The sequence below is a fragment of the Cuculus canorus genome, chromosome 8 (genome assembly GCF_017976375.1).
Source record: "Cuculus canorus isolate bCucCan1 chromosome 8, bCucCan1.pri, whole genome shotgun sequence".
Lineage (NCBI taxonomy): Eukaryota > Metazoa > Chordata > Aves > Cuculiformes > Cuculidae > Cuculus > Cuculus canorus.
In genome coordinates this window covers 5748722-5888328 of record NC_071408.1, presented here as the reverse complement: position 1 = coordinate 5888328, position 139607 = coordinate 5748722, and the positions used below count along the sequence as shown (strand labels likewise).

Here is a 139607-nt window from a genome sequence, read left to right as displayed (position 1 = left end):
ACCTGCTTCCTGTTGAAGAAATAATGCAAAGGGACAAAATCCTCTGTTACTTGCCACGACTCCTCCAAGGAGAATGAGCATTCTCAGAGGTTAAATAAGGTTTTTGCATGACAAGCAAAACACAGCAAAACTGTGTTTGTCTGCAAGATACAGGGAAGCCCTTATAACTGCCTCACACAGGCAAGCCGCACCTACTGATGGAGAAGAGCTCAGACTGGCAGATGCCTTGATCCCTTCCACTTGGTTCTAGAAAATCCTGTTGTCCAGTGCTCCTCCTGCTTCCCTGATGCTCAAAAAGTGCCACACTGGGAGGTAAGACAGGTTTCCAGGGTACGTGAGGCATGTCATCCATCCCTAGAAAGACACATTCCCTAGGTGGATAGTTGAGATACAGATGTGAGCCATAATTCCCACATCACTGTAATTCACTCAGCCTTAACAACATCCCCTTACCCATTTATTTCACATGAAGTGTCACTGCCCAGCCCCATTGAAAACAAATTTTTAGAGGGAGATGTTAAGAAACCTTCTTTATCTCACATTAATTAATCCGTTCTGCTTGTCCAGGAGCTGCTTTGCCCAGCTGTGAGGAGCAAAGCATGGCATGCTGGAGTTCAGCAATACCCTCCAGCATAGCCATACCAGGCAAAGCTAAGGGATCACTAAATTAACACTTACCACATTGCAAACACTGTGATTCTGGAAAACAGGAAAGCAACGTTTTTAAGGAATACTAGCATAGAATCAAAACATACAGAGCTGGTATTAGTCTTATAATAAAGACTGTTTTCCCTGTTATCCATCTTGTCTCCCATCCAAGAAGCCAGAAAGGATCAGGCTAAAGGTACACTCTTTTTCTGATGTATCGTGCAAATACAGTGTCACTACTGAGTCACACAATCCCAACATGTACACAAGTGGAGTTAAGTGACTTTTACCTAGACACAGAAGGAAAAATTTAGCTTCCCTAAGTTAGCTGTAGGGAACCATACTAGAGACCATAAATGTATTTTATACATGTCAGGCTCCTGCCCGATAAAATGTGGGAGAAACTTTGTGCAACAGGGAAGAGTTATATTAGATGAATAGCTAATAGGGTGTAAGGGCTCTGAGGAGGTCACCTGCACCGTCTCCTTGCCCGAAACAGGAGCCATAAACCATCTTCACGCTTCCCCATGCACACACTTCTATATTTGTAGAGCACCCAGCACAAAAGAGCCCCGTGCTGATGGACGTTTTGATGATTTAAGTGTTAAATAACAGATAGGTGCTATTTATGTGGAAATTATTCCTGTTGGGACAGAGACAAGAAGGCAACATTTTCTCTGGTGCCTCTGCCTGCCTCACCTGCACTCTCAGTGCTCATCCATCTCCCAGGATTGCCTGGAATATTGCACATGTAGGAGCATTTTCAAACAGCTCACATTTTCTTCAAAAAGTCAACCTGTTCAGTAATGGCTCACCCTGCTCCTCCCACCCCCTGCTAGACACTCCCTTGGGGCCAAGAGGGGAGAAGATTCAGCCTGCACTGGAAAACAGCTTTATGTACATTAAAATATCACCACTCGTGAGTCTGATGCCACTGCAGCCTACAAAGCCAGAAATAGCAGCTTTGTCCCAGTAAAACAAAAAAAGGACAAATTTTCAGCCTCCCAGAAGGGCTCAAGGTATGCAGGTGCACTTTAGTCCTGCAGTAACAGAATCTGTAACAGCAAAAATATTACAGGGAGGAGAGAATCATATTGTTTCAGGTCATTATATTTTATATAATGTCCTTGTAGACTGGTACGATGAACATCCAGCTCAAGGACTAAAACAAAAGCATTTTACAGAGATTAAAGAAATAATGCTTCATCTATCATTTTCCTAAACACTAAAACAACTTTACAAAGAATTCAGTGATTTTTAAGGATCTCTACAGGGTACTAAGGTAGGAAACAAAGAAATACTTCGCCATAACCAGCCACCACCTCAAAATCATAGAATCATAGAATCAGTAGGTTGGAAAAGACCTTTGAGATTGTCAGGCCCAACCATACCTGTCCACTACTAAATCATATCCCTAAGCACTCCATCCACACATCTTTTAAAACACCTCCAGGAACAGCAACTCGACCATCACAAAACTCAATGACAAATAAAGACCCAAAACATTTCTTTTCACATAATCTTATTTTCCATGTTAAACAAAACAAATATTTCCATTTTCAAACAAAAACATGTTTCTGTCCATCAGCCTGCAGGATTCTTGGCTTTGCCACCATCATCACCTACAACTCAGACAACCATTCCAACCTCGATGCGGAGAGGTTTAGACATTTCCAAAGTTCTGCAAAGAACAGGAGGAACCAGGCAATTATATGACTTTAAAAACATTTTGGTGTCATGTAGAACTAGAAGATGAAGACAGGAGTTCAACCCATCCCTCCCGCAGCAGTGTTTGGAGAGGACACAGTTATCGCAGAGAGTAAGACTATCAATAGGGCTGTTGGTAGTGGGCAACAGACACAAGGATAAGGCTTGCATCAGCTTTTCCTCCACACACTGAAGGAATTGCATGCCGGTAGAGGATCTGTACTGTGCTGGGTGTAGAGTCCTCCTGCGCTTACAGAATCACAGCCCAAAAAGCTCGTGTGCAGGAAAGGGTGGGAGCAGAGCTGTTGCTGGTCAGCAAGGTGAGCCATAGCATCCAGGACACCAAGAGCAGTTCTTACTCTTCCCTCGGTGGCCACAGCGGGGTAAAAACCATGAAACTACTTGTCTGTTCCCATTAAGGAGGACGCTTCAGGAGCTTGCTGGTTATCTCCAGCTACCCTGACACACAAATATTTTGGAGGACAAAAATCAAAACAAGTCCTCAATTTACCCTCTTCCCTTTTGTTTTTCAACCTACACGGTCCCCCAGGAAAGCATTTGCCAACCAGTGGCTACCTCCAGGTCTGTGACAGGGACTGTCACCCATCACAGTTCTTCATATACCAAACCATCACGACCTACATGGTTATAGGAGCACCAGTCAGACCCACAGAGTGATTTGTTGTATGACTTTATCACCTTCTAGGAAACCTTTACTGTTATTGGCCCTAGGAAACCTGGAGGGGACAGGGCTCCTTCAACAGCACAGCAACTGAGCTAAAGCAAACAGCCAGATTTTAGGCAGAAAGCAGCCAAAAGAGCCCCAGGAGTTAAAACCAAGAGTTACTAACTCCAGATATCATCTGCCTTTTTGGTGCCATCACAGCAGTAAATGATTTTGCATTTTGCTGGCAAGATGAGAGTCTTAGAGAAGCCAAGCAGAAAGAAAAGTATTTCACCAAGTAGAAACTGCTCTTGGATGGCTTTCAATGACCTTCCCAATTCTCCCAGAGATACACAGGTGTGTACACACAGATGTACGCACCACCACACTGCCACAGCTGGGCTTGCTATTTTGGCAGCCGCTGGATCCGAGCTGATCGAAAATGCACTGGATGCAAGAAGACCGTGCACAGTGGCACTCCTGCAAAACACGAGCTCAATGCAGTGGCGACAGCAGCAAGAGCCGAATTCCCATTTAAATAAAATGCCAAAAAGGCAGTCAGCGAAAGTGACATTTATGGTGTTACTACAAATGCATTCAGTGGGAAGCTGAGTAGCAGAAGCAGGTTGGGGGGAAAAAAACAAGCTGTAGTGAAAACTGCCATCTGTATATTGTGCCCCATTTTTAATATTCTGTATTCTCATAAAAAGTGTTGTTTCTGTCACTATTCAATCTCCCAAACTCACATGGAACACTGTTAAAAGTCAGCAGTGTGTGAAATGGTATTTTAAAATAAATGAAACCCGCTCGCAAAGCTGCGGAGGAATATTGCAATGCCAGGGTGCTGACAGACAGGCATTGAAAAGTAACAACCGTTATCATCTTAAAGCAAAGCGGATTAAATAAAAACCCACAGCTAGTGGTGCATTACCAAGTCTGATATTGACACAGCTGCCGTGGTGGTTATTTTTCATTGTCTCATCAAGACAAAGCATCATGGGATATCAATCTTCCCTCTGTCAGGCCATGCCTGGTGTAAAGTTTTTCGTTTACATTTTCATTATATCCCTTTTATCTCAGCTGCCAGCAAAATATATATGTATATATGTATTTTATATATATACACATATATATATACACACATATATACATATATATGCGTATACCTAGAAGCATGTGTGTGTGTATATACTCTGGGGGATGCTGAGACGGGTTGACCTTCAGTGTACTGCCAAACCACAGCATGAGGGTCCCAGTTCTCCCAGGACAAAGCCAGCCCTTTCCTGTCCATGTTAAAGGTGGCAGGTGAGTGCGCTGCGCGAACTGCTTTAGGTGCGCCCCAACTGGAGACTGGCACAGTGGTGAGCTCGTAAAGGTATGATCCCCTGAGAGCTTTATAGCCAAGAAATCCAATTAACGCAGCTGCCAATGCTTTCTAAGCAAGCCCCTTCTTGTAACCAGATTTCACTGGATGGACTGGCCAAGTCTCTGCGCTGTCTGCCTCCAGTTTGATGCACAGACAGGAAGAAAAGAGTAGAAATCACAATGCTCCACAGAAGGTATGAGCTGTCTTACCAATACAGGTAGCTGTTACTTTTCTTCATTTGTAGCTCTGCTGACTGACCTCTGCATCCCACTGTTGCACGCATTTCTGTCCTTGATACACCTTTAACTTTTCCAGCCTTGCAGCAATAGCAAAGCACTGCTTCTGGGGATTTTTTTTGAGGCTTATAGGGAAGCATTTGTAGGGCAGAAACCTCTTCCTGAGCATGTCGAGAGCCTCACGGCGCTCACTTACAAACACAGCCTCCCTAGTTCAGCCTGTGCTTCCACTCCCACTAACTCTGCTCTTCCAAGGCATGAGGCAGAACCAGCTGTTTGCAGTTGGCCACAGCATTCCCCAGAGCAACAAGGAGTGCAGGAGAAAAGCAGGGTTCCTTCCCTTGTTCGTAGGAGGGCCTCATCTCCTAAACCTCCTAAGCCTATTATTTAATTCAGTGCTGCCTCACTTTCAACATCTCCTGTTCTTATGTCACACCAGCTCAGCACTGCCTCTTACAGTGCTTTAGTTCTTTAGGCACAGGAACTCTGGGAAACGTAGTTTCCACTGGAAAACCGGAGCTAAAGCAGCCACGCAGGGCAGGTGGTGCCCAGGGAGGGCTACAAAAAGGACAGTAAAACTAGTAAAGCAAGATCCTTTGAGAAGGAGCCACAAAGGAGCCAAGTATCTAAGCAATCGGCCACCAAAACTCCCTGCTTCATGGCTCCTGGCCCCTCTGATGAGCTGTCTGTAGGCTGGCAGCACAAAATCAGTTATCTCCCCTCTTCTCCTCAACTACCAGGTCAGGTAACTGCCCAAATCCTCTGCGAGGTTGGACACACACAGCTTTATACCAGTCTATACATGCTCTGCTTATAGCCCACCATGCTGAGTAGGAGGAGTAGAATATATACTCCTCTCCTAAGCCAGAAAAGGGCTCCCTGCAGTGGCCCAGAGTCTTCCCCCCATCTAAGTGGGCATTCCCTCAGTATGCTTATTGGCTTCACTGGTGCTTAGCTTGAGATCCAGGCTTTGCTGCTGCTCTGCAGCCCAGCTGCCCCAGGAGTAGCACTGATCAGTTCCAACACACAGCATTTCAGCTACTCCATCACTTCCCTGTGCTCCACTCAGATCCTGGGGATCTTCACATAGATGGGAGGGCAAATATTCCCTATGGCAGAGCAGGTGCTCCTTAAACAGAAGAAAACCCTGCATGAAAAGCACAATGCAATGTAAAGCAATCCACACACCCACCTTCTTTACCCTGCCTCAGTTTCCCCAGCACGGGACGCAGTGTCCTTGGGCACTCCACAGTCCCTCTTCTCTCCTGCTGCATCTCCCAGGCTGTCCACACTGTTCTCCCCATTCTCTCACTGCAAAAAAAACAGGATCCCTCTGCCAGACTTCCATCCCACTGAGGGCTTTCTACAATCCCGGGATGTGTGCCCTTTGTCCTGCTGCTAGGAACATCCCCTCTGCACCCCAGAAAATGTTTCCTTCCTCCCAAATGTTTCCTTTCCTGTCTTCCCAAGATTTTCATTTAAAGAGAAGATCATAAGTCCCTGCAAAATGCAAACTTCAGGGAAACCATAGCAGTTCAGTAAGGCTCCAGACCTCACTTCATCCCTCCAGGGTGAGCAGCATTCATACTCGCTTGCATCCAGACTGTGTTTGACCCCCAGGTCCTGCCCCACCAGCCTGCACCCCCAGACCGACAGCAGTTACACCTTCTCTGCAGTGCTCAGCATAGCAAAGGGTTACACCAACTCTTCCAGCAGCGTTTCCTCTCTCTCTCCCTCTCTGCAAGCAGTAGCAATTGCCATTCTGCATCCTTAATAGCAGCGTAATCAAAAGTTATGATGCATTTTTCAGTAATCACAAGAAATGATCCCCACTTAGCGTTAAGTAAAGCAAATTTGCCACTGGAAGGATGAAAAAAAAAAAAAAGAAGAAAAAGAAGAAGTCAAAAGCATTTCAATTTTCATTTGAAACGAATGAGTCAGAGTCAATTTGGTAAAGCAGTTAACAGCAGCTGTGCTCCCCTTCCCAGCCCCTTAACAGGTACAATTTGCTTTTAACAAACAACCTCACGGAGGTCTCTGGCACTGTGTTAACATAGTGGCATTCAACCCCTCTTGCTGTTGTGTATTTAAATTGGGTAATAGAGTCAGGCAGAGGAGATCCACCATGAATCTTAAGAAGTGCAATTTGACAGCATCTTTAAAAAAAAAAAAAGGTGGGAGGGAGCTTTATAAAAAGTAATAAATGAGTTTGAGAGCAGGATTTGCTGGGTTATTTCAAAGTAGCATATTAAAAACAACAAAAGTCCTAGAAAGCCAGTGTGGAAGAAGGTGGCAAGACACCAGCAAGCTTGGAGCCATGAGCAAACAGGGCCCCTTCACAAAGAGCTCTGCAAAACAAGCCAAGACATTTGACAGCCAAAGCACCCTCGGCCTGGGTGCATTCAGGATACTTTTCCCACACTAAAAGTGACAGTGGAAGGCTCTATGTGAGAGGGGGGAAAAAACAAACCAACAAAGCTCACGCTAAGGTTTCGCCAACCCCCCATACCATCCCACACCATCCCATAGTCCCAGCAGTTGCTTAAAGAGAGGGCTACCTCTGGGCTGAGAAGAAAGGTGAAGATGCGTCATAACGTCCAGCCATGCCTTCTAATCCATCCTGACCCCACGGCATCTCTGTCCTTCCCTCACCCCAAAGACAGGCCCTTGATGATGCCCTCATCTCACCGGGCTTTCAATTCAGGCAGTCATCTTTTCTTGCTCATTTGTTCTTCGAAGAAATCTCATTTCATTACTTTCCAGGCTCCTCAGCTTTGTGGGGAATTACAGGAGGTCAATGAAAAATTCATGTTCTTGGTCAGTAATTGGCATTTTTGTTTCCTTTCTTTAGAGGAAGGAAAGCAAAGAGAAGGATGTGAATGGGACAGACAGCAGGGAAAGTGGGTATCTTCTGCCAGTTATTAAGATAAAGTCTCTCATATTGCTCCTGTCCAGTGCAGTCTGGTGCTTGCTCCAAGCAAGCCCTTTAATCTTGCATATTGAAATTTGAAAGCATTCCTGGTACTTTTATTACAGGGACAAGTAATGAAAGCAGACTGGACATACGCAATTATTACAGCATAATCCTCTGGAAATTAAGTCAATCCAATCACCCAGTGTTATGCTTCCTTTTCATTTTTTAGACTTCAAGTAAGTGCTTCACAAATTCCAGCTGAAGTTACTGTTACAATCAATAGCGCAAGGGTTCTCAGCTTACGGCTCAATTAATACGACGCTAGCAAGTGCTCTTCTATTGATCTCAGGCTGCTCTGAAACACCAGCCAGCAGTGGCACCAACCACCAGCGCTAGCAAGGAAGAAGAATGCAAAATAAGGGGCTGTCAGCAAGCTAGGAGGAAAAGCAGTCCTCTTCTTCAAGGATATTCAGAGAGAAACCCAGCCTGAAAGCATGGGCAGTTCTCCAGAAACCAAACTCCCCCTGGCTGTGATCCGCTCCTGTCAGTGGATTTGCTATCAATGAGCACCAGATCAGGATTTCACCCACTCAAACACACAAAAAGAAACTCCATTCAGCTACCTTCAAGGTCCTGCCCTGAGGAGGCACAAACGGGCAATGCTTCTTCCTCCGTCGCTCCCTCCTGCTAGCAGCGAGCCTGCTGTCAGCCAGGAAACAGATTGCTACATACGGCACGACCAAGGCTTGCAATGATTAGATCTATTAATACAGTGCATCTGATTCACCTCCAAGGCCCCAACGCTCGGTGACAAATAGGGACGGACTTCCTTGCCTTGCTGAGCAGGGCCCTGTGATAACGACCTCCTTGCTAGTGCCTGTTCGGAACTTGGACGGACAGGATCAGCAGAGATTGGGGATAGCAGCATCTCCCAGGTACCCGTAGGTGACCTGGGAAGAGCCTCAGCAAGGACAGAAAATTGACTGTGCAGGGAGTTGTGAGGCACAGGTGGTTGCCCTGGAGCTTGTGTCCTGGCAGCTTCTTCTCACTTTGATGATGAAAAGAGGTCCTAGTTTCCTGGCATTCCTACGTTCTCCTCTGGTTGAGGCTGGTCCCACTCCCACTGGGGAGATTTCACTGGTGGCCCAGTCCCTTCTGCCTGATGGTCTTTCCGGGTCCATACATCTCCAAATGCCCCTCAAGACTTGTATTTGCACGAGGTTAGAGGAGGACCTTTTCCTCTGGACTTGTCACTACCTCCACATCCACCTCTTCCCACCCACTGAGGCTCAGCTGGGAAGGTGGGATAAGCAGTTCCCTGCGATGAAGACTTTTCCCTCGAGGTTCTCTGATCCTCATCCTGGCCCATGTCCTTCTGATACCACAGCGTGCCTCAGAGTTGCCTTCTCAGAGCAGGGAGAGAATCACCCTATGCTTCTCTACTCAATACCTTATCCCTCCTAAGCATCCTCTTCTCTATCTGTCCTTTGTCCATCAGCTCACGCACTTAAAACTGGAAAGATCACAATTTTCGTCCCTCAATCAAAGATGTGAAGTTTTTCATGACAAAGTGTTCCCTATCACAACCTGCTGCACGACCTGTAAAAATCAGACAAACTCTACTGCTTCAGGAGCTGATTAACATAGAATGAGGCTTTCATGTCCTAACCTGCTTCCCCCACCTCACACCTTGCCCTGCAGAGCTTGAGCTTTCCCTTCCCATGCCTGTGGCCAGGAGAGAAAAAACAGTCAGCTATCATTCCAGCAGCCCTGGCATCATCTGCTTATCAGGCAGGGTGATGTTTCCTCCTCAGCAGCTGCAGCCCAGGGTCTGCCTCCATGGGGAGGCACGCAGGCAAGTTAAAGGTGGGCACTTCACACATTTATTAGCTGCTTATTAGATATCAGCCTCCCGTTATGATGAATTGGCCGGATGATGGCTCCCGCCAGCTCCCAATGCTAAGCAAGGTTTTCTAATGCCATTTTGCAAAAGCCTGGCTATGGCAAAATTGTTTCTGAGAGGAATGAAGGAGCGGTTGTTTTTCTCCTGCCTCCCAAACAATCTGACCCTTTGCCCAGTCTCAGCAAGACCTTCTCTTGAAGCACTCAGTCTTTCCTCCTGACCGTGTGAGTGCAAAGGGGAGAGCTGAGAACCAGCACCTCGTCTTCCGCTGCTGCACAGGGTGAGCATCTCTGGTGCTCCCACAAAGGTTCTGTGGAGGGATGCTCTGCAACAGAGGACCACACTGCTCCTTACACCCTCTGCACACCCCATCATTGCTGTACAGCTGTGGTGACAGGGCTCCTTGCACAGCTGGTTGATCTCCAGACAGAGAATACCCCAGCATAGGACGAGTTTGGAAACAAAAAACTTTGCCACCTTCTGAAAGTTCCACAGAGCCCACACAGCAGCTTTCCGCTGTTCAAAAGGGCTCGTGCCAACCTCTGCAGCACAATGCCACACCCATGAGCATCCCAGCGGAAAAACAGCAGATGGGTACAGGTATCATTAGGTTAAAGTCACTAGATGGTGCAAAGACTTTTCTGGGAATGGAACACAAGCTTGAAGAACATTTTAGAAAACTGGAACCCACAAGGAGATGTTTTTGCAAGGCAAAATGACCAGGGGATAAGGAATTGCAGCTTTTTCTTCACTGTGTCACTGTTCAGCTCTTCTTAAGGCAGGAGTGAAAACCACAGCCAGAAGGCTGATGGGTTCAGGTACCTTTCCCAAAGGCACGGAGTGCTGTTATTCTTTTTGATACAATTTCTTCTATATTCTCAGTTCTGTAGAAAACTGTTCTGCTATCCTTTATCCCCCCTACAGTTCAGATTCGAAACTGCATGAAGGGCTGAAGAGTTCAAAGGATGGTAAAGCTGCATTCTCTACTCACTCCCAGACTTTGGCAATTCTCACGTTCTTGGGCTTTTTCTGCCCATTTTGGTCAGTGAAAGCAATCCTTGGAGACTGAGCCCAGCAGAAATGACCTTGCTTTGCTAACTTCACATCTTTCATCTCCCATTCATCTCTGTTGGCAGGAAAGACATTCCCATGCTATCTTTTCACAAGAAGCACCAACTAAGCGTGGGCAGCAATGCAATTGCTCTGAACAGTATAGAACAACTCCTTGGTTGAGGGAGGGAGGTTGTCAAGGCAGTTTAGGGCAAGCACCAATTCTTGGTGGCTAAGCTGCCTTCAAACCAAGCACCCAGAGACAGACGTTTCTCCTACAAATGGTCCTGCAATGCCAGCTCATGGGCTTTCACCTCCTCCAGCTTTATCTGCCAAAATCCTGCTGAATTTTTGCCTGCTCCTCATCTCAGCCTCCAAAGGAATAGCCTGGCATAGACACAGCCGGGATGAGGAACATCATTCATACAGACCTGAGCAGCAAAGGGGCTTGCTGTGGACTTAGCTCACTCTGGATGCTGATCCCGCTGCTTGGCAGGAGGAGAACACCTACCCTCCTTAGGGATGGACTCAGCGCTCAAGGTTTCCCTCCTCTTCCATTGCTGGAGGGCCCTGAGCCCCAGCCTGGGGGAGGGCTGCACATCATACATATCCCCGCTGAATTGTTACACGTTTCTGCTGTGTTCCTTAGACAGAGGACTTTGCTACCAGCATGCGGGAGAGAAACTGCCATCTGGGACCGCATGTGCTTTCCAGACAGATGGCTGACTATTCTAGTCGTGTTTTATTTCTAGCAATGGTTCATACAGCAACAGCGCTAGTGTGAAAATGGGATGTGACAAGATGTGTATTGCTTACACCTTCTGTAAAGTTCAGATAAAACCAAGACGTACAGAATGTAAAAATCAATATAATTAGGTAATTAAGAGAAGTGAAAACCCTTGATTTAATGCTGCATTGTGTTCGTATATCTTACAGATTGTGTATATATATGTGATATAGAACATACATATGTATGTTTCCACTTCTATGCATGTACACAATGCAAAACAAATGAAAAAAAATAAGGAATATATACATTTATCTATTAAAATAGACTTAGCTACCTGTTTTAGTAAGTGTTTCAAATAGAATTTGACAACTACCCACTGTTTCTCTCTTTAAATCAAAGCTCCACAGGGCAAGAAATTCCCTGTTTTACCCAAGCGGAACATAGTTCCATGTCCTGGTCCTGCCTGTGTTTCTTGGGCATTGTATCCTGCATTCCACAATGCTGAACAACTACATCTAGAAGGGGTACTAGTACGAAGAGGAGCATTGCACATGCACAAGCCCTTACTTTGGAAGCACAGGCTAAGTTAGGATCATTGCACTGCTTTTGGCAAAGCCAAGAATTCAGTCCTGTTGCTCTGAGCACCATAAGGAAGCACATCCACAGAGAGCTTGACATGTGCTAACGTACACAGAAGTGGTGAAACGTGGCTGTAAAACCCATTTCCAAGTCCTTCTGCAGCTCAGGATGGAATTACACTGGCCACACGTCTGGACATGGCTGGAAGCAGGCTTCCCTTGCACAAGAAGGCACTCCATAGCTCAGCTCAAGAACTCGCATCTCTGAGCGCAGGTCTTCATACAGATTCAAAAAGAAGGAAAAAGATGGAAAAAAAAGTATCAAAGACAAAACTACCTGTCTTCTATGCATGCAAAGAGCCAGTACAGATGCTACAAACTTCTGGAAAAGGCTGCTGCTGGAGTCGGGCATATCCAAGGATACTACTTCCATCATGTCCTGCTTCAGTCTCAAGAACAGCAAGAGTCCAGCTTGTTTTCCATCATATGAGACAACGTCAGACTAGGGAAAAGAGGAGCAAACTGGAGAAAGGCATTAGTTGATCCACACCTCAACACATAGATTCTATCCAACAAAGTCCTGGGCTCATGGGCTCAAAATCCATCTCCTAAAGGGCTCAAGACAAGCGGAGAAGTCCTCTGAAATAGAAATCAGGATCTGCTCCTATAATTAAATGTTTGTTATAGTGGGCTAGTGCAGAGCAGTAGCGGTGAAAGAGCTGAATGCAGTGTAGCTTGCTGGGGTTACCTTCATACAAAGTCTCTGTCCCTGCAAGGTTATCATCAGGTGGGCAAAAGACAAAGTACGCACCTGTCCTACCATTAAAGTGCGGGACTGGGGCTCAGTAAGTGCTGTCTGCCAGCTAACACAGGGCACACACACACACAAAAGGCCCAGGATCCTCTGCAGAAACACAAAACCATACTTCCAGATAAGCCTGGAGAGGCAGAACAGGGAAAATTCACCTGAAACAAGAGACAAGCCCTGCAGTCATGCGATTCACTTCACGCAGGGATCCAAGCCTGGTCTGAGAGAGACAGGTGAGAAACTGCCACCTCTAGACGCCCCTCCAAGACTCTGACTCAGCAAATCATTCTTGTTTTTTGCACTTTCAGCCCCCAAAGTAGAGTGAAAAGGACATTACATAGAAACTAGAGCATGTTTGAGGAGTTTTGGCAATGGGTAACTGTCTCTTTGTCACTTTGCTGCTCCCTGTGTGTCACTCAAACTGGAAATCTTTCATCCAGTTCCCATTGGGTGTAGATGTGTTTTCACACTTCTGCCTAGCCAGGTACTTTCTGTACTGCTGACGGTTAATTACTTGACAATGAATCACAGAGCTCACAGGGAGGTGGGACACACAATGTTATCCGAGCAAGTCATGGACCAGGGGTGGCAGGGAAGAAAGCAGCTCTGCATCAGGCGGGTGGGCACACGCATACAGGATTCGCGAGGAATAAATTCAGAGAGGAATATCAATAAATCTCCCAGCCTGGCCACTGGGGTGGGAGTTTCTTTTCCCCCTCCCTGCCACAGGGAAATTCTGCTCTTTCCATAGGGGGTGGGAAGTAGCGCAGGGCTGCATTGAAATGTAAATTCACTCAAATTATTAAGCACAAGAGAGCAGCTCCTGCCAGCCCTTTGTTCCGCAGTCAGAATGTGTAATCTAGAAGAATAAATATAGTCAGATATCAGCTAAACAAAGAGACCCGAGGCCATGCATATTCAGCGACCCTCTCCCCCAGGACATCCCTCCCCCCTTTATCAGAGAGGCTCTTTCTGCAGTCAACAATTGTAGATCAAAACGCCCTCATTAACCAGGGCCGAGATGGAAACCTTTTGCTGTTGCATACTGAGGGTGGGGTCCTTTATTTCTCCCCCACCCACCCCCTGGTTTTCTCTTCTGCCCCTTTTCCACCCCTGGAGGATGAGGCAGAGGTACCTCTGAAGGCCACTGGTGCTGCAGTCCCATCAGGCAGGTGGAGTGCCTACAGGACAGTCTCGGGGTCCAGCAGCGAGTGTGGCTCCAAGAACTGCCCTACGCTCTGCCGTGACTGTGGAGGAAGTGACAAGTCCAGAGGAATACACCCCAGAGAGGGCAGGCAGACCACAGGTCTAGGCAGACTGCCCTGAAGAGGGAAGAAGCCACCATGAATAATCACTCTGTTACTTAGAATCATAGAGTAGTTTGAGTTAGAAGGGACCTTAGAGATCATTCAGGTCCATTCCCCCTGCCACAGGCAGGGACACCTCCCACTGGCTCAGGCTGCCCAAGGCCCATCCAACCTGGCCTTGAACACCTCCAGGGATGGGGCAGCCACAACTTCCATGGGCAACCTGGGCCATGGCCTCACCACTGTCATGGTGAAGAAATTCTTCCTAATGTCCAGTCTAAATCCGCCTCTCTCCAGTTCATACCCATTCCCCCTCATCCTATCACCACAAGCCTTTACGAATAGCCCCTCTCCAGCTTTTCTGTAGCCTCTTCAGGTAATGGAAGGTCGCTATAAGTTCTCTTTGGAGCCTTCTCTTCTCCAGGCTGAAAAACCCAACTCTCTCAGCCTGTCCTCGGATGGGAGATGCTCCAGCCCTCTGATCATCCTTGTAGCCTCCTCTGGACCCATTCCAACAGCTTCATCTCCTTCTTACGTTGAGGATTCGAGAACTGAACACAAACCTCTAGGTGGGGTCTCCCAAGAGAGGAACAGAGGGGCAGAATCCCCTCCCTCGCCCCTGCTTGCCATGCTTCTTTTGATGCAGCCCAGGACACGGTTGGCCTTCCGGGCTGTGAGCGCACATTGCTTGCTCACGTCAAGCTTCTCATCGACCAGCACCCCCCAAGTCCTTCTCCGCAGGGCTGCTCTCAATCACATCATCCCCCATCCTGTACTGAAATCGGGGATTGCCCCGACCCAGGTGCAGGACCTTGCACTTGGCCGTGTTGAACCTCACAAGGTTCTTACAGCCCCACTCCTCCATACTTAGAAAGTATTACCTGGACTGAGCCTGACAATCAGTGGAGACTCCCAGAGATGCTCAGATAAAAAGACCATCCATAGCATTCATTTGATATGAGTTTTTTTCCCCACATGCTACTCAACACCCACAGCGAAGGGAGCCGAATTCCCCTCAGGGGCTCCGGATCCAAGAGCCTCTGCAGAGCTGCAGGTTCTCGCTGTGCTGTAATGACTGCGGATGTCTACTGCTCCACTCTCCCATCATACAAGAGCAGGTGATCATACTGGCACGAAACCATGCCGGGAACTGGATGGAAAAGACAGGTCCAGCTTCTCAAAGCCATTCCAGCACCAAGAGAGATCAGAATATTAAGCAAGCAGCAGAGGATTGCATCTGCCCCAAGCCACAAGGAGAGGTGTTGGAGGCAAAGCAAGTGTCAGGCAATGGGGAATGGGTGCTCCCCTACCCAGAGCTGAGGTCATTACCTACACACAGCTTCTCCGTCTCCAGTGCTGTCAGTCTCTCACCTGTCACTACCGCTAAACCCACTGCAAGATTTAAAGATAAGGTGGAGAAGGAGAGAAAAAAAAAAAATCAATTTAGCTGGTTTCGAGTTATATGAATATAATAAACCCTGAGTGTCCTGCTTTTGGATGCAGTTTGCGCTTCCAATAACTCAGCAACATATTCATTAAACAAAGAGAGGTAAAAGCAGCAAGCCATTAAAAATAAAGCACCAGCAGAGAGAAGGCCACACAGGCTGTAAATATCTTTGACTCTTTTTCAACCTTCATTTTCTTATCCCTGCTCATTCACTAATTGACCTCTGGATTCTGCTTTGCAGAACTGTTTCCATCACTGCATTTTGTCCTTCAACCACATCTTGCAACAAAGGATCTCAGGCACTCTCTAATGCAGAATAAACTCATGTTGCAGCCCTTCAAAGCAGGAGAAAGGGTTCATCTGACTCATTAACCCAGTGTGTGATGCAACACCCCCTGTACAAGGCCACAAAAACCACAGGACAAAAGATCAGGTGCTCCAGATGAAAAAAAAATATTTTCAGTTTTAATCTGTTTATGCGCTGTGCTCAGATCCTCTGCAGATACTTAAGAAGCACCCACCTTCTGGTATTTCAGCTTCATTGCATGAAGTCTACTCACAGCTAGAGAGACAGACGCTTCTCTCTTGCCCAGATGGAGGCATTCTGGCCACAGGGCACTGCTTCCTATCCCAATCCAGCTAGGACTTACCTCCAGGTGGCAGGCACCAGAGCCTCATGAGCTGATCCAGACCGAGGACCAGCACACACTAGCGCTGAGCCATCTGGAAAGGGTGCCCCACTCCATAAAAGCCTATGGATTTCAACACTGCTCTACAAATCCTGAAAAGGTTGAGTCTAGTGTAGACACTCCAATGTCTAACTCCAGGATCACCAACTGCGGCTGCCAAGAGGTTCTCTCTGACCCAGTATCTGAAATCTATTATACCTCCTCCAGTCTGGAAGGCCATCCCTAGTATCAGTTGTCTTAACCCCCACATTAAATATTACCGCCCATCCCATGTCACAGGGAGATTCAGAGGGCTCACTACCCTGCAGAGGTCTCCCTGAGACCTGGGAGAGATCTCATGCTGATAGGGAGGGAAGCAGTTACTCAGCGGGAGGCTGAGCTCTGTCTCTGCAGCACCTGGCTCTTCTTCGGAGTTCATCATCCTCCGCATGGTCCCATTTCTTCATAAGTTTAGAGGCATCTCAGAGCATCACCCAATACAGCAACAAAACAGCAAGCGAGACTTCCCTCGCATTTCCTATGATTAGGAAAAATGCTTGCTGAAGGAAGCAGTCTTAAGTTTGGTAAGGGTATAAGATTTTTTCCTGCCCCGAAACAGAATTGATGAGATACCTCTATTCCTTGCCTGCAGGCACTCAAAATGTCACATTTCCTTCTTTCTGCGGGATTTAAAAGAGCAGCCTTCTCATGTTCTTAATCCCTCCCAAAGCTCACAGCATATGGCAGTCTTGAAGGAAATTGGGTTAAGACCATAAAGGCTATTAGAGGAGTTTTGCCGAGTACTGGCTCTGCAAGAGAGAAGCTACAGAAAAGGGAGAACCTGGGGATGTTACAGACCTTACTGAGCCCTGGAGAGCAGAAAGCAGGGCCAGGAGCTCCGTATCACACGCCCCTTTGACAACTTCTCTGCACCCAGTCTCTGCTAATAGTGAGCAGGGGAGCAAAGGATCAGACAAGTTTATCTCCTTGTTTTCTCTGAGTTCAGCGTGAGGAGGGAGGAAGTATGGTGCATCCTGGCAGGCCCTTTTCTCCCACATGGCCAAGAGTTGATGATGAACTGTTCATGCAACCTCTGGTCTCAGGCACAGGAGAGGACTTCAGTCAATCCAGCTCAATCCAGCCTTGGGAAGGAGAAAGACCTTAAAAGCAGAGATGTTCAAAGCCATTCTTGCAGGTGTCAAGAAACTGTTCTCAGCCAGAAAACACCCGCTGGGCACGAGATTGACACCGTGGTTCTTTAGGTTAAACACAGAGTCTAAGTAGCCAGTTCTGACTACCGGAATGCTAGGCAGGCATCCCCTCCTTGCAGCCAGCTGCTGCGGGGAGGTGACTTGCCACAACCAGCAGCTTTCACTCAGCAAGCCTATTTTTAACAAATCAGTTAATTTAAGGAAAAGTGCCACCTTCTTGCCTTAATAACTACGGGTTTTCCTCTTACTGTTATTTTACAACGGTGCAGCTCGACTGGGTGTAAATCAGAAAAGGCGAGCAGAATCTGGCCTCAGCTGCTTACATTTTGCCCCCTACACAAAGTCACATTTGATCAGGAACCTCCTTTTCCATCTAGTCACGCGCAGCTGCTAGGAGATATTTTCAGAACAGCACCACACTTCTGCAGTTTCACACAAAATTTCTTGCACTCTATTTTCCAGGATAGCCCAAGAGTTAATCAAACGCTACTTGTCCTACGATCCATACACAGGTATATGAACTCACCCACAGATGTGACACAAAACCATTAGAGGGAAAAAAAAAAATTCATGGCTTCTCAGTTTGGCTCATCAGTGAATATTAATTTCTGTTGTCATGCAGTTGACTTGCAAATCAACTGGATCATTAACTCAGACCTTTTGTGCAGTAACGTTACAGGATGTTGCAAGTTATTTAGACACCAGTGCTTCCCACACTCCCACTGCTTTGGAGGCAGCGTTCTGCTGCTAAGGAAAGAGGGGCACAACTCGAGTCCACCCAAATATAGGTAAGGCTCGATGTGACAGCTGTGCTGTTGCGACTGTCTTGGCTATCTGCATGGCTTTTGCTAAAATAACCACACCGTGCTAATCTTGCCACCCAAATAGTGCCTTCTGCTGGATAGCTTACTCCTTACATGTACTGGAGTAGCAGGACCGATGCTTCTGTTTCTGCCAGGACAAAGGTATTCAGAATAAGTTTACAGGTCTAGACAAAAGACTGAAGGATTTGTGGCTCTGCTGAGACTAGACTGCAGTTTTGGGGAGTGAGCAGACTTGTATCGATTTACAACATCAAAAGGCTCAGATTGTCTGTTTCATATCTATTAATAATAAGTATTGACTATAATACACCAATTGAGAACATACTGCTGGATCGCAGTCTGCTGTAAATACGGAATTAGAGGAGTGATGTGAAGCACAGTTTGCTCGCTTCCTGAGCTGTTGCTGCCGTGGATGGACCCACCTTAACAAGCCTGAGCATTCCTGACTCCTGAAGAAAGGCACAAGTGTCCATCATCCGTGCTGGAAGCTCTCATTCAATTTTTCTCTAGAGAAAAGCAACAAAATTAAAAGCCAAAATGTTTTTATGCAGTAAGGATTTGTGGCATAAGACGCTAATTCACATGTGCAACTTGCAGCATATTGTGACCTATGTTATTTTTGTGGACATTCATAGGAGGAGCTGAGCATTTTCCGCCAGCTTTCCTTGTCTAGGAATGGGCTTGGTGCAGAGATGCTTACAGCCAGGTCAGGATGGGCTGCGCTCAGTGGTTCAGCCTTGGAGCAACAGTGGTGCAGCTCTATGCCTCCTGCTAAAGGCCTGCTCGGGAGAGGACGATACCCTTCTACAGGGGTGCACTTGTGTGTAACAGGGGTATTTTAACCTCCGGTACACTCAAAAGGGCCTCAATGAGGTTCAAAACAGGTTTCCCTGCAGTGCTGCTGCTCAGGTCCCACACAAGTGCCACTTGTCCATGTAATAAGGCATGCTTGACGTACAGCCACTCCAGCAGAGCGTAGCTGAGGAGGACTCACCTGCAGTGCCCACGTGCAAGGAAGTTTGAGCCATACCAAATCTCCTGCTAATGCAGTCAATTCAGTTCATTTGTGTGGTGAGGAAGGGCGATGGCATACAGCTCCTGTGCCCTACCCAAAACACTGTACGGACCACCTAAGCACAAAAACCGGGCAGTGCTCCCGTATGTGCTCCCCTCCTATAGCATCTCTTTTAGAAGAGCTGTGGTACCTGAAGACATGTCTGGTTGCGTCCAATCTCATTGCCCCAGATTCATAGACAGAAAGGAGATGGCATCACAGGTCGGTGCCCCTCTCATCCCTGGAACATCACTCACTGCCTCGGCTGCTACTGTGCTCCTCAAAACTACACATATTTCTCCTTTCGTAGGCAGCCACCAGAGCTAAGAGAGATGTCTGCTATGAACAAGGCTCTGCCAGAGAGCAGGAATGAATGAAATGGAGGAGGTGCAGGATAAGAGTGAGGGGTATTTGCAGGACATGTTGGTAGGTGCATGGGGCAAGAGTTAACTGCAGAGGAAAAGAGCTCAAGCACGCTGCTCAACCCTGTCCTCTAGCTGCATCGTTCAGCCCCTCCTTTGCAGAAGCTTAATATTGTGCTTTTGAGAGAATTGTCTGTTTGTAACGCAAAAGAAGGCTGAGCTATTACAGAGCAGGTTAAAAGCTGGACACAATAGAGAGCAGGTGGCTCTGGAGAAGCGAGGGTCTCCATTCCCAGTTCAACAGCGACCTCTGCTCTTAGCAGACCGAAACGCACATGTCTCTCATCAGCTCCGCTTAGGGACACCTTCAGATGGATCATTTTGGTCCGTTTTATCTACAGGGAATAAGGACGCATCTTTCACATGTGGGCAACCACCGTGACCTTCAAATCTCATCAGACGGAGCCGAGGGCTTCACAGCCCAAGCAGTTGTTAAAGCATCCTAGTATTTACCTTCTCCTATTTGGATGATATTTAACCAGATGTCAAGAGAGACAAGGACACCTGGTTTCTAAATGGATTGTTTTCAGCATACCCCAAGAGGGAATATAGATGTATGTGCACTCTCACGCGCTCACAAGACTGGCAAGGCAACTCTTAAATGGAGCTATGAAAGAAAGACAAACAAAAAGAAGTGCAGCTATTAAACACACCAACCACCCCCAAAGGCTGAGAAACTAACGGGTGAGGTAGGAGAGCTGCAAAACCGTGATGCAGCACTCTAACCCACCGCAAGTTAGTCTAAACCTGCGGAACCATTCCACTATACCAAGACCAAAAGATCCATCTCGCCTCCTTAAAACAGGGCATTGCTAGTCTCTCTGAACCCTCCTCCTCTGCTGGTTTCAGCTAACATTTCCACAAGTTACAGGATGTCTAAAGACTTCTGATAACCCATAAAACATCAAGCCAGATCACAACTCTCAGCTACTAGAGGTCCCCACTCTCACAGAAACTGAGAGGGGAGAACCTCACAGGAAACCCCACCTGTGCCAGGCCAAGGCGCCAGCACAAGATCCACCTCTGGGCTGCAGGAAGAAGTGGCACAGTTCTCGCTCCAGCACTCAAACACATGGTCCTTAGGAACATGGCATGATGCAAAATATTTTTCCTGTGTGTCCTGCATGGGGATGAGCCACATGAAACTGGGAATCAGGCATAATAGGATTTCTTTGCTTCGAGCATAATCATCAGCAGGCCAAGAGTTTTTTCCCTTGCTGGAAACAAGAGATGTGCCCATAGAAGCCCTTCCTTGGTGTCAGCTGTGCGCCTCCACCCCAGTGCACCCCATGCTCCCACACAGCAGTAGATCTACTCCAGCCACTCAAATACTATAGTGCCTCATGCCCAGGAAGGAAAAGAACTGCTCCAAAAAGTTCCAAGGATTCAAGATCCATTTTGGGCTAAACTAAGACAGCAAAATGAGACTCTCACCCCTCACAAACTCCAGAGACATTTTAAAGCTTCCCCAAAATATTAATAATGAGTTTAATATCCTAACACTATTAGATCAAACAGCTTTTAGGACTGCATATGACCTCTGCATGGGAACGGCTCCACTCTGTCCCTTTCTACACACATACTCACATAAACAGTACTGCTAAGTCATTGTGCAGCAAAGAAAATGAAAGTCAGTTTAAAAATACCCTCTTCAGCTACAGATAAGAATCAAACTAAAATTAACCTTTTTGAGCAAGACAGAAGATCTGTTAAGCAACTTCAAAACTGCTGCAGTCAGTGTCGAAAGTTTAGACAGAAGTTGGCAGAAGACTAAGAACAGGTCTCAGCAGCTCCTGAGGGTTCTATGTGCTCCCCTCATACCACCTTATAAAAGAAAAGAATTGACAAACTCTGCTTTACCTATGCAAAACAAGTTTATACATCTTTAACAACTACATTCAGGAAAGTTTGTCTCATACTTTTACGCCTTTTTATGGCTCAATAACTGCTCTGTTGATACTTACAATATTATTTCAGTTGTGTTCACAGGACTGTACCTGAATCAACACCTCATCCAGACAGAGCTCCAGGCAAACACAGAGTCCAGAGACAAAACAGATTAAGTTGCAGTTCTGCCAAAAGTACTAATTCACAGACTTCCACACGTTTACATATGTTTCTATCTAAAGATCTCACATAAACCAAGTCCTAACAGGTGGACAAATTAGCAAAAATGAGAATATAGATTAATATATCCTTTCCTGTTTTGTCAAAGCTTGCTGTTGTATTCCTAGATTCTTTCCAACAGCAGACTATACGAACAGCACAGCTTTATAAAGTACCTCTGCACTCAGCAAAAACATTTTGACTACAGTCTCTGCTGTCACTTCTTGAGTAAATCCTGTCCACCATCAGCCCATCAGTCCTTCTGCTCACCTTGGTCCCCAAACGCTAGTGGCACAACTCTGCTGGGCACCTGCCCTCTGAGAACAGCCTCCAGGCAGGACCAGCCCAGTCCTGGACACCCATCAAGGACTTGGGAAGCAAAAGGCTCAGCATCACTTTGGTCTTTCAGAGCTCCACAGCCAAGGTAACATGTTCTGCTCCACTAAAACCAAGAGCTTCCTGCGGTAATCGTGCCCTTGTCTCAACAGCCCTCACAATCTCTAATGGGAACAAGTTTAGGCGCATTAGCATCCATTCAATTTTCAGCACTTAGACTTCATAAGTCTTCCCATTTTGTCACTCTTAATATTTATAAGACATCTAGCAAATGATTGATTTTCCTTCAGACCCCTTGTCATTCACACTTGCTTATCTCCTGCATGTAGGGGGCAATCAACAGATTTATAGCAGTCCATAAAAGTTGTTACCAAAAGTACAGTTTCTTTTTGTGTGCGATAATTTCTAATAACTCTTATGCATGATAGCAATTACTGACAAAAGTCAGCCTCTGTTAATAGAGTTTATCTCAGTTCATCATATATCCTTTGTCAGTGGAAGCATTTTGACAAGCCTGAGGTTAATTAAAATGAAGAAGACAATAAAATACACCTAATCAAACATTACAGGTACAGAAATCAATTAGCAGATTTATGGCACTTTGGAGCCCTCTATAATGTGCAAAATTCTAAGAAACTGTCAGTTCCATCCCCCCAAGACAGTGTAATTGAATTTCTAATTGAAACTATTTTTCAATAGGTAACAAAATCCACAAGGTTTGATTTGCATTAAAGTGGCATCTGCAGAGGACAGAAAAATCTAAAAAAATAAAGAAATCCTATGCTATTCCCATTATTATCAGTAATAATTATTATTATTATTTGCACATTTAAAATTTTGCAAAAGCCCTTCAGAATCAAAGGAGTGGCCACACGTTTGCCAAGACAGCTCTAGATACTAAGACTCCTGTGGAAAGACTTCATTTCAATGAAAAGGGGAGAGGGGGGAAGGAAAATTTAGTGTGGGCAGAAATAAGACGGGCAGAAACCTGTCTGGACCTGGTGTCCAGAAGAACCAAGTCCAACTGATGGCCAGTAGCATCCCTAAGGGATGGACGCTGGGACCAATATTGTTTAATTGCTTTATTAACAACCCAGATCATGGGCCAGAGAGTCCAGCAGGTTGGCAGGAATCTCATGACATCCAGAGGCAAATCCCTTCACCAAGCTGTTCTGGTTTCTAGCTGCCTTTCAGCTCAAAGCTTCCCACCAGCAACGCAGCCTCTGCCAATCTGGACACAACAGCCAAACAGACCGTTGCAGGAACATAAAGTAACCCAGGTTGGAAGGGACATTGAGGAGATCACTCAGCTCCAAACTAGATCTTATTCCAAGAAGACAACAATAACAAAGTTCTAAAACCCATGAGCCTGTTGTCAGGCAGTGTTTCTCTCTGAAACACTTTTCTTTTCTGCTTCAGAAACTGTCAGCCTCTGGCCTGGACAGGCGCACACTCTCCTGGGTTGAAAACTGGTTGGATGGCCCAGAGAGTGGTGGTCAATGGAGTTAACTCCAGCTGGAGGCCAGTCACAAGTGGAGTTCCTCAGGGCTCGGTACTGGGTCCAGCTCTGTTCAATGTCTTTATCAATGACCTGGATGAAGGCATCGAGTGCACCCTCAGCAAGTTTGTGGATGACACTAAGCTGGGAGGAAGTGTGGATCTGCTGGAGGGTAGGGAGGCTCTGCAGAGGGATCTGAACAGGCTGGACTGCTGGGCTGAGACCAATGGCATGAGGTTCAACAAGGCCAAATGCCGGGTCCTGCACTTGGGGCACAACAACCCTATGCAGTGCTACAGACTGGGGGAAGAATGGCTGGAGAGCTGCACGGAAGAGAAGGACCTGGGGGTGCTGGTTGACAGCTGACTGAACATGAGCCAGCAGTGTGCCCAGGTGGCCAAGAAGGCCAACGGCATCTTGGCTTGTATCAGAAATGGGGTCACCAGCAGGTCCAGGGAGGTTATTCTCCCTCTGTACTCGGCACTGGTGAGACCGCACCTCAAATACTGTGTTCAGTTCTGGGCCCCTCACCACAAGAAGGATGTTGAGGCTCTGGAGCGCGTCCAGAGAAGAGCAACAAAGCTGGTGAAGGAACTGGAGAACAAGTCTTACGAGGAGCAGCTGAGAGAGCTGGGGTTGTTTAGCCTGGAGAAGAGGAGGCTGAGGGGAGACCTTATTGCTCTCTACAACTACCTGAGAGGAGGTTGTGGAGAGGAGGGAGCTGGGCTCTTCTCCCAAGTGACAGGGGACAGGACAAGAGGGAATGGCCTGAAGCTCCGCCAGGGGAGGTTCAGGTTGGACATCAGGAAAAAATTCTTCACAGAAAGAGTCACTGGGCACTGGAACAGCTGCCCAGGGAAGTGGTCGAGTCGCCTTCCCTGGAGGTGTTTAAGGAACGGGTGGATGAAGTGCTGAGGAACATGGTTTAGGGAGGGTTAGGAATGGTTGGACTCGATGATCCAGTGGGTCCTTTCCAAACTGGTGATTCTGTGATTCTGTGAAATGCAAGAGAGAGCACATACATGCACAACTCTACAGTCTAATTACATAAAACATTCAGTATATATTATCTATATTTTACATTGCTCCATTTCTTCTGCTACTCATAAGATATAGCTAGGAGCTACCTCTCAGTAATTTAGCAGGAGATGGGAAAGGCTAGGAATGAAAAGTCACAAGAAATGAAGATATAAAGCCAACATAAAGCTTTCCAATACTCACGCCTCTTTCTGTGTAGCGAGCCAGATTATTTTCACTTCTAGATTTCCAAGTGCTAACAGCAGAATCTGATATAAACAAAATTATTGCTATTATTTAAAATTAAACCTCATTCATTTAAGAGTTATTAAAATAAGAATTAAATTTTTAATGTTACACAATGAAATCAAATTGAAAAAAACTATGAAAATTGGTTCTATTCAAATAGCACTCTCATGCAAGAGTGCTATGCAAGCCTAAACTCCACCTAGCTGGGTCCTGCTTCACAAGAATTGCAAAAAGAATCTGAGCAGAAACGAAAGTAGAAGACATTAAGCTTTTTTAAAAAAAAATTCTATTCAAAACATCACAGCAAAACGTAACGGCAAAGGCTAAAGAACGAGGCAACAGCAAAATGGGTCTTCCCAGTGATTTTGCTCTTGTTTTAAGAAAACAGTGGAAAATGGACAAGATCCTCAAATTCCACCCAGTTTTCCAAAGAGCATGAAGTCCCAACCATGAATCTCCTACGTTCATGCGCCTTTCTCATGCCAACCCCAAGTTGTTTTACTAATATGTGAACAGCAGCTGATTTGGAAGAAAAGTGCATGCAGAAAGCACATCTACAGTAGCTTCACAAAGTACTAAATCTTATCTGAGAGAGGAAAAGCATTGCCAGGCTGCCATCTCTGTAGGATCAACCAACAAGGGAGGCACAGGGACAGGGATCTTCTCACTGTCACAACAGCCACCTGTAACAGAGATCTACTTTACAGAAGGAGAGATTGCCTGCATCACCAAAGGCAGCTTTTCGTCTGGATATCTCTCAGTGTGAAATTAAATCCTGGAGCATTTGGGAAATGGTCTATAGAGAGGTGATTAATTCTATTAGAGGATCTGGAGGGAACTTGCTCTTATTTCCTTTGTTAAGGAGCAGAAAAGTCCAGAATTCAGACTGTAGCAGAGTTCCTTCTGGAGCTGAGCCTTGAAATTGTCACTGTCATTGACAGGGTTACTCTGACGTGGCTGTGATTGGAAGAGATGTACATGAACTCTATTTCCTACCATTTTGATGCTCTGGCTCTCCCTCTCTTCTCATAGTGGCTCCATGGAGATGTACCTGCAACTGGACATGTCCTGATACTGAAGCATTCTCCTCCCTGATTTCAACAGGATCAAACAAAGGACTGTCCTGGTTTTGCAGCTTATGCTGCCTCTCATTAAAAGCTTTCTAGTAGTCCGAAGATGCCCTGTCTAAGAGAACTGATCCGAGATGCCAATGAAGCCACCTTGCTATCAACTGTAGGAAAGGAGCTGTTTTCTGGTTTGGTTGGGTTTGTTTGTGGGTGGTTGGGTTTTGGTTTTCAATTTCCCTTCTGCTTCTTTCATTCTCTTCCTCTACCAACTAGAGTGTTCAGTATCTCTCTATAAAGAAATGCTTCCTAACATCCAGTCTAAGTGTCCCTTGGCACCATTTTGAAACATTCCCCTGAGTCCTATCGCTGTGAGCACATCTTTCTGCTTACTCTCTTCCTTGTATGTTTACATGCACTGCTTATTCCAAAAGGAATGGAGGATTTCTGGCATTCAGAACTGAAACCTTTCCCTTAGCCATCACTAGAAACAGCTTTCAGTACCAGCCCCAACTGGAATTTGCTGGCAAAGCAGAGGGAAGAGGTAGCAGGGAACAGGAGCAAAGTGAAGATGAGGAAGAGGTATGAATCTATCCATCCAAACAGGCTGTAGGAACACAGGGTAACTGCAGGGCAAGAGGAAGCCCAGTTTTGCAGAGTTAGGAATAGAAGCAGCTGGAGTCGGGGGACCACAGGACATATCCAGTGGGTCTGATATGGGAGAGTTGAGCGTTATAGCTTGTGGTTAAGGTTTTCACTGTATCAGCTTCATTCTCTCCTGCTGCAAATGAAGTTTGTTCTTCTCCCTCTATAAGACTTGTCACTACTTATCCCACAGGTCACCATTTCCTGGTTATTTCTCAGTTCTGGCTTTTGAAATGCAGCGCGGAAAGCAAGATACATTCTACCAGCCTAAACTCCACCAAGTAACACACCAGCCATGCTTCCCTGACCCCTACAACTTCTTCATGATGCTCCTATTAATGCTTCCAGTAACAAGGACCATCACTCTGACTCACTTGGCTGTGATTCCCTCTGAACCCAAATCCTTTCCCGTAGTACTTCTTGCCTAGGTGGTTGTTTCTCTTTGTTTAAATCAGATGTTTCCTCCCTAAAGGTAGTGTTTGTCATGAATTGATTCTTAACTATTCCTTCAATTTGTCTAGACCATTTTGGACTCAAAGCCTGCTCTACAGACTGCTTATAAACTTGTCGTCAACATCATCCTCCTCAGGCATTATAAGATATCCTTTCCTTTATGAGCCAAGGTGAAGGAGAACTGTACCATCCAGTGCAGAAAGCCTGCAGGAATAGGGAGAAAGAGAGACAAAGAAAAGCACCCTTTGATAGTAAGCCAAGGACAACTCTTCTTTGAGAAAGCTTCTTCCCATCAGTGTGATCCCACTTTCTAAGCAAATTCAGTCCGTGCTGCTTTTACAGTGTGTCCTTAAGGACACCACCACCAACTGCAGTCAACAGGCGTTGCACCGACTACCCCATCACTCGCCCACCCAGCAGCTATCCAGCCCAAAAGGAAGACTCCCTTTGGATGATTCACACTCGAGAGAAATTGGCTCAGAGTGCTTTCTTGTCCCATCCAAGTCATTGTAGCTTGATCCTTCCTATCCAGCAGGGATCTGGACAGGTTGGACCGCTGGGCTGAGACCAATGGCATGAGGTTTAACAAGGCCAAATGACAGTCATGCACTTGGGACACAACAACCCTGTGCAGCTACAGACTGGGGGAGAGTGGCTAGAAAGCTGCCTGGAGGAGAAGGACCTGGGGGTGTTGGTTGGTAGCAGTGTGCCCAGGTGGCCAAGAAGGCCCATGGCATCTTGGCCTGTACCAGAAACGGCGTGACCAGAAACGGCGTGACCAGCAGGTCCAGGGAGGTTATTCTCCCCTCGTACTCGGCACTGGTGAGACCACAACTTGAATCCTGTATTCCGTTCTGGGCACTACAAGAAGGATGATGAAGCTCTGGAGTGTGTCCAGAGAAGAGCAACGAAGCTGGTGAGGAGACTGGAGAACAAGTCTTACGAGGAGAGGCTGAGAGAGCTGGGGTTGTTTAGCCTGGAGAAGAGGAGGCTGAGGGGAGACCTTATTGCTCTCTACAACTACCTGAAAGGAGGTTGTGGAGAGGAGGGAGCTGGGCTCTACTCCCAAGTGACAGGGGACAGGACAAGGGGGAATGGCCTCAAGCTCCACCAGGGGAGGTTCAGGCTGGACATCAGAAAAAAATTTTTCACAGAAAGAGTCATCGGGCACTGACAGAGGCTGCCCAGGGAGGGGTGGAGTCACCTTCCCTGGAGATATTTAAAAGACGAGTGGATGAGATACTCGGGGACATGGTTTAGTGGTTGATAGGAACAGTTGGATTCGATGATCCAGGAGGTCTTTTCCAACCTAGTGATTCTGTGATTCCAAAGCCCTCAGAAATCACAGTGAATCCCAATGGCGTAGACCTTTCCACACTCAAAGCTCCACATGCCAACCCAGACCAAACTCTGGGGTTTTTTTTCATTTCAAAACCATCTGACAGCAGCACCAGAGTGCCAACAGAGCAAACACTGACCAGCTGACACATCTCTACTGATACCGGGCAGGACAGCTCAGACAGAGCGAACACGTGCTCCGCAATATGTTCACTGCTGTTTGAAAACAGGAGATTACACCAATGCCCCATTCAGAAGATGTCAGGCTGTGTTGGCACATGGTCACAATGTGTTGTTACACAGTAATTTTCCCCTCAGCCCAAATATCACTCGCTAACGTTCTGGCCAGCCACTGCAAGGTAATTCCAGGCAGAAAGAAAATCCAAAATTCTTTCACTATAAAGTCTGTGTACAACATAAGACAGATGTTTGGGTGGTTTTTTTTTTCTCCTTGCATTTCAGGTTTTTTGCCTGGCTGCGAGGAGAACAGGATTTAGGAAGAACAGGTAAAAAAAAAATGCTTTCTTAACACTAGCTGCAAATTCACCTGTCTCTTCAATGCTGATATATTTTCCTTCAAAAGTTTGCATCCTTTGACATCTTTGCAATCCTTCCATGTTCCTGCTGCTGTTTCTCAGCAATAGATAAGAAAACTTCAAAACCTTGCTCTGCACTAGCAATAATGAGATTCAAAAGAAAAGATTTTTTTTTCCAATCTTTCTACATAAAAAAGGCCTGAATCAGAGCCTAGCAGTGCACAAATATTACTCATGTCGTTGACACTAAGAAAAGGGGAGCTGTGAATAAAAAATGTTAAAAATGAACACAAGGAGCATTGTTTGCATATCAGAAAAATTAATCTACATAGCGAAGTGTAAGAGCCTGCAATTCAGAAAGCAAAGAATTAGGACAGCCCAGCTGAGAATAATTTTCTAGCCAGTTAATTTAATTGCATAAATCATTCCTTTGTTAGCAATAAAGAGATATAATTAAAATGAGATTGCTTCTCATTTCTATTCTCTGGAAAGTAAAGGAATTGATTTTGGGGAAAGCATTCTTCCAAATACCAGATCGGCAAATTACATTTACCTTTTTAGAAAGGCTAAATTATTTTGCACTAATATCATGGAGGGTTTAATTAATTATAGATCTGCCATATGATCTTAAAGAAATAATTTACTTAATGCCCACAGAACAGAAGTTTGTAAGTGTGCGTATCCCTCTGATAGATGGTGTGCAGATTTTTACAAACAGGTCAGAAGTTGAACAGGTGGCTGTCAGGAGAAATATGAAGGAATATAATAAATGTTCAAAGATGGATGATGAGTTGTTAAGAGATATTAGAGTACTGCTTCCTATTCATCGGCACGTACCTGGATTGCTTTTCTTTCAACTCCTCTGAACCGATTTTCTTCTAAATATTGTAATGATGGTGGTTTGCTGTCCACAAGTCCTCAGGGCTCAATAAGCATCAACAGGTTAATAACTGAACAACAATCAGAGCAAAAAAACCATGAAGCCCACCTATTAAAACAGAATATTGCTTTTACTGAATATTACAGGGGTTGGCCACAGTCAGGCTCTTAACAGTGCTGTAACGCAGCGCATGTACATGCCAAAATCCTGTGGCCGTGCCTCTGACATACTGCACATCACGTTTTGTAGGTTCTACTTTCCACTCACAAAGCCACGAAAGATCACAGACCTAGGGAGATCATCCCCTCGTCCGCACTTATAGCCAGCCAGGCAATAGGTCTCAAGCAGAAAAGACCAGAAAAAGCCTATGCTATATGCATACCACAAGCCACAGCGCTTCCCCCAAAGTCTTAAGACCTGCAGTAAAAACAAAGGCCAAAACATGCAACAAAGCATCACCAACACTCCAGCCTCCATCAACATAAATATAGGAAAGATGAGTAAAATTGTTCCTAGAAATAGATGAATCTTCCCAAATCTTCATATGACCTGCTACAAAGGGGTAAAACAGCATCTGTCATCGTCTGATGGGAACTTTGAAACGTAATGATCAGTTTAGCACTGAGTTTGCAAGAAGGACGCACCAGCTGATTGCTCAAAATAACGTCATGCTAATGGGGAAATACTAAAGGTCCATTCTAACACCCTGCCTGTGCCCAATTCCTATGGATTCTGGGGAAGAAGGAAACCTCAGAAGCCCAGTTAATAGATAAAGTTGGCAGGGTGGAAAGGGACTTCTCTATACACAAGAGATGACCAGAAGAAATCCTCTATCACAGAACTGGAGGTAAGAGCAGAAAGAGAAGTTCCTTCTAAATCTTTCCTCACCAGACTGAGTTTCCTTCTAGTAAAGTCTCCTCTTCACCTATAAGATTCCTTCCATAGTTTTATCCAAGAGCCTGCATCGGGCAGATTGCAAGCTCATTTACAGATTTCATTCTTTTGAAGGTTAAGAGCTCTTCTACTCCAAATGCTTTTATAAAGGTATATACATAATATACTCACAGTATTTTCTGGGGGACACGTCTTCTTTCACCATGCTCTCCTTGTAACTGGTTACCATTCAGGAGACCTCAGATACAATGGTGAGCTGGTAGGGAGGAGAAAAAACAAAACAACAAAGCAGAACACTAACCAAAAACTTTTCATCTTCTATTAACAGCCAAACAGACTAAGGAGCAGGAGAAAGGTGAGAAAGGGCTAAATGACCTGAACAGTTAAATGGGCTGTACTTGGCTTCTGCTGAAGCATCCCCAGGCCCTTTCCCCGGCCAGAGAAGCATCATAGGCTAGTGAATACTTCAAACATGACACTGCCAGAGGGGGAGCAAGTCTGGCAGAAGTGTTTCATATCCACTCCGAGCTTCTCCCTACAAGAAAGGTAGGGCAGATACTCCTTTCTACTTTTTTGAGACCACTAGTAACTTCATGGACTTTTTGTCGTGCTGCCCACTCTCTTAATTGTCATTTTAATCAGGTAAAACTGCCACTCTCTCACTTCCCTCCACAAGAGGCTTCCCCAGCCATCAAGGATTTCCAGATCTGATGCTCTTCAAACAAAGGACTGACTGCTAGGTATGAATTTAAGTCAGGCTACTTTGATGAACACTCAAACATCCACACAAAGTTTTCTGCATGCCTCAGACAGGTACTAAGCTGCATCATGTCCAAGGAGGACACATTCCTTATGCAGTAAACCCTGCTGGCTATGGAAAATCTCAGCAATGTAACTGCCTGGCGACTCCACTTAGTACCACCTTAGCCCATCCTCTCCAGGATCTGCAGCTCCCAGAAGCTTCCCCGGATCAGTGCAGGCAGTTAAGTCCTTCCTACCCACAGCCCATCACACACTGCTTTTGCCTTATAAGTTCTTCCTTTTCTATGTTCTTTGAACAGGGGGAGCAGAAGGAGAACAGCCTCGTCCCAAGAATATCATTCCCCATGAAGACCACCATGGAACAGCGATGTCACTGGGGAGGATGCTGTGAAGGGTGATGGGTAAGCTGAGAAAGGAGAGGGCTTTGCATGCAAGAGTTAAATAACAGATAGACTAGATCTCATCATTTGATATTTCCAGGAAAATTATTGTGTTGCTATGGAAACCTCAACATAACCTGGGTTTTCCCTCCCTTTGTTTGTTCATTTTCTACAAACACTGGCCTCTCCCAGTCCCTTCCGGTGGAGCTTGCACCTCACAAAACCAATTTTTTTTCTCATATCCACTTCTCTTTGTGAGTATATTTTTCAGTGCATTGCCTTCCACAATACCACTGCCACAGCCTCCAAACTCTTCTTTTGCAATATGTACTGTACAATTTGCTGGCCATTAGGAAACTTGGCTCCTAGTCACGTTGTTCTCTTTCTGCTAGGGGAAAAGGATGAAAAGCCTTGTGGTGATAAAACCTCCCCACTCCCAGAGTCAGCAACGTGCACCAGTAGTCATTATGGTTTAATGCTAAAGAAGGACCTACCTTGCTCTAGGCATTACAGGTGCTTACTCTCAAATTGCAACAGCCCTGCCCACGAACCTTCCATGTTTAATGTGAGGCCAAACTCAAAAAGAAACCTAAGACCCCTAGAAATGGGCTTTGTATTTGCAATAGAGCCACAAAGCAAGGAACATAGTGAGGAAGAAAGTAAGGTCCTGTGGATTCTTCCATGCTGGATTCCCCAGGCCTCATCAGTGACTACGCAGGTAACAACTTGAGGATGTCAGATGAGAATCTATCAATACCTCTGCAAACTGGCACAGAAACACAAATGGGCAGTGACACTGGAAAGAGCCTGGAAGTGTCATTTCCCCTTACCTGTCACACTACCTCTTTTAGATTGTCAGCACAGTAGGGCAAAGACCATCAGGGACTGTTCTACAACCCATAGCACAGCAAGAGGCAAACCCGATTCTGACACATCAGTATGACAAAAGCAAAAGTGACACAAGGTGATTAAGAATGAGAGGAACAAACCCAACCCCATCACATCATGCACAAACAAAGAAACTTGCTCTCTGCCTTGCAGGACATCAGTGTAGCTTTTTATTATAAGAACTGCTACTGGGTTTTGCTGTTCTGGATTCTCCCTACTGTTATCAAGCGACAGACTGCAGAACGGCAAGAGGGTACCCAAACCTCTTAAGGCCGAAGAAACAGAAGCGTATTGTAGCACTGGTGATATATACCTACCTCTCGTTTTCTTACATCCACTGGCATCAAGAAAATCCACCATAATCAATATTCTGCAAGCATTTTCATAGAAATGCTAGCACTAAAAGTACCACAAATTAAGAGGGCCCCTTGAATGCCACGGAAGAGAGACCAGCTAAGTGGGAAATGCTATAAAGTTTCATCTTGTCACATATAGTTGTCTCCATTTAGGTCTCAAGAAATGGAGTGTTATCTTTTTAGCTTTGGAAAATGAGGCATTTTGCAGGCAAATTTGGATATTCGGCTCAAAGTTTTCCTTGTTTTTATTCCCAGGTATCTCGAGCCATCTACTTTACTATATTGCAATAAGAAAGATTACCCTTACCTAAATTGATCGAGACAATCTTTCCAAAACCAAAACGTTCCTCCTGGTACAAGGCTACAAGTGCACAGGAGCATTTGTCTGCCAGATTCCTTTTGTTTGTTCTGCACCTCACCCAATAATTCACACACACTTCACCTCAACATCAACACTCAGATCCATGCGTGTAAGTCTTTCATGTTCAGTCCAAAAATAACCACCTGCACAAACTGCCGAGAAATGACTACCTAGTGCAGGCTCTATTATTTCCTTTCTCCAGACTAGCTCTTCCTCCAGCAGCGTAAAGGGTCCTATCCTTAGATGGAAACATCTGTGAGTAACCTTTGGAGACTCGGTGCCAGCTAAAGGTGGCTTCAGTGCCTGAGCAAGCTTTACCAAAGGCAAGCAGGGACTTCAAAACCAAGTCCCACTGCTGTGTAACACAACATGATTTCATGGGTACTGGCAACCTCGAAACACCTTTTATATCGTCCAGTTGCAAGACACCACCAAGAAGGACACAGTGGCTTTTTGCAGTTGTTTGGGCAGTCTTTGCACAAAACTCACCATCAGTTATCTGAAGTCGTTATATAAAATATCACATAGTTTTAACTTTTTTATCTTAATTTACCTGCTCCTGGCCAGTCCTAAGATATACGAACGTCAAGCTGCAAAGGCAAAAAGCAGATTCCCACCACAACCTATGCCAACGGCCCCACCAAGTGGCCACACATCCCTACAGCTCCTCTTCCCTCTCATCTCGCAGCCAGAGCAGAGAGGCGCCACGAAGAACTGCTGGAAAACACAGAACTTGCTCACCTAACCCAGTCCTACTTGCTTTGCCCAAAGCCTAACAGAAAGTTGGCTTCTGGACCAAAGCACTGAAGACCTTCCTTCCAGCAAGGCTTCTGAGAAAAGGCAAGAGGGGTGTGAAAGAAAGGCATCCTTCCCTCAAGAGGAAAGGAGCGGCAAGACATACAACCAGGAAAGGAGATATCACACAGCCTTTTAAACTTAAAATTGTATTCATGTTCCCACACTGTGCCAAACCATAGTCCAAGCTGCACATCCATTTCCCATCTTACCCATTATTACTTCTTCTGCTTGCAAAGATACCAAAGCTGGTTTAAATTATTCAAAAAATTGGAACAAAACCCTGTCCTCCCTGAGACAGCATATCCTCATGGGCAGGAGATGCTTACCTTCCTTTTTAATAATGCATGGCGTGCAGAGTCTGTGCAAAGGAAGAGTACTCACAAAACAACAGGAACTTTAAGCTGTGCACTCCATACATATATTCTGAATATTCACATGTCTGAACTTGTAAGAGGAAATATTTTCATCTTAGTGTTAGCGTACAGCAGTTTCGTACAATGACACAGTGTCATTGGGAACAAATCATACCTGACAAATTTGGTGGCCTTCAACAATGAGGTTACAGCATTGGTGGATAATGGAAGAGAACTAATGTCATCTACATGGACAAAGCATCTGACAGTGTCCCACATGACATCCTTGTCCTTAAATTGGAGAGACAAGGTTGCGACAGATGGATCACTCAGTGACTAGGAATTGGCTGGATGGTTGCACTCAAAGACTTGTGGTCAATGGCTCAATATCCAAGTGGAGACCAGTGGTGAGTGGTGTTCCTCAGGGGTTAGTATTGGGACTGGTGTTAACGTCTTTGTCACGGACATGGATAGTGGGATTGAGGACACCCTGACAAGTTTGCTGATGACACCAAGCTGTGTGGCCCAGTCAACACACTGGACGGAAGGGATGCCATCCAGAGGGAGCTTGAGAAGTGGGCCTGCGTGAACCTCATGAAGTTCAACATGGCCAAGTGCAAGGTCCTGCGCATGGGTCGGGGCAATCCCAAGCATGAATTACAGGCTGGGTGGAGAACGGATTGAGAGCAGCTCTGAGGGGAAGGGCTTAGAAGTATTGATTAGCAAGAAACTCAACACGAGCAAGCAATGTGCACTTGCAGCCCAGAAAGCCAATTACATCCTAGGCCGCATTGGAAGTGTGACCACCAGGTAGAGGGAGGCTCTACTCCGCTCTCGTGAGACCCCACCTGGGTGTTCAGCTCTGGGCCCCCAACATAAGCACACAGCTGTCTTGGAGCAAGTCCAAAGAAGTCCATGAAGATGATCCGAGGGCTGGAGGACCTCCCATATGAGGACAGACTGCAAGAGTTGGGGCTCTTCAGCCTGGAGAAGATAAGGCTCCAGGGAAGTCTTATAGCGAGCTCATATAACAAGCTAAAACCGTTCAGCTCTAAGGAAAGATGTTTGAGGTAGGCTATGGACAAGCTGATGGACAATCCAACCTAAACTTCCTGCTCCTAGGAAGTAACTTTCTGAGTGATCTGAACTACTGCGTGATCTGTGTGGGTTCCCTAAAGTAAATCTCTAGTAAGATCTAGACCATGCTAGATCAAAGCGCAAAGCAAGTGCCTGGGTACTGCTCTGTATCAAACAGGTAAGTTTACTCAAGCACTCAAGCAGAGGTATAGAGCCAACTTTACAGGATATGTGTACAAAGACGGAGTAGACATGAAGTCTCCCTCATAGATTAGCATGCTCTGATCCTGCCCGGCTTCCCAAAGATCACCAGAAGCATTACACATCCAGCCTTCCTCATACGGGAGACACACAAATATGGACCTACAAAAGGATTATGAACAAGCCAGACTGTGAACAAGCCCATCTTCAAGCAGAAGATCTGACAATTGTTAGCATCACAGGGAAAGTGCTTAAAAAGACATTCTAGATCATTATGTAGCTACGATAATTTTTTGCTATACAGAAGGAATAGGCAACATATAACCTATACATGACTATAACAGAGCTAAGTTTCTTCTGAAGAGGCACGATATCTTCATGTTGATGCTATCAGTAGCTCAAGCAAAAGATAACAGTTGTAACTGGATCTAGATGATACCTAAACAAAGCAAAGATCCTGCAGATACTAGAATAGCTACAGAAATTCAGAACAAGGACTTGCCAGAACACACAGGACATTTAGAATAGTTTGGAATACAGGTACAGTATAAAGCCACTTTAATAGCACATGTGAACTGTTGGACCTCGTATGCTGGGTGAGGTGAAGCAGCATTGTTAATCTACCCAAAACCAGACACTAGCACCACTGCAAGATTAAGGTCAAAAGTGGAAGCATAGCCAGTTGTAGGCATGAAGGCCGATATGGAGGTTTCCCAGACTGAGTGAATAACCAAGATCAGCTCGTGTCACTGAATAAATTCCTGCTTTTCTTCAGGTTTTTAGCTTAAAAACCTAGCAGACCTATCTATAAGAATAATTATTATTCAATTCAGCAATACACAAGCTGGCACATTCCCTAACATACACATCACTTATAATATTAGCATTTTCTTTCTTTCCAAGAAGAAAAGTTTGTAGGCAGCAATAGGCTTTTATGGCCAGAGGAGAACAAGATATCTTTTCTCCACACAAGAGTTGTGCTAGAAGGAGAAATACTGAAGGGGACACACTATACATTATTACTAGACTAATACACTCATACGGAACACTCTCACCTCGGTAAAAATTACGTTTGCTTACAGGATTAGAAGCTAAGAATATTTTTCATATTAATCTTTAAATCCACTATCCAGCTGCAAATATGCATGCAGTTTGTATTTTTGTACTCCTAAAGATTTCACCCTGAATTAATCCACGTGCTGGGTATGAGAGTTAGTCATAAACACCACTGCTATCAGGGTAGGCTTTTTGTGGGGGTTTGATCCTTTAAAAACTTAGCACAAATACCATTTGACCCAGATAAAGCATACACACACAGCTTGGCTAGAAACCAGATCAGAGCACGGCACTTGGCTTTGGAGAGCAGGAAGGCGTCACAGTGCCACCAACCAACAGTTACAGAAACGTGCTGAGGGGGCAGAACAAAGGAGATAAGACTGGAATCCTCTAAGGCAAAGCTAAACTGAACCACACACATTAGATTAGAGCCCTGGGAATGTTCTTCCCATAATCCTAAGAAAAACTCTCTCATTTTCCCCATAAATATTGGTGGGAAACTAACAGGAGCTATTGAGGAATTTAAGATTCACATACATGCAGTGCGAGTCAGATACTGGTACTGGGAGCATCATTTATGCCTGAGGGAGAAGTGTACAGAGCTGAGGGTAACCTTTTCAAAGTCTGTAGCAAGGCTACTATTTCCAAGGCCCGGCTTCTTCATTCCTTACGGAATATTAAATACATTTAAAACAAGTGAGACTAGAAAGCCTTACGGCCCAAAAAGCTCTATACAAATTTGCTACAAGCTTTATGTAGGACATGAAATATTGAAGCACATGAGAAAAAAAAACAAAACACGTTTAAACCAGATTTAAACAGTGTTATGCCAAGCTGTGTGGCAGCTACCGACGTTCAATTATTCTCACAGATAGACCACAGAGAAAGCTGTGAAGGACTTACTCCATTAAGTCCAGCCTGGCTACTCTCTTCCATCAGCTTCATGATAGATGTCCGTCTGTAATTCACTTATTTCACAGCAGTGCCTCAAGAAAAAGGAGCCCTTTAGTTTCCTTTGATTTAGGCCCCAGCAGAAAGCTCCAGGCATTTAGCTAGAAGTACTAACAGCAAAAAAAAAAAAAAAGGAAATTTTTAATAACACTGCCCTCTTGAGGGAAACTGGGCTGTATTGCCTTAGCAAAGTCATCCCACCTGCACTGCTAGTCGGGTCACACTAAAACAACCCCCACTGCCCTACCATATGGCTCAAGGTGAGAAGAAATTCTTGAGAAGCAGCACTGGACTCACACCCAGGAATCAATTATTTCTAGATAAAATATAGGTTTGGTTCTATTTTATTTAAAGGTATTATAGGTACAAACAAAGAGAGGCCACTCTGAAGGCACCAAGAGCCTATGGGAAATAAAAAAACCTGTCCTGGAAATGAGTTTAGTTTCTTCATGAATTGCAGCCTTTTATTTTACCCAACAGCTAGTGCTGCAAAACCCAAGAGCAGGAACCAGAATCCATTATTTTCCTTGTCCTGCAAATTCCTGGACACTGGGCTACACAAGTATGATCTCTCTAGCCTAAGGAATCTCGACCTTTAATATGCAGTTTCCTGAAGGATGGTAATCTTATCCCATCAAACTCATCTGCTGGCTGGAGTAACCTCTTGCAGCATCTATTAGAAGCTTTTGGGAATCTTTCCTGAAAGTCGTTCTAATAGCCAGGCTGTGGAACAACCCCAAAGCAGTCTTTATGAGAAAGCAGATACCACTGCTATATTCATGAAATATCAAGTCACACGAGTTTACTTTGAATCCTTATTGCATCTCCAAAAAAACCCACAAACACACCCAAAAATTCTCAGAAAAGCTAAAAGGACAATGCATGGCTTCCAGTCTCTTGTCAAGATGGAATATAAGCTAGACTGACATGGGAAGCACAGATACCTCATGAAAACTCAGAGAAAACTCTATCCAAGCCTTGCCGTCTCTATTCAAGAACTTCATAGTATCATAAGTCCAGAAATGCCTAAAAATTGTCCCAGTTTTGCACAGAGATCAAGTTCATTTGCACATACTGCCAATGAGAAGAAACATCTTCCTGTAGATCATATCTGCGTCACGCTAGAATCTGGTACAGCAAAGGGAGTGGAGCACTCCTGCACATGAAGAACTTCATCCATTGACATACAGCACAAAAGGAGAGACTCATTAAAAAACTCACTTTCAAAGCACGATACGCATAATATATCACTCATTATTCCGTGTGTGGCCTAGAGCATGAGATCCGTAAAGGACTTTTCTGAGCCTTGCATGTGTGTAACATCTTTAGGTCTTGGAAAAAAATCATGAACCTCAGCAGTTAGACCTTGGTGAGTCTCACACCAGATGCTGCTGCACAACACTGCAGGACTGCCGGGATAAGTACACTCATTTGAAAATACAAAGTTGTGTTACATGCATCCCTATGGGACTGTATTTGGTGTAAATGGGAAAATTTTATGAGAAGTTTTGTACAAGGTTAAGATATGAACACAGACTTGCATTGAAATGCCCCACATGCTACAAGGTAAGAAAATACCTGAAAGCAACATATGACAAAGGCCTGATGTCTCAGAAGACCTTTAGAAGCAACGATCATTTGCTGTTCCTGGCTGACTTGCCAGCACCTCTAGCTAGTAAGAGAACTTAAACAGTTAAACCAAACCAGAAAGACTATCTATACAGGCTTTAACACTCCTCCCTTCACTATAAAAAGACACGTTCCTACAAACATGCACAAGTCGGAATGGTGCACCAAATCAGTCAGGAGAGCAAGGAGGGTAAAGACATAAAAGATACAGGGTTAAATGTTCTTATATCAACTGTTATCTAAATTAACATTTTATTTCTGGAATTAATTATAAACACCATGGCAAACTGAGTGCCATTACAAGTTAGGCTACAAAATAATCACCTATGTCTTTTTTTAATAGAACTAAGCACCCAAACACAGACATATTTATTAAAAAATAAACACAGATTAGGGTTTAATATTTCACAGAACAGGAACAATGAGTTTGAGTATCCAGAGGTACGGTGCTGTTAACTGAAATGATACTTTTGAGTGTTTACAGTCACCAATATTAGTGAGGAGAGTTACCTGGCATTTACACAGATGCTACTGTTATAAGAGGATTTAAACTTAATTGAATAACGGTAGTGGAATATCACCTACTACTGATTTATCTTGAACCATCCATTCAGGCCAGACCAAAGCACCAAGTCTTCCCATATCAAAGCCTGCAGCACGGTATCTATAAAAAGCAGGATTTTGTCTAAATATCAAGTAATTTGGTGTCAGCGAGACCTGCATTATTAGCACTAAAATCAGGCACTGACTGAAGCAATACGAATAGGCTAGACAGAGTGTGGATCTCATCCACATTAGCAAGCTCACAACATCATGATCTGCCTAGAAAGCCAAATGTGCTCCGACTTGTTTTTTGAGAAAGTTGGCTTCCTCCTGGAATAGTTATATATAGTTCCTGGAATAGTTATCCATCCCATAGAAAGCACAAGCTCTTGAGTTCAGATATGAAGACAGGCATAATGGAAGTGGAATACAAACAAAGACAGGTCTAAGAACTACTTTCAGGAGTCTGAACTCTAAGCAGACACTTGTTCAGTTCAGCAACTTTTTCTTCTCTTGAGGCTGCATAACTCTTTGCTATCTTAATGAGAGAATCGTGATTCTTCTCCAACGCAGCCTTCAGATTTTGATATATTTCCTAGAAAGAAGAGATAAAGGGGGGGAAACCCATCAGCAAAGTTAACATTTGTACTTTATAAGGACGTAACTGAGAGTAGTTTGATGGTCTCAAGTGATTTCAAAAGTCTCTGCCTTTAAAAAGCAGCATTCATAGAACACAAGAAAGTTACGAAACATCAGAAGAAGAAGATTAGCTGCAAGCAAAGCCCCAATATTATGTTTCTGTTATAACTCCAGTGGCCACAATACCGAAATGGTCAAATAACCAGCACTCACCCAGTATGCACACTGCCATGGCCCCATTCCATGTAAACCTGTGTCACCTGCCACTATGACTGCTACCACTGTCCCCCAAGCATGGGCAGCACTTCAGCAATGAAGAGACAGGATAAGGTACTATAGGCAGACTGTGACCACCCACTCCCAAGCTATCAGGATTTCTGCCTCTTTCCAAAGTTGAGCTGGACAGGCACCTTCCCGAAACCCTGGGAAGAAAGAGTGTGTGATGTGGCAAGTTGTCGTGTATTTGAGGGAGACTGTTAAGAGGATTACAGTACTGTCCGTCACTACAACATGAATGTAAAACCTCACAGGTCAGGTCCCAGGGGCCAAAGAAAAAAAAAAAACATTTAACTGATTAGAGCTGGAAGTACCGTGATACGAAAATAGACTCCATGTAACTAGTATAGTACCTGCTAAAGCCACAGGCGGGAAGACAAGTTTAATTTCACCTCTCAAAGTGTACACACCATTCCAGAGTCTCTTCTGCCAAGCCCACTTCTCCTGTGGGCCACCTACAGCCTGCAGAGATGAACACAAGCCCCAGCAACCCAGTGGAACAACCAAAAGGAAGTGCTTTCTCTCCCCCTATCTATCCAAACCAACACCTGTGCAGCCTACTCATTTTTAGGGCCAAGAAGTGCTCTTTCTTCTACATAGACCAAGTAAAAAAATCAGTTTTGAGGATACCAAACAGGATTTCTTTACGGAAAAGAAGAAACTCACCTTGGCTTTCATTTCTTCTTTTTCAGCATTCTCATTCAGCTGCTGAATTTTGAACCTTGTCTGTTGGATTTCTTTGTGAATGGCTGTCACTTTATCATATACAGCACCCCTCTTCTCCTGAATTTTGTTACAATACCTAAAGGTGGGAGAAAAAGTTAGTACTGAGTCATTTGACTAATTCCAGATTAAACTTAACCCTGCCGCAGGGAAAGCTTGCATTTTAGGAGCAGAAAACTAACAGCTTCTAGGAGCAACGCTATATAGAATTTACTTGCTTGGAAGTGCATCCAGTTCTTAAACCAGAACAACCTGGGTATGAGAAGTGGAATTCACAGTAGAGTTAGAGAAGTGTGTTGAACATCCTCATTTGCTGCCATCAAGGCAACTCAAGTGACTCCAGTGGAACCAGCCCAACAGAGAGCAGAACACCACCTTCCAGCTTTTGAGTAACACCACACAGGTGTCAGTGGAGAGCCCTGCCTAAAGGCCAGCCACTACACCAGGTTAAATGCAATATAGCTGCACTCCATGTTTCAGCATAATTGAATGTCATTCATATTCCGTAGCCTCAGATCCTCTCCCACCAAGAGCTCTAATCCCATACATCTACATACATGTTGTCTTCAACTTCCAACCCATCATTTCACTGCATCTCAAACAAAGACCAAACAGTATTTTCCCATCTTGCAGGTAAATTCAGATAGCTCTGTGAGCCGCCGTGCAATCAGCAAAGGGTTAGCGTGGGAACAGGAGATCTACTCTGATTTCAAGTGCAAAAACCACCTACCAGTTTATAAACATTTGTACAATAATTACAGTTGGAAGCGTAGCAGCTGCCTTCACTACAGAATGGCTGAATTCAGTCATGCTTAGCAAGAGCCTACTTACAGCTTCCTGCCTCAAGGGAATAGTCTGGACATTCTCTTATTCACCAGTAAAAACTTCTGTTCTCAAACCAAGGTTACCTCCCCTCTTGCTTATCGAAGCATCTAATTTTTATCATTTAAGGGAAATATCCAACACATTAAAAACAGATCAATCAGCAGCAACTTTTAGCATAAAGGAGCACTAGATCATATTTTTTTCACTCTCTATTTGGAAGTAAAAATAGTTTTTCATTAATCTCATTTTGCTGGTACAATACACTAAGTGAGGAGCAAAGAAAGCCTGGGAGTCTCATTGCCACTCTACACACTGTGCAAACCTTTCAGCAGGACTAAACCTTAGCCGACTCTCTCAGCTATGTAGAAAAACCTCTCCTCCATCATAGTTAATCTACCCAGTCAATAATTTTCCATGTTTCCTTTCCCATCCACGTACAGAAAGATGTTATATAATACGTCTTTTCTATAACAGTTCAGCACTTCTAATCTCACAGTAAAGCCACAACCTTGCAACGCTGCAGTTTGTGGCTGCAGAAGTGACTGCTGTGCCATGAATGCTGCCTTGCAACTTGCCTTGAGCGTACGGTAGGAAGGAAGATGGGCTGAGAGGCTTTGATCATATGACACTTTTCCTTTTGTTTTAGAAGCATCATGTCAGGATAATACTCCTCTGAGATACGAGCCCCATTTCCCCATGGGTCTTGAGCATCTTTGATAATGAGCAAAAGTGGCAAGGGAAATCATGAAAAATTCATGAAAGGCAAATGGGGCTTTGTTGAAGTCTGATAAGTTGGAAAATTATCCCAATGTGACATTCTCTTTAAGAAGATAAAAGAATCAAGAATAAGCATTATAAATTAAATTAGTGCTCCAATAAAAGAATTCCTGTCAAGTCACATCGCAATTATTGATTTGAGACCCCAAGTCCCTGCCTGCAGCATCACTGGTCTTCATACAAAGCTATCCCACATCATTCATTTTCTTCTTACTGCTAAGCTACATGTTTGTACCAGACGCGAACTTCGGTAACACAAAGAAGACATAAAGTAGCATCAGGCAGAAATGTCAACTCATCCATACTCAAATATGGTTTGCTTATATTGCTCGACGTCTTCACGCTTCTTTTTTATCCTTATTTCAGCTGTCGACAGCTTCTCGTGTTTTGCAGTGACCAGTCTCTTTAAGGACATTTCATCTGTCTTCAACTTTTTCAGATCTATCTGAGCACTCTCAAGCTGGTCCTCCAGATTTCTGGCCTAGAGTGAATAAAGGATTGAAATAAATTAAATGGGGGAAAAATAATCAAAACAGCATACCTCATTAGTTTACTAATATCTGAGCTAGCTTCCTGCTTTTTAGAATTGCTAACTATTAGATTGCTAACTAATTCTCCCAGTTGCTAACTAACTCTTCCAGTTCCTCAAACTTTATCTGATTTTAAATATACTCAAAAGGACAAGATCCCATCACTTAGAATGATTTCCAGAAGTTACTACAAGTTCTGCTGTAGCTCTTAGCCAAGGGTATTTTGAACATACGTTGTACAAATACTCCAAAAGAGCACATATTGATTTTCAAACGCTCTTAACAATTGCATTCTCATGCAAACATTTCATCAGGGAAAGGCTGGCTTAGTAATATCAATAAAGTTCAAGGCATTTAAGACATGACTCTTCTTGAAGTAGTAATTTTTTGCTCTTAGTTTCTGCACTCTAGGCAGAAAAAAACGAATCTCACTTTTCTTCTTCCACCATTTGTTTCCTACCAACAACCCCAAGACAGTTCAAACTATTTTAGGTCATGTTTCTATGGTAACAAAGGCTTTGACTATTAAAGTGGTCAATAGTACATTAGCTAGTGGCGCGCAGCAAAGCAGCAGCTATATTTTACTGATGTATTTAAGAAAGAGATTTTGAAGTTATCCAAATTCTTTCTTTTTGGGGAAAAGAAGATATGGGAATTTTCAAAATACAGATATTTACTGATGATCACCTATCTTGCTTAGCCATTAAATTCTCCCTAGGCAGATACAATTTGGATAATACAAACCTCTGATAATACACTGGCCAGTGTCTCCACATTTGCTCCCTGTCTTTCCATCTTCTTTTGATATAACTGCACCTCCACCAGGCATGATGGTAGAACCTCAACTAGGTCTCTATAAACTTCATATTTCTCAATAACTTCTTGCTTTAAAGAGAAAAAACTATTAATGAAACAGTTTTGGAGTTCAGCAGTTATTTTGTACAGTATTAACACATTGACTTTTGTATCCATTCCCTCATTGTTTAATATACACCGGAATTAATAGTTACTGAAGTGAGATCTTCAGTTTGGAAAGCACAGGGAAGTGACATGCAAGTGTTCTACACTGAACTAACCAGCTTGCTAGAAGAGCTTTCAGGACAGAAAAAAAGCTGTACAGTGAAGAAATTCTTTACTGGTAAAGTAAGAGTTAAATAAAGCACCATAAAAACAGATGTCTAGAATAACAGCAACAAAGTGTACACCTTTGAAACCAAAGTACCCAAAAAGACAAAGTTATGCGAGCTCCACTAATGTAAGAGTGATCATGAACTAACAACATTTAAAAACGGGACTAAAATAAAAGCCTCAAAAGCTAGGAAGGGAACTCAGTGTCCAGCACGCTAGCGGAGAGAGCCATCCACTCCCGAAACGGTCAGTGGTAACAGGGGCACCATGAATCATGTTCTAAATCCAAGGACATTTGTGAGCTGCCAAAATATTATCATCTTGTAAAGAGCAAAGAGCCAGACAGGTATATAAAGTATAGGTTCAAGAGTCCTACACCTAGTTTCACGAATAGATGGATACTCACTGAGGACAGAGCAGCAGTGACTGCAATCCCATTTTTCAAACAACAACTAAGCCTCAGCACCAACATAAAAAAAACTTCAAAACTACACCCCAAGAACCAACTTTCAGTTTTCTCCAAACTTGTGATTTCATTTCAGACTAACCAGTTTTCTGTCTATTTTTGACTAGAAGTATCAGTCATTCAAGAAGCAGTTCTAGATGATAAGCCAATAAAATGTGCTTTTTCTAATAGAAAACCTCCTTGTGCAGACAGATGAAAACCCCACCTTTGATTTCTTGAGTTTCTTAACAGTCTCCTTCATCAGCTCTTTGTAATTTTTCAGTTCCTCTGGACTTTCCACGATTTTTGATTTCAGCTGCTCTTGTTCTTCTTTCAAAGTGGCCATTGTCACTTTAAGCTCATTCTAGTTAACAACATAAGTACACTTTCAATATTAGCAATTAGGTGAACCAAGAGGAATTGTGAGGCATGGTTTGCCAGGATCCTGTGAAGACGGGTCCTTCTCTCCGTTGTAAGTCATTCCTCATTAGAAAGTTTGTTTTAAAAATAAACTCCTCTAAACAGCATTAACATTCCAAATCAAAGCAGTTAACAGGTCACTTTGCTCCCTGAAGATGCATACTAAGCCACAAGGACGTCATTTAACTAGTACACCCCAAAAAGCCTGCCAGCTAATCCACATTCCTAGCAGCTCACTCCTTCAGAACTCCTCACCTAGGGCAACTGGGCAGTCACCACAAGGTTTCAGAGCCAGGTAGAAAAGCAACAAGCTTCCTGTGCAGCCCCTCAAAACCCTCCTGGTTTGTCCCCACCAGATCAGTGACTGCCTCATTACCCGTTCTATGCACCTCAGGTAAGCCCATAACTCCGAAGAAGGACACATTTCTTGCCCTTTAACAGATCAGCTTCCTGAACACAGAAGGAGCTTTACACTGCAGAGAAATGTGTTTCAAGTCAACAAGTACTGTAATAAAGTTTCCATGGAGGGGGGGATGACATTAAGCCAAATCAGTTTTTTAACGAATTAATAACCACCAGCTGAACATCCCCTAGCTCCAAGAATAATTTGATCCTAAAAAGAATTATAATCTATAAGTTAATCTGAGATGCAAGATACAGCCTACACCTGCACAGAGGTAGACTTACCAGTTTCCGCGTCCTCTCTGAGATCTCTGACTTCTTTTGCGAAATTACTTCTTGCAAAGCTGTCTAAAGAAAGCAATAAACTTTAAATAAGCATCTCTACAACTACTGCCTCCTTTACCTTTCTGTTATAGGTCTGTCTACAGGAGAAATCCCATTTATGGTTTCTTTGGAGTGTCATAACCAGCAGACAAAATTGCAATCTACAGAATTTAAAAGACAACGAAGGAAAACATTGTCACATTGTCACTGGGAGCAGTAAGGATGGAGCCAGCAGTAGTTAACTAGGGACAGGGATAAGAGATGGACTAGCTCTGTTCTTATGGGTAGAGTTATACACACACAACCTTCCTTGCCAGGGGCACTGCTTTTGAGAAAATAAGTCCACAATAACATAGAAGTCAAGCACATGGTTACTACTATTAATAGTAGAAACAGGGGTTAACGTAACAAAAAAATCCCAAACCTAACCACAGATTTTTTTATTTTTTTTTCCAAAGCAGTTTCAAAGGTCACCTACGAGACCTCAGAGGCAAGTCGCCATTGCTGGGAAGTTACCCCCGCAATCAATCCTACTCGTTTTGCCAGGCATTCCCTTGGGTGAGCCTTCTTAGGCTCATGGCCTGCCGTGGCTTAACTTGAGTTCTCATTCTTCAAATTCGGGTGGAAAGCAAAGGGAAACCATCCACCTCACACTTCTAAACAGTAACACAGGTATCTCCCAAGTCATTACAGGAGTGCATTTCAAAAAGAAAGGGCTGAATACACTTTTGAATTCCCTAAGTCATATTTCAAGTATGTCTTACACTCCTTACAGTGAAATGAAGGGTTGGTGCTAGGGGTTACACAAGACATTGTGTTGCAATGACCTTTGTTTTAAATCAGAACAACTCCCTTATCCTTTGTAGAAGTAGGCCGAGAACTAAATCAACAGAAATAAGGAACACTCATGATCAGAAGCCATAGCAGCATTTCCAAGAAACATATAACAAGATCATACTTGTTTCCGACGATAGTCTTGCCTAAGTAGTTGCTCCAGTTCTCGAATGTTCTCTGTCAGTTTCTTGACCTCTTCTTGATGTTCAACTGGAACAGTGCTAAGCAAAAAAAACATAGTGGACAGTTTCATAATCATTATAGTCAGGTCAGAGCACAGTAGATAAAACAATCACTCTCTCCAAAGAGTTTACAAACAGTAACTTCAGGGCAAGACAGTCTCAAATTAATTCATCTTATTTTCCTGTGTTTGTAAGATCTTGTAGTTGAAGCATCATCTAAAGAGCTATTTTGGCAAGAAGTCGCAGAAACATAACTGAGAACTAAGTTTAAAGATCACATTAAGCAAAGCACAAAACAACACTTTTGTGAAACTATCAGAGAAAAAACTGTCTGCTTTGAAAGCTCTCTTGGAAACCAGCCATCTCTTCATCCCATTATCCGCAAGCAAAAACAAAACTTAATGGTGCAAAGACACAGACAGTAGGACTAAATGGCCTGAAACAGAGAATGGGGCAAACATGTCAACTAAGGAAGGCAAAATTACCCATCTATTAACTTAAAGACGGGCTTCCTACAGCTATTGAAGAGATAAAGACATACAAATGGAACCTAACTATAACAGCCAAAAGTTTCACCATACTCCCCAACATACAGAATACAATATCCTCTCTAAGCAACCATATATGTCCAAAGTCACATTTTTATTTTCCGATGGCAACTCTTCTAGCCTAACACCAGTAGAGCTACTTCTGTAACTCTGAGCACAACCTAGCAGCAAAATCTCTATATTTACTATTTTATTTCCCAGAGAGGCTAATCAGCAACAAAGTCAGACAAAAGTCAAAGGAGAATTCAAGCCTGCTCAAATTAAAGTTTCCTACAGTAGTTATCAAACAATTCTGCCAAATCACACAGCTCAACTACTTAGCACCTATTTAGACACCCCATATAGAACCATAGAATCATTTAGGGTGGAAAAGACCCTTAAGATCTGGTCCAGCCAGAAGGCTAACGCTGTTAAGACACAATTGAATCTTGTCCCTAAACACCACGTCTACATGTCTTTTAAATCTCTACAAGGATGGTGACACCACAATCTCCCTGGGCAGCCTCTTCCAATGATTGACAACCCTTTTGGTGAAGATATTTTTCCTAATATCCAATCTACACCTACCCTGGCACAGCTTGAGGCCATTTCATCCCTTCCTACCACTTGTTACTTGGGAAAATTGACCAAAACCTTCTTCACCACAACCTCCTTTCAGGGAGCTGAAGAGAGTGACAAGGTCTCCCCTCAGTCTCCTTTTATCTGGACTAAACAACCCCAGTTCCCTCAGCTGCTTCTCATAACCCCTGTGCTCCAGACCCTTCACCAAAGTTGTTACCCTTCTCTGGACACGCTCCAGCAGCTCAATCTCTTTCCTGGGGAGAGGGTCCCAAAACTGAACCAAGGGCTCAAGATGCAGCCTCACCGATGTCGAGTACAGAGGCACAATCACTTCCCTATTCCTGCTGGCCACACCATTGCTGATAAAAGCCAAGATGCCATTAGCCTTCTTGGCCACCTGTGCCCATGCGGGCTCACGTTCGGCCAGCTGTCAACCAGCATCCTCAGGTCCTTTTCTATTGTGCAACTTTCCAGTCACTCTTCTGCTATGCCTGTAGCATTGCATGGGGTTATTCTCTCTTTAGCACAAATTCTATTTGATACCAAAAATGTTGGGTAGTGAAAGAGTAATCTCTTCCTCAGTATGTATTTCAAATGGTTATTTTTGTGCCTGGTTGTATTTACTTCTTAAGACCCCTAACAATATTTATCTTGTGTTTATTGCTACCGTATTCTGTTCACAGACTATCGGTTAGACTACTACCAAAATGTAAATCAATCCAAATATCTGAGATATGTATTCAGCAACTCCAGGCCTATACGTACAGTGGGCAGAAGGAATGCCTTGTTGAACCTCATACAATTGGCCTCAGCACACTGATCCAGCCTGTCCAAATCACATGCACTGAACATGAAAGTCAAGTAGTGCATTTCACGGTGCTTACGCCTCACACTCACTTCAGTTTCTCCAGCTTTAATGATGCCTCCCGATTTGCAGTCTCCAGTTGTTGGTGTTTCTCCATAGCCGATTTCTGCAAATTGAATATTCAGAGAGGGAGGTTTATTATTTTAGAGAAATATTGTTTCTCTCTGGTCTTCTGTTAGACCCATGCTCATCATTATTTCACACCACCTCTGAAGTACTGAGATACTTGGAAGAGAAGGCACTGGCAATTCCGGCTTCAGCTGTTACACGTCAAAATTATGTGACATGTCAAACCTTCGCTTACCAGGCTAAACTATCAAATAAGTTACCGGAAAAACACTTTAGATAAAAGCCTCAGTAATAACTTGGCCATGGTCATATAGAAACCTTCACAACATTGACAAGCTCATCCACTCTTCTTAAGTGACATGTTTCCTTAAGGGTTTGCAAAGGTTTTCCTTAAACCCTTTACGGTAGTTGTGCAAGCTTATAACATGATGTAAAAGTCGTACAGCTATATTACATATTAAACTGGTACCTTTCTGTATTACTTAACCTGCATTTAAGATTGCAACGTGTTATTTAAACATGCACTGAAACCCACCACCTTGATTCTCCCAGTTCTAGGTTAACATTAAGTATACTTAAGTAGGTATCTGGAGTAACATGTACCCAGTCTTACATAGTTCAGTTGTAACTCCAAGTAAACTTCACGTCGGATTTCTCTGAAATTCACAAAGTTGAGAAGGCCGCTCAAGAAGCGAGCTGTCCTCTTTGTTTCTGAAATAGGAATTGCAAGCCATCACTATTCTGATTTCCACCTGCATGGTAATTGCGTTGAAGAAGTTGGGCAAAACATAATTCAGAGAGGAGACAAAAGTTACAAAACAATAGAATCCAAATTAGTTTTTGCCCTGCTCACCCTGCAAAGATTCCACAGACTACATAAACTAGTACCAAGCTATGAACTTACAATGTCTTCGCAATTCTATGCAATTTAACAAATGAAAATGGCACCTAGGAGAAAGACCATTCAAATACAGCCTCCTATTAAAACAGAAGGCAGGGAGAAAGTGTGTCCGTCTTCAACTGCCTTCAACCCTGCAGAGAAAGACTTGGGGGTGCTGGTTGATGAGAAGCTCTACATGAGCCGGCAACGTGCACTTGCAGCCCAGAAGGCCAACCATGTCCTGGGCTGCATCCAAAGAAGCGTGGCCAGCAGGGCAAGGGACAGGGTTCTGCCCATCTGTTCCTCTCTTGAGAGACCTCATCTGGAATACTGTGTCCAGTTCTGGAATCCTCAACATTAAGAAGGATTTGAAGCTGTTGGAACAGGTCCAGAAGAGGGCTACAAAGATGACCGGAGGGCTGGAGCACCTCCCATACAAGGACAGGCTGAGAGAGTTGGGGTTGTTCAGCCTGGAGAAGAGAAGGCTCACAGGAGACCTTATAGTGACCATCCAGCACCTGAAGGGGCTACAGGAAAGCTGGAGAGGGGCTATTCATAAAGGCTTGTGGGGATGGGATGAGGGACAATGGGTATAAACTGGAGAGGGGCAGATTTAGACTGGACATTAGGAAGAATTTCTTCACCATGTGGTGAGACATTGGCCCAGGTTGCCCAGGGAAGCTGTGTCTGCCCCATCCCTGGAGGTGTTCAAGGCCAGGTTGGATGGGCCTTGGGCAGCCTGATCCAGTGGGAGGTGTCGCTGCTCATGGCAGGGGCTTGGAGCTGGATGATCTTTAAGGTCCCTTCCAACCCAAACTATTCTATGAACTATAGGAACAAGGAGGAGCACTGCTCCGTGGAGCCAGCTTGTCTAAGGACTGTAGCAAAGGACAGCAGAGTAGCAGGAAGCCAGAGACAGTTCTCCATACTAGACACCCATCTGGTTACACCAAATGACAAAAAGCACCTGGATATCAAGCGACACCCACCACCCAGGAGACACAAGGTCTACAATGCACTTGCTTACTTGGGTTTAAAACATCAGCAATTTGAAAATCATTAATCCGGCACGCTGGAAGTAAGCGCTCCCTGCAAGGAAAAACAAAAATACAACCTTATCTGCAGTGACCATTACTCACTTTTTGCGCTATATCCACTTACTGAAAGCAGATCTTGTCCCCTCGTCCCAGAGCATATGTACAGCGTCAGGAGAATAACACGGTAGGACTCCACATGTAGATGAGCATTAAAAATTTGAATTCTTACAGCATCATACAAATGTCTACAGACAAAATATTTGCCTGTAAAGCAACTTTTCAGCTTAATTAGGGAACTCCTGCACTTAACTGTTAGTCAGTTTTCCCCTTAGGACTGAAACGAAGCTTAAATTTGCCTCATTCCAAGAAAGATATCTACAGAGGATTTAGACAGCAAATTTACACAACAGGTACTTCAGATGCCTCTTCTAGGCGTAATGACGACCCTCTAGCCATTCAAAGTATAGATTTGTGCTCCATCTTGGTGAGGCTGGATTATTTAGTTAACACATACACTTTGACAAGACAGCTGCCTGCTGAGATTCCTACTTAGTTAAACATTGTTGTCTCCTGTTCATCTGCAAATTTCAATTTGCTCAGAACCAACAAAGCAACAGAACCACCGTCAGCAAAAAAGGACCTTTACAAGGAGTAGGAACTGAACATACGCAGCATCTTCTACTTACATGTGAATATACAAGTTACAAACAGGTAGAAAGCCTTCAAATATCTGTGGATACATTATGTCAATGTTGACCGGCATCTAAAAAGAGAGTCAATGTATAAGTAGAGAATAACTAAACAAAACTACACAGGTTTGTTTCCACAGCATAAATTGAAATAGGTTAAATGCACTGAGAATGGTCTCCCCATCCGCAGGGAACACACATTAGAAGCTTAAGAATGCCATGAAGTTAATCAGCAGTGTCAGTTCCTGGTCAAAATATAAAAAGACAATAATAACTAAAACAGTAATGTTAAACTCTGGAATTCAATCTAAAACCTTGCTTTTAATCTGTTCACAGCTGGTGCAGAAGGACAGTCCCTGACAACAAGAAGCTCTTTCTTTAAACACCCTGAAACTCACACACTCAAAGTTCTCTGAGGTTGTCAGGAGGACATGGTAGTGGTAACCCTGTCACCTTTCCTGATCTTTTAAACCTCAATCTAGTATCCCAGCTAACATCACTGCCTGTGAAGAACTGAGTTATCTTCTGTACATGTGATCTTCCCTTTCAGTTTATCCAGAACTGGCATGAGGCAATACTATTTATTCTCTTTCACAAATCAGTTCTTGAGACAGAAACGGAAGATAAATTAAACATTAATCAATAAGGTATCAGCTAACCTCTGGCTGCATTTCTCCTTACTTTCCTCTCAGTGAATCAAGAAGTGGAGGTGATCAAACATTAAGAGCAACATTTAGTTTCCTTCTAGACCAGTCTGACAGCTAAGCAGAGACCCTCCCCTCCAAGCACAGCCAAGGGATGACAGTAGGTGATTTCAAGGCCAGAGATGCGGTCCTTTCATAGGCTTCCCCAATCCCTCCTAGAGCACACAGGCATTTCTGGCACCCGCAGCATCTCAAAGAAAAGAATTCTTAGTTTAACCACGGAAGGAGAGAGATCTCCACAGAACTTTTCCTTGAAGCCTTGAGTGGTAACTCATCTCCTCTTTGTGCCCACAACAGTGAACTCTTACCGTAGAATCATAGGATCACTAAGTTGGAAAAGCTTTCTTAGATCATTGAGTCCAACCATTCCTATCTGCCATCAAACCATGTCCCTGAGCAGCTTAACCTGTAGTTGAGAAGGGACTCTCCACGGGGACAAAAAAACTATTGGAACCCAGAGGCAGGGCACACACAAAACCACTATTTCTACAAGTATCTTGAGCTGAACCCACTTTGCAGACCAGGAGCAATGTCCAAAGCAACCTCTCAGATGTCATCAACAAGGCCTCAGCACTAGACAATGCTCCCAGGGTCATTCCGCCCTGGAAAACAGCCCAAGCTGATGGCTGCACTGCACTCACTCCTGCCTGAGTGAACAGACTACTTGCCTGCCTGAACACAAACGGGTATAAAACACCTCCCACACAAGTTTTCTGTAACAGAAGCAGAATTTCTAAACTCTGATAAGCTCAGTTACGACAAACACAGCACTAAGCTACCTTCCATTTGCTAATCAGAAGCGGGAGATGCTTCAACATTGAATTTAAATGCAATATTTTTTTTTTACTTTCAAATTCCACAACTCCCACTACAGACGTACCATGTAGAAATGCTCCAGGCGGATTGCATACACCTTCTGCAGGATTCTCATATAAATCATGTGTAAAACTTCAGGCTGCAAGAAGAAAGGACAAGAATCAGTATTTCATCAGATTGATTATTCAGGGCCCCAGACTAGGTCATAAAAGTAGTTCTGCCTTTAACAAGCAAAAGCCGATTTCACTGAGCCACCAAGACTAACAAATTTTACTTTCCAATAATTTGCAGTTCAAGAGTTACTATCTCATAACACAATTCGAAGACACGGCAACCATCTCACACAACTACAGTCCCGAGACAGCTATGGATTGTTTTTCACTACATCGCTGCTCACTGAGTAGTCTTCAAACAAGCAACACCAACTATCTAACAAAAAGAAGGTCCCAGAAACTCTAATCCCATAGCAAAGAGCGACCTTCATCAGGTCATCAGTTATTTAAATGGAGGAGAAAAAGACATCTACACGTTATTAATTTGCAACACTACATCCACAATCAACAGGCTCAAGGAATCAGGGGGCAAAAGGGGGGGAGGCTCGGGGGGGGGGGGGGGGCAAAGGAGAGGGGAGCTCGGGGGGGGGGGGGCAAAGGAGAGGGGAGCTCGGGGGGGGGGGCAAAGGAGAGGGGAGCTCGGGGGGGTGGTGGCAAAGGAGAGGGGAGCTCGGGGGGCGGGCAAAGGAGAGGGGAGCTCGGGGGGGGGGGCAAAGGAGAGGGGAGCTCGGGGGGGGGGCAAAGGAGAGGGGAGCTCGGGGGGGGGGGCAAAGGAGAGGGGAGCTCGGGGGGGGGCAAAGGAGAGGGGAGCTCGGGGGGGGGCAAAGGAGGGGGAGCTCGGGGGGGGTAAAGGAGGGGGAGCTCGGGGGGGATAAAGGAGGGGGAGCTCGGGGGGGGCAAAGGAGAGGGGAGCTCAGGGGGCAGAGAGGGCCCCGGTCCCCGTCCCATACCTTGGGGCTGCCGAACACGTCTGCCTTGGTGAGGCTGCGTGCCTCGACGCCGGTGAGGACGTGGCTGCGGAGGTAGCTGATGATATCGTCGGGGCTGTAGCGGGGAAACGTCATAGTCTCCATCTCGGCAGCGGCAACGGCCGCGCCGCCCGCAGCTCGAATGTGCCGGGCGCGCCCTGCGCCCGCCCCCCAGCGCGACGCTGGCCAATCATCACCCGCCCTGCCCCACACCGGCCAATCATCGCCCGCGCCGTCCTCCCCTCGATCAATCAGCTTCCTTGCCGTCATAAAATGGGCGTGGCTTTCGGGCACCACGCCCACTCATCCGTTAGGGGCGGGCACCGCCTCTGCCCCGCCCGCCGCGCTCCCCGCCCGCCGCCGGCCAATCGACTGAAGGAGATGGGCGGGGCTTCTCGAGGCTCCGCCCCCGCGTTCGTTGAGGCGGGGCCGCCCGCAGGAGCTCGGGGGGTGGTGGCGGTCCTCGCAAAAACGGCCAAAAATGAGTCTGAGAACCTTCTTAAGTGCTTTCTCTCTCCTTAAAGGAGGCAAAGCCTGTCCCACACGCTGCATAGGGCTTCCTGGCTTCCTTGGTTCCTTGGCTTCCTTGTTTCCTTGCTTCCTTGTTTTCTGGCTTCCTTGTTTTCTTGCTTCCTGGTGTGAGAAACACTCATTCACTGGTAAGATACTGAAAAGGACAAAGTCTTCAAATCAAACACAATACTATTTTTATTTTACAATCGAGCGCTGAATGGGATCCCCTTCTAAGACAGGCATTCCCTCGTACCAAAGCGGTGGATATGTATACTAGTTCTAGACAAAGAACCATGTAAATCCTCCAAGAACGTTCTTTTTAGGTTATCCAACCGTGTCTGAAGGCTTCCTTCAGGTTATCTCCTCACCTAAACCAGCTATATCTTACAAGACAGCGAAGCATATCAATAAATTCTTGCAGACCTAGGACAGGTTATCTCTTGGCCTAAACCAGCTACATCTCACCAGACAGATTTATGTGAAGAGATAATTAAATATACAAACCGGCTGCAGTAAAACTTATCAATTAATTCTCACACTGGCTTCCTTGCTTGCTTGTTTCCTTGTTTCTTTGCTTCCTTGCTTCCTAGCTTCCCTGCTTCCCAGCTTCCCGGCTTCCTGGCTTCCCAGCTGCCTGGCTTCCTTGCTTCCTAGCTTCCTTGCTTCTCAGCTTCCCGGCTTCCTGGCTTCCTTGCTTCCCGGCTTCCTGGCTTCCTGGCTTCCTTGCTTCCTAGCTTCCTTGCTTCCTAGCTTCCTTGCTTTCTGGCTTCCTGGCTTCCCAGCTTCCTGGCTTCCTTGCTTCCTGGCTTCCCATCTTCCCAGCTTCCTTCCTTCCTGGCTTCCTAGCATCCTAGCTTCCTTGCTTCCTGGCTTCCCGGCTTCCTGGCTTCCTGGCTTCCTTGCTTCACCACCTCATGGGTCCTGGCACCACTGGTGACAAGGACGCCACTGTTCCCGCCTGCCTTGCGCAGTTCCAGTGCTCCCACGCAATGCACCTCAGCCAGTAAAGGTCATGACACTGTCCCCGAGGCCACTGCCGTCGCAGAGGTGTCATCTGGCACCAAGTGTGACACGGAGACGCTGCAGCCACCGTGCTGCATCTGCTGATGTAGAAAGCGGGCTCGGTTTGCAGCCGGGCGTGCTGCCAAGGAGTCAGGTGAGTCGCGGACACAAAGTGCTTCCCCACAGCCTTGCAGCCAGACATCTCCTCGGCATGGCTGTGACAGTAACACAGCTTCCGTAGGGCTGCTGGCAGTCCCCAAAGGGCTGAGTGGCCTGGAGGGTGTTAGACCATGTCTCCTTCAGGTAGACCACAGCCCCTGAGCCTTATGTTTCTTCTGGGGATGGGGATGGCATTGGAGAGGATCTACTGCCCAAGCGGGTGTAGCTGTCAGTACCTGGAAGTGAACTGCACAGGGCAACAGCTGCAGGAGTTCCCTGCGGCCATCCCGCTGGACACCAGGCAGCTGATTCTGGCAGCAAACAACATCTCGTACCTGCCGGCAGTTGAGTTGAGCTTCTTGGCCGATTTGGTCTATCTGGACTGCAGGAAGAACCTGTTGGGGGACGACCTGGATTTCACTTTCATTGGTGTGGCCAAGCTGGTCTATCTGGACCTCAGCTTCAACAACCTCACACAGGTCACCTTTAGCACCTTCTCGCATCTGCTCAGTCTGGTGGTGCTGAAGATCTCAGACAATCCCAACCTTGTGTCCATTGAGAAGGATGCTTTTGCCAACAACACCTGGCTGAGGCTACTGGATTTGAGCCGGACAGGCTTAAGGTTCCTGGACACCAGCACTGTCCGAGACCTGCCCAACCTGAGATTTCTGGGTCTCAGTGACAACCTATGGCACTGCAACTGTTCCTTTTTGGACTTCATCACCTGGATGACAGAAAGCAACGTTCATTTTCCAGGTGAGGGCTGTGTGAGCCGGACTTCTCTCCTCCCTACCCCTGCAGATCTGTGTGGAATGGAGAGGGCCCTCTGTTCTGTTTCCCAAACAGCTCATGAGGTTGTGCCACTGCATGTCGACTGTGCGTCCTTTCTGCTGGTGTTGCACAAAACACGACAGAGCAATTAGTTTACACGTGACAGAGAGTCACACTTCTTCACATCCTAGGACAGTCAGGGAGGCGTAGCCTGTAGCTAGGACGTTGCTGCTGCTCTAAAACACGTGCCTCCAGCCTCAGGAGGTGTCTCTGTGTTCACGAATCACAGCACTCCGTGGCTGCAGTGCCAAGAATGAGGAGGCCAATGTGACTTTGGGGAGATCTGCACTGGGAAGGATGCTGCTCTGAATTTCCTACCTTCTCTCCATCCGCTTTGATTGTTTGGTGCTGCTGCAGTACCAGTGTGTCAATGACAATCAGTTAACCCCCCCACCCTCTGTGTAAATGCTCTCCTGCCTCTGTTCTGACCTGCTCAGAGCAGCCTTTCCAGCCCTGAGCTCTCCATAGTTCGGCCAGCATCTTTTTCACTTTGAACACCTCCTTTCTGGCCTCTTCAATAGAATCATAAGAACCATATAATGGTTTGTGTTGGAAGGGACCTCAAAGCCCATCTGGATCCACCTCTCTGCCATAGGCAAGGACACCTCCCACTGGATCACGTTGCTCAAAGCCCCATCCGACCTGGCCTTGAACACCTCCAGGGATGGGGCAGCCCTTCTCCCTGCACCACATGCCTGGCAGACATACCTCATTTGTGCAACCTTTGCAGCAGCAATGCTGCTCAATGCTGGGAAAAAAGGCAGGTTGAAAGCCAGTCGTCTCCTCTTCTGCTCTCCTGTCTCACTGACAGGGTTTCTGGGCAAAGCTTGAGTGCTGGAAAGCAGCAAGAATTTAGCTGTTGACTTCTGTGGGGCTGTGATCATGCTCTGTTCCCTGACAACCTGTTGCCGTGCGTGAAGAGTGTACACAATGCCCTATTCTTAAAAGCACGGCAGCTGTTGTGCTAGGACAGATAAAAATGACAAATCCTCCAACTTCCAGCTGTCCCAATGCTCCCATTCCCCAGAGCAGTTACATCCAACTGATTATCATATGCTCAGAACTCAGCAGAGCTGCTGTTCCCATGGGGGTTCTGTGTTGGGTACCAGGTGAAATCTGATTGACAGAACCCAAGCTGCGCTCAGAAAAGCATCTATATCCTTATGGCTGGGAGGATCCATGTGTTCCCAACCCACAGCAAATCAGGTCTGTTTTCCTCTAAGTTATCCGCATTAAGAAATGTATGACATGCGATGCAGGTGAGCGCTGAGTCCCACCGGCTGCAGTGGCACAGCACAGCTTGCTTCTGAATAAAACCCATTTCTTGCAAACAAGGTCTCCAAGACTTCTTTCCTTACATCATCTGGGATGCCAAAATCAGCTGTTTCCTGCTACATGGAGAGGTTCTACAAGTGGACCATGGGCACCCAGTGTTCATGAGGCAGGGTAATCACCACTTCCCTTTCCCAGAAAAACACTGCTCCCAAGGGCAAAGCCTCGTCCTGCAGCCACAGAACTTGAAATTGAGTTTCCAAACTGAAAAGTAACACAGCATGTACTAATGCAGAAAGCGTGATCATCAGTAATGAACGACACAACGGTGAGAGTGAGCTGTGAAAGAGGAGTTGTTTCGGAAAGGCTGTCCATCAAATAAGGGGCACAAAAAACCCTAGGGAAGAAAAGGGGAGGGCAAATGGAAGCTGAATTGAGGATGCCTGTGTTTTATTAGATGTAGTAAGCTGTTTATAGACAATAAAGTTTTTTATTTTTCTTATACATGTTACAGGCAGTTATGGAACGGTATAAAAAAAAGGGTATATATTCTTATCAGAGAGACTGGAGATAACACACTCAACCCTGGAATAGGAGAGTAAAGTTCACTGTGGGCAGTTTGAGAGGGTAAGAGTAGAAAAGGATGTGGAAACCAAGTGTAGGAGTATGTGTATGGCTCCCTGTGCTGTGCTCTGAAAAATGGGAAAACCAAAGAAATCAGAAAGCCCGCAAAGGCCGTTCCACTGCCCTGCTCTGCTGGGCTTTGCTGCGTCCTGGCGAGTTGCTGTGGGTGAGTCCGCCGTGTGCCTCCTGGGACTGGTAGGAGGGCTGTGCAAAGCTTCCACGCTGCTGGGAAGTGTAGACAGGCTGGACACCCCATATCACAGGAACCCACCTACCTTTAGGCTTTCCTGCAGCTCTCTCTTCATCAGGACAAGGTGGCCTCCGACCTAGGGTTGTTACAGGAGCCGACAGCTCCCGTGCAAAGGGACGTTGAAACAGCACACTGAAACCTGCTGCAAGCAAATCCACATCCTGGCCTTTAAAAAGCTGCTGTCGCCTCATAGAATAGCTTTGGACCTGTGTTTTGTGCTCAGTTGGATCCACGTAGTCTCGTTGCCGGCATGAAGCTGCCCAGATCTAGATGAAGTTGGGTAATGCAGAGGTAAAGCCTCACTAGTGAAAGGCAATGAGAGGTACCAGTGCGGCCACACGCTGCAGCTGTGTCAGTAATACACAATATAATATAATGTAATACAACATTAGAGACATTGAGTTGCTGGAGTGTGTCCAGAGGAGGGCAACAGAGCTGGCGAAGGGTCTGGAGCACAAGGCTTATGAGGAGCGACTGAGGGAACTAAGATTGTTTAGCCTGGAGAAAAGGATGCTGAAGGGAGACCTAATCGCTCCCAGAAAGGAGGTTGAGGTGAGGTGGGTGTTGGTCACTTTTCCCGAGTAGCAAATGATAAGACAAGAGGAAATGGCTTTAAGTGGCACCAGGGGAGGTTTAGATTGGATAATAGGAAAAATTTCTTCACCAGAGGAGTGGTCAAATATTGTAATAGGGTGTCCAGGGAAGTGGTGGAGTTTCTATCCCCAGAGGGATTAAAAAATCCTGTAGCGGTGGCACTTTGGGATATGGGTTAGTAGGCATGGTGATGTTGGGCTGACGGTTGGGCTGGATGAGCTTCAAGTTCTTTTCCAACCTAAATGATTCCATGATTCTAAGATCATAAATCCCCTGTAGCCCATTCCTCTCTGCCTTTCCCCCACGTCTATCCATCCAGTGCCTCCGGTAGTGACCAGCCTGTGTCTGGCACAGTAACATTGCCTGGTCTGGGGGGTTCAAAACCTGCAGGAGGAGAGAGCTGTGGTTGAGGGCATCCTGTGCTTCCGCAGATCCCAAAAGGCGACAGTGCTTTTCGACATGCTCAGCCTTCACTAACTTCAGAGGGAAAAGGCAGCATACGTTTTATCACTGCATATATTACAGTATGATAGGGTACAGGCATTATTTCAGTGCAACTGAATCATTGATGAGTTGCCTCTTCCTCTCTCGCAGCGCAGGTGAGGCTGTGCCTAATCACAAACCACTTCAGTTGTCAAACTTGACTCCCTGCGCACAAGCCTCATTATTCCAGCATAATTTAGGCTGTGTCGCTTCAGAAGGTGTTTGAGAGTTACAAAAAATAATCAAACAAAAAAAAAAACCAACAAAAACAAGCAAAGACAAGTTCTCTTATATTAAAATAACAATGCAGGGATGAACACTGCAGGGACAGGAGTTTGTGCACTGTCATAACTCGACAGGGAGCGTTTTCCTGTGGAGGCAACATTGCATTCTGGAAACCTGGTAACTGTGATTTGGCAAAGATTTGGCAAGGGTTTGCCTCTTGATTTTACCTCAGCCACGGAGGGAGAGGGGTGTGAAGTCTGTAGACATTTTTCAGGAGTTTTGCTAAACTCCTCCGTCATTTTTCTATCAGGAATCTTGTCCGTTAATGCTTAAGACACAGGTAAGAGAGTTTTTCTGCTTTTCCCTCAGATGCCGACAGCATCACCTGCTACACCCCCGAAGGCTTGCGTGCCCTGAAAATGCCTGCAGTGGGGGCAGAGCTGCACTTCAGCTGCCTGACCCAGCTGTACAAGCAAGACTACATCTTTCTGTGTCTCATCGGCTTCTGCATATTCTTTGCCGGCACCGTGGCAGCCTGGCTGGCTGGCGTCTGTACTGTCCTCTACGAAGTCCACACTTCAAAGGGAGAGGAAGAGGAAGAAGAGGAGGAAGAAGACGCAGTCAGTTAGGAACAGCCCAACAAATCGTTCTGAATTCCCATTATGGGAACTGAAGGCAGGCCCTTCCTCCCTGATTTCCTACAGGATGTCCCACTCTAGATGCTCTTTTCTTTTTTTGCAGTGGAATAAAACTGAAAGAGAAAAACATCTCTGTGCTCCAGTTTCACTCTCTGTGCTACCCCCACTTGTCTTATTCCAGTAGGACTCAGGGTATTGGCAAATATTCAGTGCCAGGCATTTACGCTCCTTCTTTACCACGAGACCGCAGAAAAACAGGGCCGTCAGGACTGGCTTGAAGAGGTGCAATCTGAAATATGGGAAAGGCCCCAGCACTGCTGTAGCCAGGTGGTCACCAAGGTCTTTTTGACCAGAAAGACCAGCAGAGCTTTCTGGGACCAGTCCAGACAGTTCCGTGTCTGCAGGGAACCTGCTGTGGAAAGGGAGGTAACTGAGCAAAGAGATTAAAGCCAGGACTTTTAGGGGTGTGGGATATCACTGGGTCTTCCTTTCCTTTTTTCCTTCCTTCCTTCCTTCCTTCCTTCCTTCCTTCCTTCCTTCCTTCCTTCCTTCCTTCCTTCCTTCCTTCCTTCCTTCCTTCCTTCCTTCCTTCCTTCCTTCCCTCCTTCCTTCCTCCCTTCCTCCCTTCCTCCCTTCCTCCCTTCCTCCCTTCCTCCCTTCCTTCCTTCCCCATTATGCCAGGAACCATCTGTCCCCCTGCAGCCAGACCCCCTGTAGCTCCACCAGTTTACACACATTTACAGAACAGCAAATTCCAGCCCCAGTTTGTATCACGTCTCCCTAAAAATGGATTTTTTTTTAATATGTAAAATATGCTACTTGCACACACTCCAAGTATTCTTGGGAATGGCTTGGTTTTGATGCCAAAGTCTCAGGGCTGTATTTACAGAGCAGGATAAAGGGAGATGTGAATAGGATCCTTTGTAGCACTAATGCTGGTAATTGCCAAGTGTCTGCTTACAGGAACGAGTAGAGCAAACTCCGTGTGGGAAATGCCGGCTTCTGCATCCAACGCTAGCAGGATCTGGCAAAAGAAAAGGGAAAAGCAGGCAAAAATATCGGCAAGCACGGTATAAATTACTGTCTTACAGCCATTAAACTGTAGACTAAGAACCAAAGTTGCAACTTGGTGTGACAAAATAAGTCAAAAGCAGACACAGCAGCGCAGTCTGCTTAAGGATGTACGTGTGCTGGGACATTGATGTAAGGGTATATATGTGCTGGAGATGTATATACAGGAATATGTATACACTGAGGACATCGATAGGTGCACTGCAGACATATATATTTATGCTGGGGATATATATATATATATAGTGATATATATGCACTGGGGCGATATATACATGGATATATATGCACTGGGAACGTATATATATATATAGTGATATGTATGCACTGGGGACATATATAGAGGAATATATATGCACTGAGGACATATATAGGGATGTATATATATATGCTCTAAAGACATATATAGAGGGATAATATGTGCTGGTGATATTTATATAGGGATATATATGCGCTGAGGACATATATATATGGATATATGTGCACTGGGGACGTAGATCAATGCGCTGGGGACGTATGTATAGGGATATATATGTTCTGAGGACGTATATATAGGGATATATATGCACTAAGGACATGTATAGGGATGTATATGTATGCTCTAAAGACATATATATAGGGATAATATGTGCTGGTGATTTATATAGGGATATATATGCACTGAGGACATGTATGTACGGATATATGTGCACTGGGGACGTATATATGGGGATATATATGCACTGAGGACATATATAGGGATGTATATATATGCACTAAACACATATATAGAGGGAGAATATGTTCTGGTGATATTTGTATAGGGATATGTATGCGCTAAGGACATATATATGGGTATATATGCACTGGGGACGTATATATGGGGATATGTATGCACTGAGGACATATATAGAGATGTATATATATGCACTAAACACATGTATAGAGGGAGAATATGTGCTGGTGATATTTGTATAGGGATATGTATGCGCTAAGGACATATATATGGGTATATATGCACTGGGGACATATATATAGGGATGTATATATATGCACTAAACACATATATAGAGGGAGAATATGTGCTCGTGATATTTGTATAGGAATATGTATGAGCTAAGGACATATATATGGATATATATGCACTGGGGATGTAGATCGATGCACTGGGGACATATATACAGGGATATATATGCACTGTGGACATGTATAGGGATGTATGTATATGCACTAAACACATATATAGAGGGATAATATATGCTGGTGATATTTATATATGGATATATATACACTGGGGACGTAGATCGATGCACTGTGGACGTATATATAGGGATATATATGCACTGGGGACATAGATAAATGCCCTGAGGACATATATAGAGGGATAATATGCGCTGGGGATGTACCTATAGGGCTATATATACACTAAGGGCATGTATATAGGCATACAGATGCCCCAGGAGCGCAGGCAGCCGCTCTGAGCGCGCACACCGAGGCTGGAGCGGCGCTGCGCCCCGTGCCCGCCCCGTGCCCGCCCCAGGCTGCCCCGCGGGGATCCGCCCCGCCCCGCCCCGCCCCGCCCCGCCCGGGCAGCCGCGCCGCTGCCTCCGTCCGCGCCCGAGGTGAGTGCGGGGCTGGGAGAGGGGCGGGGGGATCGCTCCGGGCCTTCCTGCTGCTGATCCCGCCGGGAATCCGCCCCTCCGGCCCCCGCTCCGTCGCTGCGGCCACCGGGGCGGGATCCATCGTGGGGCAGCGCGGGGCTTCATCAGCTTCGCTGACTCGGTGCGCGTCGGAACTGGATGGGCATTGAGGTCCCTCCCAACTCGAACCGTTCCGTGGCTCTATCCTAACAGCTATGGCAAACTTGTAAGGAGCCTTATTCTCGAGTTAAAGCCCCCCGGGAGCTGCTCTGCTCCAGCCCCTGGGGGGTCGCGCTCCAGAATCCACTGGTGCGGTGGCTCCGGCTGTGTGGAACACAGAAATTCCCGCTTGTGCGTGGTGCCAGCGCTTGTCAGGGAAGTCCTTGCAGCAGGACAAAGGTGGTGGAAATGCCTAAGTCGCCAGGATCCGTCAGAGCCACCAGGCGCTCAGTGGGAGAGGCCCGAAGCGAGCTGCGCTGGGCAGGGCTCCATATGGACCAGGATTACTGGAGCAAAGGCTCACAGCGGAGTTTTATACCGGCACTTAGTGCAGTGCTGTGACCAAATTGTGCTCTTTGCTGCTAAGATAAAAGCCCAGTTTATCACTTAGGGCGAAGATAAAATGCCTCGCCCTCGCTGGCAGCCAGGGTTCTCCACCAACCTTGCACTCTGAAGGGGGAAACGGGACCATCAACCTGCTCTGACCGGTGAGAATGTGTTCAGTGTGTCACCTGGAGGGCATTAACCTCTATTCCATGGGCGTGCAGCTGACGAGTCTTAGTTACGTGAGGTTTTGAATGTTCTTACTGATAATTGTTTACCAGACTTGATGTGGACAAAGCCAGCCGTCCTCTTCACCTTGCTCCATCAATAATAATCCCTTTTCAAAGGAGAAATACAAGCTTCTGGTCCTGAAGATTCCTTGGAAAGGGTGCTGGCATTGTTGGAACAGGAAGGTGGTTTGCATCAGTTCTGTGGTGTGGCCTGTTTTCCCCCACGCTGCCAGATTGTGTTGGGGGGACAGAGCAGGAGGCACCAAAACCTGGGTATGTCGTAGGGGCACCAGACAGGGTTGGGTTTGTGGAGAGTATCCCATCAGTGATGGTCTCGGCACTAACTGGGGTTGCACCGACAGCGTCTGAGGTTTGGGATTGTGCAAGAGAACCAGCACTAGATGATGGTGGGGAAGTGCTCCTGGGCTCACTCGCAGCTGGGGAGGGTGAAGGAGCGCTCAGGGTCCAGCTCCTCCCACCAGTGCAGGCTGACAGCAGGTCCACCAGGTGGGCAGCAGGAAAGAGGGAGAAGCATGGAAGGGAGCCTTGCTGGAGGGCACCTGGCAGAGGCTGTTGAATGCACTTTCTGTTCCATGCTTCCATCTCAGGAGGAAGCACGGGAGCCTTAAATGCAAACCCTGCAGGCCCTAGTGTCTCCTGTTGGGCCAACTCGCTCGTGTAGATGTTGGTCCATGCCAGCAGATGCATGTTGCTGGGGCTGCTCAGTGGGTTGTGGCTCTGAGATGGTTCCTTTTCAAGTGGGGTGACTGTCATTTGTCTTGCCAGTGACTCTGCGGAAAAGGTTACTATTGCAATTGTTGCGGTGGGGTTTATTATTATTTTATATGAGGATGTTCCCATGAGAACCTCATGAGGTTCATCAAGGGTCAATGGGTATAAACTGGAGAGGGGCAGATTTAGACCAGACATAAGGAGGAATTTCTTCACCATGAGGGTGGTGAGGCACTGGCCCAGGTTGCCCAGAGAAGCTGTGGCTGCCCCATCCCTGGAGGTGTTCAAGGCCAGGTTGGATGGGGCTTTGAGCAGCCTGATCCAGTGGGAGGTGTCCCTGCCCATGGCAGTGGGGTTGGAACTGGATGGGCTTTAAGGTCCCTTCCAACCCAAATTATTCTGTGATTCCATGACAGCAGTTCTGACTAACTGTTCGTGTGGCCCAGCTCTTTTCAGCTCCAGGGATTTCTGAACCAGTTCAAGTCTCTGTATTACAATTCTCAGTTTACCTCTCATTCCCAGAGCTTGCCCAGTTTCCCCTCGAGTGGCATTCACAACATCCCTCAGCAGGGCGTTCCACAGGTCTTTTTCCCACTGCATGAAAAATAACCTTTTCTGGTTTGTTTTGAGTCTGTTTCCTGGCTTCATTGGTGGCCTCTGGCTCTGGTGTTTGAACCTGCTGTGAACTGTTCAGTTCTCCAGAGCATCCCTGCAGGCATGGTAGTGTGAGGTCATGGGACTGGTGGCACCTGCAGTTGGCCATAGTCCTGCTCTGAGCTGGAGGCTGAACCAGGGTCCTCCAGGCAATGCCTCCCACAAGTGCTTGGAGGATTTTAAGACTTGCTGGACAGGAACTCCGCCCTTGGTTTGCACAGGCAGCACGAGGTGAAAACTCCCCAGCTCGCCATTCCCCCCTTCCTTCAGCCAGTGCTGATGCCCGGAGGGCTTGGGTCCACGCTCAGCAAATCTCCCAGATACACCTATTCCTGTAGAGCTGCCACTTCTCCAGTCACACCCCACAAAAGTAACAGGCTCTTTCTGTCTGTGACAGCACCGAGATGGCTCTTCTCTCCAAGGAGTATGGCTACGTCATCCTGACGGGGGCTGCTAGCTTCGTCTTGGTCACACACCTCGCACTGAAAGTGGGCAAGGCCCGCAGGAAGTACAAAGTGGAGGTGAGCATCCAAGCGGAGGGAAGGGGAAGGTCGGAGCTGGGCTGCAGGGGATGTTGCAGACAAGCTAAGTGACACCTTGCTTATTTTGGGGTGACTTGCTGACATTTTGTGCCCCGCCACATGGATGCAGGAGGGATGGAGTTGCTCTCCTGGCTCTCCAGACTGGAGCAGACGACACGACAGAGCTTAGGGTGCAGCAGACTGGGCACTTGGCACCGAGCTGAGACAGCTGAAAGCACAAGGCTATGAGCTCAGAAACACTGATGAAACTGTGCAGCCTGTTTTCCTGCAAAGAAGGCCAGGGCAGCATTGCGGGGGGGGAACAGAAGTGACAGGAGGGTTTCCCAAGCTCAGAGGGAGCACACGAGCCCTATCACACGCAGTATTTCAAGGTGACCTCCCCTCATGTCCATCGAGGAGCCCACAAGCCAGGCAGGGCTGTGTGCTGGGTGGGGACAGCAGATCCTGTCTATGAGTCAGGGTGATGGCATGTGGTACCACCCAGCTCCAGAGTGCAAACCTTTGCTCTTTGCCCAGGTCACTCACGGAAGTGGCAAGAAGGGATGGGAGCAAGGACAGCCCCAGGCATGTGCTGCAGGCTGCGGGTGCACGTTGGGGTGACCCCATTCCTACCGCAGGCACTGAGGGTTATAGGAAACCTGCCCAGTGCACATGATGGGAGCAGCGTCTGCAGCTCAGCTCGCTGCTCAGCGTTACCATGCTGTGGAAGGCAGTGTCCTCCCAGCCTGTTCCCGGTGATGCTTGCTGCCAGCTCCCCAGAGGAGACACAGGGGCACATCCTCACTGCTGCTTTGCTCACCCCTCCAGAGGAAGGAGATTTAAACGGGGAGGTCACCCAGCACCTGGCTCTCTTCTCTTTGAAGCAAGGCCACCTCTGTGGCTCAGGGAGTTCAGGACGTGGCCTGAGGCAAAGCAGCAGATTTCAGCCAAGCAGTTGTGGGCTGTGGGACAGGAGACTGGCTCCAAGTTGCCAATGCAAGAGGCAGTCTTGCAAACACCAGGGCAGCAACTGGGCTCCCTGGGAGTGGAGCTGCAGGGCACGCTCCTCCTTGCTGGGGAGCAGGCTCTCGAGCCCAGGCTGCGCTGGCTTATGTTTTGCTGCTGGTTTATTGTTTTGGCAGTACCCGACCATGTACAGCACAGACCCTGAACATGGGCATATGTTCAACTGTATCCAGCGTGCACACCAGAACACGTGAGTACCACGTACGAGTGCAGAAAACACACAGGGCTGTGGAGCAGCACCTGCAGCTCGAGACTCACTGCTGCCAAGTGCTTGGGTTCAGGCTCAACGCCTGAGGAAAATAGGTGGCCACATCCTGCTGTGCTGTAAGGCTGTGCTGGCTCCTTACCATGCCTTAAACCATGACATGGGGCTGTGAATTACTCCTTTTCCCCAGTACCCGGCTCTTTGCCCTCAGGGGTGGATCTTAAGACTCTGGAAGTCTTGTTTGTAGAAGAGCCTGTCTAGGGGCTGCTGAACTGCTGTGTCTGCTTGCCTAGACCTCCCTGAGGAGAGGCTAATCTGGACCAGGCTGCAACACCTCAGGGAGGTGCTGGGAGAAACAACTCCTGGGTTAGCTGGGGGCAAGTAGTATTTAGCAGTGGCTTAGGGCACGAAATGGAAAGAGTGGGTGGGTGACCTTGGAGAGAGGCACAGATGAAGGGGAAGTCTGTAAAAGTCTGTGCATGTTCCGATTTCCTCTTCCCTTATCATGGCACAGCACTGGTCACAGCTCTCCCAAGCGTGGAGCCTTCTATCAGTCAGGCCCAACAGAAACCTTGGAAGGGGATACTCATAGGTTCTGTGTTTCTGGACTTGCCTCTTTGCAAGCAATTTGACAACAAACACAATCTCCTTGCTTTTATTTTCAGATTGGAAGTTTACCCTGCCTTCCTGTTCTTCCTGGGCACCGGCGGAATCTACCACCCAGTAAGTGACTCCACGGTGCAGGCCTGTGTGACTGAACTCTGCTCTTGCTTCCCTGACCTGGGGAGGGTGGGGACAGGAGGCCAAGCAAGCTGCTCCAGAAGCAGCAGGCTGCTTCCCTAGCCACATCACACCTCACAGCTGTGCCCCTTCTGAAAATGTTGTGGCAGAAGGTTTTGTGCAGGGGACTCGCTAATAAACTCATTACTGCTGCTTCAGTTTTAGACCCCTTTCCTTACCCTTTTTGGACAAACTGAAGCACTCACAGCCTCCAGTCCATGAGTGGGAAGGGTCCCTCCAACCCTGCCTGGTTGTTCCATGCCCTGCAGCACCCGGTTGTGTGGAGGACGGGAATCTTTTCCCCTCCTAAGCACGCTTTCATGAAGAGCTTATCTGATAGAAGTAGATGGGGAACACGGTGATCTTCCCACTCAGTTCCACCACGAAAAGGAGATGCACAAAGGCTCAAAAAAAGCCTGGGTTATTTTTAACTGAAAGATGTAGACAACTCGCAAACAAGCAGGCATGCCAGAGAGGGCAGAAGGAGTAACTTTTTCTTGGCGACCAACAGACAAATCGGGTCACTGTTGAGTATTATTTTCAGAGAGGGAAGGAAGCAGCACGGGCAAATCTGGCAAACGAAGCCATGCTGGCAGCAAGCTCTAAATTAAGAGGCAAGGTGGGAATCTCCGACATCTGCAGAAGGCAGGGGAGCAGGGCTGGGGGCAACAGCTGCCTCCAAGATCCTGGCACGTGGTCAGGCTCAGTAACTGGACAGCGGTGAAAGGAAATCCAGCACCTGCTGCCTGTATGACTTCACCATTTCTTGCTTGGAAAGAGTTGTGCAGCAAACCAGCAAGGCTCTGCAGCACATGACTTGCTGCCTCCTCATAGGTTTTATGGAAGTGACTCGCCCCAGGCTGGGTCCCAGTTGTCCTAGCAAGGTCAGGACCCACACTGCAGTTGGTGGTTGCTTCTTTGAAGCAGGGCTGCTCTAACGGTGAAGCACACGCAAGCACAACTCTCCAAAACCTTTAATGCTTCTGCTTTCTCTCTAGCGGACTGCCACAGGACTTGGCATCACCTGGATCCTTGGGAGAATCCTCTATGCCTACGGCTACTACACTGGGGGTAGGTTTTCACCCTGCAGCACAGAAACTGCTTGGAAACTCAGGTCTTTTACAATAGCCCCAGGGGTTTTTCCTTCAGCTCACATCAAGGAGACCGCTCAAAGCTTCTAGTCAGGGTGGAGAAAAGTGTGCGGGTCCTGAGGCTAACTCTGCATAATGCTTTTCCTACTGACAGGAGAGCGCTAATCCAATAGTAGCACAGACAGAGGGTAGGTACAGGGTCTGAGCTGGTGCCTGCCACTTTCCCTTGAGATACATCTGTAGTTCCTGCTCCCTCTAATTTTCAGGAAGGGCTGGTCTTTCAACGACAGGCTGCTGAACTGACACAACTAACTACCTGAAAGGAGGTTGTGGAGAGGTGGATGTTGGTCTCTTCTCCCAAGTGACAGGTGATAGGATGAGAGGGAACAGCCTCAAGCTGCACCAGGGGAGGTTCAGGTTAGGAAAAATTTCTCCACTGGAAGGGTTCTCAGGCACTGTCAGAGGCTGCCCAGGGAGGTGGTGGAGTCCCCATCCCTGCAGGTATTTAAAAGATGGGTGGATGAAGTGTTTAGGGATGTGATTTAGTAGCGAACAGCTACGGTTGGACTTGATGAAAGGTCTTTTCCAACCTAGTGATTCTATAAACGCCGTGTCTTTTTTCCAGATCCAAAAAAACGAATGAGAGGGGGCATCAGTTCAATTGCACTCATTGGGCTGGTGGGCACAGGCGTGTGTTCAGCATGCAAGCACCTTGGCTGGATCTGCCAGAACTAACTGACCATCATGATGGCTGCCTGGGAAACTAAGGGAATTTTTGTTTTCTTTTCTTTGAGAATATTTCATTTTATGTTTCTTTTCTTTTTTTTCTTTTCTCCTCATTCAATAAAATGAAGTTGTCAAAACTGTATTTTCTCTGAAGTTATAGAGGGTGTTCTTACAAAGTTTTGCAGAATGCTAGAATGGCTCCAGTTTTGTAAGGACCACAGAATTCTGCTTATCAGGCAGAAATGTCCTAGCCTGTATGGTTCTAGTGACCGAAAAACCATCTTGCAACCTGTTTAACCCATGCAGCAGCAGCCCTATTTTTGGACCCCTCAATTCATGTCACTCTGTGACAAGATGCTCCAAACAGAGTTAATATTTATTTGATTGCTAAAAAAAGATGTAGGCAAACATTTAAAGTTCTTGCTTCATTGTGTTTATAAAGACAGTAGGCCTATAGGAAGGAAATCGAATAGCTTTTGCTTACAGAAGCAGCACTCTATCCTTCACTGGAGCTTGCTACCACTCTACTTGTGCTCCGTACTGTGTGTGTGGACATGATTCTCAGGGCCATGCCTGTCCTACGCAGCATCAGCTCACCATCCCCATGATATTTTGTACCCTCTTAGAAGTGAGATACAGATAGAAAAAACAAATCTTGTGTTTCAAGTGGCCAGAGGGAATAAACAATCTGCATAAAGCCCTTAAGGCTTTTATGTAGTGAAAAAACAGAGAGAGCCATCATATGAATGTGTCCAAGAGCTTATATTTGGCATTGAGTAGGGTCATACTTGTTAAGACACCAAAACTGAAGGTGGCTGAGGGTGGAAGGTAATGGAGTTCAAGGCACACAGCAGTGAAGAAGCCTGGGCTGGGCCCCTGCCACTGACAAGGCTCTTGTCACTCCTGCGTAGCTGCCTGTGCTGAAAGCCGTAGTGCTCCCTCCTCTGCGGTTCCCATCTTCCACCAGACAGACAGAGCAGGCCCGTAGGCTGAGCCCTGCATGAACATTCCCCGTTGCAGGAGCACGGTCTCTAAGTACTGCTTCAGCTACGCTTCCCCCCGACCCCCACAGGCACTTAAAATTTCAGAGCACTTTATTGCTGTGTAAATGATCCACATCTCTGGCTGACAGGCAAGAACTGGCTGATGCTCCCCTGAGCAGGTCCCAGAGCCACTAAAACACAGATTCCACATCACCCATCTCCACACAGACGGTCTTCAGCTGCGAGTAGTACTCGATGGCTGCCCGCCCATTCTCTCTGCCAAATCCTGCAGGGACAAGGCAGAAGTAAGAGCACAGCTCCAGGTACCATTGACACACCCTGTAATGGGCACGTAGTCATAGCAGTGAAGGTCAAACAGAACTCACCTGATGACTTGTAGCCTCCAAAAGGCAGCTCCACAGGACTGATGTTGTAGTTGTTAATGAAGCACATCCCAGCCTTGAGAGCAGCCACTACCCTGTGAGCCTTCTGGATATCCCTGCAGGAAAAGTGCAATTCAGCTCAATCTCTTTCCCATTCATCCCCTGTCCCCTGCCAGCTGACATCCCACTAGAGAAAAGCCAACAGGTCCCAGTGAGTTTTGGAACTTGACCTGCCCTACTCTGTCTCTGCCTGCTCAAAGGCATAGCACCTATTCCCAAGAATGCTCAAAACTGCTTTTCATTTGAGAGAGCAGGACAAGGACACCAGCGAAGCAGACGGCAGCAAGCTGCCAACAGCCGTCTTTGTGTGCTTTCGGCAGTGTGTTAGGCTCCTGGTGCACATCTCCAGGAGATGCAGGAAGGTAGGCAGCAGGCCAAGCGCAGGCTGGAAGGAGTCTGAAGGACAGCTGGGCCCACCTAACCCCTCCGAAAAAAAAAGGAGGAGATATGCAGTCATGTACAAAGTTCTCTTTTGGCAATCCCTTGCTCCAGCTTTTCTGGAAGAGGATCTCCATGCCCATGCCAAGCACCACAAGGGGGGCATTGAGTTGCTGCAGTATTTTCTTTCTCCTCCCCTCCCACACCAGACACGGTACCCAGCTATACCTGGTGAAGACACCACCTGCCAGGCCAAATTTGGTGTTGTTGGCTCTCTCCACCACCTCCTCCTCTGTGTCAAACGGCAGAATGGACATGACAGGCCCAAAGATCTCTTCCTTCACACATGTCATATCATCTGTGCAGTTCCCTGGAAGCATGGCAGAGCACATGTACTTCAGGAGGATGAGTTAGCAGAACAGCCTGTGCATCAGCAACCCACACAGCCTTCGAGACAGCACTTGGCACTGCACAGCAGCCCCAGCCTTAGCCAGCGGAGGAGCAAGCATCATCCTGCATCTCAAGGCAGCAAAGACACTAAACTTTATGTGCCCTTTCAGAACCTCCAAGATCAGCAGTTTCTCTGGATGTGGTTCCTAGGTGCATGAGCTCTCTCTGGTACACTCACACCAATATCTATCTGTCCACACTGTGGATGCACACAGACACAGGTTATGCAGAACATAGCTTTCTCTAGAAGAAACTCAGCACCATCCATGTAGAGACTGAGTACCATGAATAGGAAGGATCGTACCTAACACACAGGGTCGCATGTAGTAGCCATTCTTCAGCTTCGGATCATCTGGCACGTACAGGTCCCCACCACACAGCACCTGTGCCCCCTGAAAGAAAGCCAAGCAGAAGGTAGGCAGGCACATGCAGGGGCATCCTGCCCAGCTGCCACAGCTCTGGCCGGCCAATACTTCCTGCTAGGATTACAGCCTTATAGGACAAATCATGCCAGCACCTTCCCTGGTGTCTCTCCAGGTCAGGACTGCTGATAAAGCAGCACTGACAGACCAGAGTCAGGGGGTCAGACCCATCCTGAAAGTCCAGACAGTGCTGGTATGGGGTGCGAGTGCCACAGGAGCCAGTGTAGGTTGGAGGGAAGCAACTACAACTAGGAGCAGATCCTCAGTCAGCATTACATTTACTTCTGCACCTCCACCCAGGTGTGAATTCCCTTATTGGTGAGTCTCTCAGTCCCTTAGCAAGGGACCTGGCAAGAAACACCTACCTCCATTAAATGCCCCGATTTAGTGCTGGGGATTTCTCCTTTCCTTTCTCCTTCCACATCCATCTTCCTGTTTCCAAACCCAGCCCTCCTGGCTTTCACTCATCATTCCCCTTCTCCAGCCCATCCCCAAACTTGGCTGTACCTACATCCAGCTCTGACATTTAAAACATCTTTACAATAAAACCTGGCAAAAAAAAAAAAAAACAAAAAAGCCTGGGCAGATCTTATTGCTCTTCCAGAGACTGTTCCCAGCAGCCTGTAAATTTAGCCTTTGATCCTTAGTAAGCTCTTTCGGCAACGAAAACTGGAACCCAAATGAGATAACAGCCAAGTACGCAAAGTGTCACTACAACTTACAGAAGAGAAACCAGCCCACATGTATGGATTCTATGATTTTACACACTGATGTGGTAGATGTCTCAACCTCTAAAACTTAGCAACGTCAGGATATGAAAAGCCATGCCACCTTCAATGCTGATTCAGAAACGTGCACTGGGTCACTTTTAATCTAGTGGTCCAAGACACCTATTAAGTAATTGAACCATAACAGAAAAAAAGCCAATCAGCTTAACTGGGAAGGCATGGGACAGGAAAGCAGCTGCCAGTCTGTTTGTCTCCTAAGAGAGAGACATTTCAGGGCAGTCACTAGGCAGCATCACAATCTCACCTGCTCCTTCGCCTGTTTGATAAAGCCCTGGACACGATCCAGGTGGGGCCGATTGATGAGGGCTCCCATCCGTGTGTCTTCCAGAAGCGGATCGCCAATTTTGATTTTCTGGGTGCGTTTCACCACCTCCTTTGTGAAGACATCCAATATTTTCCTCTCCACAAACACCCGCGTGCCGTTGCAGCATACCTGGGGATCAGGACAGGCTGCTCAGAAGAAGACACACAGCACTCTACAGTCCTTCCCTGCCTGGTTTCTGGCTCTCGGAAAAGCCCCTCCAGAGCTGCTAAAACAGCTAACTTGTCTCTGGGACGAAGAAGACGAGGTCACCCTGCTGCTCATGACTGCATTGAACAGGCCATGCTGGACATCATGGTATTGATGCCACCAGGTGGCAAAAATGCATCAAGTCACTAGCAGGAGAGAACTTCTGCAGCCTTTTCAGTTCCCAGAGACGACCCTGGTAAGCCAATTCATCAGCAAGATTACACAAAAACCGCAGCATGCATGGAGATCCCAAATTTGGGACAGATCCCCACAGGGCTGTGGCTCAGCACACCAGACTGAAACCTCCTGCCCCTCCACAAGACACCAGCACAGCCTCTTCCCACCTCTGTGTGCCAGACCCGAGCCCAGGGCACGGGAGCAGCTGATGACTGGGTACCAGGTGCTGGAGAGGCTCTGCTTCTGCGAGGACAGTATCAGCTAAGGCACATTCTGTTGGGAGTCCCCACAACAGAACCCTTTCTGATCCCTTGTGACATTGCACAGGGAATTGTGTGGCAAGATCGGAGCTTCAGGGTATCCCTCCTTATGCATGGTCATGGGCTGGCTCTGCTGCCCAGTTCTCAAACCACCCCACCACGCTGGGGACCGGTCCTGCCCAATGGACACACACCTCGCCCTGCGTGAGGAAGTTGGCCATGAGGGCTCCGTTCACAGCGTTCTCCAAGGCACAGTCTGAAAAGATGATAAGGGGGGATTTGCCCCCCAGCTCCAAGGTGACTGGTTTGATCCCTTTTGATGCCATCTCCATGATCTGAGGGAAACAAGGACAGAAGAGACCAAAACCCACTGGTAAATAGGAGGCAAGAGAAACCCAAGGGGAGAATTCCCACAGGGTCCTTCACACAGACGCAGCACGGAGGGCAAGGTGGGTTTCCTAGATGTGTTTACATCAGATTGACAATCTCAGAGGGTTTGGAGTTTGTTTTCTTAAAGATAAAAGCAACAAAACCTAGGAGTCATTTGTGGGAAGTCTCATGCTCAGCATAAGCCCAGAGCTCAGCATAAGCCCAGAGGACTGTTGCAACTGCACCTGTGATGCTGGTGCACACAGATAAGGGGAGTTCAAGAGGCAATATCTCACATCTTTCAAATCAGAATTTATTTTTAGAAGTCTTTTTAGGGTCTTTTAATTTTTTGAGGAATAAATTGAAGTTCAGAAACTTACAGAAACTTACCTCCTGCTTAAAACCAGTAGGTTGTATGTAGCTAAGCTGAACTGACAGAAACGCTCACGCATTTTCCCAGTGCTGCTCTGTTTTATGTACCCTCCTCCCCGCACAGATACCAACTTCAGCATCTCAGACTTCACTGCAGCCAGGGGCTAAGCAAGTGTGGATGACCAAGGGGCTCCTCCAACAGAACCAATGGCCCAAGCCGATGCCCAGCACGCTAATGGGAGCCCCAGTGCAACCCTGGACGCGCAAGCTCCTTGCTCAGACCCAGAAATGCCGTCTCGCAGCCCACCTCTACAAAGCTTCATGCAAAAAAAAGCTCAAGGAGGTATCGACGTCTGCAACGCAGCAGGAACACCGGCCCTGCCGACCCCCTGTGTCCGCAAGCACGCAGGCGCCTTTACCTTGATGCCAGTTGGCACACTGCCAGTGAAAGAGATTTTGGCCACATCTGGGTGATGACAGAGGAACTGGCCAGTGGCTGCCCCACCCTGCACCACGTTGAAGAGCCCCTTGGGCACACCGGCCTCAGTGAAGATCTCTGCCAACCTCACCACAGAAACGGGGGTGAAAGGAGAGGGTTTGAAGACCATCGCATTGCCTAGAGGAACCCAGACAGAGGCAAGGTGGGGTTAAAACCCAACAAAATACACATCCCACACCATGAGTTTGTCTCAATAGATCCCAGAAGATACCCCATGAGAGGAGAGAATAGTTTCAGCTGAACACTGCAACTGGGGAAAGGGAGGAACTGTATCTTCCTGCTGGGAAAGCCTACGAGGGTTGGGGCTGCTGGTCCTGTACCGCAGACGTTTCCAGAGACCTTCCTCGTGTGGTACAAAGCCAAGCAATCAGTCTTTTTCCCGATGCGTTTCCTTTCCTCTTAGTATCTGCCATGTTCTCACTTTCATTTCCTTTCCCTTCCTGCCAGAGTAACACCCTGAAGGTTCTGCTAATCCTTCAACACCTCCTTCAAGGTAATCCTAGACTTCATCCTCTAAGTCACTTCTCCCTTCAGGATCATTTGGTTTCAAAAAGGAGCTTCTGTGGGCAAAGAGAATCCATTACCACAAGCCAAGGCCGGGGCAGACTTCCAGCAGGCAATCTGGAAAGGGTAGTTCCAGGCTCCAATCCCAACGCACACCCCAAGGGGTTCTCTCCGAGTGTACCCAAAGGATCCCCCAGGAAGCTGGATGTGTTCACCTGCAAAGAAGAAAAACAGTCAGAAGGAAGAAAAGAGCAAAGCCCTGTCCTGTCTTATCAAAACCGCAGGAGCCACACCTCACTTTGACTGGGGACAGAGACAAGATGGCGTTTACCCCAGCAAGCTCAGAGAACGCGCGCAAGTGCCCACAGAGCATGGCAGCGTTCAGTAGAGATCTCTGAAAATCCACCCAAGATCTTCAGAAAAAGGAACAGTCCATGTCTTAGAGAAATCCACAGCAAAGATATCTTGTGCCGTGGAAGTTACCAGGGCACAGAAGTGGCAGGACAAGAGAGCAAACTCCAGTAACGTTCTCACCAGCTAGAGATCCTGCCAGTCCTGCATAGTACTCCAGGCACTGCCAGGATATGTCAATGTCCACTCTGGCTTCAAAGATGGATTTCCCATTGTTGATGGTTTCCAAGGTGGCAATTTCTTCTCTCTGCTCCTGTGAGAGGCAGAGCACATTGACAGTGTGTTAGAGAAGCCTGTAGTCGAACTCCACAAGGAGAGAGCTTCTCAAGCATGCAAGCCCTAAACAAGGCTCTGCAATCAGTAAACCAGGTGCTGCCATGAGAAACTGTCGTCTCTAAAAGGTTAATAAATCGTTATTTATCAATTTTCTAGTGGCAACCGATCGCAGAGGAAGGTCAAACAGCCAGCACCTGGCGTTCACTGCTAGTCCAGTCTTGCTTAACATCCTTATTTATTTAAAAGATGAGCAAACTTGAACTGAGAACTGGCTGGTAAACGATTAGAATTCTGAGAACTAAACTGGGAGGAACAGCAAACAGCAAGATCAAAATGGAACCAGAGAACTTAGGGAAGGACCAACAAAGCAACGCAGCCGGGAAGCATCTTTTAACAGACCAACTCCCAGGCAGAGATATCACCCTGCTGCAGAAGTCTGGCAAAAGGAGAAGTCTGGCAGAGAGAAAAGAGTTTTTTCAGCACATACACACACTGGGAAAAGAAAGTCTGGTTTCTCATGGATCTGTGCTTTGGTGGGGATTAACTTCGATATCTAAGAACACGTTATCTCTCAAAGCAGTTTGCAATAAAGCTAGCTTGTTGGTATCCTCTCCCAAGTGTTTTATCTGGTGCCTAAGATAAAAAAGAGCATTCACACATTTTTTTATTGCTAAAACAAGACACACTCTAGTCACGTGACAACGGCATCCCACAAGCCAGAAGTTAAACAATGTGAGGGTTATGCAATCTCAGCTTTGAATTCATGTGCAGTGAAGCTTAATCTTTGGAGTTATGAAAAGATCAAGGCCCTGCCCAAGGCAACTCACTGTCTCTACTGGTCAAAGGTGTGTTTTAACTCCTGCATTCCTCTTGGAGCTCTGTAAGTCCTGCTGTAAACCCCCAACAGCCACATTAACCCACAAGAATGCTCAGAGACAGAACCACCCCTCTCCAAAAGAGGAGGCAAGCTCCCACAACATACCCGAATAATTCTGGCAGCCTCCAGCAGCACCCTGCACCGCTCCATGCCAGACATCTGACTCCATATTTTAAAGGCAGCCTTTGCGCTCTGCACAGCCAGATCAACCTCCTTCTCTCCAGAGCAAAGCAGCTTCGTTATCACACGACCTGGGCACATTTTAAACAGGAAATAACGAAGATGGAAAACTCAGAAAAGGGGCACAAAAGCATATGGTTTATTTTGCATCAAGCCCCACAGACTTCAGTCAAGCCACCTATACCAGGCTAAAGAACTTCACACTATGGTTCCTTCTGATTTGTAATTGGCTATAGAAGGCATTCAACTGGTCTGAAATAAAAGATCTGCCATTCTCCATAGCCATGCTCTAGTTACCAATTAGATCTAATCGTTACAAAATTCCTCTGTTTCCCATTGAAGTTTGTTATACTTCTACCAGCAGCCTCAGGATTCTGTTACGCATTACTCAGCATAGTTAAACACGTTCTTTCTTGAAGTGATTCTGCTGAAACCTAGATATCTCCAATTAAAAAAACAGTAATTTTAGAAATGTTTAAATTGTGTCCCCAAAATCACGCACCGCTTGATTTTTCTGTTTGACTGAGAGTTAGAGCTGATTTCTACTAGAGTGTCTAACAACAGGCCTACAGTGCAGGAGGGAAAACGCAGCCACTGAAACACCACAGCTGCATCCGACATCGGCAGCTGGGAGAAGCCTCAGGCAGTTCGGAGAGGCCGAACGCGTCCAGCATTCTGGAATACTGCATCCAGCTCTAGAGCCATCAGCACAGGAAAGACATGGACCTGTTGGAGTGGGTCCAGAGGAGGCCATAAGAATGATCAGAGGCCTGGAACACCTTCCCTGTGAAGAAAGGCCGAGAGCTGGGATTGTTCAGCCTGGAGAAGTCTAGATCTTACTGTGGCCTTTCAATACTTAAAGAGGGCTTATAAGAAAGGCGAGAAAAGCTTTTTGGCAGGGTCTGAAGCAACAGGACAAGGAAAAAGGGTTTTAAACTAAAAAAGGGGAGATTGAGATGAGATATTAGAATCATAGAATGGTTTGGGTTGGAAGGGACCTCAAAGCCCATCCAGTTCCAACCCATCTGCCATGAGCAGGGACACCTCCCACTGGATCGGGAGGCTCCAAGCCCCATCCAACCTGGCCTTGAACACCTCCAGGGATGGGGCAGCCACAGCTTCCCTGGGCAACCTGGGCCAGAGCCTCACCACCCTCACCGTGAAGAATTTCTTCCTAATGTCTAATCCAAATCTTCCACTTCAAAGCCATTTCCCCTCATTGTATCATTCCATGCCATTGTAAAAAGTTCCTCCTCAGCTTTCCTGGAGCCCCTTCAGGTACCAGAAACTGCTCTAAGGTCTCCTCTGAGCCTTTTCTTCTCCAGGCTGAACAACCCCAACTCTCTCAGCCTGTCCTCGTATGGGAGGTGCTCCAGCCCTCTGATCATCTTTGCAGCCTCCTCTGGACCCCTTCCAACAACTCCATCTCCTTCTGACGCTGGAGATTCCAGAACTGGATGCAGTAGTACAATACTATGAAGAAATGTTTTCCTGTGCAGGTGGGGAGGCCCTTGTCCAGAGCAGTCATGAGCTATGAGGTGGGAGGCGTCCCCACCCATGGTAGTGGCGCTGGAACTGGATGAGCTTTGAGGTCTCTCCCAACCCAAACCATTCCATGATTCTATGAACCTCAGCCAATAAAAGGCTTGAATTCTACGGGGTTGGAACTGGATGTGTCTAAGGTCCCTTCCAACCCAAACCATCCCGTAACTCCAAGGTGGGAGAAGCCTCCCCGCCCCCAATCAGGCAGCAGGGCTTTACCTGTGGCCGGTTCATAGACCTCCTCGACCTGCCCTCCGTCAGCGGGCTGAACGCGGGCTCCCGCCCGGTAGTTGAGCGGCTGCTGCGCGCTGAAAGTCCCGGTAACGCTGCTCATGGCGAGGCGGGGAAGGAAAGAATGGAGCCCAGCAGGCACGACTGGAGCCAAAAACGAGCGCCACAGCATCGACCGGGGGGTGGAGGAAGCGGCGAGGCGCGATGCCCTGAAGGGAAAGGGTTCAGAGCCAGGATAGGCTCCGCCTTCTCCTATTTGAACCCGCGTCCCCTGCGCTGCCCCCCATAGGCTCGGAGGAGTCACAGCAGGGCGAGAAAAGAGGTTCTGCCCCTTTATATTCCTCTCTTGGGAGACCCCACCTGGAGGATTGTGTCCAGTTCTGGAATCCTCAGCATAAGAAGGAGATGGAGCTATTGGAACGGGTCCAGAAGAGGCTACAAAGTGATCAAAGGGCTGGAGCACCTCCCATATGAGGACAGGCTGAGAGAGTTGGGCTTGTTCAGCCTGGAGAAGGCTCCCAGGAGACTTCATAGCGACCTTCCAGTACCTGAAGGGGCTACAAGAAAGCTGGAAAGGGACTGTTCACAAAGGCTTGTGGGGATAGGATGAGGGGGAATGGGTATAAACTGGAGAGGGGCAGATTTAGGCTTGATATAAGGAAGATTTTCTTCACCATGAGGGTGAAGAGTCCCTGGCCCAGGTTGCCCAGGGAAGCTTTGGATGCCCCATCCCTGGAAGTGTTCAAGGCCAGGTTGGATGGGCCTTGGGCAGCCTGAGCCAGTGGGAGGTGTCCCTGCCCATGGCAGGGGTGTTGGAACTGGATGGGCTTGAAGGTCCCTTCCAACCCAAATTATTCTATGATTCTATGATCTAACCGTTCCCCCTTACAATTTAAAGCCATTCCTTCTCATTCTATCACACTTTTGTAAAACGCCCCTCCCCCGCTTCCCTGTAGCCCCTTTCAGTACTGGAAGCTGCTCTAAGGTCTCCTCACAGTCTTCTACATCATCTCTCTCAGCCTGTCCTCATAGCAGAGACGCTCCAGCCCCTGGATCATCTTTGTGGCCTCTAGACTCAATCCAACAGATCCATGTCATTCATGTGCCGAGGACTCCAGAACCAAACACAGGGCTCCAGGTGAGGTCTCAAGAAGGTTAGGAAAGCTGCTCTTAGTTCAATTACAATTATTATCCACCCCCAGGGAACAACTGTATCACACAAATGGCAGCCGAAAGCAACCAGAACTCAGCCACAGATTAATAGTTTCCAGGTAATCTTTGGATGTGCAAATGCTTCCTTCTCTAAAGTGATAGAAGTGTGGTGTGATGCAATGTGTGCACACTGGCTGAGGGCAGAGCTTATGGAATCTGGGAAGGTTATTGTACTGCACACAACCCTTAGGAAGCCATCGAGGTGCAGTCTGTCATTACACTGGATTTGGCTGCCTTAGTTGGACCCTGTTGGATCTGACAACCGTATGCTGCAGAATAAGCTACTTCCATGCAGGCCAGAGTGTTTCTGGCTTTGCTGCCAGATCAGGCCTTTGAACTATGAGAGTCTTCACAAGGGAAACAAAAATTACACAGCCAGGACTGCTCCCTGTAGGTGCCTGTAGCTACACCAGGCACAGTGGCCAGTCAAAACTGCTGCCCGAGAGCCAGGCAACATCAGTATCCACTGGATGCTTTCTTTTACCTGCCAAAACTTGGTTGAATAGAGGCCCCACACTCATGATTTATCTTTCAGTAATTCTGTAGAAGTGCTCCTTACTTACTAATGAGGATTAACCAATATTTAGTATTTAATATGGTATCACACATGCTCCACACTGCCCATCACTAGGTGTTTCAGATTTATCCCTATGCCATGCATGTAAGAATAATCTCCCAGTAAGAGGCACTGCATGATAAACCTCTGGTCACCAAGCCAAGAAATCAATAGCCCTTGGGGGCACCATATGCTTCAGGGAACGACCAGGATAACTCAAGTGGCAGCATCATCTAATCACCCCTTCTAAAAAGGTGGGTGGGCTCCAGCCAACAAAATCAAAACAGAGAATTATTTGGCAAAGCAGAAGACAGAGTAAAGAGTTTCCAGGCCCGCTAAGGCAGCTTTTTACTATGTGTACTGATCATCAGGTGGCTCAGCAGCAAACTAATGAGCACAAATAAAGGTGCTGCTGTCACAGCCACTTGGGCACAAACGGGTTCCGCAGCATGGCTGGTACTGACACGATTTAACAGCTTACTCAAGTCTGAAGGCCAGGTCTGTTTCTGTAATCAAGCAGATTCTGCCTAAGCAAGTAACTTGCTGTAGAATGCCACAGAAACTCTGTAGGGCTGTACCATGCCAGAAGACAGAAGCTGACAATACAGAGAATCACAGAATCGTAGAATGGTTTGGGTTGAAACGGACCTCAAAGTGCCCCTATTTCCAACCTCCCACTGGATCAGGCTGCCCAAGGCCCCATCCAACCTGGCCCTGAACTACTTCACAGATGGGGCAGCCACAGCTTCCCTGGGCAACCTGTGCCAGTGCCTCACCACCCTCAGTGTGAAAGAACTTCCTCCTAATGCTTACTCCAATCTTCCCCCTTCCAATTTCAAGCCATTCCTCCTCATCCTATCACTCCATGCCCTTGTAAAAAGTCCCTCCTCAGCTCTCTTGTAGGTCCTCCTCCAAGAACTGGAAGGTCACTATAATGCCTCCCCAAAGCTTTCCGTTCTCCAGGCTGAACCCCAACTCTCTCAGCCTGTCCTCATAGCAGAGGTGCTCCAGCCCTCAGATCATCTTTGTCACCTCCTCTGGACCCGTTCCAACAGTTCCATGTCCTTCTTATGTTGGTGATTCCAGAACTGGTCACCATACTTCAGGTGGAGTCTCATGAGAGCACAGTAGAGGGACAGAATCACCTCCCTCGCCCTGCTGGTCACGCTTCTTTTGATGTAGCCCAGGATACAGCTGACCTTCTGGGCTGTGAGAATGCATTGCCAGCTCATGTCGAGCTTCTCATCAATCAGCACCCCAAGTCCCTGTCCGCAGGGAGTAAAGCATCCAGAAACACTTCCAAGCTCCTGTGGCAGCCTGGCAGAGGGACACGTTCTGGTGCCTGCAGACCCCTGAGTCAACAAAAAACCTCGCCCTCCACACTTTAAGTTTTGCAAGGGGAGAAACACATACACACCTACCTGCTCAGCCCCCTGCTACGCGCGAGTACAGCCAGCGTGTTTAAGACAAGAGCCATTTCACAGCACGAGTGCACCGAATTTTCCAAGTTATCTACTTCTCAGACTTTACTCTCACTATTCAAGTTGATTTTCATACTGTAGACTACTGCGCTACACCAAGGTATTTCTACTTGTCCTACAGCACAATTAAGAGACATCTAAACCAACATGCCCATGCCATTTATTTCTCAGAAACATCAGAAACAAAAGGTCAAGTTATCTTCTGAGAACTTTCTTGGTGTGGTGAGCAAACAACCGCTGGCAGAATATTCCAATTGGAAGATTGTAGCCAATACTGCATAGGCTGGTTTGGGGCACGTGAAGCCTTGGATTTCATCTTGGTGTCTCCCTAAGGCAGTCTTGTGCACTGGTCAGATCTTCTATGAAGGCTGTAACTGTGCTTCAGGAGAACTTCCCTGCCTGAGGTGGTGGGCCAAGGAAGCCCCCTGCTTGCTTGGTGGCAGCCCGGGAAGGAGCAAGTCCAAGCATCTTCTGGATGTTCTACAAAAAACAAGAACAGAAGAGCAGGATGATGTTAGATTGTAACGAGGGAGATGCCAGAAGAGGAAGAAATCCCAACTCTGCTTACAAGTACAACCTTCCCACTAGTTTCAACAGATTAAGATTCTCACCTACATAGCTGTACCAGCCTGGCTATGTTGGACCTCTATCCACACCCATCAAAAATGCTTAGTACAGAGCCAGACAACCACCCACGATGGCTACAATTGGAGCTGGGCCACTCTCCCCCACCTCAACAAAAGCCTTCTGATCATGAAACCCACATTTTGGTTGAGGGTTCTTTTCCATCTCCAGCTATGACCACACAGCCAGCTGGGCAGGTACCTCTTTAACGCCTTTGCACACCAGTTGGTTTAAAATCAATCTATAATAGTTATCTTTGCAATTTAACTGCAGGGCACACCCAAGAGCAGGCTCCTAACAGCTGCTCAGAGGCAGAACCAAAGCAGCCCTCGGTTTTCACGAGTTCCAGAAACTCCTGTTGATGGCTGCCATCGGAGCCTGAGGGTCTGCAAGCTGGCGAGGAAGGCTCTCTCCTAATGCAGCCGGAATCTGGGTCAGCAACATGGCAACCAGAGTGGGTGCCAAGTTCAAGTCAGGAGCTTAGGCACAGAATTAACACGAATGCTAGTGATGCAGAGAGAACAATGATTCGGTGGAGACACACAGTGTAACAGGACATACGTAGCAAAACTCAAAAACTGATTATCGAGATGATCTCATCTGCATCTGAGCAGGGCATTTCAGAGGAAAACAAAAAACAAGGGAAGAATTAAGCAGCAGAGCCAGGTATGAGCTAAAAGTTCACAGAATACTTAAACTTGATGGTTTTCTTGATTTTTGTGAAATTCCTTTTAAATTTTGCAACAGTGCAACTAAAGAGCTCCCAGTTCTTTGTTTCATCCTCCACTGTAAATAATCGCAGCTCGAGATGCTGCTCATACAGCGCTGGCAAAACAGGAACATCTGATGCAAGGAAAAGAAGAAAATAACTGTGTCCTCATGTCACCAGCTGAGTCCTGGCTATCAAAACAACAAAAGGAGGAAGGAGGATTCACTTCAAACCAGTGTCCTCTCCAAATTAACTGTCAGGATAGGTCAGATTGCAAGGTCATTGAGTTCTTGAACATTTTGATCATGGAAGGAGAACAAACGACAAAAAAGCAAAAGACAGACAGAGTTTCATAATTCCACAGTAGCTAAATTTAAGAACTGAAAAAAATCAGGAATCATTCCAGGTGGAGACTATGGAAAGGAAGGTTTCAGCCCACACACAAGCATGAAGGCAAAGGATGGGAACACTTGGAAAGAAATTACATCAGGTTTAGTTCATGGCTTACATAAATCAGCCACTGGTTGATATTAAGCAACTGAATACATAGGAGAACATTTCACTCTTGAAGACTCCTGTTGTTCCTCTTCTCTGAGCTTTCTTAGTCAACAGACGGACAGAAAGGAGAAAACAAAAGCAGCTAAGGGACAGATTGAGCAACAGCAGAGGGTGCTGCAGAGTCAGCAACAGACAGGACCAGGACCCTGCCAGCTTTGTACCGGCCGGTGGAGCAGAGATCCTAGCCTCTGGAACCAAGGAAGCATGCACTGCCTCCTCCCTTTTCCTTTGTAAAGGGAGGAGAACTGTAATGCTAAAGTTTACTCCACCTGCTCCAACAGTTCATGAGGAAGAGAGATGACAGCTTGTCCGTATGTGGATTCCAGACTACAGTCACTCCTCGCATCATCCTTTCACAGTGCTCCCATCCTCGCTGCGGGAGGCAGCTGGCCTCCTGCACAAGCCATAAAAGCACATTTTGCTGGACAGCAGTCCTGAAGTCAACATAACTGGAAACACTAGGGCTGTGGCAAAGTCCAACAGAAACCTGTCCTCTCTGCCTAACTGCCCAGGGAAGTCTGTAGAGTTTACTTCCAACACAAACAAAACCACCACCTTCAGGAGCAGGGAGGGAGGACTGTAAGACCTAAGGATTCAAATTCCTTATCTGAGCTCTTCTGAACTTTCCTCAGATGACTGCAGGAAGGACAGGAGCTGCTTCTGCTTCTGTTTTCAAATCCAGAAAGAGCCTCAAAGACAACAGCATCGAGTGGCTTGCTGCTCCAAGATCAGGTCATGTGGGAAAGTGCACGCCTGCAGTAGGGATAATTGCTGGCTCCCATTCCCACTGGGAACACATTTTAGAAAAAAACAGCAGCCTAATCTACAATTCAGGCGTGTGGAAAAAGGAAATTAAGATCAGCAAATGCTTGAGGAAGAGCAGCATATTCTTCTTCACAAAGAGCACAGGTGAAGGCTGGGAGCTGAGAAACAGGAGCAGGGACAGAGGATGTAACCCTGACATTACGCCTCCCGCCCAGTCCGGCAGCGGACTTTCCCAGCTGAAGCCCAACAGCTCAAGGACCCTTGGAAGGCCTCTCCCAGCAACCCTCCTCTCTCCAAACAGGAAGGCAGGAGGAACCAGGGACAGGATTTACGTGCCAGGGAAAGCTGGGAACAGCGCAAGGGAAGTTACTCACTGCGAGGTGACTATTTTGGGAGATGCCGGCCAGGTCACAGGCAGCAAGTTTCCTAGTCAGTGTTTGAAGAGTTTATCACCTCCACATGCCTGAGGACCACGTGAAGAGACCGCCTGATGCTTCTACTGCCTATCCCTCTAATGCGAGTTTAATTGCTGTCCAGTCACTCTCCCCACCCTCACGTACTCCCCTGCATTTCCCTCCAGGTCACTTTTTTCACACACACACATGAGTTCCTCTAGTGTTGAGCTCCGCAGGGATATCTCTCTTCCCTGCCTTTGATCCCCTCAAAGGCAGCTCCAAGATTTAAAGGAAGGCTGAGGGATGTATGGTCTCCTTAGTCTGTTCCCAACCTGATGCCTGAGTTTTTGGTACTTCTCTACTCCTTTCTCTCTCTCATGTTAGCAGCACCAAGCCACACATGAACTCCCACATCAGTTCTCCTCCCTTGGGCAAACAGCTGGTTTGAAGTTGACCTGGCCAGATTCCCCCTTTTTGCACACAGAGAAACACAAAGAGTCACAAAGCTTTCACCTCGAAGGTCACTGAAAGCAACAAAAGCTAATCTTTGGCGCTATTTTTCAAGCCCTTAATTACCTTCTTCCCCTCTCCTCAGCCTTTCACACCCCTTCAAAGTCCTCTTCCCAACGCTGTTATCACCTAAGATTATTTAAATAGCAATAAAGCCAAAAGCAGGATGTCAAGAATCACAGCTTCAGTTTCCAGCTTAAACACGAATTGATATGGCCAGTCACTGCCCTTCCCTCCAAGTAGCAAGGAGGAAGAAATTGAGCTGCCTAACATCTGGAGAACTGCAGGTATAGGTGACCACGATCACGTAGACAAGGCAGCACTATGAAGACTGCAATCTAATGCTTCAGAGCAAACCCACACTTCTCCAAAGCAACAAAGTGATTTCTATCCTCCACAGGGCCATCAGCATGAATTCTCAAGCCAAGGGCTTGAGTTTCTCTTGAAAGGCCAACCCACCGCAAGCAGCTCAGCATTTCTGTCCAGAACCACCACTCAGGTCATGCAGCCTGTTGATTTCACAGTAAGAAACATCAGGAAATGCCCAGAAGTAGAACTAACCATAGGAACGATATTTTTGGACAAAAAAATCCACAGGGGATTTTTCAGCAAATGAGTTCCCTGATCAGCCCAAGAGATGCAGAAAAATCTTGCAGACAGTGCTACTTAGTTTAACATAATAATCTGCAATCTTGGAAAGTAGGGATTTCCAATGGAATAGGTGAGGAACACAGAGCAGCACCAATCAAGATTGCCTGAAGGAACACCGTCAGATCACAGCATCCCAGGAATTCAGGAAGATGAACCTAAGAGCTAAAAAGGTCTCATTTCTTTCAGTTACTGGGAAGTGAAACCAGATTTGTCTTGCAGCAAAGAGAATGAGGAAGCCCCTGGCCTTTGGCACCCTGAAATTGGCCCTGCCTGGAGTTAGGCGTTGGCCAGATGATGGCCCTTCCCACATAAATTGTTCTACAATTCTTTACTTGCTTTCGCATCGGACCAGGTGGATTTATTTCAATACAAGCAGCCGATATGGAAGGCTATGGAGAATTCAATTCACTAGCACACACTTTGTGACTAAAGCAACTCCGTTATTAAGCTGCTCCATCAAGCTGATCCAAACTTCTGACAGCAGCTAGCATAATGCACCACTTCCCTTCGCTGATCTGCTTTAAGCCCCTTGGCATCCTCTGAGGAAAAGCAACAAGTTGGTCAAGGAGAAAAGCAGCAAGAATTCAGGAAGCGAATCAAAGAAAAAGGAAATGTAAATACAGAAGAGCAGATAATTCACAGCTAAGTTGTGCCAGCATTCATCCAGCCCCCACGGTCCACTAACTTATCCTCAGCACTCTCTGGGAAAATTTGGGGAACAAAGTAGACTTCGGGATGCACTGAGAAGGCCCACTTATCCTCACTGGTCATTCTGCCACTTAAACTGCTAGTGAACCTTCATATACAGGCATTTCCCTTATTCTCACTGATGCTTCTCTTTTCAAACGATGGGATTAATCAGCTTTGCTGGATGTCCACGTGTAGCCTTACTCTTGGCCAGACCCCCTTTCTGTGTCACGTCCCTCACCCTGGGAGGACAGGACACCAAAGGTAAAGTTCTTAAGACTGTAAAAAAAAAATCAAGCAGTCAGTAAAAACAGGAAGGACAAACCCAAAAGAACAGGTTTAACTCTCTCCTCACTTTTGTAGCAAACTTATGAACTGATTGAACCTTTAAAGAACCTCAAGCCACCAAAAAAAGTTTCCCCTGATGATGCTATGGTTCTCTTTTCTCATATTACTGTAAAAGCCATAATCATTAAGAAGCAGTACTTAGATTAGCTTTTGATGGAGACAGTCTCTTGGTACAGCAAGCCACAAAGTTATCAGACAGGCGTATATGGAGGGAATCAGTTTCTGCCAACTCTGTCCTAGCGCCCCGGTGCAAGTCTCCACTCGAGTCTTCTACACTGGTCCAGGATGTAGCTGGTTTTACGATCCTGATCCAGAATTGATTTAAATATGAGACACCAGAATGAAGGCAAACACCAAAACCACAGAGAAATCAAAAGTTATACATGCAAAACTAGACAGCAGTAACAGACTCCTTCCGATGGGTGGAGAGCTGCTTTTCCTGCTCCAGGCATGCAAGAGACACAGCAATGTACTCACCTGTCTGATTGACATCGTGCAGAGAATGTAGAGGAAAATGAAGGAACAGTCAGTGTAATCTTCACCCAGAAGGTTACGGTGGGAGAGACCTTGGATGTACGAGAGGGGGATAAATGGAAGCTTTGCCACCACTCGGCCATCAAATCTGGAAAAGAGAGCACTGGATCACAGCTGGGGACAGTAAAAGAATCTCTGGGTATAGAAAGAACAAGTGAGCATCTTCAACAGGCCACCTGAGCAGATAAGACCACGTGGAAGGCTAAAATGCCACGCTGACTTCCCCAGCCCACCTCTGCATACACCACACCAATGAGGCTAAACACACCTCTCTCAAAGCCCTGCACACCCTATCACCCACACCGTAAGCAGGTTTCCCTCAATAACAACTTTGCCATAGTCAGAACCAAATTGTTTCATAGTGGTTTAAGTGATCAGCTGGACACACTGCTGTTAATAAAATCTTGGTTGGTGTTTCGCAGTTTACTGGTGTGTTTTATTTAAAAATCAAATTTAGCAGATTGCTTCCCAGAACACAGTCGACATTCAAATAGAAGATACATGGCTATCACCCTGCTGTACTGCAGTCACTGCAAGAAGATGGACTCTTTGCTTTAAGCAAAAGTGTTTTTTAAGCACAGCATAAACAAAAGACATCTGTTCCCTTCCTAGAGCAGCTATACTTCTCAGCACAAGAACAATGCATAAGACAGCCACTATCACAATGCTTCTTAATACCAGTCCTCTCTGTGTTAGCTCTAAACACGAAGGCAGTGCCGAGGCAGGATGATATCGCCTATTCCAACCAGCCTGTCCTGCTCCTGGAACTCCTCCAGATCCACATTCCAGAGCATCAGGCAGAGTGTGAATTCTGGCCAGTTCACAAAGATTTCTCCCAGCCCAGACCATCGACTCAATCTTTTGAAGTAAGTGCGTACGATGCCTCATCAGCGTGTGCATATCTGGATGTTTTCTCTGCATGTGCTGATTTTCTAACAGGTGTTTCTTGTTTCAAGAGATCCTAAACGAGTGTTCCTTCCTGTGGAGATGCGTTCACACAGCTACAGCTCAAACACATGCCAACTTTGTTTACCTCTCACAGGCAGTTTGGCAAAAGAGCTAGGAACGGATGTTTATCTCCCTGTAACATCCCCCAGTGGCTTAAAATTCTACGTTATTCCTGCTGTGAGAATGACAAGTATTTCAGCAGTAGCATCCCAAGGCACCTGCTTTTAATTCCAGCAGGTTTTCACAGTTATCATGAAGGGATACTGAAATGCACAGCTCTGAGTACAACTGAACTGACTGCATTAAAACGTTTCTGACAAGAGAAAACAGAAACAATATAAAAGCTGATTTTTCTCCAAGGAGAAAACGAGGCCACCACCACTACAGACCTCTTTGCCCTAGCATACCTTTTAAGCCACAAAAGTCATGCAGCTGCTCATCTTCAGCACAACATTCTGCTCTTTAGGTTTAAACCAGCCTTCTTAACACGTCCTTCCAGCACAGCCCACCCTGCTGCTCCCTTACTACTGATGCTTGAAGGAAGAGAGCCAGTCATCACAGTCATCTCCCTTTGGGCTGAACTGGCACTTGGCAAAGGTGAGGTGCCCAGCCACAGAGCAGCAGCATTTGCATAGAACTTGTTCAAAGGGCAGCACATCTTGTTACTTCCACACAATTCCTGCTCCTCTTCTTGTCCCCCAGGGCAACTAACTCATTCAAGAACACGAAAGGCAAGCAAATGAGGTTAGTCACTGCAGGTGTCAGCCACGCTTTTCCTCCTTTTCATAACACACTCACAGCACCTCTGCGGATGACCTGGCAGTAGCAGCTCCCCTATGGGAGCCTAAGAGCCTCCTAAGTTCATAACCGAAGCATTCTCCTCCCGAGACAACCAGCTGCTCTTTAAGCTACATCAAAAGAATGACAGTACGTGAGATCCATCAAACCACTCTATCAGCTTCCAACAGTGCAAGAAAAATCCACCAACGCTTTCATTCACACACAAAGACACTCACTACCTTGTGCTGACACCAGAAACAAAAATGTAACTATCTTGCCCCAGAGGCAAACCAGCCAAGTCTTTACATTTTAATTGAATAGCCTCAGCTATTAGCAAAAAAGCTATTTCAGTTCAAACAATAAGTGAGCTCCCTGGATACTCCTGCTGTTCATGTTCATGTTCCCTCCCAAAGGAAGAGACTGTTAAAGGAACGATATGCCCAAAATCTTCATGCCAACTCTGTGGCTTATAGCAAGGTCTCTGCGGGCAGGAATCCTCAAAAGGGGAACAAAGCAAATAAACTTGGTGGTCTTGCAGGAGAAGAAACCAATAAACTGTTTTTTCACGTTACTATCTGTGGAAGGACAAGCCACCCAGCATTTAACCAAAATCAATTCCTTCCTGAAGTTACTCGTTACAGGACTCAGTCACAGCAAACTCTGAACCACCTCTTCCTGCTCTAGGAAAACAGGCAGAGCAGGGTGGGTTTTTTTAGTCTGTTTTTCAGGGGCAGGGGCGGCGTTTCCACTGCATCCAAATAACTAGGCAAGCACCTGATCACCCCAGGTGCAGCACTGTAAATCCCCACAAACGCTATGTTGCTGGATATGACTCAAGGATGCACCTTCAACCCTAATCAGGGCTGGAAGTTAAATGAGACATCAACGACTCAAGATCATACCCAAATTTTAAAGTCCTTTAGTGCCATGCTTCTCTGCTCAGCTTCACAGCATTCCATGGAATGCTAGATGCTGAGGTCTGACTAAGCTAAATAGATTCCATATAGTGGCATTTGTGATATCATGTTACCCCCACCACCACAGTTCGTTATTTATCCACCCACAGATTTGCAGTAAAACAATGACTGACTGTATCCTGGGGACTGCCAGCACAGGGACCAAAGGTTCTGGTGCCCAAGAACATAAAATCCTGTTTACAGGACAGGTATATTGCCCAATACTAAACAGCCTCCAGAGGCAATACTGATCAGATTTATGCTATTGTCAGATTTAGCAGCCAATACGAAGCTCACATTTCAAGGCTGAATCAAGTTTTCAAAGTCAAGCGCAGTCTTTCAGTTTTGCACATCTGAAACAAAGCTGTCTATAGCCATGCAATGCAGCTAGGGCTTTTTTTGTCCTTGTTTTGTTTTTGGTGTTTGTTTTTTTTTTTTTAATTAAACTAGGCCTATCCCAGGTCATTTTGAAAGCAAAGGAAAATTAGAACCCATGCCTGGACCTGTTAGATCTTGACTCTGATCACCTTTAAGTAGGGCAACAATGAACTCTGCAATGACAACTCATTTCTAAGGGCAAGGGAGCTGACCCAGTTTTGCTTACGAGAGCACCGTTTGGTCACACTATCACAGCAAAGCCAAAGAAGCTGAAGACTGGAGCTGCTTGCCAAACATATACCAAACTTGCCCTTATCAAGATGTTCCCAAGCAGAAAGGTTGTTAGAGCAGTGTCTAATTGAGAGCAATTCTTTCAATTTGATTGCATTCAGCATGCAGTGTTCTTTCCTGCGCAGAACGTGCACGTGGTGACCTAACAACCACATCTTCATGTGAAGTATTGATCCATTTCCTACAGATTAGTTATGGTTCTTAGATGGACTCTGCCACTTCAGGCAATATAAGGAAGGTGGAGAATATATTCACTATGAAAACCTAAGAAAAAACCAGAAAGTTGATGCTTACATGGAGTTAAACATTCCCATCAAGGCAGTGAAGCAGAAGCCAATGGCAAACATAGATTTCATCCGAACCTGTAAGCAGAAAGGGCAGAGATGATCAAAAAAACAGGCCTACACTGAAGGATTATGGGCTCACACCCTTAAGAACAGGCTTTGGACAGCATTGGTGGAATCTTGAGGGAAAAAAGATGACCCAGAAGGTCTGTGGGATTGTAAAAGTGACTGGAGAACTCCCAAAGAGAAGTTTGGTCAACAACTGGGTACAAGGGAGGCCACAAAGTGGACCAATGATTTGAAGAGCTGCATTGGGGGTGGGAGGGGGGGATGCTCAGGACTTGTCCTGTTACCTTCCACGGGTTGTGGGTTTTTTTCCCTTAAGCCTATACAACCAATGAGCAGGGAATCATTATGGAAGCCAAGAGGAAGTCAAATAAATTAATTCTACTTCAAAAACATCACGGAGACTTACAAAGATGAAAACAGCCAAGGCTGGGCATGAGATGAGGCAGTAACTGATGAAGAACTCTGGCTGATACTAAAATCTGCAGCTATTAGAGATCATCCAGAAGGACCTTTCAGGAGGAGAAGTTACTATGTCTGCCCAACAAACAAAGTCTTTTTTTTGGAAAGTGGGTTGAAATCTTCAGCAGCTGGGACCTGGCATTAGTTTTCTTACCATTGACAAGTCCCTGTTGTTATTCTTCAGCTTCTCTTCTTGTCTTTCTGGGAAGATAAAAAACCAACAAGAGTTATAATCAGTTATAGCAACCTAGAAACCAGAGTGTTTTCATTTCCAGGAAGACTTAAACTCCTTGTCTCTCCAAACAAATAACACTTCCAAAACCAACACGAGCTCTCTGTGCCAGACAGTATAAAGTGAAAAAACAGTACATAGGCAACTAGTTCTCCACCATAGCACCGTGCGGCAAAGCAGGCACAAAAGAAGAGGCAGCAGGAACCACGCAGTCAGCACTTTGGGAAGAAATGCACAGAACGGCAGATTTGCTAACTCAATCAGCTAACACAGTAGCGTGAACAACGCTGCCAGCAAACACAGACAGCGCCTCTATGTCATGCTTCTGAAAGAGAGCAGTCTCAACTTGCTACACACCAGGCTCACCATTATAAATACATGACAGAAGTAAGGATTTTATTTTGGAGGTGTCGGAAGGAACTCTGAAACCTTGCAGAGTCAGCAGCCACACCTTAGCAAGGCAAATAGGCTGCTCATCTTAGTCATGAATTTTGGACCCTTGTCACATCTAAAAGATCCTCCAAAGAGGAAAGATATTTTCTACATCAATTCCAGTAATGCGTATATGACTACGCTTTGCACAGAATACTTTACAATGCTACTTTGGAAATTTAGTCTGTCCTTAAATCACCACGAACTCCAAAGATGCCCAGTTTGCTGAGAGCGCATTTTCCATGTCCCTCACTGGAGGACTACTCTGGCCTTCAGCATTACCCATCATCCAACTCCTTAGAATCCCGACTGTGATTTTCAACTGCTCCTAACTACAAACCATCCACTCTGGCAGGAACTTTCCAGACACCTGCTTCCTGACCCAGGTGGATAGTTTTGTTCTGGGACACTTCAGCAACCAGAGGCCAGCACTTTAGGAATTGCATTTGGCACAAATACTTGTTTTTTCCCTCTGCTACATAACTAACCATCTATTTAGATCGGGTAAAGGTTACATTGGGATAACGAATACAGCCCTGATCCCTCAACATACTTGACCTGTTTCTCACCCATTTCTACAAATATCAGATTTCTATAGATACTGGCTCTGAGTATCCTACCACCTTACATAAATCATCTGTTCCTGCCCAAGTCACACATAAGCAGCTTTAAAGTCCTTTGCTGTACAGCTGGGTAGAGGAACAGAGAAAAGGGACTGGGTCAACAAGCAGCACCCTGGAGTCCAAAAAGTTCTTTTTCTGCTCACTGGAACACAAACAATGAGGATACAGGGATAGAGCAATGAACTTATTTGCCAGTATTGGGTTATTTTGTTTTGGTTTTGCCACAGCACTCATGTGGACTCCTGGCAACATGACTGTCTTTTCTTCTAGGGGCACATAGATGCAGAAAGTCGGAGCAAAGTTTAAGCTAACAAATGCACTCCCTAGGCTGAAATGGCAGAGTGCTGCACTGTGATGTTAAAGGTATCCTGTTCCAGCAGTGTGAAAGGTGATGTAGACACAACGTGACTGAATCTGGTTCCTTTTACACTTAAAAATAAGAAGTTGGACAAACGGGAAACACTACATTAAGCCTTCCCAGGCAACTTTCACCCTACCTCGTTGTGCATACGCATGATTCATTCCTTATATAACCAAGTAATATATATACACACCTCCGGCCTTATTCTGTGTGCAAAACAGATGGCAACTGAGGCAGGTCTGCACCACAGCTGTCACTTATCTGCAAAGCCTCAGCTCTTCTTTTTTCTACCATTCCATTCTGGAATGGTAGAATTTAAAGGAACTCCAGCACAAGTAAATTTTCTATTACAACAATGCTACATCTTGCAGAATGATTTGACATCCAGTATGTTACTGGGATCAGAGATTTCAAAAGCAGCTAAGAGCTGTCAGTCGTTTCCTGGATGCCCAGCCTGACATTTTGGGACTGATTTTTCAGAAACACTAAGAATTCAGCTTCTCCTGAAAACAAATGAGACATTGAAGTTATAAAAAAATACCAGTCTGTCTCTTAGGTTTGGCCAGCCGGCATCGCAGCAAACAAAATCCGTGGTCGTTTCCTAAGTTCTGTTCTTAGTCCCTTTGTACTTTGTTTTTCATTTGCAAAACAAGATTATTTCAGTGTATACAAAAAATTGGTGAGGCATCTGAATTCCTCAGATGCTACTGTTTATTAGTTTAGCCCAAGCACAAGTGAAACGTCTTCTGCTAGGAGCACAGCTTGGATGGTGCCCTGCAAAAAAGTTATCGTTGCGCATTCGGAAGCGGCCATCTGTAACAATGGCACGTCACATTAAAAAGTTGCCTCAGCCATCAAGCCGTATTCAGCCTATGAATGAATTATTCAAGATTAAGAATTGAAAATGCACCAGAGGAAGAATTTTGCCTCCTGTCCCTTCAGGAGTCTAGTGATAACAGGTTTTATACCTAGGAAGAATTGTTTGAAGATATGTTTATGATTATTCCCCAGCTTTGTACAGATCAAATGACTAATCCAGCTACCTGGTGTTACAGAGGAATGAGGAAAACAACTCCCAGGAGCTCACAGAAATGTTCCTGCCACGATTTCTGTAATAATTTAACAGAATTTTGCTGCATGCTTGACTTCAGACTCCTGCAGGTAATAGAACTTTCTGAAACTCACATCTGTTAAACATCTATCACATTGTTCTTGCATTGTTTAGTACTTAAAGAGTTACTTTTACCCAGAAAGACTTAAATTCATTGACAATGAAAAAGAATGGAAAAATCACTACCTAAAATTGAGCAAAATTAATTGATCAAACTTGAATGTTAGTGCAGTTACAGTTAACATGCAAACACCTTCAGCTCTGAAGTGTTTAATAATAAAACAACAAAATACCTCAAAACGATAATCAGACAGCTATTGCAAGCTGACAGTGCACTGCAGAAAAGAACTTTGACACTAGAGGTTAATAACCATCATGGACATAAGAGGAATACGGAACTGCTGGAATGGGTGCAGAGGAGGCTACGAAGATGATCAAGGGCCAGAACACCTCTGCTATGAGGACAGGCTGAGAGAGTTGGGACTGTTCAGGTTGGAGAAAAGGATGCTCCAGGGAGACCTTAGAGCTGCTTCCAGTACCTGAAGGGCCTATGGGAAAGCTGAGGAGGGGCTTTTTACAAGATCATGGAGTGAGAGAACAAGGGAGAATGGCTTTAAATTGGAAGGGCGGAGATTTAGACTAGACATTGGGAAGGAATTCTTCACGATGAGGATGGTAAGACATGGGCATAGGTTGCCCAGGGAAGCTGTGGATGCCCCATCCTGGAAAGTGTTCATGGCTAGGTTGGATGGGGCTTTGAGCAGCCTGATCCAGTGGGAGACGTTCCGGCCCATGGCAGGAGCGTTGGAACTGAATGGGCTTTGAGTTCCCTTCCAAATCAAATCATTCCATGATTCTGTATAAAAGCTCAAAATAGAGAGAAAGGCAACCAGTTCAGCAAGAAGTGCTGCTCCTCTCAGTGACACTGCCCTTCTCCTCATTTGACTAAAACCATCAGGTGGGTAGAATTCTCCTGTCTTGTAATAGTAAAGCAAAAGTGTTCATGTTCCAGTCAACAGACCAAGAATCAGCTCTAATGCCACTTTAAATAAACAGTTTTGAAGGGAAGGAAAGGGATAAGTACTTCCATACGTTTCTCAGCTTGCCCCCACTCTTGGGATACCACACTGCTCTCCCACTCTTACCTATTTTCTTTTTCTGCTGTCGGCCTGCTGATTCAGTTATCGTTTCCTTCTTCTTTTCCACTGCCAAGTGAAAAAAATGACATTCCATCATTTCTGCCTAGAGATACAACCACACGTCAGACAAATCATTTTAAGTCTTTAGAGAACAAGGTCACAAAAGAAAGCTAAGTGTGATTAAGAACATACTCAGAATCCGCAAGTTTTAAACCACCAAGGCTTACTCCACCAAACACTTAGAAATAATAATAAAATCAACCCCCTAGATGCGCTATCAGAACAGGGTTAATTTTAAACTCCATTAAGAGCCCATTACATTGTTAACTGAGCAGTCTGGGGACAATTTTGGCTCAAATGACCCTTGCTGATTTGTCAGCACTAGACAGTACTTTTGATTCAGCAAGTGTAGTGAAAAGAGCTTTGTGGCAAGCTCTGCTCCCAGTTATCTGCAGTGGGAAGTAGAATACAGGAAAGCCTGTGTTCTCATACATCCCTTCTTCACAGGCAGGCGTTCTCGGGGGAAACGCTGTCCATGCAGTCAGCCACAGCCTCTCCATTCTTAAATTAATTAGTGCTGAAGCTCTTCCAATATTTCAAAGTAAGAGCAGAAGCTCAAAGTTACTAAAACCCCCAAATCAGACACTCGCCAAATGTCTGTAAGCAACTACCACTGCAGCAAAAAGGCTAACATAAAGCCAGCACAAAGAACGCACAACACAGTGAATGGGTTACTCATCTGCAAATGCCCTGCTGCTGGCGGCAAAAGCAGCTTCTCCAGGAAGTAAGGGACATTTTCATTTAAGACCTATAGCAAGAAGTGAGGATGATAGAGCATAGCTATGGCCTAAGAGCAGATAACAGTCCTTTTTTTTCTAAACTCTATCTGTACCGTATCTACTCTACCAGTGAATAGACTTGGCTTATTGTTAGATCATAGAATCAGCTTAGAGACCTGAGCACGAGGACCCTTATCCCATTTAAGTACTCGCTCAGCACAGATATTTAGCCTTGATTTCAAAGCACAGGTAAAATAAAGACAGCCAGGCTTCCAAGTCACACAAGGATTTATAGCGCTGCCTTCCAAAATTCCTGCAATAAGCGAGTGAGTCACAATTTGCTAATAGAACCACACTAGCCCAGGCAAGACATCAAAACGTCATCTCTTCTGTAGTAATGCAGTAAGACACAACTGGTTTCTTTCCAAAGAATAAACTTATCTCTGATGGACAAGCTGGCATAAGGGGTGGGAAAAAAACAGGGAATTCTGCCCTGAGGGAACACTGGAGAAAGGTGCCAGATCACCACCCAGTGCGCCAACAGAATGCTCTCTCCATAACATCCTTATGCTAAATCCAGCTGGGGGATCCTGATCTTTCCATCCCAATCCCAGTCTACATGGCCCCAAACTCTAAACCCAGTTGGAGAACACTTTGACTCTTTTCAGACCCAGCTATTGCAGCTAGGCCTATCAAGAGGGCTCCTCCTGATCCAGCTTCACTCCAGACAGCGCTACCGAACTCTGTGCCAACCCAAATGAACTCCACAGCCCCGATTCCCTCGCAGTTTGAGCAGTAAGTGTCAGGCAGCCTCACAAGCCCGTCTGTGAAAACACGAATGACAACACAGCCACAGTTCTAGAGACAGCATTCAGCCTTACAAATTTACCACTGTATTTACCTCAGAACTCTTACTGTAACCTCGGCAGCAGCGGCAGACAATGCCATGCCTCTCAACAGAAAGGAGTGGATGGGAAGAGGTGAAACTAAGGACTGCAAAGGACAAGGTCTGCACAGGCACACTACTTGGCCCAATTGTTTTTGCAAATCCTAAGGATTGCTAGGACTCTCATGGGAGAGCTGGAAGATCTCAAATGTGTTTTTTCCTGTTTCAGATGTGTTAGATAATAGCTGAAAGGTGTGGCTCAAGCGGTCTATTCTGCAAATTGTCCACAAACCACTAGGTCAGCCAGCTGTCCTTAGGACAGAAGGAGAAAAAAAACACCCAAAATATAACAAAGCTGGATTTTTAGTGACTCCCTATCCGGTTTTATAGTTTTTTTGTTGTTGGAGGTGGGGAAATCAAACAAGGAGGTTAGAAACTGAGATGCATGAGCCTCATATCTTTTCCTTCACAGACTACAGCCAAGATACCAGGAGAGCTATAAAGCCAGACAGCATTAAACTGTTACAGCCATCAATAAGCCCCAGAGAGTCAGTCCTGCTAACTGCTTTTGGAGTTCCACAGCACAAATTCACCAGGACATTAACTCTAAGTTTTCAGCTGGGTTTCAACTACTTCTCTAACTTGCTTTTTTGGGACTAATTCTAATCTACATGTTTTTGTCAGCTGAGTGGGATTAAAGTGAGGCAGACAGAGATGCAATCCCCATCCAATACTGCTGTGATGACAAAAGCCCTAATTCAGGGGCTGTGACACAAACATAACTATACTTCAGCTCTTCAATTTATTTTGCCCAGAGGAAGGCTAGAATAAGCTAGTCTGGAAAGAGCATGCTTTGATAATGTTCTCTCATGCACCAAGAGTCCTGACATGATGGTGAAGTATTTTTGAGGTAAAACAAGCTGAAGTTTGGCCCCAGTTGTTGTGTGCCGTATCTTACTGCTGCAGCTTGTGTAGGGCACATACAACAGAGCTGGAAAGGTCAGCTGAATTTCTCCTCTGCTTTTTGGCCTCTGATACAGATACGTCCACTGAACGTTCCATGCTCAAGACTCTCTCATTTACCTTTCCTCGTAACACTCAATGCACATCTTCTGACTGCTCACCCTCAGCTCTCTTTTCCCTTCTCTCCCTCATTCCTTTTTTTCAACCCCTCCCAGGTTTCTCCATTCCACTCTCTAGGGGAGCAACCTGCGACTTCTTTTCCTCATCAATTCTATTTGTCTCTAAGTTGCACTGGTATAATTTTTTTTTTACACCAGCTGACAGCTCAGACAGTTCTATCACTACTTAGTCTTTACCCATCCCCCACCATTAACCACCACTTTTACTCTTTCTGTAAAATGCTCTCCTCTCATGGTATTCATTATTCAATCCTAGTCTATTCTTACCACAGATCCCAAATTCTCTACTGCCCTTGAAAAGCAGAAACTGCATATTTGAACTTATTTCAGGCATCTCAGATATACGGACACTGGCTATTTGTGTTCAGAAGACGTTGGAGCTGATCTGCTTTCTCCTGCTCCTCTATTTCGGGTGGCAATTCAGACAAAGCAGCTGGAATCCGCACTAACCTTTCCTCCAGCAAAAGACAAGAATTAAGGACAGAAATCAGTCCTCTCAGTATGGATTTGCATACCTTGCAAGCCCAGGCCCCTACGAAACACAAGTTGAAGAAAGTTCTCTCATTTAGCAGAAGGGGCAGCAGGAATGTCTCAGAGTCCAGACTCTGTTCAATGTGGCATCCGCTAAAGCGGGGTACAACAGGAGCAGCAAGACACATTCTTTAGTGTCTGAAGAGTACTTACATTTCTTGCTCTGTTTTTCCACTTCAGCCTTTAATCGTTTGTATTTGTCTGTTCGGTATACCAGCACCCAAGTTATACCTGAAACAAATACATTGAATGTAACTAGGTAGGAAAAGACCTCTTGCAATAACAGAGATACAAGGTTAGACAATACATGTGCAAAAAAATACAGGTCATGCCTACAAAACCACATAACAATATGGCAAAGGTACCAGAGATCACTAGAAATCTTTATCATTCCTGTTTTTCAAATCTCCTGCTCAAGTTCCACATAGCAGTGGTGCTAATGAAATAAAACCCATTAGAATTTACCGACTGCCTCATTGAGTGCTCTTGTTTTGTGGGACTCATTCAGTTCCTTCATACCCATATTTATCAGCTGTTGTTCACCTTAAAACCAGAAGCTGATTAAGGGAACAAACATCTTTGTTCTGAATTTCACAGTAGTGAATAATTCCTGCTTCTACCAGGACCTGCTCATTAGCAGTGCCGTGATTCGAAAAAGCAAATAGAGACATTAGGTAGAAGAGACCTCAAGAGATTCTCCAGTCCAATTCCTTGCACTCAAACAGGATCAAAACAAGTCACAGAATTATAGCATCAGTAAGGCTGGAAAAGACCTCTAGTTGCTGCCAGACCAATCATCAGCCCAACATCACTATGCCTACTAAACCAAGTCCCCAAATGCCACAGCCACACGTTTTTTTTTTTTAATCCCTCCAGGGATGGAAACTCCATCACTGCCCTGGACAGCCTGTTCTAGTGCTTCCCTCTCTTTCCATAAAGAAATGAGGCTTGTGAACAGTTTAGTCTCAGCTCCTACGCAAGCTTTAGGACCTTTTTTGGGGTTTGCTTTGACTGTGCAGAGGCACAAGGATCCGAGCTGCAGAGAAGGGAACCCTGCAGATCATAGAATGGTTTGGGTTGGAAAGGCCCTTAAAGATCATCCAGTTCCAACCCATCTGCCATGGGCAGGGACCCCTCCCATAGGATCAGGCTGTCCAAGACCCCATCCAACCTGGTCTTGAACACCTCCAGGGATGGGGCAGCCAAAGCTTCCCTGGGCAACCTGTGCCAGTGCCTCGCCACCCTCATTATGAAGAATTTCTTCCTAATGTCTAGTCTAAATTTTCCCCCTCCCAATTTATAGCCATTCCCTCTCATCCTTTCACTACAGGCCCTTCTAAAAAGTTCCCTCCTCAGCTTTCTTGTAGCCCCCTTCAGGTGCTGGAAGGCTGCTTTAAGGCCTCCCCAGAGCCTTCTCTTTTCCAGGCTGAACAACCTGGGAAGATGCCTCCAAGGTCAACACAGCTTTGTGCTGTGAAAGGCAATGAGTTCATCCAACACCTAACCCCAAATCAGTGCCACAGGGCTCCTAAAAAGCAAGAACCGCATTCCACCTGTGACTCCCCCTGCCCCTGAATGCCCAAAGATGGTGTCCTGCAGTTCTGGTATGAAAGGGATTTTGGGATACAGCCCAGTAGCAGGAAGAGGGAACAAGGCGTGCCTTTGACCACCTCAAAAGGCATCTATTCAACCTGTCCTTAAATAGCTCCACTTGGTACCAAAGATTATGACAAATAAACTCTCTAAGACTCCTTCTGGAGTTTTACAAAGCAAGCATCCTTTATCAGGCCTGGGCAACACGAGGCAGTGAACTCCATCAATCGTGTGCACTGAGACGAGCTGTTACAGAATGGATTTCCCACTTACAGGCACGTGTATAAATTTTCCCAGGGAACTTATGCATATTCTATTACTTTCCAAAGTCTAATTTTAATGGTATTATGAACTTCAAAACAGCCAAATCTCTTGCTAATTCAGAGCTTTGGCTCCAGCTCCCTGTCTGACCTTGCCTTTGAGATCGGGAGAAACTGCAAACAGAGATGATTACAAATGAAGACGCATCTGTTCAGCACAGATTGTACCGAACACAAGACGTAACAGTATCTGGAAAAACAATATTTAAAAAAACATGCTCTAAAAACTCATGCTCTCAGAGGGACATTCTGCCTAACTTTCAAAAAATACAGTTACTTGGATCAATTTAACTCTATTTTAGCTTAAATAAAAACATCCTACTTTTTGTACTATAATCACAGAGTCATGGAATGATTTGGGTTGGAAGGGCTCTTAAAGCCCATCCAGTTCCACCCCCCTGCAATAGGCAGGGACACTTCCCACCAGATCAGGCTGCCCAAGGCCCATTCAACCTGGCCTTGAACACCTCCAGGGATGGGGCAGCCACAACTGCTCTGGACAACCTGGGCCAGGGCCTCACCAACCTCGCTTGGAAGAATTTCTTCCTAATATCTAACTCTATAACTTCCCCCCCTCTCAGTTAAAGCCACTCCTTCAATGTTTCTTGTATCACAACTATTTCAACACATTTTCCAGCAGCTTAAGCAGCCATCAGGGATGAGAGCATTGTGAGTGATGTTGGCTCCTCCAGAACCAGGTGTGGGGGCGTTGTAGGTGATGTTGGCCCCACCAGAACCGGGTGTTGGGGCTCCGTGGGTGACGTCCGACCCCTCCAGAACCAGGTGTGGTAGCACCGTGGGCGATACTGGCTCCTCCAGAACCGCGTGTGAGGGCATCATGGGCCATGCTGAACCCTCCAGAACCAGGTGTTGGGGCACCGTGGGCGATGCTGGCACCACCAGAACGGGCTGGGGGGCACCACCAAAACGGGCTGGGGGGGGGGGGGGGACCACCAAAACGGGCTGGGGGGGGAAGGCACCACCAAAACGGGCTGGGGGGGGGGGGAAGGCACCACCAGAACGGGCTGGGGGGGGGGGGGGAGGCACCACCAGAACGGGCTGGGGGGGGGGGAGGCACCACCAGAACGGGGGGGGGGGGGGGGGGGGGGAGGCACCACCAGAACGGGCTGGGGGGGGGGAGGCACCACCAGAACGGGCCGGGGGGGGGGGGCACCCTGGCCGCTGCCGGCGCCTCCTCGCACATCACCCTCCTCACCGCAGGCCGCGCAGCCCCCCGCCCCCGGCACTCACCCTCGGCCAGCAGCGCGGTGCACACCGAGATGAAGACGATGAGGAGGGTGTCGGCGAACATGGTGCTCATGATGGTCCCACCTCCCCCTCCCCCTCCCCGGCGCCGCGCCGGAAGCAGACCCCGCCGCAACCGGAAGCTGCCACAGAGGTCACCGGAAGCCGAGCGCCCGAGCTTCCGGGAGGCGGTGCCGACCAATGGGCGCGGCGCGGGGGGCGAAGCGGCGGGAAAAGCGAGGGGCGGGGCCGGGGCGGAGCCGGAGCTCGAGGAGCGGGGAAGGTCCTAAGCCCTTCCCTGCGGGCTGGGGGGCACCGGTGCCCAGAGTGCCTCACACCCGGTTCTCGTAGGGCCAACAGCGCCCACGGTGCCTCCACACGTGGTTATAGAGAGGCCGGCAGCACCCACGGTGCCCCCACACCCAGTTCTGGTAGGGCCAACAGTGCCCACGGTGCCCCCACATGTGGTTATGGAGGGGCCGGCAGCACCCACGGTGCCCCCACACCCGGTTCTGATGGGGCCAACAGTGCCCACGGTGCCCCCACACCTGGTTCTGGAGAGGCTGACAGCACCCCTGGTGCCCCCACACCTCGATCTGGAGGGACTGGCATCGCCCGTGGAGCCCCCACACCCGGTTCTGATGGTGCCCCGTCTCACAGTGGCAGCAGCATAGAATGATTTGGATTAGAAGGGACCTTAAAGCCCACCCAGTTCGACCCCTACGGCCACGGGCAGAGACTGTACGGCCACCTTCCTCTGGATCTGGTGATGAGCCTTACCAGCTTCCATAGGTGCATGAAATAAAGCAAGAAGATCACTCCATGCTTCACTCACTGCTGTGAGTATCCATAGAGGATAACTGAATCTTTCAGATGACAAAACCTAATAAAAGTCCACACCTTCTCACCATATTATTCCAAGCAGTGTTGGAATGATTGGACACCACTAAACAGGGCAGATACACAAGGCATTTGCTTCTGTTGAACACTCCCACTGCAATCACAAAGAGGATGGCTTGGAGCAGCCTTCCTGGTTTCTAAAATTGGCCTTGGGGTGATTTGCCAATGGCATGAATATCCTTTTAGTGCAATGTGCGAGCGGCCTTTCCTGGCATCAAATATTTACAAATGCCTGCCCTTTACCAGGGTTTGTTGCTGATCCATGTGCTCCTTGTACAGCTGGTAGCCAAGCACCATGCTCTGGGAAAGGGCTGGAAGCAAGGAAGTAAACATCATATTGCTGTGTGTGCATGTAAAATATTTGCAGATGGGATGAGACTATGAACACCACTAATGAGGACAGTGAAATAACAGCAAGGATTTAGCAGAGAGACTAATTGACTTTTATTGAGGCTCTGGCAGTTATACCTGGAGCAACAGAACTAGACCAAATCCAGGAGAGGTGATGGGGTAAGGAGACCTAGAAAGCAGAAATACAGAAAAGGGAACAGGGCAGGCAGGGAAGGGCAGGTTTGTGCCTGTCCTTGCGTAACGAGGAGTTTGCCATCAATGACGAGCGATGCACTGTGGGATTACATGCACAGAGCTGGGTGAAAAATAAGGAAGGTAAAAAGTCCTGCCATCGCCCTTAAATTAAACACTCCATTCAGAAGGATGGTGGCAAAGCTGTGGTTCAAAGAAAGCAGTGCAGGGAATAAGTGAGGGTGTGAGATCAGACAGCAAACAAGTCCTCTAGAGCTCAGCAACATTTGCGTATGAGGAAACATGAAAGCCACATGTGTGCAAGTAGCTCAGCAATGAGTCAGGCCCTGTCACTGAAAGTTGCAGCTAAGCACCCTCTGTGCCCCAGGGAAAGTCCCAGAGCTGCCTCCAGGCACCAGGAGCTTTCTGCCAGATACAGAGGGATCAGAGAGCAGAATCTGTCCGTGAGCAACGGGGTCCGGTGAGAGGGACAGCCATCAGGGAGAAGGGGCAAAACTAAAGATGAATATTTCCGCTTAGGGAAAGCAGCTGGAAGATATTAACTGCTGATGATGTGGCAGGACCCATGGTGATAATTTGTACCCTGCTGTGTGCCACCTCATGCACCTGGCTGTGCTGTACACACTCCTCCACCCACCCTCCCTCTCTTTACAGCTCCCTGGCTTTCCTGGCTGTGAGATGGATCGGTATCTATCACAGTAATATTTGGGAGAGGTTTCTTTTGTGCTGCTGTGGGAAATTATTCACATGGTATCAGTTGTCGTTACCGAACATGGTCTTTCATAGATCCCTTGTGCAGCAGAAGCCAGGCCAGGAGGAGAGGGTCAACACCATAAACCTCTTATAAACTTCTTTCCTCCCTAGTGTCCTGCTTTGAACGGGAGGCAGAGGTGACATGGGGTCTTTGTAATTTCATCCTGTCATTTTGAATCACATCAGGATCTTTATCAGCAGGGTTTTTTTCAGACAACAGAAGGTATATTACTCTCAATGGCATTTCCTTTTTAATAAAAACAGCATTCTGTGCTTTGATCAACGTGTAAAGGACAGATGAAGAGTTGGGTGCAGTTTGGTCTGCTCTGACAAGCCTGGGATGTGAGAAAAAGGAAAGCATCTGCGTAACACACAGCTCTGGATGCATGAGTTAGCGGCCAGTGCAGTCTGCAGCCATTCTTGATACAGCAGAGATGATATTTATAGAAGCAACCTTGAAACTAGAGATAGACATGTTCAAGCACATTTCATATATTGAAGTCTCCAGGCTTAAACAAAACAAAAGATGAAGTTGCTTTGCATGATATGTTAGTGACCAGCAGCTAGGAAGAAAGAATCATAGAATCACAGAATCATAGGATGGTTTGGGTTGAAAGGGACCATAAAGATCATCCAGTTCCAGCCTCCCTGCCATGGGCATGAACAACTCCCACGGGATTAGATTGCTCAAAGAGCAGGAAGACTCCGTAAAACTCCTCTTCCAAGAATCAGAGAATCATAGAATAGTTTGGGTTGGAAGGGACCTTAAAGCCCATCCAGTTCCAACTCCCCTGCCATGGGCAGGAACATCCCACCACACCAGGCTGCCCAAGGCCCATCCAACCTGACCTTGAACACCTCCAGGGATGGGACAGCCACAGCTTCCCAGGACAACCTGTGCCAGTGCCTCACCACTCTTGGAGTGAAGAAATTCTTCCTAATGTCCAGTCTAAATCTGCCCCTCTTCAGTTTATACTCATTGCTTTCTTGTAGCCCCTTCAGGTGCAGGAAGGTCATTATAATGCCTTCCTGAAGCCTTCCCTTCTCCAGGCTGAACAACCCTAACTCTCTCAGCCTGTCCTCGTATGGGAGGTGCTCCAGCCCTCTGATAACCTTTGTAGCCTCCTCTGGACCATTCCAATAGCTCCATCTCCTTCTTACTTTGAGGATTCCAGAACTGGACACAATCCTCCAGATGAGTCCAGAAGACTGTGTAAAACTCCCAGGTGAGTTTTGAGGAAAGATGCCATCTAAAACTAACTGGGACTTGGATTTGATTCACTTCCAGTTTACAGCTCTGTCCCAGTTTTGAATGAGTCGTTTATCTTTGCAATTTCTCCTATGTCCTGTATAAAGAATAGCCTGAGGTTGTACCCCTAGAGGGCCCATCAAGAGGTGTTTACATATCTTTCCCTCTACAAGTATGTCTGCTCCTGCCACATGTCGAGCATCTGGTTTAGAAGGAGAACTGGAGATGAAATGCTGCAATAGGCATCCTGTGGAGATGCTCAGCTCTGAGCTGGGTGGACAGCACAGTCTGGAACAGCCTCAGCACAGCAGAGAATCATAGAATCATAGAATCATTTGGGTTGGAAGGGACCTCAAAGCCCATCCAGTTCCAACCCCCCTGCCATGGGCAGGGACACCTCCCACTGGATCAGGGGCTCAAAGCCCCATCCAACCTGGCCTTGAACACCTCCAGGGATGGGGCAGCCACAGCTTCCCTGGGCTGCCAGTGCCTCACCACTCTCATGGTGAAGAAACTCTTCCTTATGTCTAGCCTAAATCTGCCCCTCTCCAGCTTCTACCCATTCCCCCTTGTCCTATCACTACAAACCTTTGTAAACAGTCCCTCCCCAGTTTTCTTGTAGCCCCTTCAGGTACTGGATTTGATCCGTCCTCAAGCAGGGCAGCAGAGCCTGGCAGCAGGGAGCAAAGGCACCAGGTGAACCAAACAACCCCGATGTCATGACACGCTGAGTGGGTTTTGCCGTTCAGATATGGGTGCCTCGGTGTTGAGGTAAGAAAGGAACTGTGAATATCTCCTGGGACCCAATGGTCCCATGCCCACAGTCAGTGCTTGGAAACTGGCATCGGGCCATGGGAATCCACTGGAATTCATCCCTTCAGGAAGTTTTCATCTACATATAGCACTTCCTCCGCTGGCACCAGCCGCACACCATGCCACGCTCCTGTGCTACAAGTCTGTGGGGGCATAGACAGAGGGAAACTGGGAGCGGTGGACAGAGAGGAGCCATGCGAGATCCTCTCTCACATCCTGCGTGATGAGGGCTGGGACATGGGACGCTGTCTGGCAAGCATTTCCACACCCGTTTCACCGCATTGCAATGGGAAACTAAAAACCTTGCAGAAACTCATGGTGCTATGAAGAGGGACAGGAGGAACTTGATGGCATTGCTTAGGCCGTCCCCTGCCCTGATGTGGGATCAACTCTACTAAAAACTCCCGATATCAAAGCTTACCTCATGCATTTTTTAAACACCCTCAGTGATGAAGAGTCTTTACTGCCCTTAAACAACCTATCCCAGGACTTAGCCATCCTCACACACAGAGAATGTCCCTAAATATCTACCCTGAATCGCCCTTCTTGCAATTTGAGCTGGCAATTTTGTTCTAATTCCAATAGGGAAGGGAAAGGGATTCCTTCTGGTTTGTGACAGCCTTCCATGTATTTGGAGATGGTGGTTGTGTGTCCTCCACAGCCACCTCTTCACCAGACTACACGTGCATGGATCCCACACTCCTTCGGCAAAACTGGCAGTTCCCGAGACCCTGCTGGAATCTCTCCATGAGGCCTCATTGTCCTCTAAACATGGTACCTGGTGGCTCCCCAGCAGAGGGTCAGCCACCACGTCTTCCCTACATTTCTGCATCCCAGTGGGATGTTGGCCTTTTCCGGAGAAGCATAGCACGGACTTTTCGATGCGCCGGTACTCCCAGGTCTTTGCCTGTAAAAGGGCTGGGTCAGCAGCAGGTTCCCATCTTGCATTTTCACGAATGATTATTCCTACCTCAGTGCAATAGTTGGAACTTGCTCGCATGGGCTTGCACCCTGTGTTTTGCCAAGATGTTTTCCATTTTGTCAGGAGCATTTTGACTTTGCATCCTGGCCTCCAGAGTGCTCATGGCTCCTCCGAGGTGGGTCCCGTTTGCAAAAGACATAAGGATAATTTTTATCCCTGGGTCATTAGTAAGGGTTCCTAAGCATATGTGGAACCAGGGTCTGGGTGGGGTGGAAGAAGTGTGGTGGGAGAAGCCGGTGGGGGAAGACACGTAATGGGGACTGATCCCACTGGGGACCCCCTTGGTGTGGTCCCAGGTGCTCATGGAGGCTGACAGGGAGTGGGCAGTGGGGCTGATGGGGCAATGGGATCGATGGGGGCATGGGATCAATGGGGGAGTAGGATCAGTGTGGGAGTGGGATTGGTGGGGCAGCGGGATTGATGGTGCAGTGGGATGGATGGGACAGTGGGATTGATAGGGGAGTGGGATGGATGGGAAAGTGGATTGGTGTGGCAGTGGGATCGATGGGGTATCTGGATTGATGGGGCAGCGGATTGATGGGGCAGTGGATCATTAGGGCAAGTGGATTGGTGGAGCAGCGGGATCAGTGGGGCAGTGGATAGCTGGTGCAGTGGGATTGATTCTGCAGTGGGATCACCGGGGCAGTGGATTGCTGGGACAGTGAATCGCTGGGGCAGCGGATCAGTGGGGCAGCATATTGATGGAGTAGTTGGATCAATGTGGCAGCTGGATTGATGAGGCAGCTGGATTGATGGAGTGGCGGATTGTTGGGGCAGTGGAATCAGCGGATTGATGGGTCAGTGGATAGGTGGGGCAGCGGGCTGGTGGGGCAGTGGATTGATGGGGCAATGGGGCAGCTGGATTGATGGGGCAGTGGGATCGATGGGACAGCAGGATTGACAGGGGAGTGGGATTGATGGAATAGAGGGATTGATGGGGCAGTGGGATCAATAGTGGAGTGGGATTGATGAGGCAGAGGGATTGATGGAGCATTGGAAATGATGGGGCAGTGGGATAGATGGGGTAGTGGGATTGGTGGAGCACTGGATTGGTAGGGCAGCAAATCAGTGGGGCAGTGGATCACTGGGGCAGTGGATCAGTGGGGTAGCTGGATCAATGGGGCAGCGGATCTGTGGGGCAGCAGATTGATGGGGTGGCGTATTGGTGGGGCAGTGGGATCAGTGGGGTAGCTAGCTGGATCGATGGGTCAGTGGATGGATAGGGCAGCGGGTCGGTGGGGCAGCGGGATCGATGGGGCAGCGGGTCGGTGGGGAGAGGATCGGTGGGGTAGCAGGATCGGTGGGGTAGCGCAAGCGATGGGGCAGTGGGATCGGTGGGTCAGGGGATCGGTGGGGCAGCGCGATCCCTGTGTCAGTGGGCAGCAGGGCCCGGGCGTGGCGCGGCGGGAGCATGTGCGGCGGGGCGGGCGGCTTTGACTCATCCTGCAGAGCCGGCCCCGCGCGGAGGAGGCGGCGGCAGGACGGGATGGCGGGGGACAGCGAGCAGCGGCTGGAGGAGCAGGGGCAGCCCAGCGGCAGCGAGCCCTTCCTCATCGGGGTCAGCGGCGGCACGGCCAGCGGCAAGGTGCGGGGCCGGGGCGGCCGCGGGGAACGCGGCTCCGGGCGGCCGCGACGCCACGTGCGCTGCCCGCGGGCGCCGGGGGGGGAGGCGCCGGCACCGGGGAGAAGGGAGAGAAGGAGGAAGAGGAGGAGGCACCGGGGCCGGGGGAGAAGGGGGTACCGATACCGGGGAAGGAGGCGCCGATGCCGGTTACCGGGAGGAGGAGGAGGCGCCGGTACCGGGGAACGAAGCGCCGGGGCCGGGGAGGAGGAGGAGGAGGCGCCGGTACCGGTTAGCGGGGCCAGGGAGGAGGAGAAGGCACCGGTACCGGTTACCGGGGCCAGGGAGGAGGAGAAGGCACCGGTACCGGTTACCGGGGCCAGGGAGGAGGAGAAGGCACCGGTACCGGTTACTGCGGCCAGGGAGGAGGAAGAGGCACCGGTACCGGTTACTGCGGCCGGGGAGGAGGAGGAGGAGAAGGCGCCGGTACCGGTTACCGGAGGAGAAGGCAGCGCCGGTACCGGGGAAGGACACGCCGGTACCGGTTACCGGGGAAGAGGACGAGAAGGAGGTACCGGTTACCGGGGCTGGAGGATGAGGAGGCACCGGTACCGATTATCAGGGGAAAAGGAGGCTCCGGTACTGGTTACCGGAGGAGAAGGCAGCGCTGGTACCCGTTACCGGGGCCGGGAGAGGAGGAGAAGGAGGAGGCACCGGTTACCGGGGCAGGATGAGGAGGAGGCGCTGGTACCGGTTACCGGGGCCGAGGCGGCGGCAACGGGTGGATGGAGCCCCCCCATCCCCGGCTGTGCCGGTCACTGCCCGCTCCCCGTCACTCCTGCTCCCCGATACCCCGTTTTCTGGAGCCGGAGCCCGCGGTGCTGACTCACGGCAGGACCTTCCCGAGCGGGGCCGCAGGTGGGGGCATCCCCGCTGCATCCCTGCTGCATCCCTACATCCCTGCTGCAGCCCCACTGCATCCCTGCTGCAGCTCTACAGCCCCGCTGCAGCCCCGCTGCAGCCCTGCTGCAGCCCTGCATCCCTGCTGCAGCCCCACTGCATCCCTGCTGCAGCCCCACTGCATCCCTGCTGCAGCTCTACAGCCCCACTGCATCCCTGCTGCAGCCCCACTGCATCCCTGCTGCAGCCCCACTGCATCCCTGCTGCAGCCCTGCAGCCCCACTGCAGCCCCGGCGCGGCTTTGTGTCCGCCTCGTTCCCTACAGCCCGGTTTGCTCCATGCCTTTAGCCTGGGTTAGGTTACTTTCAATCCTAAGGCGAGAGGAAAATCGCTTTTTTTGTCCTATTTAAGAGCAGTAAAACCAGATCCGCGGCTACCAGCCCTCCCTGCACAGACATTCTTTCTACCTGTGTTTTTAAGAGGCATTTCGGAGAGCATGAATAATTTTGGGAGTAGCAATGCCTAATAGAACCATAGAATGGTTTGGGTTGGAAGGGACTTCAAAGCCCATCCAGTTCCAACCTCTCTGCTGTGGGCAGGGACACCTCCCACTGGACCAGGCTGCTCAAAGCCCCATCCAGCGTGGCTTTGAAAAGTAAACTGAATGTGAGCTGTCATGGGAAGAAGACAGAGCTTTATATCCCTGGGTTGATTCGTGTTTGGAGGAGAGCCCTTTTCCCTTTGAAGGATGGCACAACCCAACTGCTGTACCCCAGGCCATAATCATAGAATCATAGAACAGTTTGGGTTGGAAGGGACCTTAAAGCTCATCCGGTTCCAACTCCCTGCCATGGGCAGGAACACCACCCACTGGATCAGGCTGCCCAAAGCTCCATCCAACCTGGTCTTGAACACCTCCAGGGATGGGGCAGCCACAGCTTCCCTGGGCACCCTGGGCCAGTGTCTCACCACCCTCAGAGTGAAGAAATTCCTCCTTATGTCTAGTCTAAATCTGCCCCTCTCTAGTTTATACCTGTAATAAGAATGTGTCTTAAGAATACGTCTGTAAGTAACCTTTTGATTCTTGAGCTGCTGTTGCTACTGCAAGGGGGAAAAATCCAGATCCAACAAGGGAGGGATGGTGAGAAAGGATGCAATCTCCTCCACTGGGAACCAGGGCTGGATTGTTCCTGCAGTACAGCTCCTGGGGACTCGAAGGCGCTGGATTTGTCTGCTCTCTGATGCGTGGGTCTGCCTCTCTGTAGCTGTCCCAATAAAATTGTGTCTGGCACTGCTGAACTGTTAATGTCTCTGAACGCTGTGTCTCTGGCCCACAAGGTAAAAGCAGTGATTACGGTAGAGTATGCCACAGTTGTTCTCATCTTCAAAGTAAAAATGCTTAGTAACAGGCTGCCTTAGGAAAAAAAAAATAGGGAAATGATTCTTCCTAGCAAAGGAGATGTACTAACTGGCTTTTCCTGTCTCAGCTTTGATTTCCCCCACTCCAGTGATAGGTGGCTGCTAAAAACCCCTGTGCAGTGCTGCTCAGTGAAGGAGACCTTGCAGATCCGGACAAAGTCTGTGGAAAAAGGCTGCAAGAAATATTCTGGCAAAGAAAAGCCTTCTTGAGGAGAAGAAACAGGGGTAAAAAAAGACCTAGCGCTTGGGCACGCAGACCCTCAAATTTCCATTTGATGCAGCTACAAGGCAGGGGTGCAGTGGGGCTGTCCCCCATCTTGGCTAGTGACAGCGCCCTGTGCCAGGCGATGCCAAGTGCTGCAGCGCGCTCCAGGGAAGTGGCAGTGGGACTGGTGCAGTTTGCTCAGCTAAGGGCTTGCCTGCAGCTAAACTTCAGCCCAGAGGCTGCCGTGCTGGTGTGCTGGCTCTGGGTGAAAACAAAATGCTCCTAGAGGGAAAGTGAAGCAGGCGCCTTTCCCACCAGGAAAGCAGCAAATCTGCCTCACCTTCACACCATTCGAAGGTTGTTGTCATAACGAACTCCTTTGGCACTGCACCAGCCCAAAGATAACGGAGGGCATTTGCCTTCCAAGCCCTCCTCCAGCCTCTCCCACTGCTGCTTTTGTTGAGTCTAAGGTGGGGGTGAAAAAGGCTCCACAGTCCTCGCCATCCCTCTTGATGTACCAGTGCAGTTGGGCTGTGGGGGGGAGAGGATCCTGTTTGCAGTTTGCCACAACTTGTTGTTGCGTGGTGCCCTGGGGAAGCTGGCATCCGAAGCGGCCAGCCTTCTCCAGAGACATGGGGGAGTGTTTGGCTGGGATTTCTTAAAGGCAAATTGGTGAGAACTCAGATTCAAAGGCTGACTGCTGTTCCCTAGCGAGCAAAAGAGGCTTGTGCAACTTTGGGTAGTCAAACAGGAGGAAGAAACCTGAGCGCTTTCCTGGTTTTGGCTCTTAAAAAGAAATCTGGACTGTGTTGGGAGCAAAACTGGGGACCCTGCAGAGGTCCTGGGTGAGCTGTGATGCTGCAGCCCTCCATGAGGGCAGTGTCGGCTGCGTGGTGGCTGTTTTGTGTTGGCTCAGCTGGGACAGGCTCTTCAAAAGCTTTCTGGGAGGTAGTAATTTCTCCCACTGTCCCCCAAAATCCTAGCACTGTGCAGACTGGGAAAAGCTTGCTCCCATCCTCTGATGTGGAGGAGATGACATGGCATTGAGACCTTCTCCTGTGCCAGAGCACTGCAACCGCCTCATTTCCTCAGAGGCATTTCCAACGCTGGTTGTAGCATTTTCTTTCATCCTATATGCTTTCAAGCGCTTCGCTAAAGCTCGTTTCCTTGTTATACCCATGGTATTTGTGCTAACAGCTACATCCCTCCCTCCTGCAATTGATTCCCAGCTACCAAGGACTGCAGCACGCGAGGCAGGCAGCCAGGCTGCAGGCTGGAGGAAAGTTCAGCAGATTGACTGCCGGGATGAGCTGGAAAGTGGTGGGATACCTTCTTAACCTCTTCACTTGTCCTTACTTAGCTCTTGGAAGCCTGCAGCTCTGCTGGCAGTGCTGGAATGGCTGGCTCCCAGCAGCAGCAGTGGGAGCATCTGGTGCTGGGGTGGTTGCAGGGATGGGCAGAGCTCTTTGAACTCAGGCTGAAGCATTAATTCCTTGTCCCCACGCGCTGCAAAGCGAGGTGCTGATTGCTACCTTCCATCGGGAGCCTGTAAGAAAAGACATATTTATAAAGGTCTGAATGCTTTCCTTGGCTGGCTGAATGTGAGTGTCACCGTAGTCCAGTAGCTGCACTATTTGGATCTTTAGTTAGCACATAAAGTTGGAAATGTCTCTTAGAACATGCAGCCTGAGTCCTTCCAGACTGCAGAGCACCAGAATTGCAGTGTGTGTTCAGCCAGGTGTATCCTTTACTGTTAATCCATTAGGCACTTTTGCTTTAAACACCAAAACCATCGTCTGGGACTGAGCAGGCTGCCTAGAAGAGTGAGCTACCACTTCTTCGCTGAAGAAGGCTGGTGTTGCCCAGCCAGGGTGGGACAACCAGCATGTTGGTCCCTGGGGATGCAGTGGCCCCAGCTGCCTCCCCATGAGGCAATTCCGTGTCCATGCAGGCTTCCTTGCATGATGGACCCCAGTCCCCTGCCCTAGCAAGCACTGAGATCCACCACAACAGCCTGGGGATCATTGCCACCATGTCACCACCTGGATGCCAAGCGAAGAAGCCCGAGGGGGAGCCTCAGGAGGGGGCTAGCAGGGATCGCAGCAGTCCTGTGTTGCTTCAGCACCATTTCCTGGTGACGTTCCGTGGCTGGCAGGAGCCCTGAATCACAAGGTCTGACTTGTTAAACGCTGGTGTCAATGCATGCTAGAGACTCGTCAAACTTTCTAGTAGAACGTTACTCTGTGCCAGCCCCTGATCAGACTGATACACAGGACATTTTGATGGGTCAGCCCTTTCCTGTTAGTGATTGAATATGTGCGAGTTTGTTATGGAGCTGGCACGCCGTGGTCCCGTGGGCTCAGCCACCTCCAGGCTATGGAGTTTGCAGCAGGGGCTCGAGTAAAATATCCCATATCTAACACCGGTGGATTGGGAGGGATTGTGCTGGGGGGGTTGTTTTTTCCCCTCCATGTGTAATCTGTGTTTATGTGTGCCTGTTTATGCTCCAGCCCAGGACTGCTGATCACGTGTGCAGTGTCTGAGGGTGAGTGAACAGAAACTTGGCTATCCCAATCTCAAACTGGTTGGCTTGTGGCTTGCAAAGGGAAAACGCAGGAATGGTGAACCTGCCTGGGAAAGCTCTGGGTGGAGGCCCAGGCTTTTGGTATGAGAATAGCAAGTTTCCAGTCCCAGTGCTCCAGTAGGACTGGAGAGGATTGTGTGGGTCATGAACTAGCTGTGCAGTCACAGGCAGACCTTTAATAGATGCTCTGGGACCCTTCCCAATTTGTTGTCTCTTTTTGTGTGTCACCCCAGTCCACCAAGCGCTTTTTAATAATCTATAATTAAGATAACCTTACAAGAAGAGACCAAAATATATAACTAGTGTGCTGCAGGAGATAAGATGGAGAGAAGGGCAGCATTATCACGGCTCCTTATTTCAAGAACCCAATGGAATAAGAGTCCCCCGTGATGCCTGGAAAGGGAACCATCAGAGAAATGCAACAAGTAATCCCAGTGGTCCCTGATGTGCTCTCAGAGAAAATCCTGCCAGATCCCAAAACTGGGGACTATTTTATCTACAAGCATGTGATGAGAACACCCTAGCCAGGCTCTTGTGGATGCAAAGTTGCCAACACACCCTTCCACGCCTGTTCACATCCAGATCCTACAGGGAGGAGGTTGTGGCACTGGTGCCTGTAGATGTAATCTCTGGGCTTTTCTCCTTGATGGGAGGTAGAATGCGACTGCTGCAATCTGGTTTTGCTCCTGGCTGAAGCATTCGTTGTGGGCCAAGGGCATTGCTCTGCTCTGGAGGACTGTCCTGGTGAGCAGCATCTTGGCTCAAGGCGAGCAGCCTGCAGAGGTGGCAGGAGTCTGTCCTTCTCCTCCTTCCACACTGGAGCTCAGCATGTGCCTCTCCTGCTAGGTCTGGCTTCTGGCACAGCCCTTCTCCCTTTTCCTGCTTCCAAGGGGACTGGCAGTTTCAGCATTTCTTCGGAGCCGGAGTCACTGTATCTGGCATCAGTCACTTTTGCTAGGCATCTAGTCTAGAGTCCTTGGGAGGAGGGGAGGTCTTCCCTGCTGCTGTACTGGTGGGACCCTAGCGAGCACCTTGCTGTAGATATTCCTCTGCAGTGCCTTGCTCCCTGGGGATGGATGGATTGCCCTGGGGTCAGCATATCCGTATGCCCAAGGCTTGTGGATTCCTTGTAGCCCAGGACAGACCTGCTAGCCAGAGGCAGAAGTGCCCGTACTGCCCTGTCTGCTCCAGCCAGTCCAGGGCTGAAAGCATCAGCTAGGTCCCGCCTGGTACCTTCACATGGTGGTTAACCGTAGCACTGTCCATCAGCTTTCTCTCTAATACCCATCTGAAGTCGTAATTCACTGGCTGATCAGAGCCACCTGCAGGGATTGTGGGTTAATCTGCATAATAGTATGAGGAATTCGTCAACTCCTGAAAAATAGCTGAGCAGCTGGCTATAGGCCATGAATAAATACGAATTAAATATGAAATATAAATAATTTCTTTCAAAGAAATGTCAGGGGTAGGGCTTCTATAACCCAAGTTTCTTCTCCTGTCCTCCACCTCTCTTCTTTTGGGAAAATATGCAGAAGTTCTTCCCCACATGCCTTCTGCATCTTCCGCTCCCGGCAGAATAAAGCTGTACTTCTTCCTTAAATACTGGTTATTTGTATGCTTGGTTTGGAGGAGGAATCCTGCGAGGGGAGCCACAGCTGTTTCTGTGCAGTAATAACATCTCGCTGAGCTCCCTTCTTGCGCTGCCATGTGCAGAGGCCTCGCTCTCAGCCGCGTGTCTGCTGTGGGTTGGTCTGCATGGCTTTTCCACGGAGCAGCTCAACCACAAAGCCTGGGGGAGATGCAGATCAGTGAGTCTTAGTCGCTTTGCTTGAACCTGGAGCTCTCTGCAGCGTGTGGAAAGTCATGAACGATGGCAGAGAGGCTGGGGTTCCCTGCTTGCAGGCTTGGAAAGTCCTGCATCCGTTTTAGGTGGCGAACCATGGAGGCTCAGAGGCTGCTGTGTCCTGTCTATATTTGGTTTTAAACCCGTTCTGGAGGAGGGAAAGGCTTTTTCTTGAGAAATCATCCTGTTGCCAGGAGTGAGCTGCGTCTGAATTGTCATCGACATTCGCTTTGGGTCCTGGCAAGGTGTGCATGGACAATGTAGATCTAAAGAAGGGGCTGAGTGGACATGAGGAGCTCGGTTGTGCCTCTCATCTTCCTGCAGATGGGATGTGTTATGCAGGGCAGAGCTAGGGGTGAGGCTCACATCTCAGAATTTCTGTATTGGGATTCATCTGTAGCATCGTTTAAAAGCTGGGTAGACAAGGTGCTCAGGGATGTGGTTTAGGACTCATATCATAGTTTGGGTTGGAAGGGCCCTTAAAGATCATCCAGTTCCAGCCCCCCTTCCATGGGCAGGGACACCTCCCACTGGCTCAGGGTGCTCAAAGCCCCATCCAACCTGTCCTTGAACACCTCCAGGGATGGGACAGCCACAGCTTCCCTGGGCAACCTGTGCCAGTGCCTCACCACACTCAGGGTGAAGAAATTCCTCCTTATGTCTGGTCTAAATCTGCCCCTCTCCAGTTTATACCCATTGCCCCTCATCCTATCACTCCATGCCTTTGTAAAAAGTCCCTTCCCAGCTTTCTTGTAGGTCCCCTTCAGATACTGGTGGTGGGCAGGTACAGTTGAACTCGATGATCTCAAAGTTTTTTTTCAATCAAACGATTCAGGGATTCTATGATCATGTCATCGTCTACTTGCATCTGCAGTCCTGGACTTCTCAAGGGAGAAACAATTGTCTTCACCCTTGGGAGAAGCATTTGCTGGTAGGAGCCCGGCAGTTAGGAGTTGGCGAGGCAAGGAATCGGAGCCCAGGTTGTCCCTCCATGTAGGTGCTGACTGCATGTGTCAGCACCACACGTTCCCTGGGTTGCCGTACATCCAGGCCAGCTGCAGCCCAGCATAGTACTTAGCAGTCATGCTTTGGTCTTCCTGGGCATCTGCAGACCTTCCCAGAGCCTAACCATTATCAATTCCAGTTATTAGTGGATTTTCCCACTTCTGATTAACATTAGTGGCAGGGATGTATGCAGTGCTCATTTGGGAGAGGGGTTTAAGCAGGGGACATGCGTCATTCATTAGGATGGGCGCTTCCTGAGGCTGGGAGTTTCTGTTCCCACTGTGCAGGGGAATTTGTAACCTCTGCATTTCTAGTTTTTCTTCCTCTTTACCATAGGGTGCTTATCAACTAAGGGGAAAATCTGCCTGTCCAGCTGTAGGAGGTGTTCAGACTGGCATCAGGGAATGCCCCTCATGAACCTTTCTTGTTTCCATCACAAGGGATTGTGGGGAAAGGAAAAAATTTCTTCACTTAGACCTGAGGTGGGCGTTATTTCTTACCAGCCCCAGAGAGAAAGCTGCATGAGTCCTCGCTGAGGTTTGCTGCCTCACTAAGGCAAGCTGAATGCCAGCCTTAGGTTGGATGAGTGTGCCATGTCCCCTGTTGTCCTTATGTTCCACTGCAGTTATACAGGTATCGTGGGCGAGCGGTGCCTGGGCCCACAGCTGCCTCCTGCAGGACCAAGGTGACATGTATGCCCCTTCCCAGAGCCTGGAGGTGACATCCCTGCTCACCCAGGCAACACGGTATGCCGAACGTGAGCTCTGTCTTAAGGACAAGACATCCTTTCTCCACCACTTCTGATAGCTCTCTGGAGCACACCAGGGGAAAGGGAAGGGTCCACAGCTTCTGTCTGAGTGCTTCTGCAAGAGGCAGTTGCCATCTCAGAGCACTGGATGATAAAAGCGTCCAGGATACCCTCCAGTCGTTGTCCTGGGCCCCTGCAGGAGGGCGTATGTGTAAACCAGGACTTCTTTTCTTGTCTCCACCTGCCAAGGGCTACTTTCTCTTTGTATTTTTGTCACCATCAGACGCCTTGAGTTGTAGCGCATGGAAGAGGAAGGTGGTTTTTCAGAGCTGATGGGGACTTTTTCCCCACTTTCCAGGATCTGGAGACCATGGATTTGTGTGCATAAGGCAGAAGAAAAATTGGCCAGTACTGTATGATGCCCTGAAGTGGTTTTATTTTCCAACCGTGTGCTGAGGTCCATGGGGGGAGAATGCGAGTGCAGCTGGCGTGTTGCTTTCACTGATTCAAAGTCATCTGGGCTGGGGAAAGCAGGTTCTGTTGCAGATTCTTACGGAGCCTCCTGATCCACAGGCTGGGGATCTGCCCGGGTGGCTGAGCTCTAAAGTGGTTTATTCCTAATTGCAGAGGGCCTGGGAAGTTTGGTGTCCTTGGCATCTGTAGCCAAGGCTGAACCCTGCTGCGCTGTGTCTTCTGGCAGTGTGGGCAGCACAGAAAGGCAGCGCTGTCCCGGGGAGAGAGCAAGGGAGGAAAAGTGGAGAGGTGCTGTGCATGCCCTGTTTTTGCAAAACCTATGGGATGCAGCTGGATAAGCAGTCGGGCTGACGCAGGCTGGAGAAGGATGTGGGGAGTGGGAAAACAGGGGAGACAGAGAATGGGCTCCAGCTTTGTGTCTGTGTGTGCCGAAGGGCGAGTGACTGGCACTGACTTGCAGTGCTTTGTTCTGGGTAGCAGCTTGCTGCAAGGCAGGGCTGCCAACATGGCTCAGGAAGCACGACTTGCCAGCCACGGGAGGTGGGAGAACACGGTGGCATGCTCGGGGAGACCCCATCCTCAATCCAAACCCCAGACTTGTCCCCAGGGCCACAAGGACTGCTGTTGGGCAGCCCGAGCCGGTTCATTCTGCAGCAGTGCTGTGTGCGGAGGCTCTTCAGCCACACTGGGGCTGACTCACAGCGCAGTGGTCACAGCCAAGTCAGGTCAGCCTGGCCTGGAGGGGAGGAGATGGTCTCTGGGGACAGGAATGCCGTCAAGTCTTCCAGCGTCTCAAGCAAACAGCCTTGCCCTCTGCCTACTGGGGTGACCTCCTGCCAGGCGTGCCTTCTCCTCCCTGTTCCTTCTCACCGCTGCTGTCTTCACCTCTGCACCTGGATGTTGCCAGCCAGGTATGGAGCGGATGGTTGAGCCAGCAGGAAGGTGGAAGTATGGAAAGAGCCATGGGCAGGCTGAGGGAGGCAGGCTGGGACAAGCAAACCTCTCTTTGCAAAGCAGAGCGCCCAGTGCCTTTTGGTAACTGGGCCCAGGAGCAGCTCAGCTGGGCATCTGCAGCAAACGTGATTCGCAGGAGGCGAAGCAGCTCAGTTTGGCACCAGCAGCACCAACTTCTCCCCAAACAGTGGATGCTGTGGGGCAGGAGTAGGGTTGTCGTGCAGGGCTCCTGCTGGCAGCAGAGCAGTCCCCCATTGGCCTGACCTTGGCTTTCACTGGCCGGGGCAGGTGTGCCGGCTGCCAGTTAGTGATGCAGTCAACACCGCTGTGTTGTGCAGCGGCCAAGGACTCGTATGACTAAGGAGAAGGGGCCGAAGCAGGCCTTGGGGTTTGCCCCCCAAGCTGTGCTCTGATTCGTGTCGTGATGGCGGGGTCTGGTGTGTGGCTTGGCCGTGCAGCCAGTGCCTGCTGCAGTGACGGCAGAGAGTCAATGCCGGCTACCAGCACCCAGCCTGCTCTGCGCGGTGTGCGAGGTGCTGCTCTGTGTGCCAGCAGCGCTCGTGGGGAACTCGTACCGGCAGCCAGAGCCACGTGGCTCTGCAGTGCCCTTAGCCTGGCTGTGCCAGGAGGCACCAGGATATGCTCACAGCTGCTCCTCCCAGCCCTAGCAGCTGTGGCAGAGATCTCTGATAAAATGCCGGGGCTCACTTCCTGCTGCCTTTTCATCCTGGGGTTTGTTTAGGATATGAAAGCAACCTGGCTGTCCCCCCTTGGAGGACCCTCTCCCCACCGCCCATGCAGTGGTAGAGTTTCTGGGCTGAACCAGGGCTGGGAGAACCGAGGCACTGAGGCTGCCGCCCAGGGAGGAGGCTCAGCCCTGGTGCCAGGCACGGCTCTGCTCTCTGGGGAGCTGCTGGGCAGGCTGGAGCTGGCTGTGGAGGCCCTGGAGCTGCAGCTGAACCCAGGCAGCAGCCAACTGGTTTCCTGCTGCTGTTTGTGCCCAGAATAGGAGCTGTGGGCAGGCTATGGGGATGATGGAGGCAGGGAACACTGCTTTTGCACTGAAAGGCCCAATGGTGATGTCCCTGGAATGCTTTTCCCTCAGTGGCTTTGGGCTGTGCCTTTGAGGGGAGCACGGGCTCTTGGCTGAAGGTCCAGCAGGCAGTGCCCTATACACCCAGGAATGGCTGTTACCCAGGGATATCCCCCTGGTGCGGCTCAGACTCTGCTTGCCACTGACTTTGCCTCCTTTGCTGTTCCTTCCCCAGTCCTCGGTATGCTCCAAGATCGTCCAGCTGCTGGGCCAGAACGAGGTGGACTACCGCCAGAAGCAGGTGGTGATCGTGAGTCAAGACAGCTTCTACCGGGTCCTTACCTCAGAGCAGAAATCCAAAGCACTCAAAGGCCAGTTCAATTTTGATCACCCAGGTGAATGGAGAACAGCACCGGTACTCTGTCGTGCAGTGGGGGACAGGGGCTGAAGCGGGACCCTCCATTCCACTGGCCAAAAAGCCTTGCATGAACACTGGGGCTCTGTGTCTGCATGGGGCAGAAGTGGGTGACTTAGTTAAGCTGTTCTGGAGCCGGGTGAATCCCTGGCAGGGTGGCTGGGGGCCACCTACGTCCCCTGCAGTACAACCTCTGTCTCTCTGGGGAAGGAAGCTGCCTCTGGGGTGGAGTGTTTGGAATGAGAAAGGGCAGCTTGTGAACCCTCAGACTCCCTAAGACACTCCTCCTTGCAAAAACATCACCCAGTTTGAAAACCTTTCTGGTGCAGCTGGGAGGAGACCAGGGAGATGTGGCCTGGCACAGCCCCCTGGAGCCTGCAGCCCCGTGTCCCCTCTTCAAGGACAGAACCCTCTTGTGCAGCTGCTCTGCAAACCCCTCCGCCGAGGGGGCTATGCCCTGTTGCTACACCAGGGGCAATCTGAACTGTCTCCAGGCTTGGTGGGGAAATTTCAGAGCTGCTGTCCTTTCGTCCCCACGTGGACAATGGCTGGAGGCAGCCAGCACCAAGCAAACAGAACCCTGTCTGTCTGGCAGCTCGAGGCTGAAACACTGCTTCAGTCTCTCTGAGGGCTGGAGCCCTGGAGGAGATGCTTTCCCAAGCCTGGGCTGTCAGTGCCACCATACAAGGATGGTATTGATCTCTGCAGGTCAGATCCCGGGCTGGTGCAAAGCAGTGAAGCCCCGGGGACTATGGGAGAGCTGGGCCTTGCTCTGGGATGTGCAGGGCTTTCCTCCCAAGTCTGTGTGTCTGTCCCCGGTGCGGGGTGCCAGTGGCTCTGGCTAGGCTAAGCATAGCATCTGGTGGGTGGGAGAGGTTGCAAAGCTGCCTCGGGTAACATTTCCTCTCTCCTCAGATGCCTTTGACAACGAGCTGATCGTGAAAACACTCAAAGAGATCACAGAAGGGAAGACGGTCCAGATTCCTGTCTATGACTTTGTCTCCCACTCCAGGTCTAAAAGCCGCTCCTGCCTTGCTGTGCCTCTGCTAATGCCCTGCGGCGCAGCACGCAGCCCTGCTAGCCTGGCCCTCTGCTTGCACCCACCCTTAGGCACCTAATGTGCCGACCGAAAGTTTCTATCCATCCTGCTTGGTTTGAGGATCCAGAGCAGATACGGGAACAGTTTGAGGGTCTGGAAAACTGCACAGCTGTGCAGCAGCATCCAGCAACATCCAGACATCAGTGGAGGGGATCATGGCCCCTCTTTTTCTTCCCTATCCACACTTGTCTTCCCATAAACCCTGTGTTTGCAGCTTTAACATGTATTCCAGGCTCAAAGAGCCTGGCATTGCCACGGAAGGAGGAGGGATGACAGTTCTTGCTCCTGTATCTCTCGCCTTTGTGTGTAAGCTTGTTTTTGCATGCCTGTGTTGGCTGTGGATGGCGTGACTGCACTCCATTCCCCCCAAAAGCACTGCAGTGGCAGGGGAGCAGAGCTGACCCTTGCAGGTTCCTGTGGGTCAAGCCCCATGCACAGACTTTCTGGGCTTTTACAGCTTGACACCTAACACTTGCAAGCAGCAGCTGCCCGGGGTTGGGGAAGAAGGACTAGTCTGCTTCTTGCTTTGCCGTTTGTTCTCCTAGGAAGCGTATGTATACCTTGGATTTTCCTTTCCTGCGGTGGGGCAGTCTCCTCAGTCTCCCCTCTGGTGCTGCAGCGATATCCCAGAGTTGGAGCAGTGCCTAGGAGCACTGCTGCTTCCTCCCACCTCTCTTGGCTTGTTTTTCTCCACCAGCATGTTTTGACTCTCCTTCCCTCTGCTAGGAAAGAGGAGACGGTGACTGTCTACCCTGCCGACGTGGTGCTCTTCGAAGGCATCCTGGCCTTCTACAGCCAGGAGGTGCGGGATCTCTTCCGCATGAAACTCTTTGTGGACACGGACGCAGACACTCGGCTGTCCCGCAGAGGTGAGACCTGAACATGCCTTGCGTTGCAGGGACAGCAATGTCACCTAACTGATCCGGGCAGCTTGTCACAGAGGCAGGGGATGCTGACCAGCGCAGAACTGGAATAGGCACAAAGCTGCATTGCCGCGAGCGAAGAACCAGGGAGCTTTTCCTCGCAGTGCAGGATGTAACACAAGGCAGCTTATGACAGTGGAGATCACCTTGTTCCACATCTCTTAGGATTCCGTGAGATTTTTGCTGACTTGTCTAGGATTCCTCCTTCGATGCATGTGGCCGTGTGACTTCCAAGTGTGCCATGTCCTCGCGTGGCCCTGTGGCACCAGCCCTGTGCCTTCAGCTGAATGGCAGCTACTGCTGGTCAGCACATACCAGCAGAGAAGGGTGCAGTGGGCAAGGCAGATCTTGGCAGTCCAGTCAGAAGGCAATGCCTGATAGATCTGCTCTGGATCTGGGTTGTGGATGTGCTCTGAGGATGGCATTTGGGTGTGAGGGTGTCCTTTGTGGGTGATGCAGATAGAGAATCTAGTTGTACATCTTGTATGAACACAGCTAGCTTAGCGTAAAACCTCGCTGTGGTACTTGTCACTGGGGTGATGGCTTTGGGGGCAACGAGCCCTAGAAACCAGAATATCGCTCTCTAGGACTGCCGCTGCCCAGCTGGCTTGCCTGGGGGTTGCCAACAGGAGAGACTCCAGCTCTGCAGGGTCTGCATAGTTTGAGATACCATTCATTTCAAGGCGGCTTTTAGGAGTGGTGTCACTGATGTAGCACTTGTAGTCTCCTCGGTGGCTAAGGCAGCCTTTAGGGACTCTTGGGGCAGAATTCATTTGTGCCTGAGTTGTCCCTACCCCAGTCTGGCTCTGACAGCCTCTCCAGGGTGTCTGGGGATGCAGAAGATGACTTAGAGGAGAGGTCCCATCCAGACCTCTGTGTGGTGACGAAGGAGTGCGTCTCAGTGCGTCAGCGTGGGACTGCTTGTGTGCACGGGACTGTTCCGCTCTGCGACAGAACTGGTCTTGCCTGCCCTCCTGCTGTCAGACAGATACACAGCTTCCTCTGCTGTTGGGATGTCATCAGTGCTGATTAAAAGCTCCTTTCTACACATCCTTCTTGACCCTGCCCACTGTTCTGGCGTGACTCATCCAGGGAGGTGTCAGCACAGTCATTGCAGGGAGATGTATCAGCAGGTCACAGATGCGCGTTTGCGAGATCCCTCAGTGTGAGCCTTATCCCTTCAGCAGACAGTGCTGTGCAGGAACTTGGGTTTGCAACCAGCCACAGGGTAGCACACATTTTGGGCAGTGCCCCCTATCAGCTATCTGAATGCACACCTCAAATGCTGTGTTCACTTTTGGGCCCCTCACTATAAGACAAACATTGGGGTCCTGGAGTACGTCCAGAGAGGGCAATGGAGCTGGTGAAGGGGCTGGAGAACAAGTCTTATGAGGAGCGGCTGAGGGACCTGGGGCTGTTTAGCCTGGAGCAAAGGAGGCTGAGGGGAGACCTTACCACTGTCTACAACTACTTGAAAGGAGGTTGTAGAGAGGTGGGTGTTGGTCTCTTTTCCCAAGTGACAGGCGATAGGACAAGAGGGAATGGCCTTAAGTTGTGCCAGGGCAGGTTCAGATTGGACATTAGGAAAAATTTCTCCACCGAAAGGGTTATAAAGCATGGGAACAGGGTGCCCAGGTAGGTGGTTGAGTCCCCATTCCTAAAGGCATTTAAAATATAGGTAGATGAAGTGCTCAGGGATCTGGTTTAGTAGTGGACAGGTATGGTTGGACTCGATGATCTCAAAGGTCTTTTCCAACATAGTGATTCTATTATTCTATGAAGACAAGTTGTTACCTTGTGCATTTGCAGTGCCACGTGTCTGTGTGAGCATCCCAGTCATATGCTGGAGTGTGTGTTTCTGTCAGTTTGGACTTGGTACATAACCCTGAGCTCAGAGCTGGAGAACTGGTTGAGACCCCATTGACTAAGAACCCAGAGCATCCAGCTGCTGACCACAATGCAGAACTAAACCCAGTTGTGCTGCTGCTGTGCTGTACTGATAGGGTCCTGAGCTGTTCTTGGGGTGTTTCTCCCACTTGCCATCCATCACTTAAGCCTTGCAAAGGGGCAGCTACGCTGGTTTCTCCTAATCAGGGCAACTCATCAGCCTCCTGATAGGGAGCTGGCAGTCTCCTGGCCTGCTGTCAGCAGGAGCACTGCAGCAGCAAGTCTGCTTCCTCTGCGTTCCCCTGGCATTTCTGGGAAAGGACAGCCTTTATGTGAGGTGCTGAAGGTCTATCATATCCCTGGAACTTAGCTGGAGACAACTTGCAGCAAGAAGTCTTGCATTGCGACATGGCTCTGAGTCATCTTGCTCTCCCAGAAGTCCTGAAGAGTTGCCGCAATGGCCTTTTTGGCTGGGCAGCAGTGGTAGATGAGGTGATGTTCCTGGAAACACAGCCGGCAGCTCAGTTAATTAATAGCGCTAGGGTTCAGTACGTGTAATTCGCACTGTCCTCATCTCAGCACCTCTCCCAAGAAAAACGGTGCTACCAGAGTGCAAGGGGCAAGGTCTGTCAAGTGCCTCAAATAGCCTGATCCATGCAAAGCCAATTCTGGCTGAGGTCCCTCACTGCCCCCGTCCTTTGGCAGCTTCTGTAAAACAAAGACCAAATCAGGTGTCACATGCATGTTTTGGGTCTGATTTGAGCGATGCCTGTCTGCTGACTCTGGATGGGTGCTGATCCGTCCTTGAGACGTTGGCCTGACCCGCAAGTAGAGACCGATACCCCCAGATAGGGTGCGAGGTCTTAGCCTGGATTGCTGCCACCCCTTGCTTGACTCCTGCTGCCATGTGAGGGGGTGACTGCCCTGCTGTGGTCTGCCCTGAGAGTGGGCAGGAGAGTTTTGCAGTGTCAGGACCAGCTGCTGCAGCCTGGGCACTCACCCCATGCAGCTTGCAGGCCTCCCAGACTCTGGCTGTGTTTGCTGCAAAAACACCCTCGCTGTGCTCCTTCCCTGCCCCAGCGCAGCCAACAAACAGGGTGTGGGACCTGGAAAACAAAGTCTCTCTGTTTTATTTTCCTTGCTTGTTTTTCTGTATTGTTTGAGCTGGGGTTTGCTCCCGCTCTTTGGAGAAGGCGAGGAGCTGGATAGAGCAGCCTCAGCTGGGTTGAGCCGTGCCTAGAGCGGGCAGGGAGTTGGCACACATCTTGCTGCCAGCGCTCTCTTCCCCACATCACCTTCGTGTGCAGGGCTGTGAAAGGGCATGCTGCAAAGCTGCTGGCTGAGGGCAAACAAAGCCATGGGGACAGTGCCAAACCAGCACGGGGAGCACAGCCCCAGCACTGTCCTGGCCCTGCAAACGCACAGGCGATGGCTGCTGAGTAGCTCACACAGGCTGGCAGTGCCATGGCACGTGGCGAAGGCTCATTCTGAACCCAGTGCCAGGCACTAGCATGCGGGGGGAAGCCAGCCAGCCCCTTGGGATGAGCCAAGAGCCGTATGCTCAGCCACAGGGCTCTTCTGGCTCTTACTCGTGGATTAAATTCCTGCTGAACTGGGGCATTTGTCAACGCTGAAGTGGCTTCAGGCTGCAGATGGCAGTGGCCCAAATATCTCGTGCAAACAGGGTGTAAGGCCCAAATGGCTGAAAGAGCAGGAGGTCAGCATGCTCTCCTGGCTTCCTCCTGAGTTGATCTCCTCCAAATACTCCCTCATCCTCTGGTTGTGGGAGCCTGCTTCGCCTTCCCACCCTGCTCAGCAGCGGACAGCAGAAAGCGCCTGACAGAGCCGGGCAGGTGAACGACTTGCACTCTCCTCACCTCAGCAGATCTGAGTTGAACTATGCCTTAACGTGTGTATGGGCGATCCACACTGCTCTTCTGTCCTTTGCGCACCTCTGCACTGGGATGTCTGGGAGAATGCCCCAGCCTTAGGCCAAGGGGAGGGCAGAGTGACAGGAAGGATGCAAGGGCTGAGGCTGGGAACAGTCAGGACTGGGGTGGCACTGGATACAGCTGGGATGTGCTTGCAGAGCTGAGGAGGGAGGGAGGCAGGCCAAGAAAAGCCCTCGGTCAGGTCAGCCAGCCCTTGGCTCCCGGGAAAGCTTGCAAGCAGGTTAAAAGCGTGTAGCTTTGCTGGAGTGTGCAGCTTTGCTGGAGTGTGCTGAGACACGTGGGCAGCAGCTTCCAGGAAATGAGACCTCTGGTGGAATACGCAGGTACTGAAGGGAAGGAGGACAGCGATTCATCTCTCAGCTCCTGACTATGCCTTTCATCTTCCCCGCAGTGCTACGAGACATCAGTGAGCGAGGCAGGGACCTCGAGCAGATCTTATCTCAGTACATCACCTTTGTCAAGCCAGCCTTTGAGGAGTTCTGTTTGCCAGTAAGTAAGGGGAGTGACACCTACGGAAGTCTGCCAAAAATGCCTCATACTCTTTCCAGCTCCTCAAACAGGAGCATATTGTGCTCCACAGCTCAGGTTAGGCTGCCTCGCCTTTCTCCCTCCCTGCAAGCACTGGTGAAAATGGAGACCCAGTGCTGGTCAGGGCAAGGGAAGATAGGGACCATTTATACAGCTATTGTTGCTCTTACTTGATTCCTAAACTGGCTGTCAGCCCAGCGGTCCAGCATGGAAGTGCTCCAGCATCTCCTGGTGATTTTTGATGTGTCTGGAAGCACCTGGAGCTGTCAGAGGCACCCACAGCTCAGCAGGCTGGTTTGTTTACTTGGTAGAGCTTGGCTGTCAGGAAGCTGATCAGCTGTAAAAAAACTGACACAGACGGGAGGAAACAGGCTAGCACCTGCAGGTAAAAATAGGTCAGGATTGTTGTCCCGAATTAGACCTTTTTTGCAAGTGATGCTGGTAGAAAATTCTTCATATATCCCAGGCATGCCAGCTTTTGCTCTTGAATCAAGTCTGGCTGGATTCAGAGGGTGCTTGATACCCAAAAGCATCAGCTCCTGGAGTCTTGAGGGCTTTTTAAGTTCAGGTTTTGTTAGGGTGCCTCTTGCTGTGGTTTACTGGATTCTGTATGACCTCATGAAAATGGAGTCAAGGTGCAAACTGTGGCCCTCAATATAGAGCAGAAGACAAATAAGAGCATCCAAACTGTATTATCAGCAATCATATACCTTCCAGCATGCTTGGGTTTGGCAAGGGAAGGATCCACCCCAGGAGGGAGGGACAGTGCCCCAGCCTGCTGTCTGTTCACTTCCCCAGTAACAGTGCTCTCTCTCCTCACAGACCAAGAAGTATGCTGATGTGATCATCCCTAGAGGAGCAGATAATGAAGGTGAGTGGACTCGGGCCCTGTTATGTCCTGGCAGCAGGCTTTGAGTTGGTCCTGTTGTGGTAGAGTTAGGTAGGAGGTAGCAGGTCCTGCCATGAAGATGTCTTGGCCCACTACTACCTGAGAGAGTGCTGTTATCACAACCACTGAGATCAGCCTCTCCCATTTGCTCCCACCTGGAGCATTAGTGACTGGGAGTTCGTACTCCTCTGATCAAGCTTGGGAGCCAATCTATGTATAGTGCCTCCAGGTAAACTCCTGGTGCATCCCACACAAGGGGAAATGTGCTTCTCCAAGGCCAAAGCTGCAGCTGGGACAGCCAGGTCTCCACTTGGGTGGAGTCAGTCTGACCAGTTGGTGGGTTCAGTGGGGTCAGAGGAATGAAGTCCCCACAGGACAGTGGCTCCCTGCAGAGCTGCAGCTCCCCACGGTGTCATAGGAGGTGATAGGAGCAGGGCAGGCAGCTGGGTCATCATTTCTGGCTTGGCTCTAGTTTGTTTGCGGTGATCCTAATGCAGTCTGTCCTCCATGTCTTTCCCTTCCTTTTGCTCACAGTGGCCATCAACCTGATAGTGCAGCACATCCAGGATATTCTTAACGGAGGACTCAGCAAACGCCAGAGCAACGGCTACCTGAATGGCTACACCCCTCCCCGCCAGCGGCAGCCCTCAGAGTCCAGCAGCCGGCCTCACTGACCCCGGGCAGCAGGCGTGGGGCTGGGAGTGGAGGGCACTCGGGCCCTGCCACTGCCCCTCTGTACATACTGTCCCTTCACTCCCCTTATCTATTTAAGAAACCAGACGGAGACGAATGCCTTTAATTTTGTATGTCGGAAATGCCGAATGAGTAGCAGCCAGCTGCTCGGGAGCCTGGACCGCCCACAGCTCCTGGCCTTGCTCAGTAACTCCTCCATCACGGAATCGGCTATAAACCTCTATAAATATAGAATTGTTCTATTTTTGTGTAAATGCAGAATAACGTAAAATTACTTGCCATAAGGTATTTGCCAGGCTTGGTGTTGCTGGGAGGGGGGCTGGGAAGAGGCTCCTGGAAGATGATGATGTCAGGATCTTCATCTCAAAGGCAGTAAGGATGGAGAAGCATTCGATAGCTGCTTTAGTATCGCAGTGATCTCCGTCCTGGGGAAGGGATGGGCTGTGGTGGAGGAGGTGACAGCTTGCGTATGGCATGGATTTTGTGACTGGACTGGGTTTGTCGTCTCCCGCTGTTGCTTTTCAGGTCTGAGTAGCCTCGTTTTGGCTTGCAGGTGCTACACAATGTCCCTGGGAGTTGGGAGAATGATGTATAATACCTCCCGTAAATCTGCATCTCCAGGTCTCAGTCCCTCAACAGAATCCCCTTCCGTGTCCAACACTCCTTCCCACTACAGGGTCGGGTCTGCTGTCACACCCTCCAGCAGGGGCCTGGTAGGTGATGCTGGTATGTGATCATATAAAGAAGGCAACTTAAGTCTTTAGCAGTCTTTCTGCCTGGCTTGGGTGGGGACAGGACATGAATACCTTCAGCCCCTCTGGAGCTTGTGGCCTTGTGTAAGGTAGGACACCTCGCTGAGCCTTGGGCTTAACCCAGAGCCTGATGGCTGGATTGCAGAAGGTCAGAGCGGTGTCTGTTATTCCTCACTTGGAGTGGTTTTGCTCTTGGATGGGGGATTTTGGGTCTGCAAGATGTGGTTAAGGGAGAACCAGCCTCTTCTGCAAGAAGGGGGAATTGCTGATGAAAGGCAGCTGCTGAGGAGCCTGTCTGAGGCAGAGCAACAATGTGTAGTGAGCCCATGACTGCCGAGCTGCCCTATGTGGGACATCCACAGCATGAAACTGGGCACCCAGGAATCCTTTGTTTCCCGTTTTGCAGCTAATCTCTTGCCTGGCCTGTGTCCCTTTCATTGCATGCTGGTGGAGGACACTGCCCCTGCAGCATGCTGTCGCCAGGGCTGCCCAGGGAGTGCCGTTCCTTGCCCAGGGTGAGAGTACTTCTTCCCCTAACCTGGTGGTGTTGGAACAGCCATGTTCCAAGAAAACCTGGTGGGGCTTTACTGCAGGTCTGGGATGCCTGGAGAGCAAGGAGGAGCAGCGGGGCTGAGGCAGGAGGTTGGTGGGAGCCGGGGAAGAGGATGTGGCGGGATGGCAGCCAGGAAAGATCCTTTGGCCTGTGCCTCTGGGACTGAATTAACCTGCTGAAAACAAACTTGCGTAAGCATGCCACAAAGCCTGGAGCAGGGACCGTTAGTCTTGTTCTGTGATGATTTTCAGTCTTTCCAGAGCATTGGTTTAGCTCTGCATAGTTAAAAGCTAAAGACTTCAGACACTCAATGCTCCATTGCTCTCCAGCTCCATGTGAGATAAGACAAGCCTTGATTTTTAGGAAAGAGAACACGATGGGAAACCCCTCCCCTGGTGACAGCAGCTGGGGCAACTCATTCGCTCTTGATCTGTAGTGAGGGCACACATCAGCCATTTCTCCGCCTCCTTGTTGGCAGACACACCCTGAGACATGCTGGCTTTGCCATAATCAAGGTCTGGCACTGGCTAGTTCTAGATACAGCCCTGGGCAAGTGGGACCAAAGCCTTGCAGAACTGGTGAGGCTTCTTGGAGCTTAAGCAGCCAAGATAGCTCTCAAGATGAAATACTGACCTCTCCCCTGTGAATACAGACAGAAAAAATGGATGCTGGTGTTTCATGTGTCCCATTCGGTTCTGTGTGTTGCTGGCTGCAACCTCAGTGTGGAAGCACACTTGGCCAACACTGTTCTAGTTCTGCAAGTCCTGTAAGCCAAGCTCCTAGCACAGACTGCTTTGGTGAAGAAGGCGCTGAATGCAGTGCCTCTGGCTTTTGGCTGGCCAGACAGCTCTCAGTAAGTGCAGGTGCACAGATGGCTTGAGGTGCTTTTGTGAAACCCCTCCATGCTCTCAGGACAGCAGAGAGATGGACAAGTTCTTCCCAGTAAGTATCCTGAACAGATGACAGTCAAGGGAATTTCATTGAAAGACCTTAGAGGCAGAGTGGCATTAGCACTAACAGGGTATTGGGCAAGGGTGAGACTGCTTTTAGCAAAAGGGTACATTACTTTATTGTGGCATAGATTCACGAAGGGGGAGTCCTCAGATCATAGAATGCTTTGGGTTGAAAGGGACCTTAAAGATCATACAGTTCCAACCTCCCCGCATGACACATCCCACTAGCAGTCATGCTTAAACAAGCTGATAACCCTCTATGATGAAGCTGCTGGCTTGGTACACGAGGGAAGAGCAGTGTGTTGTCTACCATGACTTCTGTCAGGCTTTTGATACAGTCTCCACTAAGATCCTTACAGCAAAGCTGATGTATGGACTGGTTAAGCAGACTGTGAGACAGACTGAAAACTGGCTGAACAGCTGTTCTCAAGAGAGTGGTCATCAGTGGTATAAAATCTGTTTGAAGACCAGTAACTGGTGGTGTAGGCCAAGGGTCAATACGCATTCCAATCCTGTTCAACCTCTTCATTGACGATACAGATGATGAAGCAGAGGGTATCCTCAGGAAGCTGCCTGATGATGCAAAACTGGGAGGAGCAGCTGGTACAGCAGAGGGTTGTGCTGCCATTCAGAGGCTGGAGAAATGGGCTGATGGAAACCTTTTGATATTCAGCAAGGAGGAGTGCAAAGTCTTTCCCCTGAGAAAGACCAATCACATGGACCAATACATGCTGGGTGCCACCAATGTGAAAAGCAGCTCTGCAGAAAAGCCCTTGAAGGTCCTGGTTAACCATAAGCCAGCAATGTGCCCTTGCAACAAAGAGGGCTAATGGTATCCTGGGCTGTGTTAGGGGGGTATTGGCAGCAGGTCAAGGGAGGTGATCATAGTTCATTAGAAAAGGCCTTTGAGATCATTGAGTCCAACCGTATCTGTCCTCTACTAAACCAGATCACTGAGCAACTCATCTACCCGTCTTTTAAATTGACCACATCCCTGGGCAACCTCTTGCAGCGCCTGAGAACCCTTTCGGTGAAGAGATTTTCCCTGATGTTTAATCTCAACCTCTCCTGGCATAACTTCAGACCATTCTCTCTCATCCTAGCGCTTTTTACTTGCAAGAAGAGACCAACACCCACTTCATTACAACCTCCTTTAAGGAAGTTGTAGACAGTGATAAGGTTTCTCCTCAGCCTCCTCTTCTCCAGGCTAAACAACCCCAGTTCTCTCAGCCACTCCTCATCAGGCTTGTTCTCCAGCCCCTTCACCAGCTCTGTTGCCCTTCTCTGATCCTTCCCCTCTGCTCAGGTGAGGTCACACCTGAGTACTGTGTCCAGTTCTGGGTTTCCCAATACAAGAGAGAGAGATAGAGGTGCTGTTGAGAGTCCAATGAAGGATCATGAAAATGATGAAGGGACTAGAGTATCTCTCCTATGAGAAAACACTGAGAGAGCTGGGACTGTTCAGACTGGAGAGAACAAGGCAAAAGGGGATTCTCATTAACATATATAAATACCAGAAGGAAGGGCAAAAAGAGGAGAGAGACAGTGACAGGACATGAAGCAATAGGAACAAACTGAAAGACAGGTGATTCCCTCTGAACACAGGAAACACTTCATTGCTGTGAGGGTAACTGAGCACTGGCACAGGTTCTCCAGAGATGGAGTTTCCATCCTTGGAGATACCCAAAAGAAGTCTAGACACAGTACTGAGCAATAGGGCCTAGGCAGCCCCACCTGAGCAGGAAGGGTTGGACGAAAGGACCTTCAGAGGGATGAAATCTCTGAGCATCATAGGGGAATAAAGCTGAGGACGGCACCAACACGTCTCCCTGAGGTTCCTCAAAAGGCTGTCTTTCTCCTCTGACCACCTGGTTACTGTCCAGCTGTCCCATCAGAGAATCACATACATGCCTGCACCGCAAGGGTTGTCAGTCCAACACGCCATGGCCACCGCTGATGGTCTTTCCCCCTGTCCAGCCAGACAGGGGAGCAGGATGAAGCTGCTGGTGACATTTGTGTGTCTGTGAGCACCGCACCTGTCCATCTGGGTTGCTCTGGGTAAACACACACGTTATGGCATCATGACAACGGCCAGCCACCAGGGCAAAATGCAGTTGCATGATGTGACCTTGCATCTGGAACAGAGACAGGGCTTCCTAGGGCTAGTGGCACGTGTGGCTGCAAGTAGAGGCAGGGCTTACACAGGTGCTGGCAGGAATGGCACCTGTCCCATCTTGACCGTGACAACAGTTGTACTTCCAGTACTGTCACCAGAATCTCCTGGCCTTCACCCAACAGCACAGGAGGTGAAATGCCAGGCACCGCTCAGGAAACCTGGGGCCATCTCCAGATTTCTGTGCCCAGATTTGCTAGGTCGGTTATGAGCCCTTTATACCGCCTCCCATGCAGAATCGGATCCATCTGTGATGAGCTGCAAAGGACAATGCTGCTGGGCCATTCGGTGGCCGTGCTCTCCGTTTCAATGGTCAGTTGCTTCAGGCTCTCTGGGATGACTCCCATCCTGACCATGACTCAGCTGTGGGGGCTGTGAAGGCCAGTGCTACTGGGACATCCAGAAAGCGGGCATCAGAGCTTCTCCTTTCAGTCTTCAGCATGAGCTTTTGTCACGTAAGTGTCCCAACAGTCATGGATTTGTATGCTGACTTGGAGCCAGCTGCGGTGGCTGTAAAGACGGAGGTCGCTTTTGAGCAGAGACACCATGCAGAGAAAGATGGTGTTGAAGAGAAGCGAGATGAGCTTCATTATGGTTTCTCTCTCAGGAACGACTCCCATCGAGACCTGATCCAGCTGTGGGGGCTGTGAAGGCAGTGCTGCTTGGCCTTTCAGTGAAGTGCCCGTTGGCATCCACAGGCAGCTCCTTCCAGTCTGCAGAGAGGATTTCTGCCTTTAGGGCGACCCAGCTGGCATCTCGTGGAGATATGGACATCTCCTGGCAAGCTCCTGACTGGCTCTCTGGAGAGATTGCCACCCTGACCCTGAGCCAGTGCTGGGGGCTGCAGAGGCCAGTGCTGCCGGGCCAGTTCGTGGCAACTGGTGGTTGGTTTGGGCTCTCCACAGTGACTCCCATTCTGACCCTGACCCGGCTTTGGGGCCTGCGGAGGCCAGTGCTACCGGGCCATTTGGAAAATGGGCTCTTGGCATCAAAGGGCGTCTCTTTTCTGGATGGCCTTGTGTCGTGCGTGTGATCCAGTGCCCTCGGGTTTGTGTCTGGAGCCTGTCCCAGTAGCCGTGGATTTTTATTGTGACTCGGACCCAGTTGCGGTGGCTGTAAAGACGGATGTCACTGTTGAGCAGAGACAGCGTGCAGTGAAAGATGGTGCTGAAGAGAAGTGGAGTGACCCTCATCGTAGTCTTTGTTGAGGGAAAAAGTCTCAGTGCACGAGCTGGTGTGGGCTGCCACCTGTGCAGAGGTCAGGCAGTGATCAGCACACCAAGTGACAAAGAAATGATCATCCTGACCCAGCTGTGGGGGCTGTGAAGGCAGTGCTGCTTGGCCATTCAACGAACCAGCCCTCAGCATCAACAGGCTGCTCCTTTTTGCCTTCAGAGAGGAATTCTGTGGCGTATTAACATGCACGGACTCAGCTTTCCTTTCAAGCTAAGACCAAGTTTATTGTTACAAGCTTGTATTTATGCCTTACAAAAACTGTCAACACTGGTCCCACAAGTTCTTCATAAAAATTTCCACAGCACGTTCTTCTCCTTCCAAGCTCCTCGTGACCACTGTTACGGTTTTCATGCCTTCTTGGTGTTGCCACTGATGCTGATTATTCTCAGGCCGGCGGCTCGCTTGGTATCAAATGCTCTGCACTAATGCTCCAGAGGCCCAACAACACTCGTGGCTATTTCTTGCTCACTGTCTCTTCTGACAGCTCCCCCTTTTTTGTTTTTGTGAACTACTAATATTTATCTTAACACACTATCAATCCAGCTTTGCAATAATTTGATTAAGCAAGGCACACAAATCAATATGCTACAAAAAAAACCCAAGTAAAATCATAAAACCTATCATGACTAATTTTATAATCTGAAGTCCAAATCCAACAAAAAGTCCTGCAAATGTATTCCGTTCATTCTATATTTGCAACTTTTCTGTTAAATCTTCTGAGGTGTTAATACTTCTATGTATAATTTCTGGATGATCTGATAAATTAATCAAAAGACTAGATAAAGCTGCGATGTGGCATTTATTTGATGACGGTGAAACAAAGTGTGGTATAAAGTCAGAGAAACATTTGGAGTTAATAATGTAGATTTGCCTAATGCACATGGGCCTCCTGAAATATGAGAAGGAATACCTGCCCATGCTCTATCTCCTCAAATAAAATACAGCTCTCTCAGTAATTGCAGGGAGATGTTGTTGGATTTGGATATAGAATCATAGACTCATAGAATCACTACGTTGGAAAAGACCCACTGGATCATCGAGTCCAACCATATATATTTGCAAACATGTAATTGCATCATATCAAATAATTTCTACACGCACTAAGTAAGGAATTAACATTTTGTATAAGCGTTACATTTTTGCCTATAATAATAAATATTTACTAAAATCTGCCTACTTTTATGACAGCTAATAAAGAACATCATCTATCAGCAAAGCTACTAAGCAGGTGCTAAATGGATTGGTTAGTGTTGCTACCGATAAACACAATGACTCTTGCCCTGCCGCATTGGCTAGGGTTACCCAGGTGGTTTTGGATTGTGCGGGCATCCATGGAATGATGGTTGCACAACACAAAATTCCCACAATTATTGCAGTGCAGATCGTACACATCTTGCTGCCATCCATTGTGGTCCACCATCTGTAGAGACACAGGCATACCCTCGCCCCCACGTTATTAACGGCCACGGACCTTCCCATTGTCTCATTTCTAAGTTACGTATCATCACTTTAGCTCTACTCACGTTATCATTTGATAAAATGTCGCTCTATCCCGGGAATATTGTCTTGGCAACGATTTAAAAAGTTTAAAACATACATAACTTTTAACAGTCTCTCTTGAGGGGCGTATCCCATGCTCCCCCTTTTTTGTTTTAACAACATATTTTTAACGTACCACGAGCTCATTCGACTATGGCTTGCCCTGTCGCTGAGTGAGGGATGCCTGTGACATGACCCCATTGCTAAAAAAAGGATTTTGTTATAAACATATCCCGGTCCATTGTCTGTTTTTTTTACTGGGTTTGGCTCCCCCAAAATAGCAATTGCATATGATAAATGGGGTTTTTTTTTACACCTTTTGCTCGTTCTCCCGTGTGTGCGGAAGCAACAATGCAGGTAGAAAAGGTGTCAGTCGACACATGTACATATTTTAGACGTCCAGACTCGGGGATGTGTGTTACATCAGTTTGCCATATTACAAGTGGACCTAATCCACGGGAATTTACACCGTCAAAAGCAGTGTTTGGGATTAGCTGACAATCAGGGCACATTTGTACAATTTGTCGAGCTTGCTCGTGAGTTAACTGAAACATTTTCCTAAGGGCTGTACTACCTTGGTGATAAAAATCATGCGACCTATGCGTTTGTTGTCATGTAGCTGGAATGATGACAGGGGCTGCCAGAGCATCAGCTCGGCGATTGCCTTCACCCAAATATCCTGGTAAATTTGCAGGAGAACGTACATGCATTATCAAATAAGGTTCCTGTCGATTGTCAAACAGGTATTTCAATTCCTTTAAACAAGCATATAACCGTCTGTAAGACCGGTAAAACATTATTCTCTGTTGCTCCGTGAGTGTCATACTCTGCAGGTTAACGTCGGTCCTGATTTTTGCAGTTTCTGCGTGCATAGATGGAAGCACGGGCTGGTCAGTCGGGCCAAAGCCTCCTTCTCCCCGTATGCGATTTGCTGCATGGGGTACAACTGCTTGAAGACAAATCAGCTGAGCAATTCTAGTGCCCTTCGGTATAAAGCAAGGAGGCAGAGGCGCCCAAGCCATTACTTGTGTCGTTCCCGAAAACTCGGCATCAATCAATCCCGGTGAAACAAACAATCCTTGCTTTGTGACAGACGATCGTCCAATTAACAGTGCTCTAAGTCCATTTCCTAAGGGGCCCTTAACGGCCGCAGGGATGAGCCGAACCGCAGCGTGACGGGTCTCTGTTCTTTCAAGGCACTAAAACTCGCCGATCGTTGCAGCCCTTCCGCTGCTTCTCCAGCTCGGGCTACAGCCTCACTAGACTCGCCCTCGCCCGGGAAAGCGGGAGCCCCGCGCGCCGCCAGCGTCTCTCCTGGAGGCGCCGCCGATGCTCCGGGGCTGCTCCAGCCGCGCTGCGGGCGGGCCCGGCGGCTGCCCCACCTCAGCCGGGCGGCTTGGCGGCGGAGCACTCAGTCCGTTCTCTTTTACAGCTTTTCGAATCTCGCTTATTATCGCTTCATAAGCAATGGGTTCCCCTGCACGCATGGTAGGAAAAGCTTTCAGCGCTCCAACCTCCCCCCACAGCTGCGCTGCCCTCCTCCCCGGCGCCCATCTGCCTGAGGGACGGGGCGGAAGCAGTTCCACCTCTTACTCGGGGGCTGTCGGAGGCGGATCAAAGGGGTTGTCGGCCTCCCCTTCGGGGGGTGCAGAGGCGAGCGCCGCCCCTGTAGGGCTTGGGGGGTTAGTGCAGCTCTTGAACTCGGTGTCGAACCTCCGCTGTGGTCTTTGGAGCCGGCACGCGCCTTCAGCGCCTCAGAAACAGCCCGCCGGGGACCGAGCGACTTCGTAGCCGTTTGCTCGACCGAGTCGCTCGATCCCATAGTCCAACTACGATCCCCTCCCAGCTTTCTTGCTCCAATGCTGAGCAAACGTCAAAAGAGAAAGATGGTGTTGAAGAGAAGCGAGATGAGCTTCATTATGGTTTCTCTCTCAGGAACGACTCTCATCGAGACCTGACCCAGCTGTGGGGGCTGTGAAGGCAGTGCTGCTTGGCCTCTCAGCGAAGTGCCCGTCGGCATCCACGGGCAGCTCCTTCCAGTCTGCAGAGAGGATTTCTGTCTTTAGGGTGACCCAGCTGGCATCTCACGGAGACATGGAAGCTCCCTGGGGCATGAGCACCCTGTCTGGATAGGAGCCCTCCTCCTGCAAGACGAGCACCCGTGGGGCCCCCCTCAGCCACGCATGGCCCTTCCCTGCCAGCCCAGCTCTCCCAGCTCTCCTGGAGCGCATTTCATGCAGCTCGCATACAGCAGCCTGGCTCACGCCCCTTCCTTTCCTGCTGCCTCTTCCTGGCATCCCCTTGGTACCCAAACGGCTGGAGCTCCTGGAACAATAAACTGTATTGAACTGAACAGGCCTAGAAGGTTTAGAAAGTGGCACTTGTTCCAGGTACT

The 139607-nt window shown here is 48.1% G+C and overlaps 6 protein-coding genes across 8 annotated transcripts; 3 read left to right on the top strand and 3 right to left on the bottom strand.

The window, feature by feature from the left end:
* Nucleotides 1-38307: 38307 nt before the first annotated feature.
* Nucleotides 38308-54748, bottom strand: NUF2 (NUF2 component of NDC80 kinetochore complex). Its single transcript, XM_054073784.1, has 13 exons — nt 54586-54748; nt 53647-53721; nt 52060-52136; nt 51364-51425; nt 50070-50167; nt 49420-49493; nt 47356-47452; nt 46359-46421; nt 45478-45615; nt 44423-44563; nt 43454-43629; nt 41490-41625; nt 38308-40503 (listed from the first exon to the last, which is right to left on the bottom strand). The coding sequence occupies exons 1-13, from the start codon at nt 54706-54708 to the stop codon at nt 40354-40356; spliced, it is 1410 nt and encodes a 469-aa protein (XP_053929759.1). The 5' UTR covers nt 54709-54748; the 3' UTR covers nt 38308-40353.
* Nucleotides 54749-56408: 1660 nt separating this feature from the next.
* Nucleotides 56409-61185, top strand: LRRC52 (leucine rich repeat containing 52). The gene is made up of 2 exons (XM_009559851.2): nt 56409-57033; nt 60926-61185. Exons 1-2 carry the CDS (start codon nt 56409-56411, stop codon nt 61183-61185), a joined length of 885 nt encoding a protein of 294 aa, XP_009558146.2.
* Nucleotides 61186-63812: 2627 nt separating this feature from the next.
* MGST3 (microsomal glutathione S-transferase 3) lies at nt 63813-70515 on the top strand. Of its 2 annotated transcripts, none has more exons than XM_054073341.1 (6): nt 63813-63866; nt 66441-66564; nt 67707-67780; nt 68461-68518; nt 69574-69646; nt 70292-70514. In XM_054073341.1, the coding sequence occupies exons 2-6, from the start codon at nt 66448-66450 to the stop codon at nt 70399-70401; spliced, it is 432 nt and encodes a 143-aa protein (XP_053929316.1). In that variant the 5' UTR covers nt 63813-63866; nt 66441-66447; the 3' UTR covers nt 70402-70514. The 2 variants fall into 2 exon arrangements, with proteins under 2 accessions (XP_053929316.1, XP_053929315.1); XM_054073340.1 differs by lacking the exon at nt 63813-63866 and adding an exon at nt 63928-64110 and having other exon boundaries at nt 70292-70515.
* Nucleotides 70516-71468: 953 nt separating this feature from the next.
* On the bottom strand, nt 71469-80307 carry ALDH9A1 (aldehyde dehydrogenase 9 family member A1). The gene is made up of 11 exons (XM_009559849.2): nt 80054-80307; nt 78218-78363; nt 77083-77212; nt 76629-76763; nt 75965-76161; nt 74999-75139; nt 74101-74289; nt 72951-73038; nt 72425-72566; nt 71762-71874; nt 71469-71661 (listed from the first exon to the last, which is right to left on the bottom strand). The coding sequence occupies exons 1-11, from the start codon at nt 80235-80237 to the stop codon at nt 71567-71569; spliced, it is 1560 nt and encodes a 519-aa protein (XP_009558144.2). The 5' UTR covers nt 80238-80307; the 3' UTR covers nt 71469-71566.
* A 3134-nt stretch (nt 80308-83441) lies between these two features.
* On the bottom strand, nt 83442-103814 carry TMCO1 (transmembrane and coiled-coil domains 1). 2 transcript variants are annotated; one of them, XM_054073422.1, is made up of 7 exons: nt 103661-103814; nt 100650-100727; nt 97165-97224; nt 93415-93461; nt 92743-92810; nt 89039-89183; nt 83446-83794 (listed from the first exon to the last, which is right to left on the bottom strand). In XM_054073422.1, exons 1-7 carry the CDS (start codon nt 103728-103730, stop codon nt 83696-83698), a joined length of 567 nt encoding a protein of 188 aa, XP_053929397.1. In that variant the 5' UTR covers nt 103731-103814; the 3' UTR covers nt 83446-83695. The 2 variants fall into 2 exon arrangements, with proteins under 2 accessions (XP_053929396.1, XP_053929397.1); XM_054073421.1 differs by lacking the exons at nt 100650-100727; nt 103661-103814 and adding an exon at nt 100481-100634 and having other exon boundaries at nt 83442-83794; nt 97165-97261.
* A 6504-nt stretch (nt 103815-110318) lies between these two features.
* On the top strand, nt 110319-138921 carry UCK2 (uridine-cytidine kinase 2). Its single transcript, XM_054072871.1, has 7 exons — nt 110319-110479; nt 121856-122015; nt 122951-123047; nt 123861-124003; nt 128288-128385; nt 129247-129295; nt 129848-138921. Exons 1-7 carry the CDS (start codon nt 110381-110383, stop codon nt 129985-129987), a joined length of 786 nt encoding a protein of 261 aa, XP_053928846.1. The 5' UTR covers nt 110319-110380; the 3' UTR covers nt 129988-138921.
* Nucleotides 138922-139607: the final 686 nt, after the last annotated feature.

What these genes read in the sequence shown, in the direction of transcription:
- MGST3 (XM_054073340.1), top strand. An exon ending in CCGGCGGAATCTACCACCCA is followed by an intron (nt 68,519 to 69,573) that starts GTAAGTGACTCC and finishes CTTTCTCTCTAG; the next exon opens with CGGACTGCCACAGGACTTGG. An exon ending in CTACGGCTACTACACTGGGG is followed by an intron (nt 69,647 to 70,291) that starts GTAGGTTTTCAC and finishes TCTTTTTTCCAG; the next exon opens with ATCCAAAAAAACGAATGAGA.
- UCK2 (XM_054072871.1), top strand. Translation starts at nt 110,381, where the DNA reads ATGGCGGGGGACAGCGAGCAGCGGCTGGAGGAGCAGGGGCAGCCCAGC. An exon ending in CACTCGGCTGTCCCGCAGAG is followed by an intron (nt 124,004 to 128,287) that starts GTGAGACCTGAA and finishes TCTTCCCCGCAG; the next exon opens with TGCTACGAGACATCAGTGAG. An exon ending in TTGAGGAGTTCTGTTTGCCA is followed by an intron (nt 128,386 to 129,246) that starts GTAAGTAAGGGG and finishes CTCTCCTCACAG; the next exon opens with ACCAAGAAGTATGCTGATGT.
- ALDH9A1 (XM_009559849.2), bottom strand. Translation starts at nt 80,237, where the DNA reads ATGCTGTGGCGCTCGTTTTTGGCTCCAGTCGTGCCTGCTGGGCTCCAT. An exon ending in CATGCGACCCTGTGTGTTAG is followed by an intron (nt 72,567 to 72,950) that starts GTACGATCCTTC and finishes CCATGCTTCCAG; the next exon opens with GGAACTGCACAGATGATATG. An exon ending in GCAGGTGGTGTCTTCACCAG is followed by an intron (nt 71,875 to 72,424) that starts GTATAGCTGGGT and finishes CTTTTCCTGCAG; the next exon opens with GGATATCCAGAAGGCTCACA.
- LRRC52 (XM_009559851.2), top strand. Translation starts at nt 56,409, where the DNA reads ATGTCTCCTTCAGGTAGACCACAGCCCCTGAGCCTTATGTTTCTTCTG. An exon ending in AAGCAACGTTCATTTTCCAG is followed by an intron (nt 57,034 to 60,925) that starts GTGAGGGCTGTG and finishes CTTTTCCCTCAG; the next exon opens with ATGCCGACAGCATCACCTGC.
- NUF2 (XM_054073784.1), bottom strand. Translation starts at nt 54,708, where the DNA reads ATGGAGACTATGACGTTTCCCCGCTACAGCCCCGACGATATCATCAGC. An exon ending in TGTAACTTGTATATTCACAT is followed by an intron (nt 51,426 to 52,059) that starts GTAAGTAGAAGA and finishes TTTTCCTTGCAG; the next exon opens with GGAGCGCTTACTTCCAGCGT. An exon ending in TGCTGATGTTTTAAACCCAA is followed by an intron (nt 50,168 to 51,363) that starts GTAAGCAAGTGC and finishes TTCCTATTTCAG; the next exon opens with AAACAAAGAGGACAGCTCGC.
- TMCO1 (XM_054073421.1), bottom strand. Translation starts at nt 100,624, where the DNA reads ATGTGTCTTGCTGCTCCTGTTGTACCCCGCTTTAGCGGATGCCACATT. An exon ending in TAGGGGCCTGGGCTTGCAAG is followed by an intron (nt 97,262 to 100,480) that starts GTATGCAAATCC and finishes TTGTATCTCTAG; the next exon opens with GCAGAAATGATGGAATGTCA. An exon ending in ATGGGAATGTTTAACTCCAT is followed by an intron (nt 89,184 to 92,742) that starts GTAAGCATCAAC and finishes TCTCTTTTCCAG; the next exon opens with ATTTGATGGCCGAGTGGTGG.